Genomic DNA, 144,179 nt, shown 5'->3' on the forward strand with positions numbered 1-144,179 from the left:
ACCAATGCAGTAACTGCAGTGATGACATGCTACAGCTGATACATGTCTGGAAGCATGCAAAAAACTACAGAGCACAGACTACAAGCAGGAACAGAAATTGTTCATATCAATTAATTATTTGCAAGACTACAACTCTCTGTGAAATATGTTTCAAATTTAATATCAGATTCAAAAACTGCTTTGGAAAAAGGAAGAGGATGGGGGCCAAAATATAGAGAAAATATTCTAACTCAGAAAATGTGAGTAAAATCTGTGGAAGAAAAGTAGCTGTTGAAAATAAGGTAAAGGACCAACGTTTGTACAAGAAAAAATACACACAAACTAGTCATACAAACTGAGGTTATAAATTAAACATGGTGGTTTCTAGCCTTCAGAGGAGTTAGAGCAGTCTTCCTAGGAGTACTGCTATGCTACAAACTGTACATTTGCCAGCCACAAAGAAAAAAGTGGAAAACCTCTGACTCTTGAGCATCCAGAGGCATTGCTACTAATACAAGATCCCAGCAGCATTCCTCCCTGCTGGCTTGCAGGATATATTCTGCTTTTTCATTTTTCGACTTACCTGTTCTCACAGAAAGTTCCACTGGTAACTAAGCCTAAGCTAGTTACCAAAGCTCCTTTTATGGCCCGTGGAGATGCATAGCCTTTGAGGGCACACCATCCCATTTATCTTTGCCATTGAAATAGCTTTTCTTCTTGCTGTTCAGTGGAACAGAGTGATCTCATTTAGGAATTCTATTTCTTACTCCACCGACTTCTTGCTTAAAATACTCAGCTCTGTGTGAAAACTCACTGTCTTCACTCCCCACCACCCATGGCAGGGATACTTTTATTCCCTTTCACATTTTGTTTCTTGCACCTTCTGCCCTCAAAATCAATTTTATAAGAGTCATTACTTCAGTAAAATGAAGAGATTTAATCCCTTCTGGAAATGCATTCATATATAGTATTACACACAGAAAATAAAAATCCATTGTCTTAATCAGGCTTTTAACTAAAAAATGGTCTTTCAGTTTCACCTAATGAAATTAGTAATTTTCTATCTTCTCTAAGTGAAGCAAGTGAAACAAGCAAAGCTAATGCTATTCTTAAACCATTACTGTGCAGACTACATGTACGTATACATAGTTACTGCTTGAAAGTTTCAGTAAGTAAAAATGTAGTATGGACAATCATCTCCGTGAAGAAAAGTGTATTAATTACTTTTATTCTTTGAGATACACCCCACATACATTCCATGGCCTTCCTCATTATGAGAGGCTTCTTACCCAGCTGAGTTCTCGGTAAAATAACCCTTGGCTATGTTGACTCTATGGGTTGGAAGTGGGGTACTTCTGCTGGACTGTTGTTGAAAGGATTATTTTCGTGTGCCTTCAGAAGGACACATACACTGGAATGCTGACCATAGCTTCCTAACATCAGTGTTCAGCAGACAGCCATTACTTCCTAGGTCAAATCTAAGTCCAATTTTTATCATCTGATAGGTGTTTTGATGGACACAAAGAACTGAAGAGGTAATTTACAAGTGGGAAGGGAAGTCAGGGAATATAGTTCTTGTTGGCTCGGTGGTAAGGGAGATGAGACGATGAGTTCAGTAGGAACTTCCTAACAAAAATTTATCCAGAGTGATGGCTCATTCAACAACATATGGATTGATAATAGGAATGGGAGAACTGTATAAATGTCCATTCTTTGTTTGGGGCTGTCTATTTGTGTGTGTACAGTGCCGTGGTGTCCTCAGTTAGTGAAAGGACTTCATTCACTGGCACTGCCCATACCCATTGCCTTTCCTTCTTTCAAGAAACGCTAATTACACTTTACATTTTCTTTAACAATAAAGCATTTCAAGCACGATCTGTCACACTGCCTCAAGAACTAGAAGTGGTCAATCTTAACCTTTATTAATAAAAGCTGTTTCCCTGTAACCGCTGACAGCCAGGGAAAGGTATAAGCTGTACCGGCTAAAATTCAAGCTAAAAACCACTCGGCGGTCTGCCTTTAACCTCTGGTGCACGGTAACTCTAGTTCCTGCATTATTTAACTCCTCGCCAGAAGCGTGCAGCCTGCTCTAAGGGTTCAAATGTCGCTCCCTTTCTCCTCCTCTGAGCACTGTCGCCGGGCCGCGGCGGCTCTGCTGTCCCGGTAACGCCGGCCCGGCCCGTCCCCACGGCAACGCCGCCGGCCATGGCGGGACGCTGCGCGCCGGGCCCGGGGCGAGTGAGAGCAGAACATCGGGCGGGCTCCCTGTGACCCCCGGGCTCCGCTGTGTCCCGGGGCGAGGTGAGGGCCGAACGTGGGGCGGGCTCCCTATGACCCCCGGGCTCCCTGCTCTGGGCTCTCGGCTCCGGCACCGCCGCTGCCCCCCAGCCGCTGCCCCGCGCTCCCCACACGGCCCAGGCCGCCCCGGGCATGGCGCACCTCCGCCGGCGGCCCTCGGCCTCCCCGCGCTGCTCAGCGGGGCTGACGCCTCTGTCTCCGCCGTTCAGGGAAACTGCCGGGGGCCATGGGGGTCGTGTCAGTCCCCAGGGGGGTTTAACAACAGTATCCTTGTGTTACAGCCGCAACAGAGGCCTTGTGCTGTCGGCTGCCAGAATTTCTAATAGCGCCAGGAATTAAGATGAAATAATCAGTGTTTGCACCTGATTTCCCAATTCCTTTAAAATTTGCGAGTGGGCTTCATCAAGTCCTCCTCCCCTTCTTCAGGGATTGAAATGAGTTAAAAGCATGTAATCGTTCCTAGATAGGTTTATTTCATAGCAGCCACAGCGTATGCAACCATTTGAGAGCTTCGTTTGGTCATTCTGTGACAGGGTCTCGTCGCCAAGGTGGGCTCCGGTGACACTGACCAAGACCATGGGAGTGGCATTGACGAGAGCGGCTCAGTGGACTGCTGCTGGCTCTGGAACTGGGACACTTGAAATCACCCCTTTGAACGAATCCCTTTTAAATCAAATTATTAAGTTTGCAGAGGACTTCAGCAATAAGTATCCTCAGGAAGCAGCGTTTGTCTTCAGAGAGCCGCTTGAGTGGAAAACGCAGTTGGACTCTTCAGCGTTTCGAGAGGGTTATGAGATCAAGTAAGTCTGAATTGCACTGTGTTTTCAAATGCAGAAGGTGAATTATGAAGCAAAATTGCCCGCATTTACCATTAAGAAAACCTTAGTGTATTTAAGAGGCTGAAGTTGCTGAGAGTTTTGTTCATATGTATTGAAAATTTTGAAGTAAAATTCGTTGAGTGTAAAAACTTGCTTTCTGAGAGTTTAAGACAATTCTGTCCTGTTTGTGATTCAGCAGACCTGTTTAGCTAGTGATCTATACAACTTGCTCTTGTCTGTTCCTGAGATGTTTTACAACATGTGTCTAACAGTGATTAACTGTATCGTTTTTCTTTGTATTTGGGAGTTGCTCCTGTGTGGTGGGTTGGCCTTGGCTGGTTGCCAGGTGTCCACTGAGCTGCTCCTCCTACACTGGACAGGGGAGAAAAGTACAGTGAAAGGCCCATGGGTTGAGATAAGGACAGGAAGAGATCACTGACCAGTTACTGTCATCAGCAAACCTGACTTGAGTCACAGAAATTAATTCAATTTACTGCCAATCAAAAGTCAGAGTAAGGTAATGAGAAATAAACACAAATCTTAAAAACCTTCCACCTTCCTCCGGCACCTACCTCTTCCCAAGCTCAACTTCACTCCTGATTTTCTCTACTTCCACACCCCTGAGTGGCACAAAGGGACAGGGCATGAGGGTAGAGGTCAGTTTTTTACATGTTTTTCTCTGATGTTTCTTCCTCCTCACATTCTTCTGCTCCAGCATGGAGTCCTTCCCACAGGACAGTCCTTTATGAATTTCTCCAATGTGAGTCCTTCCCAAATGCTTCAGGTCTCCAGTGTGGATCCCTTCCATGGGGTGCAGTCCATCAGGAACAAGCTGCTCCAGTGTGGATGTCTCTCAGGGTCCCAAGTCCTGCCAGCAAACCTGCTCCAGCATGGTCTCCTTTCTCCATAGGTCCATGGGTCCTTCCAGGAGCCTTCTCCAGTGTGGCATCCCCAGTGTGGAGTCACAGTCTTCTTTGGGCCTATCCACCTGCTGATGTGCTGTGAATAAACTAGTTTACCTTGGAAATCTTCTGAAACACAGTTTAAAGAGATTGTATATATTTTATCATGTGATGCTTGAATAACATTCAAGATTTTTCTCAATTAAAGTTCTTATTTTAAAAATGTATAATTTAATTTTTCTAGTGAAGCAGCTGTTCAGTCTGCAGCCAAAGGTAAAGATGGCCAACCATTGCTTACCCTCTCGGCATCGACTCTCAAAGTTCGCAGTTTTGACCAGCTGTCCCGTTTGCTACGAATTGCTAAGGAAAAAAACTTAAAGGAAGCACAGGCATGCCTTGAAGGTTTTCTTTCTTTTTTTTTTTTTCTCTCTTCTTTCTTGAGAAGTATATGTCTTCTTCTTCAATTCATGTTCATGGAATGTTCAGGAGGGTAGATATGCCTTCATTTTAAGTATGTGAGAAGGTGTTAATTCATGAAGGTGGCTAAAAGTGCTGATCCAGAATGTAATGGAGTTTCTATTTCTTCTTTTATTTATACAAAAATCTGGAATAAAGTTAACATAAAACTGTTGAATCTCATATACAAATTCATGTATACCGAGTATATATGTATATATATACAGCTATTGCAATAGATAATAGGCTTAAGATTTGGAAAAAAATAATGTTTTATTTGAGGCTAATAACAGTTATCCCATGTTTGTAGTTAATGACTCCTTTGAAATGTTACATCCTTTAAAGACAGCCAAAGTAAAAAAAATATGCTTAACGCATTCTTACCTGTACATGGTTCACTGTGAGCACTTCCAGATTCCTTCTCACAACTGCTTTAAAATGCAAGTATGAGTACTTCCACTGTGTCATCTTCAAGTCCTGAGTTTTCAAACTGACTAGACTCTTGGTATGCTAAACTGGGTATCCTTCTCCTACCTGGAGGTAGAAGAAATCAACGATACTCTTTGGTAATATTAATAGAAATTGCATCTACATTAATAAAGTATAAATGCTCACAGTGGATCAAGCTTCAGAGCCATTTCATCATGGATCCTGTCACTGATCACCATGAATATTAGGGAAAAATAATATGAACAGTGTATCATTCAGAGCCATTCACAGATTCATGGGACTTCATTTGCAGGAACAGAGCAAAAGGGTTTTGTGAAACACATTGATATGCAGTTATGTCACTGTTTACCAAGAGGAACAGCTGGCATAGCTGAGGAAGTAATGGGGCCATTGGGAATGCTGCTAGAAAAGCTTAAAGATGTTCTTTAACACTAAATCGTATTTCCAAAATGATCAATTTTCAGTGAGTTAAGCCCATTGATTTCCTGTTTTGGAAATCAGCCAGGCATATTTTTGGATTGGGGGACTATTGATAAAGGGAACTATTTAATATTCACCTCTTGTCTGAATGAATCTTAATCTTTGCTTTGAAAAACAATTAATTTGTTAAGAAAAAAATTCTTTTTTTTCTTAATGTTTTCATATTCTTCAAAGTACATTTCAAATTACAGTAGAGGGATATGAAAGAGTACATCATACAGTAATGTTTGATGAATAGCTATGCACATTATAAACTTTCTATTGTAAATTAATAGCCTCAAAATCAGTGAGCAATTGAAATAAAAAAATTGTTTTATCTGATAATTTAAAACATAGTAGCACATTACATGATTCTGTTTCACATTTACAGCTAACAGAGATCCTATAGTGAAAATTCTTGGCCCTGAATATGGGACTGTGGAAGGAGAAGATAAGTCCATCTTGCATTTATTTGACAAAGTGAAAAAAGAATCTGATATTGAAACAGAATTGAAAATGAAAATCGCTCTTCTTCTTCATCAGCTGGATTTGCAACTGCTTAATAGTTCTTTGAAACAAATTTCACAGTAAGTGCATTTCAAATAGAAGCTAAGCATCTCAGCTAGTGCATTTTTTTGTTTTATTGTTAAGTCAGATTGGTTTCAACCCACAACATGTGTTTTTGGTGTAACAAAGAAATTTTTTGAAATAACTTTCACTGTTCACTAAGGTAATGAAACCCTATTTTTTCCTGAAAATTCTTCTGTAGGTGTGGATATGCAAGTGTGTGCCCACAAGTGTGGGGTTTTTATTGCACATGTTTTGCATTTTGTTAGCAAATTGAAGTCATTTGTACAAACAACAAAGTCATAGTTAAATATTTTCAAGGAACTGTTTATTTCTTCATGGAAGTGTATTAAGTATTATATTGAGAATGTTGCATATTTACAAGGACTTACATTAGGTATGGAACTAAAATTTCACTAACGTATAAATAAAATTAAGAAGATGGAATATAACCCATTTTCATGTTTTTATTGCTTCTATTAAGACTCAATATAAAGGAAAAGAATTGTGTAATATTCTCTTCAATACTCTCAGTACATATTTTTCAATTAATACATACTGGATCATTTTCTATTAATTGCAGAGATGTAAGACTAAATCCAGCTGCTGTAAATAATGAAGTGAATCTTCTCAAGAATTTCTCTGGGAAAGGAGAACATACTGTACTGGAATCACTGGAATATACATCAGGTGCAAATCTAATCCTATCTCACATTTACATAGACCTTTGTTAAAGTATTTGATTTCTATGTGAAATTTTTGGAATTTATTTCAATACTATATTTGAAGTGTTTATTTCTATCTTAAAGTTATAAAGTAAAATAAAAAGTATTTTTCAATAAGCAGTGGTGTTCCTCAGCCTTTACATACAGAAATAATCTCCCAGATATATGAATATCTTCAATGGAAGTAGAGGAAGAGAAATGAATCCCTGATCCTGAAAAGTGCTAAGCATAGTTAAAGTTCTTGGTTGGATTGGGCCACGGGTTACAGAGTTTCGTGTGATTAATACTTAACAGTATGAATTCTTAAGAGTAAGGTAATGTTTTTGGAAATTGATTTGCATACGTGCAATATTAATCATCAAGCATAACTATTAAAATATTTTTAAACTGGATAAAAACACTAATGCTAATTGATTACAGATTACATGTTCTCTAATGGATGCCGAGCTCCTCCCTGGAGACAAGTGCATGGAGAAATTTGTTATTTAGTCATCAAACCACATGACACTGATCCTTTCTGTATCACTTGCAGCACAGCAGGAGTATTTTTAAATGGAGTAAGTAATAGTAAAGGATACCATTGAGTAATGAATATTTTTATGTGCTAAAATCAAATCTCAGTCATGTTTAGGGTAGTTTTATTGGGGCTGTAAGACCTGCAGAGCTAGTGTTTTGGTACAGAAGGGGAAGCCATAGTAATAAATGTATGCTAGTTTTCTTATTTTTTCTAGTTTTTTTATGTTTTAAGTGCTTTTTCTGTAAGTTTCATACTAGGAGTGTATTGTGCACTCTTTGCTAGCACTGTTTGATTAGTCTTTAAGTAACAGTTGTTCACACTATTCCTATTTAACGGTACTTTGGGACTCAGTGCCTCTCTAGTGTCTCATTGATCTTGATCTGAGGTGTGCTATTATTATGTGGAGCTAGTAGAGCTTGCTTTGGTCTTTTTATAAATGATAAGCAGTTCCTGCTTCTTTCAGCAGAAGCTTTTTAGAAATTACTTCTCTCTTTTCTCCTTTTCATTTTGATTAACTTTTTCCTCTCAGATGGGTTTTATTTAGACCCTTACATGCGTTAAATGGTGACCAGAGCTTTTACATTCATTTTGAAGGCAGGCTGATGTCTGTCAGGCATAACTCCACAAATTGATTTCCTAAGAGTTCAAAAATCCAGGGAAATTTTGACTTGGCACATTTTTAATATGTGAAGCTCAGGTCAAGTTATTTTCTGTGCCTTTTAGACATCTGCCATACTGCACAGGAAGCTCATATTTACTTGATTGTTTGCCATAAGCCATAAATTCTTTTCAGTGCAGCAGCACAAGCTACAATTAACTGATGGTTATTGCCTGCAAATTTCTGTGTAAGATCTTCATCATCTGTTGGGGTCCATGGAGATGATCCATGTGTCTTTATGAAACATTTTTGAAGTTGGGTCAACTCTGCTGGGCATGAGACTTTATCTAATTTATTACAATATGACCTTGGTGCTCTTTTGCACTATTTTATGATGCAGATTAAATTGCCTGTGTAAGGCACAACTATTAACAATTTAAAATGTTTTTTTTTTTAAAGGGTGAGCAGAAGGGTAAAGATATTGACTATGAAAGGAAAAGTGAGCTATATAAAGACATAGTCACATTTTTAAGGACAAAATCACCTAGATTTGCAGAAAATATGGCTAAACAGGTATGTATTTATTGATATTGGGTGCACTTCTTTGTGCAAATGTACATTGGTAAGAATTACGTTGTTAACCTGGCTGAACATTTCTGTTCTTTATCAAAGATAAATCTATGGTTAAATGAAGACTTTTAAAGACTGGAGTGCTTTTAAAATTATTTGTTTCACTTTCTAATAAATATGTTTCTTTTGTAAATTGCAAATAATACACTATTTCATGTATTGTCCTATCATACTTTTTGGTGGGGTTTGATCCAACATGTGAGGTCAGCTTCTAATTTTGCATGAAATGTTTTGCCTCTCTTCTGTTCTTTATGGAGCAGTGGAAATGTTAGAACAGGAAAATATGTGTATGGAAAAGGTCAGCTTTTTATGACAGTATTTTTCTGTGATCCAAACCACTTAAATTTTTATTTTCATTCCTTATAACCCAAACATAAATAATTGCGCAACTTTTCTTATGAGAACTGCCTGATTTAAATATCAGAGCTGAAAGTTAAGCATCTAGCTTACACACTATGTCTCGTTTCAGACACTGTAAAATGCAAGTGTTTTGGCTTTTATTTAGAGCTCTATAGTAGCTGGAATCACACAGTACCAATACCGTTTTAGTTGTTTCATTGTTCCTGATAAAACTATTTTTAATAGATTTCTAGTATTGCTTTAACAGTTTAACTTGGTGGTAAAATTCATTACAGGCCAAAACCTGTCAAGAGCTTTATTGTGGTTATTTATATACAATTTTAATTATTGCAAGAAGGAAGTTATTAACAGGGAAAATTTCTTATCCTTTACTTCTGGTTTTCTGGGATGTAGGGCTGATATAATTTTTTTTTGAGATACACATATTTGACAGTTTTGAAAGAAAAGAGCATTCCAAGTTGTACACATAAATACAGTAACTTATATTAACAGTAGTGGAGTTGTGAGTTGTTCTGTTTGAAAGGGTGGTAAATTCCAAATTTTTAAATTTATCTCATAGGCAAGTATTTTTTAAATGTTATACTTGCATATTGGTTTACAGTTCATAGATAGGACAACATATGAATGTTTTTAGACTTTGGTTTAATGTATTTGCAGTGATTTGGCTTCATTTGATGCTCATGAAAGGTAAAATATGGTAATATTTTTTTTTCATTTCTACTCTTAAATGTTACCATAGATTAATGTTACTATTGACAATAGAGCAAATGTGCCTTTATTTACTAGTTTTCTGCCCTTAAAAAGATATTGTAACTATTGAAGAAATGTGTACACTTATTCAATAAGAGCAAATAAATAGAATTTATTATGTTTTCCTTTACTTTTAATATAAATCAAACCCTTGGTGTTCCCTGGCTGTGTAAAGAAGTTTATGCAGAAGAGTATACATTATACTTTTTAATGGTTTAGAAATTTTGTATCATCTTGCCTTGCTGAAGAGCTGGTTTAGTACATTCTACTTTCTAAAACTAGAATTTAAGCAAATTAATACTGTAGAGCTGCAGAGCTTTTATACCTGAGGGAAAATCTCTGCTCTAGAACTATAAAATGCAGAGGAAATCTGTATTTCCAAGTTTGCCTAAATTAAGTAAAATATGAGTGGAAACAGTTTTGATTTATTTTCTGAGGAGAGGAGGGCTTCAAAAAGCTCATTACATGCACATATATTGCAAAACCAATTAACTTTTATAATATCTGCCTGGCCTTCCTTAAGCTAATGTTCAGAATTGCTGTGTTGGCATATAGTGCTGTAGCAAACATACTTTTTAAAGTGTGCTTAACTGATCAAGCTACAGCACCAATTCCCCTCTGATTTATCTAGTTTATCATGTGCTAAATTGTCTTGTCTAGAGTACATTTTCAGAATGAGAGAATTAGCATGAGTTAGTTTGGAATTAGACACTTGAGTTGGCAAGGCTTCAACAGCCGATTCTCATCAGGGACCAGTTGAAAACAGACCCTACTGTGACAGTCTCCTTAAAACTGCCTTGAATCAGCCTCATAAAGAAATGTCTTCACCTATCTGCTAGTGACAGCTGCAATAACAATAATAATAATAAGTAACTATCATATGTTGACTTTCCTGTGAAAATTGAATGTGTTCCAATAGAGAATGAGAGCTGACAAGAGTCCTTTCTCTTCTGTATATTATTGATCAGCCATGGTACTAGACACTGACAGCTGAAGAATTGGTCGGTGCCACTCTGCTCCATTCTTGTATGTGACTTGTGCAGCAATGTTTTGTCCTGAGAGACAGAAGATGAAAAAAATTAAATGGAATGTGTTTATATTAATTCTAAACTATATCAAATTAAATTACTTGGAACTGAAGTCTAGGAGTTTATGATAGCCTATTTTCAGTTTTATGTTCATTACTTTTTTGTGGGAATTTTTTTGTAAATCCTTTATGCAGGGAAATAGTTTTTATGTAAATGATCCATTGAAAGCAGAATGGCTGACTTTGCAATTCTGAATCTTAAAACTCTTTTGGACCTAAGTTCTATAAAAGTGCATGTGTCACAGGCTTTTGACAAATTAGAAATCAAACAACACCAAATATTGAAGAATATCCAGGAAGTTCCAAATTTATCAACTTCATTTACTTAAAAAACTTCAATTTACACAATAACTACTACTTTCCAAATTAATGTTTTGTTCTTTAAAAGGCGATATAATTTTGTGCTTAGAATCTAACTCTACATTTAATGCATACAATTTTTAAGCACAGAGTCCTAGAATTATGCTTATAAGTTACTGTTTTAATATTCATTATTCATATAGCAATATGAGTGACAAACCATGTCTCCTTTTATTAGGAATATAGGTTTTTTAAAGAACCAGAACCCGAGAAGAATTATCAGCATGCAGAAGGTGCTACTGCTGAGGTTTCTGGCCAATCCCAGAGCTTTAATGATTTTACAGAAAAAAATGCATGTGAGAAAAACAAAAGTTCTTCACCAGGGAAGGACCAGAGGTTAAAACCATGTATGAAGTGGAAGAGTACTGGATTTTCTGCTTCCAACGGATAAGTAGTTATCTTTAAAATTGAATTTTCCTATAGATCTCTCTAAACTGTGCTAATGATTGGGCTGCATGTTGTAGGTTTCCATTATTGTTTTAAGTTAGGAGGAATAAAACAAAGCTTAGCACATGTTAATTTCCAAGGAGGGAGTTTGGGTGACCAAAGAGAGTTCTCAGGTTTTTTCTGTCATGCGACAACTTTTATGTTATTATGTCATTTCCACAGCAAGGCAGGGAAGGAGACTTGCAATCATCTGTGGTACTGGTTTTCCAGGACTGATATATCATCATATTTTTGGGTTAAAATGCCTTTTAAAGCAAGACAGAGTAGAAAACCTACTCTAAACCACATTTTCTGAGGGAGGTAAAAGAAGTCCAGGATGGAAAATCAGAATGACTCTTGCTTATTCCTACCACTTTTTAATGATTTCTTATTATATGAGCCACTTCTCTAGCTCTGTTTGGCAATGATATTCACTAATGAGATTATCTCAAAGTTTTGAACACCCAAATTAGAGAATACAAATATTGGATATTATTTGATTTATCTTCTGAAATCAGAACTCTGTTTTGGTTTCATGTTTCCTGATTTTGTGTTAGTGGAGGAAGGAGAATATCTGAAGAAAAGCTTTTCAATGTCATCCTACAAAAAATAGTATCTTTCTTAAGTCTGCCAATTTAACAAGTTGCAAGAAACATTTTAAGAGATTTTGGATGTGACTTATGGTTATCAATTAAAAAAAAAAATTGGCTTTCCAGAGCAAGAGCTAACCTTTTTCCACAGTCATTGTTAAAATCTAGATGTAGTGAAATTGACTGTAATAATAATATTCTTCTTTTTTTTCCTCATGACTGTGATAGTGACCAGCCCAGACTCAAAAAGACATTACTTTCACAACAAACATGGTCATTTAGGGACAAATAAGCACCAGAGGTTGTGGCCAGCTAGGACTAAGAGTTTTTCTGGAATACGAGGAAAGCATTATATGTTGTATTCAGTATGATCAAAGCAATGGAATATCTCTGTGTGTGGAAGAACTAGGCAGACCAAAACTGCCTGGAAATAAGGTGCCTAGGGGAGAAGAAATATACAGAAAATCACGTTTGGGGATGGTAAATAGGGAACAGATAGTAACTGTCTGTTCTAGAACAAAAATAAAGGGCATGAAATGAAAATGACCCCATGAAATCAGTTCAGAACAAAGGGAGAGACATCTTCATACACCACATAGCTAAGCACTTGAATTCTTTGCCAGAAGATAGCAAATTCGTTTGTTTATGTAAGTTCAAAAAGCAGCAAGAGTCATTCATTGAACTGTTCATCCATCTGAAATTGTTAATGCATGGACAATCAGGAGTTTTCTGAATCACATTATGCTGAAGAATATTCTGGAAAAAATAATTTCTGTGTTCTATTTTTTTTAAATAAACCCGAATCTGGTGGTGACGAGGCTTCAAAAAAAGACTCTGAAGAAAAAGGGAAATGTGGTACTGTACCTGTGACTACAAAAAGGAAAGCCAGTGGCAAATCTAAAACTGTTAAAATTCAGCAGACTTCAAAATGGTATGGGTTACTAATTTCTTTTTCCTTCAATATTTTTATTTTTGTTTTCCCTATCTACAGTAATTATCGCTATACTTACCATTTGGCAAAGTCAATTGTATTTTTCTATTTCCTTTCTCAGGCAGTGTTGTCATACCTGTTTAAAATGTGCTTGTCCATATTAGTTTATAATCATTTGAAATTGGTGATTCTGTTTATTTATTTTTCGCAAAATATCAAACAGCCTTGAGGATGTTGGTGAAAGTTCCTCAGAGAGTGGGGAAGATGAACAGCCTGTACGTCATCAGGAAGCAAACACCGATTTGTCGCCAGAATATTGGGCAGTTCAGAAACTTGCAAAATACGTGAAAGTAAGTAAGCATTGATAAATTGTATAAAAAATAAAAAAGTTATGTTTGAGGATATCAGACCAGTTCCTCATCCTTTCCACTTTCCTTATACTTTAGTATAGCCCTGCAATGTAGTATTTTCAAATCCTGGAACTATGTACTTTCCTATCACGCACTTTCTTTTTAATCTGCTATTTTTGGCTTATATATCCCTTTAGATTAAACCATCTGTTCAGTGTTATTTAAAACGTAAGATGGCATAATCTCTTTATTAATTATTGGGTTTCTGTTTTGCTTTTTGTATGAAACTTTCCAAGAGATTTCTTTATGTGGATAATAACTTTCAAGAGTTTTTATTAAAACTGAATAGTTGCCTGAAGTCTTTCATCAACTATGATTAATGCATGTCTGAAATAATTTTAACATGGTCTTGTGTCTGGATAGATGCTTTAGTGGACAAGAAAATGTATGATAAACAGGCATCTTCTAAAACAAACCAAAAAATGGTTTTTACACAGACTTGTTGAAAATCTTTTGGAACCTATAAATACAGATAGTTAGAATTCTGAATATGTCTGAAACAGATCAAAAACCCAACAACCCTTCACTATTCTGGAAAACTCTAATTATGTTTTTCCCTCAGGAGAAGTTCCTTTACAAGTTTGTACTGGAATTTATGTTCTGTTAAGTTGCTAATAAAAGCGCTGGCTTATTTATTTTTTTGAGTACAACTACAGAGTATACACATCCGACTGATAAAATGATGGTGTTGGCTTTTGGTACAGCAGAAAGAGTAAGTCATATGAGGAGCAGCTGAGGGAGCTGGGCTTGTTTAGCCCGGGGAAAAGGAGCCTCAGGGGTGATCTTATCACGCTCTCCAACTACTTTAAAGGAGGTTGTAACCAGGTGGGATTCAGCCTGTTCTCCCAGGAAACCAGAGACAGGACAAGAAGACATGGCCTCAAGCTGTGCCAGGGCAGGTTCAGGCTGGACATCAGGAAGAATTTTTCACTAAAAGGGTTGTAAAGCTTTAGAACGGGCAGGGAAGTGGTGGAGTTACTATCCTTGGAAGTGTTCAAGAAATGACTGGATGTGGCAGTTGGTACTGTGGTTTAGTTGACATGGTGGTGCTCAGTCAAAGGTTGGACTCCATGATCTTGAAGATTTTTTCAAACCTTTATGTTTCTGTGATTCTACAATTAAATACTTGTGAGGAATACACAAAGTTTTGGCTCTTCACAGTGCTTTTAACTATTGTAGGAGAATAACTCAGTCTTTTAAAATATATTCAGAGTACTCACACTGCTTGTTCTCGGTTCATGTCTGTGGGGACTTGCTAGTGGACCTGACAAAGAGACACAGATAAATATGGATAATCCAAGCCTGTCTACATTTATCTTTCCCAGGTTGGACCTCTATATTTTTGTTGTTTTGGCTATTGCAAATATAACTTTGAGCATGTAACTTGCTCAGCTAATCCTAATGCTGAACACAGTATGTATACATTTTGCATTATAGCATTTTTATTACTTGCATGTAATTACAGTTCAAGATGTTTTCAAACCTTCCAGTTTCCTAATAGCTTGCTTTTGTCTGTGTTGTGAAGCAACTCGTTGTACTTTTCTGAGAGCTCAGGGAAACAACCATGTTACTTTTTTGTAAAGTCCCAAGGTCCTCTTGGAGAGGATGCTTGAAACTCATTACTGTTGATGAATTTTCACTAATCTTTTAATTGGCCATTTATGTCCTACCCTCTTTGCTTACAAGGCTCTTCTCTTCTGGTTACTTAATTCTGAAATTCCCTTTCCTTTCTAGATCCTTCATATAATCATATTTAGATTTTAGTGTTGAACCTAGATCAGTATTGAAATGAATATCTATGCTTGCATGAAACCATTCTGAAAGAAGAGTGAGAATGGCAAATAGGAAAGTACATTTTTCATGCCCCTCTGCTTTGGAAATGAGTATTTTTTGTTCCAGCTGTCAACAAGCAAAACTACATAATAGTTTAGAACTAGGAAATGACAGGGGAGCATTTTGATCGGATTGTGAGTACCCATTAAGAAGTTTATAATATAAAATCCCATAATATGGAGAAGTATTGTAGTGAAAATTAAAATACATACTTGTTTATGTATTCATGCACACCTGAGTCTTCCAATAATTAGGCTAGATACAAATTAAACAAAGTATTTGAAGATATACTTAAAATAGTTCTGTGTTGATTCTTAGCTACATAAAGCAAGAACTCCCTAGTGTCAGATAAAGCTGAGAAAAGATGCCTCAGTGCCATACCACAGACAGTGGTTGAAATGTTTTATTGATGGAGTGCTACTTCAGCTTGCACATGGAATTCATTTTAATTCAAGTATAAATACTGCACTTCTGGCCAGACTTGGGAGATTTTTTGGCATTCTTGTTGTTCATGTAGGCAAATGTTCATGACACATGCAACATAAGAGAAAATAAATTTATGACTGTTTTATTTAAGTATCTACAAGCACATTTATATAGAAGCACAAATTTTAGAGGGCTTGTATGGTTTGCACATCTGAAAAAATGTATAAAATTCCTTAAATAATAGATGTTTGAGATACCAAGAAAATACAGTAATTTGTAGATGCAATAATTCAAATGTCTGCTAAAGTTAATGTGAGTCACAATTCAGCAAGACTCTATAAAAGATCAATTTGCAAACGAAAAGTTTCATAAAACCTGAAAGTTACCTAGCTTTTATATAATGTTAGATTGTCATTAAATGTTACAAAGACAGTTGCTGTTTGTATACAGCAAACTTGCAAGATTCTGTGACTTGTGCCTGCAGGCTCTGTACTTGTACTTCTCTTCATGGAGGGAAAATTCCAGCGGTGGGGAAATTCCCTTCTGACTTTTTGCCCTTCTCCACTCCCCTTCCTTTCTGGGAAAGAGTATCCATGTTGGAATTGTTCCGCTGGGAAGCAGCTGCTTCTGTGGTCTGGCTCTTTGTCCTACCTTCAAGCTTCCCAGGGCTGTGAAGCAAGCAGGAGATGGAGCATGTGTGTTCCTGCCATGTCTCCCCATAGAATTAACAACGAGCAGCAAAGATAGATCAGTGAGCTTGGTCATGGCCTCGTGTTAGGCATCCTTTGGGGCCAGAAGAGAGAAAATTGGAATGAAGTGTTCTGTTCATGTTTGTAACAATGAGATTCACCCAGCTTACTTCAGATTTGACATTATTTATTAAATTGGTGCTTCTGAAGAACTGGATTTCTGGAGGAAGGACTGCATATTACATCTGAAAAATTTCAGGAGTAGAATGAAGGGATCATCTTCTTCAATTACCCTTTTATGAGAAACAGGGAACATCTGGTAGAAATGCAGAATCTTCTTTGTGGCAGAGCTGGGGCTGTTCCCTGGAGAAAAAAAAAGGAGAAAAAAAAAGGTGAGAGCTGGGCTTTGTGATGCCCACTGTTGAACACTGACTATTGCCAGTTTTAAGATAAAACTGAGATGCTGAGAGATTAATTGAGGCTGGTGACTGCGCCAGGAATAACGCCAATGTCCAGAATAAATCTTTAATGCCTTAAGCCCTTGTGCTGTTTGATTTTGGATCCCTGTGAGGGTGTGATTTATACGTACATCTACACCAGAATGAGGATGAATAGAGTTCTGCAGTACCATGTCAGTTACAGAATTTGTCCTTCAGTTTCTTACATGGAAAGTCATTCTACTTTTGGCTATATTTCAGGAGTACACTAGTGAAAAGAGTAAAATCTTACATATAATGTAAAGTATCAATTAATTTCATATATGTTTGGAATTACTCCAGTGCAAAAGACCTCATTTCCGGAACAGCATTGTGTTTCTGTTCTACTTTGGAATTATAGGTGGACAAATCTGCTGTCTCTGTCTCCCAGCTGTTTGTGTCCTATGCCAGGCCCAGGAACTGGAGAAAAGTTTTGGCACTGCACAGGAGCCAGGGAGGATGTTCCCTGAGTGTGGCCTTGAACAGCAGCTCCCAGGTGCCCATGTGCCCTGGTACTGCACAGCACAGGATGTTTGGGAAGGGAGGATGTCTGTCATATGACTCAATGAAATCTCATTAATTGGGCAAGGAAAAGGTACAAAACCTGCAGGGTGTACTGGGTATATTCAGATCTGCTCCACAGCTGAATTTTGGCAGGACCTTTGGAAGACTGGTGCATTCAAGCAACATTTCTGTATCTGGAGGCCCCTCTGTAGTGGACTTACATTGTGTGAAGATGGCAAACAGACCAGTGAGGCAAGAATGTGCAGGAATATTCATTTTGGCCTTTGCCTCTTTCCTTTTCTTTTTCCATTATTTCTTTCTGTCTTTCTCCTCTTGTTTTTTCTCTCTTTCTTCTCACTGCATTGCAGTGGTTGTTGGCTGGAAAAGACCTACTGCCCATCACTTCTGCTTCCTCTTTGCAGTGCAGGCAGACCTGAGCCAGAAGGATGTAGTGTGTTGCCACACAACAGGCACAGTTTATTTTCCCTTCTCAGGAAGCTCAAATTTATCAATAAGAGAAATGCATGTATATTGTATATTGGCTTGGAGACAGGAGTAGTGGATCCCCACCTGATCTTTTGGCCCATGGAGGTCATTAGCATTCTTGGGGAAGAAAGGCTCAGGTTAGAAATGCAGAAAGTCAAATAGACAGTGAAATGATACAGGGAGATTCTGCCAGGGGCTAAGATGCAGGATCTCAAATGAGAGGTTCATGTAGATGGGAATAGATTTATTGTCTAGGAAAAGACAGAGAGACATATGGAAGTTTAGGTTAAGGGACTTCAGACAAACTGGGGTTTGTCTGAAATCTATGTGTACCTGAAGGGTAGGAATGTGGACAAGCAAGGTCTAGACTATTACAGAAACAGGGAGCCTATTTTGGAACATTTAGAACCAGACCTTAAATTGCAGTTGGATGTGTTTAGGGAGTTCTTTTGCACTCCCTATGCAACATTTGTAATGTGATTTTTCACTGCTTTGAGGGGAGGCAGGAGGCAGTCAAAACTGCTTGCACACTTCTCTATGATGCCTTAATATAAATTCAGTCACAGTTTATCTCTGAGACTTGCCATATCTGAGATGTAAGGTTTTAGATATCTGAGAAATAGATAATCTTCTTCACAAAATTTTGTGATAGAAAACATCCAGCTTTTCAAAATTACTTTTTTTTGTGCAAATGAAAATTGTGTGGTTTAGCAGCTGACATGTACAGCAACTCTTTTATAAGAACCAGTTATAAATTTATGGCACTTGTGAAGACATTGATGTGGCTTGTAGATTTTTCTCAAAATTTACATGCAATAGAGTATAGACTATTTTTAAACTGCATGGAAAAGTATAGCTTTCTCAAGTTACAATGGTAATAGAAACTTTCCATATTAAGAATACATTAGTGCTCATTATAAAAATTTAAATCAGCTTCATGAGCTATGTATTAAGAAAAATACACAAACATCCCATCCTAAGGGATAAAATGGGTCTTCAAATACTAATTGTTTAAAGTAAAACTCCACAAAAAGTAATTTCAAATACAGTAAGACAAGAAAAAAGTAGTATTAGTGTTGCAGTGTACCTGCTGAAGTACCAGACATTTGTTTGCTTATTTTGCACATTGTAATACTCAAAACTTTTCTTGATCATTATGGAAAAAGTCTAAAATCTCTGTTGTTTGTGGAAGTTTCTGAAGTCTTGAAATCTGGCCCTATATGTATGATAGATGAAAATGTAAGTATCTAATAGCAGGAGTAAACGTACCGAATCTGTGTAGGACATACATTGCAAATCAAAGTTTTTTCTACAAACTATGCATAAGAGTTAGCTATTTTTCCTTTATAATATCTTATTGGCAAGGCTTGCATGAGATTGTGTTTTAGCTAGTAAATACATAATAAGCATCTATAAGTGCATGTAAAATATTTTTGTACATATGATAACTTTGTGTAATGCCTTTTTTCAGGTCTGACCAACTTTGATCAACTCACCTCATTAGTAAAATGTCTAATAACAAACCTTTTCCCTTCCCTTATGAAAGTATATGGTGGGGTAATCTGAAGGAGAAAGATCAAGACGAAAAATAAATTTTGCTTTAGTTTGGCTAAGACTGTTATTTTTCAGAAAATACCAAATGTATGTGACATAATCATGTACCACCTGCTAGTGTTTCCTGGCACTTTTGACTCACCCATCAGCTTTGGCAAACCTGTCAGCCTTCATATCACTCTCTTCTCTACTGTTCATGATTTTTTCTTGCTCCCATCTTCCAGTATTGACCAAGATTTTATTTCAAAATTCAGTAAAGAATGTGATTACTGAAAAAAAAAAGAAATAAAAATATGTGAAAACTGCATTTTATACTTAAGATATGTGTTTTCTAACCTAGATAGTGCTGATCATGAAAAAGAAATATTTTTATGATAACTTTACTAGGTAGGAAATATTGGCAAATGGTGAACTCTCAAATTATTGTTATAATTGGCAACTCTGAAGCACTGGAATAGCTCTCTCCTCAAAATACCATACAATCATTCTTCATCCCAAGAGACATGTAAAATTCATAACAACCAGTTGACTTTTGACCATTAACACCAACACCAACTCTGATGAATTTCTGTGTAGTGGAGGTTTAATTAATGTTCACAGGGTCACACATTCCTTAGAGTTTCATAGCTGATGAGATGAAAGACAATCTAGAAATAAAGAAAAAAAAAGGTAAACAGAAAGTAGAATTCAGTAAAAAATGAGAAAGAAGAGATGGTAGATGAAAAATAAAGGACTGAGGAAAAGAATGTAAAATAAGTTTGATTCTCCTCTTTCTGCAAGTTGTATTCTATGGTAAAAGCAGGTAATGAAATTAATGAGCTATGGTTTTGACACTGTAACTGTAGTACTCTTAAACAGTAGTAAATTGCCATAGTTGTCTCAATCTGACTTCAGGTTTTATATTAATGAATAGATTATCAAATTGTTATGTTTCCTAAGTAATTAGAATGTGATTGTGTCTGAAAGAGGGCAAGAGTTTTAACTAGTGAGAACAGCATCCTGCATTGTTTTCAAGTGTTCCATATTGATCTAGGCTCAATTTAATCACAGCTCACTAAACACACTTATTTCAGATGCATGCCTGTGCTTCAGCCATGTCTTCAGCCATATTTGTTTTTCCTATGGTCTCACTAAGCCCCATTTCAAAGTTTGTTTTATTTCTCCAGGGAACACCTGTCTCTTCGTTTTCCATAAACTATTGCTATAATTTTGTTTTTCCTACAAAATTTATTTTGGCTAGTTTCAAATGACACTGTCTCTTCTGTCTGTTCAGTGCTTATAAAGCTTCAACAGTGTGCAAGCTCTCCAGTAGTCTGCAGAGGCAAAGGTCCTTCCTAGTTCAATCTCATTAAATTTTCTCCTCAGATTCACATCCACTGGTTTCCTAAATTAGTAGGATACACAAAATTAAAATGGCTGTAATAACATTAAGGCTGTTATCCTCTTTGTAAGCCAAGTACTAGGCAAAATCAGAATTGCTTAGGCAGGTCTGACACTGTCACACATGGTCAGTAGCACATCTGTGTTATGGACAGCATATGTCTCATCTCCAATTCTGCAGCTGGGGTTTACAATGTTAAATTACTATTAACAGTAGTGCTGTTTGTGCACAGCTTTTCCATCTTTAAATTTAATCCTAGACCCATTTCACTTTTTCATTTGATCTTATTTCCTTCTAATTTCTACATGTTCTTTTTAAAAACATATATGCTTTATTTTCTTCAGATGAAGTGTCCTTACAAAATTGTCCAGATGCATCTGGGTAAGAAATACACTCCTAAACTGAAAAATTTCACAATGGAGTAGAAGATAAACTTCCACTGTTAAGATATTATATATTATCTTGGCCAGATTTTCTGTGGTTTTGGGGTCACCATTTCACTTCTTTCCAAGTTTGAGGTTTGAGAAGTTACTAGGAAAAATACTCTATTATTCCTAGTCCAATGAAGTAAAAGTTCATATGTTTGCACAGGAACTGTTAGACTCTTACCTCCTCTATAGTAGAATCCAATTTCTATGAATCAAAAAAGGAAAACTAACAGAATGGGTTCATGTCTTGGAAGAGTTTTCAAGAGGGAATCAGTGGTTGCCTAACAAAACCTCCTGGTTCACGCAGAAAATAATGGACATTCTTTTGTTTGGAAACTCATTTATTTTCAATTTCATAAAATACGGCAATTTAAACTCCCTGTATCTGGGTCGTGACATATCTGTCACTTCTGCCACTGTGTAGGGTCAGGGTCAAGGTATTAATCTGCAACTAAAACTGTGCAGCTTCTGTGCATTGTTGTAGTCCAGTGTGAATGTTTTGAGACTTTGTGATGCCTGTGATTTTCCACTGGCTTTACTTATATTAATCTGTATGGTTTACATACTGCCAGGCTGGAGCTAAAGAACGCCAGAAGATTCAGGAAGTGGGTCAGGGAATTATTCCATAACTCAGTTATACTTGTCCATAACTCATGTCTTAACAAGTTGCAGCTTGTATGTTTTATAAACTAAGATGAAAAATTGGAACTAGTATTTAAACCATAACAAAACTCAGAGTGTTTAGAGATTCACTAGCGTAGAAAAATTGCCTTGCTGAAGCATATTATGTATTTTGTACTGCAATACGCAGTCTTCCATTAAGCTTTATCAAAATTTATTTAGATGTTGAAGTATTTTCTAGCAGAAAATTACAAAAGGATTTGTGATTTAAGGGAGTCAAGTTCAACAGAAAACAAAAAAGTCACAAAACTTTAAACTAAGAATTCTGTTTCATACTTTACTATTTGTTTTGGATTTCTTGTTTCATAAAAATGACAGTGTTACTTTGGGCTGGGATTCCACTTGAATAATGATTTTTTTCTAGGAGATTTTTTTTTTAGTTCCATTAATGAATTTTAATTTAAAAGGTCTGGTATAACAATGATTTGACCTACTTTATTTGGGCTATCACATGATGCTATTTTGTTTGTTCGGTATTTTTAAAAAAATATTTAGTTGGTACGTTTGGTCTTAATTTTTTCAAGTATATTGTAATTGCCATTCAGATTATATATACTCATGATCAAAACTTGGGTATTATACAGAAGAATGACAAAACTGCCCACAAACAGCAATTTTCTTTCCTGTTATTCAGTCATAGGCTTGTTATCACAGATGTGCACATTTAACTATCTATCCATGATTTACCTAATACAGTAGAGAAAGTACACTTTTACCCTGGCAAAATAAACTTCAACCATAGGTCTAAACAGAAAAAAACCCCCATCTCTGGCATTGCCATGCAGACTAGAACAATATTTCATTTTCTGGTAGCATTCAGTCATGTTCACTCTGAATCCTAAACTGGATTAAATAAATTGATAAAACACCCTTCAAATAGGTACTGTATTTGTAGAGATGTTTTTGAGCCAAACACAATATCATTTTCATTTTACCTAATTTTGTTTTTTCTCGGGAAACTGAAATGCACTGTAACTTTATTATGATGGTTGTGTATTTCCATGCATATATTTTCATTTTGCCTCAAATTGGACAACACATTTGGAGTAATCTTTATAATCCTGTTTGTACTTTTATTACTTGTATTCCTGTAATGCCTTTAGGTTTCACTTGAAAGGGATGACTCTAAAGGAAATTTTGTATCTTTCTTTCTGAGCCTGCTGAACTGACATCATCAGTTCAAAAATTAAAGCTTTGTATTGATCAGGAAGGGTTTCATTGGGATGGGACGTGTGCTGTTGAAACTTAAGCTTGTATATTTTATTATCTTTTATCTGTATCTATGATCATATTATCTAATATGGGTCAATTTTTTTAAAAGAAAATAAGTAAATATAAAAAACATTTATTATCTACAAAATTTCTTGGTAGTAAAAGTTCACAAAAAATAAATAGCAGAACACAGGACTAGAGCAAAATGTAGGAAATCATTGACTCCATCTGCTTGCCTCCAAAACAGCATTAATTCTTTGTCTGTCTTCTGGACAAATATTTCTCTGTCTTTTCTTTCCTGTAATGGAGATTTCATGACTGATGTAAGCAATATATTGAAAGTTCAAATATTCTTACCATTACAGTTGGTTTTGTTGGGTCTTTTTTTTACCTAACATAGATCAACTCTGATGCCATTAAACCCCTGTATTTCTTGTCTGGACGTGGAGAACAGATGATTGGCATTGAAGGTGGTCTTTAAACTACCTTCTTATTCTCTTCTTCAGAGTAAACAGCTCCATTTCCTCCATTTTTCTGTGGAGATCATAATTTTGAGATATTTTAATATCCTCTGGTCTTTATCAACTTTCTTGGTATCTTTTTTGAAGTGTAATACCAAGAATGAATGTAGTACCTAAATTTGAGCTGTGCCAAAACAAAGAAGGAGGATTTCTTGTATCTTGCAGGTTGCAAATCTGGTTATAAATCTCTCTGTAAAGTTTACTTTTTTTCTTTGGCAACACTGTGATATTGATAGATAATATCAGTGTTGTGTTCTGTTGATAACAACAGATTTCTACAGTTCTGCAAACTAATCATGGCATCACCTAATTCTCTCAGTAGCACAGAGCAGAGTCCATTGACTTCATCTAGTATGAAAACATCTAAGTTATCTAAGTACTTCCTGACTAGTTATGTCCTTAGCATAGTCAGAGTGTTCCCTGTGCTGTCACAGGCATGTAGCAGAATACAGGAAAGGTTAAAAAAGACACTTTCGCTTTCTTGGTTCCATTTGTTGAAAACTTGCCATTGACTAACAGGGTTTTTCCTCTTGGTCATTAGAGAAGTATCAAACAAAATGATGCTCTGAACTTGTGTGTTCCTTGGTAACTGTATTTTGCTTTGTGTCCTTACTTGCTTGCATTTTTCTTCTGTTTTCATTCTATTTTGATCTTGTCAGTAGTTCTGTAGTTCACAGTTGCAAACTATTCTCAGTTGTGAGCTTGAGTGTAACAGAGGCATTACACACACCATGCACAGAAGATGTTTTACTGATAGTGTAGCAGTGATACTTGTTTATTTTCATTTAATTCGTGGATTTATATGTCATATCAATATATAGGAAGGGAGGCACATTTTTAACTAAGTCTGTGTTTAATTTCAAGCTTTAAAATTGATTGTTGATCTGCCAGTAGAGTCTATTTTTTTGCTTCCAACGTATCAGATTTCAAATGGTATAACAACATGATGCAGATTTTATGTCAACTTAATGGAGAGGTAACTATTTCCATGCATGTTAAAATCTATGCTGCAACTACTGCAAGACTTACTGTAATGATAACTTCAGGAAACAAAAAATAATTGTTGAAACCATCAGTAATATTTCTTATTTTGTAGAAATGATGCTTCAGCACATACGAAAAATATTGTTGTGTGGTTTCACATTAAAAACACTTTAAGTGGTGTATTCGTTTTTGAAGCTGAAAAAAGTGAAATGCATATATGGATTTTATATACACTTGTATTTTTTATTCAGTAAAAGAAAATTAAAAGTTTGGTTTTTTTTAAAAAAACCTGGTCCGTATTAAATATCATATGCCAACTATTACACATCTAAGATAAGGGAATTGTGGATTACTATGTTATGTGTAAATGCAGTTTCAGTGTAGGGGAAGCAGTCCTCAGAAGAAGAGACATCACTTTTCATGTTAGCAATATACTTCTTACATTTATGTAAAATTATAAAAAGACAAGTTTTCTTTTAAAGCAACTGTTGCAAAGTTTTTATCATACAAAGCAAAGTAACTGTCAAAGTCTAAGCTATGTGAAAAGGACACAAATTTAATAAAAGAACAGCTATTAGTTTTTTTGAATAGCAGAATATTCTATGTGTGGTTTTGTAATAATATCTTATGGATTTTTAAAAAATTAGAGTTTAATATATGTGGATAAACTGATTTCTCTAGGAAAATGTTTGAGAATTTGTTACATTCTTTTATAGTCTAGGACATATTTTCAAAGTAGATGAAAATATGTTATTAAAGCAAGACGTATTTCATTCTCTTGAATTCAAGATGACAAAGATGATTAAAAAAGATAATTTAAAAAAGTTGTGGACATCTTCCTCTAGGACACTATGTTACAGATGTTTAAAAATTACCTTTATATTTGACCATTTTCATGGATAAATTTTGTGGTATCTGTTGTTACAAGAAATTTAAGTAAAAATTATGAAGCACTATCAGTATATACTTTATTGATGAGCAGAAGTGTTTTGTCTGATGTTAATCACTGGTCTGAAACTTTATGAAGTAGTTCTCTCACATTGTTTTGGGATGTATTTTCTCACTTGTGATTCTCTACTACATTTATAGCTTGAAGAGCATGTTAAATTTAAATACTTTTTGTACTGCATTTGTCTTATTGTTTGTGTTTACATTTGAGAAATATGCTTCAAAAGTTCTGTTTTTGTTAGATATACCTGTTTTATATTAGCAAACATTACTGCGTTTTTCAATAATCTGTGTTTCATTATGATGTCCACAATTTAGCAGAACCCTTTCCTCTGGGAAGGGTTGGCTAAAAATCCTTTACAGATTCAAAACTCTCATTTAAAAGAGATGGGCTTGGGCAGCACGGTTCAGATCTGGATGGGAGCCAAAGCTTCCCTGGAATGCAGGAGGTGGATGCTGTAGTTTGATTTACTAGGTACTCTAAGTTGTAACTTCCATGTTATTACCAGCTGGCAATGTTCATGCACTCCAGCTTCTGTTGCAGCTACATGGTAGCTCAGCTCTCCTAATTTCCATGCAGGGTTGGTTCATCCCTGATTTTATTGACAGTAAACCTATATTAGAGGTTCAAAGGAATCTGCTGTCATATGGCTTATGTTGTGTTGTTTGATTATTTTCTTTCTTTTAGTCTAGTTTCAGTGACTGAAATAGAGCTTATCATTTACAAAAATGTCCAGTCTGGTCTATTCACAGCAAGCCATGTTAGTAATTTTCCACCTGAGTTATTCACTCATTTGAATCTTTATGCCATTTACAGACATTATCAATAATTAAATTGCTTGCTATGTCTGCGCTATTGAACACCATAAAATCAAAACAGTCTAACATGTTTCTTCTTTAGCGGTAGTTTTACTAGCATGAGTAGAAGTGATTGAGTTTTATATTAAATGCACTTTATACATTTGTTTATTATTTGCTTTATTTTAGGGAGGTGATCCAACAGCTACTGTAATTGCACTGTGTTCAATGAGAGATTTAAATCTGTCTCATGAAGCGTGTCAGCTGGCCATCAAAGACACTGGATGTCTTGAAGTGTTAATTAATTTACTTGATACAGATGAAATTAAATGTCAGGTAACTAGCTTTGTCAAATAGAGCAATGAATATGCCTTTTCTGTTAGAATATTTTTTCAAGTTTCAAAGTTACAGAGTATAAAGATAATAGATTTCTTTCTTTTCTCATTTCTGTAGTTCTTGTTTTCTTCAGATTTTTTAGAAAGAAATCTGTCTTTGGCTTTCAGTTTCCTTCTTTTTTCTGGTTAAATATAAAGAAAAAAAATTAAATAACCCATTATTTTAAATAGTATTCATGTTTTTCTATACCCAAATAATGTTTAACTTCTATAATTTCCCATTATTTAGGCTGGTTCATTAAAAATCCTGAAGGAAATTAGTCAAAATGTATTGATCAGACATGCAATTGCAGATCTTGGAGGCTTAGAGATCATGGTGAAAATATTGGACTCTCCAGATGGTGATCTAAAATGTTTGGCAGCTGAAACAATTGCCAATGTTGCTAGATTTAAACGAGCACGAAAGACAGTAAGGCAACATGGAGGAATCAAGAAATTGGTAAGCAAGCATTAAAATCTACACCCTTGTCATATGTGTATTTTGTGAACATGACCACTGTAGTGTTTACCATAATTAGAAAGCAGCGTTATATCAAAGTTCCCTGTAGATACTAAGAAATTGGTATTTTTTTAGGTTGAGCTGTTGGGATCTCATTCAGTGGGATCATCACACCAAGCCAAAGACACTGAAACAGCACGCTGTGGGGCTTTGGCGCTCTGGAGCTGCAGCAAAAGCACCAAAACCAAGAAAGCAATCCGTAAAGCTGGTGGCATTCCTTTACTAGGTAGATGGCTCAATTGCTCACACACAAACATCTTAATCCCAATAGTGGGGACACTACAGGAATGTGCCTCAGAGGTGAGTAAACAGATATAGCTAAGTTATTTCTAAGAATTAAAGATTTTGGCCACTAAAAAGAAGTATTACACTGTACTGTCACTTAAATCAGGTCAGTTACCCCATCAGGAACTATGTGCTTTGTGTAATCAAAATGGTTTTGAGGAGATCACAACTTGGATTGAAGTAAAAGCCACATATATTTTAATTTTAAAGGCTAGGAGTAATACATGAGAGAAAAAATGTAGAAATGAAAGCCTTAATCAGTTTCGGTTTTTTCTTATTTTTTAAATCATACTTTACAGATTTGGCAACCTAAGATGCTGTATTCTGGTTAATCAATACATTAAAATTCTGCAAAACTATCCTGCAGGTGTGGCCAAGAAGATCCAATGTAGTGCAGGGCAGAGTGGTTTGCCGTGTCCTTGTGCATTCCATCTGATCCATTGCCAATAGAAGAAAGGAATATATGTGATTTTTGTACATATTTCCTTGGCAAATTTCACAACTTGTAATATATTCAATTTTTCAATTTGAATACAAATATTTTTAACCATGGCCATGTAAGGGATTACAGGAGTAAGGGATTACAGTCTATTTCATATCTTTTTGAATAGTCTGGTGGAGGGGATTGAGGGCACCCGCAGTCAGTTTGCAGAGACACCAAGGGTGGGAGTGTTGATCTGCTGTAGGGTGTGAAGGCTCTGCAGAGGGATATGGACAGGCTGCATTGATGGGGAGAGGCCAGAGGTCTGAGGTTCAATAAGGCCAAGAGATAGGTCCTGCACTTGGGTCACAACAACCCCCGCAGTGCCACAGGCTGGGGGAAGAGTGACTGGAAAACTGCCTGGTAGAAAAAGACCTGGGGGTGCTGAACAGGAGCCAGCAAGTGCCCAGGTGGCCAAGAAAACCAGTGGCATCCTGGCCTGGATCAGCAATAGCATGGCCCAGGACCAAGACAGTGATTGTCCTCCTGTACTAGGCATTGCCCAAATCCTGTATTCAGTTCTGGGCCCCTCAATTCAGGCAGGACATTAAAGTGCTGGAGTGTGTCCAGAGAAGGGCAGCAGTATGTGGGTACTTCTTGATCCCATTCTGAAGCATCTTTTGCTTTCTTGGGTCTGAGCAGGGAGTCTGGACACCTTTCAGAATATTCTGTATTCTGCATAAGCCAAGTGGCTACAAGATAGGCAGTGCAGTACCTTGTTTTACAGGTGATTTGAAGAGCACTGCAGAGAATGTCTGTATTTGCTTACCTTTGAGATCATCAGTAGTATTTTCAAGGCAATGGTGATGTGCTTATGATAAAGTACAAGGCTTCCCAATACCAAACCCTAGAATTGTAGCATTGTATTATTATTGTGACCTATTAACTGTTAATATGCAGGATTTAAAAGATGCAGTTTATCTTTTTAGCCAAGTTACAGACTTGCAATAAGGACAGAAGGCATGATTGAGAACCTAGTGAAAAATCTGAGTAGTGAACACGAGGAGCTCCAGATGCATTGTGCAAGTGCCATATTTAAGGTAATTATATTGTAATCAATAGATCAGAGCCAGGAATAGCCCTTTGTTTTCAAGTCATTGTCAGTTTTAAAATTTCTTAATTTCACTAATTCTCTAATGTGTAAAAAATTATAGAAATGTTGTGAATATTTTAGCTGCATATTTTATATTGTAATTAAGTTCCTACTTGCTCTTCTTGTGTGCCTTAAGTTGTACAGGTGGAGAGAGGTGAGGCATACTGTGCATAGAGCTGCTTTGTGTTTTTGGGGTTTTTTTGTTTGCCCCTAAAGTGGACAATTTGGCAGTATAACTGCTGCTGCATATACAGGAACAGTTTACTGTCAAATTCTTTTAGTGAGTTGTTAGCATGTTCAGATACTTGAATACAATATTTATTTTTTCTTCTCTATTAGCTTTTACTAGTTACAATGTAAAACAGCTAGCTTTTAAAGACATAATTTTACACATTTTTACATAATATATATGTTTAATTGATTTTTATAGTGTGCAGAAGATGCAGAAACACGTGACCTGATCAGAAAACATGAAGGCCTACAACCACTATCTGTTCTGCTTGGTAACACTGAAAACAAAGAACTTTTGGCAGCTGTTACAGGAGCAATCTGGAAATGTGCAATCAGTAGAGAAAATGTGTTAAAGTAACAATTTAATTTTACACGCTTTTATTACATTATCATGTTTTGATTTTACGGGCCTCTATTGTTTTCAAAACTGTTGTGTCATGATTCTTCAAAATCAGTCTTTATAATCAATTGGGCTTTCAACTTAGGTTTTATGTTACTTAAAAAATTGCCACCTGACCTCATCGGGGTACAGTGGAGACAATGTTAGGTTCCTAGAATCTTAACAGCCTATGGGGACAGGTGGTGTCTCTAGTTAAGCTGTAGGACACTGAGTCAGGAGGTTTATTAGCACATAGTAAGCATTTGATAAGTGGCTTATCTGGTATCCCCCCCTCCTGTGTGTAGCTTAGAAGCCAGAATCACTGCTGCATGGTAGAGAGTGTACTTAGTACCCTTAACATTTTACATCAAGAGAGACAGAGACCAAATTATCTCATTCTAGGGCAGATACCTAATACATGTTAGAAATATACTGCAGTCTAGGATAATTAGCCTAGATGCCTCTTGTCTTGACTACAGAAGGGGCTCAGAAAAGTAGCTTAGTCTGGAGATCCAGCTTCTAAATGAGTGGAATTAATTGATGAGAGTTCTACTGTAGGTACCTGCAGTCTCTCAGTACCAGGGTTCTGAGGAATTGTCTGTGAATGAGACAGCAGGAGTTGTCACTCTCCACCTTCCATGGAGCAGCTTAATGATTGAGAACACTTTGCCCTCTCATCTAAAATTAATTTATCAGATTCCTGCACCTTACCTAAAAAAAAGGAAGCTGGTTCCACTTCATATGTGCTAGGTTCCCTGCTGAAATGATGCTGCTCTATACAAAAGAATGAAAGATGCATGGGTAGAGAGAGTATTAGTAAGAGATAACATTTTCCTGCTGCCCTAATTTTAGTGTACCTTGCTGGACAAGCCCATATAGTAGATAAAGACTGGATAAAAATTAGGAAGATTTCCAGATTTTATAATCTGGCTTTTTGCTGTCCTAAATGAGTTCCCAAACTGTTGGTCTTTTCATCCTCTGCTGCTGTCCTATTGCTTTTTTCATTCTTGATTGCACAGTAACCTACCTTCTAATAAAGATATATCTTCCTTTCCTGTGGACTTTGAGTATGTGCAGAAGTATTCTGATTTTGGATCAGTCAGTGATGAGATGGACTGAATGGCTCTCTCTGTACTAGTAAACTAAATGGCCAAACCTTTCAGGGTTCAGGCACTATGTTAGGATTATCCATACTGTTTAACTGCCAGCACAGTCCCTTACACAGTTTGGCCTGTGCCAGCAAGCACTCTCCCAGACAATGCCCAGACACTGCTTGAGAACAGTGCAGGCAACAGATTGTTTCCATTAGGCAGAATGGATGAGGCCACCCTGCATTGTGAGGATAAGAGATTTTAGCCATATGGATGCTATGTTGTGCTTCTTGTCCTCAGAGCTAGAGAATGAGCCCTAGCCTGTTTTATTTATTGGTATAGCTGTAGCCAATAATTCTGTCCAACTGCAAACAGATTTTTGTTGGGCTACTCACATATCTTTGGCAAGTGCTTGATGCTCCACAAAGGTTACTAGCCCGGCGCAGTTCCAGCTGAATTCGTGTGTTATGTAGTGCTGAGTCTGAAGCAGTAAACCCTATCCAAACTCAAAGTGGGAGGGCACTAAAGAAAAGGGAGTGAGGATTATATGATAACACCTAAGTAGATCTGGAGGGATGAGCTTGAGTCTGGCATGAAGCTAGAACTAACAAACCCTGCTGGCTCCTGCAGGAGCACTTAATTATCTCTAAAGAGCTCCACAGTGTTTCCTATACCTGGAGTTCACTGCTGAGATGTTGTGCTGACTCAGCCATGAGCTGGTGCAGGTGCCTGGGCTCGTGTAGCTCCGGCTGCAGTTGGTGTGGGAGCAGCCATACTGCTCCTGGACACAAGATGGCCCGAGCCAACAGCTCTGTCAGAGTGCAGCCTGCCTGGTGCAGAGCCAGCTCACATCGTTCCATCTGTGAAGCAGCTGAAATGCCAGCGAAAATGTTTTGTTTTGTTGGGTTTTTTAAATTATTTTATTACCTTTTTTTCATGCTGTTGATGTTTACTCTTGAAATAAATAATTGTAGCTATACTTCCAAATTATAGAGAACAAAGAAATGTATCTCTCTAGGCAAAGGTTTGGATGATGAAAAAAAGAAAGTTTCTCATTTCTGAGTTACCTTAATTATTATGTTGATAATCCATCTTGGAAAGATTAACTTTTATTGAAACAGATCTAGTTCTGCCGTAAAAATCTCAGAAATACTTATATTTTTTGGTATGAAAGAAAAACCACATGAGCAACTGATTCCTGGGAAATAGTTTTTGTAGCTCAAGTAGACATTCCCAGAAGGTATGGTCTGGAAGGAAAGCACAAATAGGTAATATACAGGTTGGATCTAGCTTGATATACCATATGGAACGGTAAAGGTGTATCAGAAAATGTGTAAAAGGAAGATGCAGTATTTGTTAAGTGTTAGGAATCCTCTAAGTTTTGAACAAAAAAACCCCCAAAACAACTTAGAACGTGATTCCAGCTCCAAGGAAAAACTGAAAGATGAACTTTTGAGGTTTAGCACACCTGTCTTTGTAGGATAGGACCTCCAATATTTTAAAAAGCGTGTTTTTGATTCTCAGTATCAAAAGTTCCCTGAAGAATGAGGAAAGTATTAATATAACAGTCAAGACAAATTTCTGTCAACTTATTTCTTAATTTCTTAATTACAAGTTGGAATCTAACATTGAACTATAGAAGTGTACTAGAACTATGGTTCTGTCCTTAGGAAAATGCAATGTATTAAGCCTGAACTAAGTGCAGAACTAGTCAGGGTAAACTCTCTAAAGGCTGATGTTTAGTGAAAAGTAAGGGTGATCATTTGGTTCAGAGAGGTGGAGGAGAGTCTGGTACAATACTACTCTAGCTATTGTTAGCATAGCAGGAAAAAGTGCTGGAAGTTAGGATAGCACGGTAATTGCAAGTCTTCTGGTTTGTTTTCAGCTATTCGTTGGTGTTGCACCCACATGTCAAGTTTTAAAAAACCCTCAAACTACTCAGGAGATTCTTAGACAGCTAAATTAGAGAAATATAGTTCGAAAGGTAGAGTAAGAAATTAGGCTGTATGTCACACTTTGAGTAAGTGATTGGAATGGTTTACCTGTGTTGGAATTTCTTCAACAAGATGATTTACATACAGAAACTAAATCTTGTACTGCAACTAGAATAATACTTTAATTATAAAATTAATCTTATGGTAGCATACGGAAAACAACTTTGGGTTTATTGCTGTCTTTTAGATTTCAGGAATATAGAACTGTAGAGACGTTGGTAACACTGCTTAATGATCAGCCTGAAGAAGTCCTTATAAATGTCATTGGAGCACTGGGAGAATGTTGCCAAGAGGAAGAAAATCGAGGCACTATCCGCAGATGTGGTGGAATCCCACCTATAGTGAATTTACTGACTACAACTGATCAAGCACTACTTGTGAATGTCAACAAAGCAGTGGGAGCTTGTGCAATGGAACCTGACAGTATGGTGTAAGTTATTAATATTTGTAGCATTTTAAATACTGGAAAATAGTTATTCTGATGCAAATGTAGTCAATTCTAATCTGACTTAAAAGATATTTTACATTTTGCTTTTTACAGAACTGTGTGGGTTGTTTACATCCTACTGTAAATGTGCTGTAAATAAAAAATTATTAAGCAAATATATAGAATGTAAAACTTTTGCATTTTGAGAAAAATCAAATAAACCTTAAATAAATTGATTTCTGTTAAAGTTGAAATTCAAAAGTTACAAAGCACCATTTTGAAGTGCTGCATGATAGGTCCATGTTTTGCCTTCTCTTTTTACATCCGTTGTCAAGTCATTAAAAACAGCCTAAATTAGAGAAATTCTAGAATTAATTCTAAAAGAAAACATGCACATTTACTGTCATGAAAATAAACTTAATTTTCTTGCAGTAGAGTATTACTTGTATATCTCTTTTGTCTCTCTCCATCTTTCCTTTTGTGAGTTCAGACAGTTTTGGCCCCTTTTGTCTCCTCTTATTTCTTTGCAAAACCAAAGAAAAAGACTGTTTTTGATTTTGTGATGTCGGTTTGTAGAAATTATGAAGATACTTGAGTTTTATGATGAAGTGTTTCAGTTAAATGTTGAGATCAGCATTTGCTGTGCTTACTGTTCCCTTACAGGTATATTTACTTCAAGATTGTCAGTGTAATTTCCCTCTGTATACATAAGGGAGGTCAGAAAGAGAGTTTTATCAAGCTCCTCCTGTTCTGATTTGCATAATTCACTTGATATTCATATAGCAGTGCAGGGGATTCTTTTCCTGAATAGACCTTTTGTTTTCATGCTTTGGCTGTCACCCAGTGGCAAAAGGCTGGATGGTACACAACCATAAACGTGGGTTATATGAGCAGTTAGCCGTGTAGCATAAAAGTATAAATAAATGAAATAATTTAAATTATGTATCTCACTAAAAATCTGCCTTTTAGCGTAACGTATTAACTTAAGAGAATGAGCATTGCAAATACTGAGAAACTTAAATGCCAATAAATACAAATTGGTATTTATAAAACCTCAGACATATTCCAGTACTCAGAACTGTCACTTGTAGTATCCAGTATGGATAGCTTCATACTGGAATGTATTCAACATAAGCATAAAAAAAACATACAAGTTACTGCTAAAATTGTGGTAGAACAAAGTCTGTCTTGTCTCTAAAAAGGAGAAAGTACAGGTTGTTTGGGACAAAATGTTATAGTTTGTGAAGAGTGAACAAAGGAATCAAATGTTGAATTCAGTTAATATAAAAATTTTCTGTTGAAGTTCTCAGCTTTTAAAGAGTTTCTAAAAGTATTTCAAAACGTTAGCAAGTAACCAAGATCTTAAATAATTGTAGAATATACTTTTTGTTACTACAAAAATAATTTACACAAAAATTGTTGCTATCAAGACTGTGCCATGTACCTGCTGTATTGTGCTAGCTTGGCTTGTACTAGAAGAGATAATGCTGCTGTGTTTTCCCAAAGAATTATTCATTCAAGTGTGGATAAGCTTGATACTAATTCAGCAAAATTTTTAAAAACAATGCTTAGTTAAAACATTGACAGCAGCATAACTGTCCATATGCTTAAATGATATCCTTGATTGAGTGCTCTGCCTCTCACCTGGCACTTAAAAGCAACCTCCCTACCCACCACTCACCCTCACATCTCTCTGAAAAAAACCCAAGAAAAAGAGCAAGAAAAACAAGTATGTTCATTCTTCTCCCTTCCCCTCTTCTCAGATCAGTAAAGCAGAAGTTGAAATTGCGTCTCCTCATCTTCTCATCCAAAGTGCTGTCCTTTTGGGGAAGAACAAGGACACCAAAGACAGGAAGAATACATGCACACAGAGTCTGTAGTATGGCTCTTTTCTCTTTACAGAATTGGGGCCTAAAACAATAAATAGCCTTGTTAGAAACTACTGTGGAGTTTGGTCTCTTCCTGTAAATATTTTCTGAAGTTCTTAACCAAAAAGACACAGCTTAACAAGGGTATGGAGATGTGCCCTTCTAGAAAGAAGCCAAGCAAAGTCACTCTTAGCCTGTAAGTATATGCAGGTGATGAGAATTTTCTGTTGCAGCAGGTTGATAGGTAGCTATTAATGGTCTTTCAGATTCATGTAGCTAGGTCCCTATTACATTTCCTTGTTACTCAGAATGGCTTGACAGCTTCTAGGTGATCAGTTCTCTCCTGCCTTTGTCCTGACAAATTTGGCTGGCAGGTGTTGAGGCTTGGGGGCTTTTTGTCATGTGATATAGGTAGGCTCTGTTTACAGTGTAAGTTTTTTAGTTTGGCATTACAGAAGCTTTGAATGTTGTGATGGTTTTCCTGGTTTCTGCTATCACTGACTTTCAGGTATAGAAAAATTTAAGCCCTCATAAGTATTGAGATTTTTCAGATATATTCATACATGTCATTAGCTGCATGTGTGTTTAACAAAGTGTGGCTTAGGGACAAAAGATTCAGTTGAGTAGTCATCTACTTTGAATTTATCCTTGCAGCAGTAGGTATGGGAAAGCCATACAGACCAAGAGTGGAGCTCACATGATTTTTGTAAATGATTCAAGGATATATAATGAAGAAGTTGGGATTAAAATAAGAAATAAAACATCACTATAAAATGATGAGAATGTTCTGTGAAGCAGTGCAGTTAAATTTGGAGGAAAATACTGTTCAATTATCTTATATTCCATGGAGGAAGCTTGCAGTGACAGGGAGGCTAATAGACAGGCATCATCTTCTATATGTCTCTTATGTATTTTTTATGCCATATTTCCTAGTTGACACTGTGACTCCTACAACTACTGAAAGTAAGATACACAAGTGTTACTTTTGTGCACCAATCCTTTACTTCAAGGTATTTGAAGCAATTAAGTTATTCTTACTGATTCTATTGAAATGTTTAAAATAAAAAACAGCAGACAGCTTCTCTCACAGCCAAAAATAAGTTGACTTATCTAAAAAACACAACATAATTATGTGATTGAACTTCCTTACTCTTATGTAGACAGCATGAAGCTGTTCTCCATACTTCATCTGCTGTACCACCACTGACAGGGATGCTGCTGTCCATTTTTTATGTATATTTATCTTTTTGAGAAACTTTTTATGAGTTATTCATTTTCTCTTACTAAAAACAAAGGGCTAGTGATTAGTCTTTGACACTAGATTTTCATTTGCCCTTTCCATTTGAAAATCCATAGACTGCATCGCTAGCATTCAGAACTGAGGGCTTAGAATCTTTTAAACTAAAATGTACAATTATTTTGGCCAAGCAGATGGAGTTTGAGTCATTGGTATATAATGCTATTTATCAAAGCAGTCAGCAGCAACTAGTTGATGTTTTAAGAAAAATGCTAAATTGTGGTTTCAAAAAAGATGAGATTACATTCTGACAGAATTAAACCCTGTAATCTTACCAGTGAGCACAATACAGAGTCAGTATAGCTTTGTTTATTTACATTTGTATTTGAGGTCTAAATTGGCATGCAATTAAACTGGAGTTCTCAAAGTTCTGGTAAGTAACATTGTAAGAGAGAAAGGTGATTAGCTATGGTAAACAGATGTCTAGGCTGTGTGTACATATGTGTATTGAAGCAATTCATGTTGACATTTCTACTGGAAATGTTCAATATTAAGCTTTAATTTGAAAGAGAAATACTATTTCAGATTAACAGCTTTGCTAGTTACAGATATATTAAAAAAAGAAAAGTAAATTTCTAGAATTGTTAAGCCACATCTTGCTCATAATGTTCAATGATATGATATTGAGATTCTTAAATAATGTGAAAAGTCTTCATTAAGCAACTTTTGTTTTTGAACAGACAACAAAAGTAACAGAATTATCTTAAATTTACTAATCTGCACTGGTCAAATAGCAAATACCAATTCACTGTAACCTAAAATTTGCAGTGATCTCTGAATCGGTTTAATTGCATTAAAATTATTTGTCCATAAGACCTATTCTCTGTACACCACACATATGTTCTGTGTGGGAAGCAGGAAGATGTTTTGGTCCTACACCTTGCAGTTGCCTTTTGCCAGCTGAATGTATCCCTCCACCTCTACTCTAATCATGTCTGGTCAGCACAGGAGCACATGACAGGAGTGCCTCTTCACTCCAGCCAGTTCTAGCTGCCATTGCAACTACTTTTGGTTATTTTGAGGAGCAGAATAATCTACACCTATTCTAAATTATATCAGTGATCAAAAAAAATCAGCCTGTGATAGAGAGCTGTGAGTTAGAAGAGGTCATCCAGTTCTATTGTGAGGTGCCTTGGCTATTCTACGGAACAGAGGCACACTGTTCAGAACCTGGGCTCTGGCTTTTCAACTCCACATATTTCTATACTGTTATGTATATAAATAACATATACATGTATATAACATTGTTATGTATATAATAAACATATAAATATTGGTATATTTATAATGAAGGACCAAGTGGCAATTACTTATAATAAAGTTTACATTCTACTCTGGGTGAGTTTCATGCCTGTTAAGATTTTGACTATTAGTAATTTCCTGTGCATTAAAAATATTACATACGTACATACATACATACATACAATAGCAGTTCAGCTATTCTATAAAGCAGTTAAATATTTCAATATTAAAGTATTAAATATTAAGATTTTTACATCAACTGAATACTGTATTATTTCACCTTTTATGAGATTCCATTCAGCTTTCAAAGAAAATGTTTTGCATTTTTATTAAAAAACCTGTCTTTTAACAGTCTCATGAGTGGTTGGTTGCTCCAGATTTTACTGTAGCTTAATTTTATCATCAGCATATCAACAAATTATTATAAAATAAATCATTCAAGTGACTGAAACCAAAGAGTGAATAATGTGCTAACTGCGGATGAATAGAGAATTGAATGCCAACCAAAGTTTTTTTTTTTTTTTTAATTCGGTTGTATTTATTGTGGTAAGAAGCTTTATTACCACATCCTGCTAATAATATTATAATATATTTTGGGAAGAAAATTAGATATAAAAACTATATACAAAAGCAAATCATAATATTGTTTAGCATTATGTCGTCAAAGCTAAAGTTTTCAAGATAACAGTCTATTTTGCTCTCTCTTTCTTTGTTTATTTGTATAGTAAACTGAATGAGTATTTTTGTGAGCTTTAAAAAGGAATTTTTACATAGGAAGGAAATTAATGTCTAAGCACTTTTGTAGAGGAAACATTTTTCAGGACCATTTATTTTAATGTTCCCTTTGCTGTTAAGGCAAATACACACATTCAGCGCCCATTTTTTTCATCTGCTGGATTGTGCAGTGAAACCATAGGAAGATTAAAAACCTAAACTCTTTAGCAGTGTTTTCTAGATTGGCAAATGTATCTTCTCAGCAAGATGAAAATAACAGGGTTTATGCTTGCATGGTGATTACACAATGATAATTCTTCCAGAATGAGAATTTAAGAGCATCATTCATGTATCTAGAGTTCTTTTTATTTGTGTTAATCTAGCGTAACTGCAAGTAATCAGTGATGAGCAATGTAATTTGGAGATTTTATTGGTTTGTCTGTACTGTTTCCTAGTTTAATTTCATGCATCTTGAATGGTCAGAGAACTATCCTTTCAAATATTCTGAGCTGGGTTCTGTTGCATCTAAGACAACTGGTCTTTCTGGTCTTCCAGCAAAAGGCAAAACTCTTCTTCAGAAAATTAATGATAGAGTGAGGCTAGTTTACCTTGAAATACTGAAGAGAAGACAAGAAAATTGAAAAGAAAATGAAAGTAAACTTTCAGTTGAAAAGGAAGCTTTAAAAAAATAGAAAGGAAAGATAAATCAGCCTAGAGGTTGTTTTTTTAAGTGTGGTGGAAAAATCTGATCTCAGTGTTTGGCTTCTATCTCTAGATTTTTATATACTTGTTGGAGTTGGGTCATTTATATTTTGCCCCTCTTGGGAGGAAGTACCTCATGTTGGTAAATGATCAGTACTCTGCTTGACTAGAGGAAAGATTCATGGGTTCTTTTTTAATTAATTCCAATATAGGAAAAAATTCCTTGTACTTTCTGAAATGACAGGAGAGTAATGTTAAAATTGCTTAAAAGTGTTTTGGATTTGGGGGGATTTAAAAGTTTGTTTTGAAGCTTTTACTTAAGTCATCCTTACTATGTGAACATTTATGTGTAATGGTGTCATTTGTGCTCATACTGGTTTATTTTGTTGTGTTTAGACTTCTGAATTTGTCCTTTGAATGATGATTTTCTTGCAGTTGCTTTGGAGCTGTGTGTGTAAAATAAGCTGTACTGAAACTTGAAGATTTAAAAAAAAAAAGGGGGGTTTTAGCTTAACCATAGCTTTGTGCAAAAAGTATGATTTTGAAAAACATTGTATAACCAGTTTGCATAAAAATGTTATGAATAAAATCTTTGCTTATTTTAGAGGTACTTCACGTCCTTATTTATTTTTTCTGCTTCAAATGATGATAGAATTACATACAAAGTTCATTTTATAGTTAGTTTTAAAAATTCCTGGCAACGCATGTGTAGTGAACACAAATGAGATACTTTATCTGCTGTTTTTAAGCTCTCTTAAAAATATGTTTTAAATTCTCTTTCATTTACAATAAAGGATGTAAACACGTATGCAACTGAATTTTTTACTTTTGAGGTTAGACGATGAAGGTGTATTTGCTTTTCTTCATCTTCAGCTCATCTGCTTTGTGTTTAACACAGTTTTGAGGGAAGAAAAGCATGTTAGTACAGGCTGTTAAGTTTTGTTTGACCTTCCTTTCCATTTAGGGTATTCACTGGAACCTAATGCGAAGTTCTGATCCCTAAGCCTGATCAATATGTAACCATAACACAGAGAGATTATTCTGATAATAATTCATTTCTCAGCTAGTCATGAAGATACTTTGATTACAGTATGTTGAAGTAGTTATAACATAGTGCTCAGTCTTGGTCTTGTTAGTAAGGAACATACAGGAAACAAGTTACACGTTATTCATGCCCAACAAAGGATGCTCTGTGGTGTGACCATTTTAATTTCTAATGCTTGATTAGAAACATAGTATTTTAAAATATGTCATAGAGCAAGGTAAATACATTAAGCATAGACTTAATAAAAAGTTAAGTACATAGTTTTGGGCATAAATATTTGTTTTGGAAAGTATTTGTTACTATATGAAAGAAGCCAGTATGCTCGAATTCAGATTTCACTTTGCATGCAGATCGTTAAAAAGTCACATGCTTGTTTTCACGTTTATGAGTTCTGGTTATAATGTAGTTTACTTTATCTTCTGTAAGAACTCCAAATGACAGTGCTGGAAAAAAAATGAACAACATTAATGAGATTTAGTTAGAAAGCATTCTGTCTCTGCTTCATTTGTTCACACCCATCTGCTGTATTGAGCACTGTTCACTGAGTATGTTGATGGCGATTAGCTGACAATAAAACACAAGCACTTGCAAAACAGTATGTCAGAATCATGCCAGTGTTTCTTAGCGCAGTGTTCCAATCACAAAGCATGTGATATAATTTGAGATTCAGTGTTGTATACTCCATAATTAATTTTCCCTTTTTGGTCTGTTTCTGCAATAGGATAATTGACAATCTAGATGGAGTTCGCTTGCTATGGTCATCATTGAAAAATCCTAACCCAGAAGTTCAAGCAAGTGCAGCTTGGGCTCTTTGTCCTTGCATTGAAAATGCTAAGGTAAGAAAGTATTTAAAGCAACAGTTTTGTTATATATATACTCACATATAAGTTTTATATTTGGATAATTTCCAGCAATACTTTGCTGTTGGCTACTTACACTCTCTTTATTTTATTCTGTTAACTACTTAAAAAGGTATATATTTACTTTTCAAAAGTGAATAATTCTCCATCTAGCACCCATTATATAATCTGTTTTGCCTTTACAGTGTTTTCTGTATTGGCCAATATATTTTAATAACTTATCAGGACCTAAACATACTGTTCCCAAATAAAGCATGGTGAAAATCTGACAATGCTGAAAACAGAAAGCTTCTGCTCACAGGCTATGAATAGCATGGGTAGTTCTAGTTGTTCTCCCCTGTGAGGTACTTCAACTGTGTTCTCAAGAGACCATTATTTGGTTTCAGGGCATATTTCAGACTTGATGCCAATGTAATCTTCAGGTTTTCTGCTCAGACTGCCAACAAAAAGTGCCAGTTGTGAATAGTGGTGGTTGTGCAGGTCAGTTGTGCACAGAAGACTAAGCTATTCATAGATTTCATGTCAGTTTCCAAATAGAGATAAAATAGTGAGAATAAGCTGCAAGTAATTTTCTGTGAATTCTTAGCACTGACATGTGATAAAATAAATGGGCAAGGTTTTGTTTCCCATGAGCAGTTTCCTAGAGTACTAACTTTATTCCTCAATCCTTGTACAGTATTAGCTTCCATTTCTGATTTACCTCTATATTTAATGCAACATTTACATCTTCTCTCTACTATACCAAAAATATATATCCTTCCACACAGAATTAGAGATTCTGACTATGTAAAGAAAAGTAATTCCTTGGAAGTGCTAGATATCTGTAGCATCCTTTGGAGGCAGTTTCCTGTTTGGAATTGAGCACTGTATGGCTGCTATTACTTTATGTAGATGATTCATTGTAGATAGAGATATATGGATATAGAGATATATGGATATATTGTGAGAATCTTTGGTTTTGATTTTTATGAGTTAAGCATTTTATATTTCTTCACAATGGTTTCTACAATGGTGGCTTGGTTGTCATTTTTCACACATGCTGGTTATTCTGAATTATCTTTTCATCCTTTTTTTCTAAATGTGAACTTGGGTGCAATAAAATTTTTTGGTACCTAATAGTGCAGTCTAAACATGTCTCTGCTGTCAAGATATGAATATACCTTCCTCTCTCTTGAACAATATTGCTATAACTGAATGTTAAAATACTACTTGATCTCAGTACTAAGGTAATATTTCCTATGTGTAAGACTCTGCGACTTGAAGTGCCGGAGCAGAGCTGCACATTGCTAGAGCTTCCACAAAAAGCACTTTTTCAGAAACTAAGGGAATAGAGGACAACTACTGAAATTATGCATTACATTAATTTTCTTCTTCGTTTTTTCCCCTGGGGTGTTTGATGAGTGCAAGCTATGTACACCCTTAGTGTAGCTATCCTCCTTTCATCTCTCTTGGCTGCCTGCCCTAATGCTAATCTGTGATCCCACAAAGGGTTCTTTGTGTGGCACTGAGGCCAAGTGGCTCACTGGAACAAACCTACCAATAATACCCTTTCTGCTGACACTGAATAGAAAGAAATATGTATAAAGCAGCAACTACAGCCACACTGAGGAAGTGCAGCAACTATTTCTATCTAAAGAGAATTTGGGGGTGTTTTTTGTTCAAAGTTAATATTATTCAACAATTTATGCAATCTTCCAAGAAGCAGTTTTGGTTTATGCAGTGCTTGATTCAAAAACTGTAGTAAGTACATGACTTTAAAGGGTTATGTGTGTTCTGGCCTTTCTAAGCCTTTACTTAGGTCTGCAAACTGTGTTTCAAATAGCTGTGAGTGTGGAATCTGTTTTCTTTTTGTGCTCTTTTGTGGAAGCTGTAGTGATTCTCTTCTGTGTTCTGAAGGTTCACAGCTCAAATTGAACTTGTTAATAGTATCACAAATGAATTTTTATAACAATGTAATGCAGCATCCATTTTTCTGCACATCCATTTTTCTGCACAGACATTTTCATTTTACAACCAACTTAAAGGTTATTTTCTGTATTTATAAAATCTTAGAAGCCAATCAATCATTCTGATAGGGTGGTTATTGTCATACCATGTGATGACATATTTCTCTTTCATGCACTTACTCTCACCATAATCTGTTTAAGAGTACTTCCCATAGAATAGAAGTGTATCAGCATGATGTAGCTAAGTGGTATTTTTTGTTCTAGAAATATGATAAAGGTCAGTGACATTTGGTCCCTGGCAGATCTGTGACTTTTTAAACAGAGGATAAAAGTTGTACACTGTAGTACATAGACTCTTAGAGCTCTGACAACTGCAGTATTGGCTTCATGTCAATCATTGCTTCATATGCCAGCATTAGTTCTAAATATTTTTAGCTTAACAAATTTCTTGTAGAGTGAAGATGTTGCTGACAGTGATATAATTTGTGTGGTAAAACTCTCCTAAGAAAATTTGCACAGCACCTGAAAGTTCTACTTTACAGTTTTAGACAAATATCTCATGATTTTGGATAAAGTAGTTCAAGCCTTCCTTTAAACTAAAAGACATAAAGAGTCAATGTCATTTATTCAAAGGAATTATCTTAATAGAAGGAGATTCTTGTTAATTAGCTCCTTACTTCCAAAAGGAAAAATTACTACTGCAGGCGCATTGCTAGCGACAAAGTGTGAGTGCACTGTCCAAGAAACACAAATTTTTATGAAAAATGAATAAAAGAAGTCTACTCAACTCTGTTGATATTGGAACAGCAATATTTGGTTATGATGCTTCTTTGAAAAACAGTATTTGTAATGTTCTCCCAACGTACATCAGCCCAAACATAAACATTTGGAGAAATTATACAAATTTGTAATTTGGGCTATTATAAAATTCACCCAAATGCTTTGTGCCAGTAAGAGGAACACTGCCAGCCTGAGTTTGTATGAAAATTCCTGTGTCCTCACAGATTTACTTTCTACTAGAATCTTTGAATAAATAAACCAATTTAAAAAAAAAAGGAAGAAAACTCTAAAAGTTCTAGAGGTTATTTTCTGTCCTCATATTTAGTAGAATTGTGCAAACAAGGCGTGTAAACATTAGAATACAAATGGTAATGTCAGGCATCATGTTTTTCTGTCCCATGTGCCTGCATATCAGCTTTCAGTTTTAGCCTTTTCATGGCTACAGCTGTGAGGCTTTCTTAAAGAGCTTCATTAACTCTATATATAGAGTTGTCCTGATTTCAGCTATGGTAGAGTTAATTACTTCTCACTAGCTGTTACAGTGCTGTGTTGTGTCTGTCAAAACAATTTAAGTAAACAGTCAGAGACTGAAGGTTTGAAAGATAAGAGAGACAAAGTTATTCTGTTTTCTTAAAATGTACTTGTAAAATGGCATCTCACCCTTTTCTGATAAATCGTGATTTCAGCTCTGCAGGGGAGTATCATGGGTGTGATGAAAGATGATGAGACATCTAAAGTTGTCTGTGTATTTTGTTCATAAAGGGAAAGAGAATGACCATGCTGAAACACAAAAACCCAAAACCAAATCAAAACTAAACCAGGTTTAAGAGGGAAGGGTCATGAGATGGGTATGTGGGATGGTCAGTCTTCAGTCCTGCAACAATATTATGTAATGAGAAAGTGAATTTTGCAGCCACCAGTCTGGAGTTAACCTGTGGGTAGAAAATACGCTGCTGATGACCTTTTCTTACATAGATTTTGCTTGTTATGGAAATTTTAACATAACCATATGTATAAAACCACAGAGAGCATTGCTTTACTAAGAATAGCAAAGACATGTAGTTGAAGTTGTAAATTCTTCTATTATTTAAAAAATAGTAAAACTATTTGCTGTTTTAAATAAATTAAGATGCTTTGATTACACATTTTATTAATTTAAAACTATACTGTTTAAAAATAATCATTCTCCACACTGCACACTGCTGTTCCTTTGTTTCACATAGAAAAAATTTTAGTTAAGTACTACCAATGCATTTTTGTTTACGCACCATTCTTGGATTAAGCCTATAATGTCAAAATTCCCTTCTTGCACATGTACAGCGTTTTCCAGTTTCTTTGTTTGCCTTGCTATGCTTCTCGATATTTTGTCCAGAAACCTTGGTAGTTCAGACTGCTCTGTTTCAATTTTTCTATTTGTTTTCTCTAGACGTTATTATTTTTTTACACCTGTCATACCTCCTTCTCTATATTTGCTCTCATTTTTTGCACTTTTTAATCCCTGATATCTGGATTTAGATCTTGCAAAATTTTAAACGTTTGTTATTAGCTAAGCATCAAAAGTGTAATGTAAGAGAGAGAAAAAGGAATTTTTGGCTTGCCCCTGAAGCCTTCCAGAGAACCAGGGTCCTTGGAGATTTAGGAAGCCCGGGAATCCAGACCAAGCTTGGTGAATCCATAAGTGACTGCCATGCTTGCAGGGTACATACAGAACAAGCTCATCCAATGACTCTTGACACAGGCTGCCCAGTTCAGTGAACCAGCTCTCAGGAGCTATTTGGGCCACCTACAGATGTGTTGGAGATCCTGAATGGACTGACATGAATTGCCCTGAGGTCTTCACTGTCTACAAATAAGAGTCCAGTTTCTGTAAAACACATACTGTGGAAGCTGGGAAGCAAAGGGTGTAGCCTGTATCTCCCTCACACAGGAGCCTTGGGCCCTAAGTTCCATGCAAAAGCAGCTGCCTGAGAGCTTGGAGATCATGAGAAGCCAAAAAGCTTAGGAGCTCCTGGAGACCTGGCTTTCCAGCTGTTTGGCAGCCCATCAGGCAAGAAGTCAGGGATTCTATGAAAACTAGAGGCCAAGCAGCCTGGCAAGCTACTCACCAGCCATCTGGCTGACAAGAGAAAAGATGAAGAGACGCATTGGTTATTTAGCCTGTCTTTCTGCCTGGTTTCTGTCAAAACTTTTCAAGAAGTCGTTGTGTTCTTATGGAAGGTTTTGGTTTCATTCCATTAGCATTTTCTGATGGAATACTGTTCCACTGGAAAATATTTCACCAGCTTTTCTTGTAGCTTGGTTTATTAACAGCTACACATGCTAGTCAACAGTTTGTTGTGTAGCTTCTTTACTTTTAATTCTGACTTACTAATTGGATTTTAAAAATTTAGAAAAGGTTTAAATCCCATCCTCCACTGATTTTTTTTTCCTCTCTTCTTTTTTTGACTTTTGGAAAATGAGTCCATGTCACTCTTTTCCTGTCTTTACCCTCTCACTTGCCATGTGGGACTTCCATAGATCTTGAAGCAAGAAAAGAGCATGGAGATCATTGTGTTTCATTTGCTACATAATATAAACCAGAAGATTTCAAGCAATCGTTTTTTCTAGTGATGAAGCTTTTGATTGAACTAAAATTTTATACTTTATGCTGCTTGTTCATATTCTCAGTGGTCTGTAATGGTGAGTGGTACAACATGATATGATTACCTTATATCCCACTCGATTTCTGGAACAATGCCAGACTTGCAAAGACACAAACAATAACTGTTTCAAAAACTTACTAGTTTGTGTTGTCACTGTATTGATTGTGTAGCTCAACCATCCTCAGAACATTCTAATATTGCTGTCTTGCACCTCTACAATATTAAATTACGTATTTGTGATGACTGTCTTGTAAACATATTGATTATAAGCATTTTGCTTAGACGTGTTTGAATTCAATTCAATCCAAAACCAGTATAAATCATGTTTTGCAGGTTTTCCAGTTATTCAGTGTTATTTTTTTCTCATACTTCCATTATTTAAAGGCTGCTCAAAATAATCTAAAATAATTGAGACAATTGTGGCCTCCAAGGTCTTTGATAATCCTTGTTTTACTGCTTCTGTGAAAAAGAAATAAAATATGATTTTGGCAATTACCAAGGACTGAACTTCAGGTATAGTTTGCCAGATTGGAAAGCAAGGAAACCAATAGACAGAAGAACTACTAAAAGCTGCATTAGTGACTATGTAGACTTTTTTCCCCCCACCATTTTTTAGAGAACATGCATCACATGCCTTCTTGGGCTGTATGCTTGGATAACTGGCTTCACTTTGGTTTCTTGAAATTGTCAATAGCAATACAGTTGCCAAGTGTGCAATGATCAAATCCCTGAAGAGAGAGAGTGAATTCTGAAGAGGAATTCTGCCCTTACAGCTATGGAGTAGCATTGGAACCATGTTAAAGCAACTCTGCTTTGTTGCTTTGACTTTAGTTGTTTCCGTGAGGTAAAGAGGACAGGAAAATCCATGGTGATTGTCTGGTCTTGTTTTCCCAAAACATTGTATTTTCCAACGCAGAAGTTGTGAGATGTAGGGAAGTAGTCTTATCTTAAAAATGTTTCTTCATCTGTTCTGCTACAGTGGAAACCTCCATGGCTGTACTGACAGTGATAAATTTAGCCTTAAAATATAAAGTAATTTGATCAGTATTACCTCTGAGTTATTTAGTAAGAGCAGTGACTAGAGACTTCCTTATATAAATTGTGTTTTCCATTTTCACTAAGCAGCTATAATATAGAAACTTTTCTGCATTTCTTTATTTTGAACTTTAAATTGGTTTGCGCTCTAGAATGAGAAGTTACTCAGTTGGCAATAACAAAAGGAAAGGAAAAGCTTCCTTCACTAAAGAAAAGGTAGTTTAAAGATGACTCTTGATAACTAAAGTTTGTTTGCGCAGCCATAGCATCATTTTTTTGGGCAAAAGAAATTCAATTTGACAAATTAGTTTTGACATCTTAGGCTTTTTAAGATGTCTTAAGAGTGAAATATTAGTTATCTTTAGTGGAGAAACTTTTGTCTTTCAAGTGGAGTATGTTTTAAAGATAAACACAATGTGTTTTTGTAATAAGGTGTTTAGCTTTAAATCTTTCAAGTAAAGAAAGCAGTTTTCACTTTGTAAGAAACAAGAAAGGAATTAGGTTACAAAATAATCCAGTAGTTCTTCTACAAGACCTGTATGTCTCATCTTAAGACTGATGAACTTTATTTACTTAATGAAAGTAAACACAAAAAACATAGAATATGACGAGAAAACTCAAAAATCCCAAATGTTCTCCGTGTATAAATACCACAAAGATCAAGTCCTGCGAATACCATGATAGTTTCTGCTCTTAATTTAAAAAACTTTGCAAAGCTGGTCTGTCTCACACTATTTCTGCTCTTGGCTGAAGCCAATATAGAAGTAAGTGAAAAGGGAAAGTTAACTGAATCTTGGTAACAGTCACGCAGGCCAGCAAGATACAAACATGTAACAAAAGTAGTGGGATGAGGCCTTTATTCACACAGCAGGTAACTTTTCTGGCCTCAGCATCTATGCCAGACAGGTACTTGAATCCAATTTCAAAGTAGCATTTATCATGCTTTCTGAGGATAAAAACTTTGCTCTCAACTGCTTAGAAGATGTGGTCATGTGAAGTAATGAAAAATTCTATTATCTCTTCCTTTCTTCTTTAGCCACTTAAAATGTAGTTTAACAATCCATGTTTTTTCATATGTCACCTCTGGTTAAATATTGGATTAAAAAGTACTATAATGATAAAGATATAAAATGAAGTTATTTCCTGTTAATACAATCAAGCCGTCTTTCCCCTTTCAATTTTTTTTTTTTTTAACATTTGTATTGCTTCTTTAAATGCCTTTGTGTTTCGCCTCTTTGTTCAGCTCGGGAAATGTTATTGTTAAAACAGACACACTCAGCCTATTGTTAACACATACACTCAGATATATACAATGAAATTACACATTTTATTGCTTGTACGTGATTTTATCAATGTTTTTCTCTATAAAGACAGTTTCTTGGGCTTTATTCTTAACGTTCTTTTCCTGTTTAATTCTACCTGAGTAGCCTTGTTAGGACAACTAGTAAGATTTTGTCACAATCAGTAAGGAAGTGGGACACATGGATAAAACATAATACAGATGAATATGAAACCTTAACACACACCAATAGCTGGAATTTACAAACCCTTTGGGTTATCAAATAAACTAAGTTGTTTGTCAATTAATTTAGAAGGTGGAATTTAAAGATCGCTTTTTTTTCTGAATTGAAACAAAGAGTAAAAATGTATTTCCAAAGACATGTTATATATTCTTTTTTCTCTTATGCTAATATAAAAAGGTATAAATTAAAATGCCTGAGAGTATTTGAAAACTAAAATCACAGAAGTTACGTTAGACTTTACACTATGAGCAGTATCTGATCATTAATACAAGTATAGTCAAAGAACATAGATTCAAAAGAATTAAGTCTAGACCTCTGCAGTCACAGGCACAACTTCATATAAATTCATTCTTAAATATATAGGTATGGCAAGTGTATACAATAAATACACATATTTCAGTTAAAAAAAACTCTAGAAATCTCTTTTATGTATGTGTTTAAGTAAGTATGTGGTTTTGCTAAATAGTACAAAAGAGATTGCTTTTGTTGTTTAAATTTCTCTGAAAAAAAAAAATCTTGTATATAACATATTGGATTTTAAAGCTCTCATTTTGGTCCTTCTTTCCGCTCATTGTTCTTCAAATTTCTTGTTGTTTTGCTTTTCTCTTTGTCTTTCACAGACCACCAGACTACACCCACAATCACATTTGGGAAACTTCCCTGAAATGTGGTTTCTGCAGTTTCCCTCTGCTTTTCATCACTGGTTGAATGTTCTGTCCTTATGTTTAGTTGGTTTCACAGATGATTATTGAAACTCTTTTCTTTTTCATACTGCTGGATTGTTTATATGTTATTCCATGACTTTAGTTGGACTGTACTCCATTACAAAATATGGAAAGAATAAGCTTGACAGAAAATAAATTCAACAAATAGGGTTATAATCATCTGGAAAGAAAATATGTACAGGTAGGAAAATATAAAATGTAGATATTCATTCATTAAGATGAGATAAAGGCTATCTTATCTCTTCATGGAACATCTTTCAAAAGCAGGAATAATAATACACAGATATCTGAACCATGCAGAAACACAGAATCATTTCAGAGCCCCTTTCAACTCTTAGACGTTGTACTGTAGCATTTCCCTGTTGAACAGAAGCCTTTCTCATCTCTTGAGCCAATATTTATACACAAAGTAATGCTGTAGTGACTTTCAAAGAATGGAAGTAAATATTAAATATCTCATTTTCTTTTCTCCTCCCATATCTGGTCATTAAGCTTCTAGCCCTGGAATACATATAGGTAAGATATTTGTGGGTGGAAAGCTTTCTCTGTAACCGATTATATGTCACCTTGGATCAAATTTTAAAATTTCAAGACAAACATGAAAACTGATATGGAGAAACAGTGTTTTAATTCAGGTGATTGTCTGTAGATGCATTACATTGTGGTATGCATACACTAGCAAGGATAGAGGAACATTTATACTGATGTATCCATGTAAGCCCACCTGCCTCTCTGTGCAGCTCACACGCTAACAGAAGTGGCAGAGCATTGCCCTTCCTTCTCTGTCTTTCTCAACTGTTTTTCTGAGCCATAAACCTGTATTGTCCTTCTGCATTTAGATTCTATTTTAATTTCTGTAAGGACCTCTGTTATTTATTCATTTTGGGGGGTTTTAGGACTTTAGCATGAAGCTTGCTCTTGCATGCTGCCATTTTTCCACATGCTATGGCTTCTGTTTTTTGCCCTTACACAGTTTGGCTTTAACCTCTCCCTTCCAGTCTCATGATTTGTTCTGCCTGTGGTGAAAAATGTTTCATTCCCAACGGGCCTACCCACTGCTGTTGCTTTCTGTGAGAAGGAAACATCACAGCTAAGAGTTCTGTTTGACATTTAGACCCAGAACTAAAAAAAGATGAAACTGCAGCATCTTATGAAATCTTCATTTGCCAAGTCCATGAGTGATTTGATAGATTTGCTCAGCAAAGCTAACACAATACAGTTGGACCCTACTCTGTTAATAAATCAGCCCCCAAAAAGAAAAAAATACAATCAAAAACATGCTTGGTCTTCAGGGTCACTCCCTAGCCCTAGGAAAGTTCATAGAATCCATGTTTGCACTTGCATGAAATCCAAAAGATTTCAGGAGAGTGTCTGGTAGTTTTTATTCAGAATTCTCCTACTGATCTGTTGAAAGAAGCAAATTAAAGTAGTTCCACTTGCAGACCTTTCTTTCCATTCCTGCACATTCATACTCTGAGGTGCACCGTGTTTCTCCCACAGTTGTCGTCATGACTTGTTTAACTTCCCCTCTTAAATATTCCTGAATACTCATTTCCATCAATACAAGAAAATAATATTGTCACGCCTTTGTCTTAGCTGTCAGACTAAATGTAGGTGACAGGAGACACTCTGAGAGCCTAAACAGGAGTGTCTGTTGCTGTGTTAGATGCCCTAAGGTGTGTGAGGCACCAGTCTGGCCACTCTGATACAAATGATAAGGGAGACTTGCACCCTTCTAAAGTGACAGCTTGAGACTTTTATAGCCTGTGGTGTGAAAAATGATAGATACCTTTATTTAGGCATTGAATTTCTGCCTGGATGGTGGTGCATGAAACAGTCTAAGTCTCATATGTCAATCAAAAGAGCTCCAAGTTCCAAATTAGCCATATTTCTTGGTGAAGATAACACAGCAATAGCTGCAGTTTTGAATAAATATGTCATGCCAATCTCTTTTTTAAAAAATCTGCATATAAATACTGGTTGAACATTTTAAAACTATGTTTCTTTTGATTCTCATTTAGAATTCTGGGGACATGGTTCGATCTTTTGTTGGTGGCTTGGAACTGATAGTCAATTTGCTAAAATCAAAGGATAAAGAAGTTTTAACAAGTGTATGTGCAGCCATTGCAAATATAGCTAAAGATGAAGAAAACTTGGCTGTTATGACAGATCATGGAGTCGTCCCTCTGTTGTCCAAGCTAGCAAACACAGTAAGTAACATCTAAACATATCATACAAAGCATTGGAATTTCTTATGTCAGTCTGTGTTGTGCCCAGCTAAAAGGTTATGACAAGAGCAGTAGATTTTGCAGCAGCTACAAGGAAAAGGTGTGGAATCATTCCTCTATGGGATGTATATTGGACATCAAAACATACTGTGTCTGGTATTAAAATTTGTTTGAAAGATGAGCTTCATTTTAATAGTTACTGTTGCAGAATATTGCTTTTGAGAGGTGCAGCTGCTGGATGAAAAAAGCACAAAGGGTTGAGAAAACAATAAATTGGAGCATGCAGAAAATCTCAGTGATGGGGCTATATTTTACATTTTAATGCTATCTTATCTAATTTCCAGTCAGTCTAAAAGTACCTTTGAAGTAATATAAAAATTCACAGCACTTGCTATAAAAAGAGTATTAAGGGACTTTCATAGCTCTATGCCTTACAGCTTTCTCCAGTTTTAATTGTACTGCAATTAAATTGGGATGCCTTAAACATGTGTGAGAATACAATTCTGCTTTCCTGTGAATTTTTTGTTGTGTGTGTTGACTTTAATTTATTATGTTTTTACCTTCTTCAGAACAATAACAAACTAAAACGGCACTTAGCAGAGGCCATTGCCCACTGTTGCATGTGGGGCAGCAATAGAGTTGCCTTTGGAGAAGCCAAGGCTGTGGCTCCTTTAGTACGTTACCTGAAGGCAAAGGATCCATTAGTTCACAGAGCTACAGCTCTGGCTTTATATCAACTTTCGGAGGATCCCAGCAACTGTGTCACCATGCATGAAAATGGAGTGGTGAAGGTGAGGTGGAAGCTTTTTCTTATTTGGGGTTCAAACTATTGAAGGGGTTTGGCATGGTCAAAAAAAGAGAGATCTTTAATTTGAAATAGTTCTTGAATACTGCTGTGTACCTCAAATTTTCTAAACTTTATCCTAAAAATGTTTGGTTAATTAGGGAATTAGGAAACAGGATATTATGGCTAGGTGGGTTTGGGGAATGGCAGTATGATGTGGACATTCACCTTTAGAGTACTTGACTCTACCTAGGCTGGTAGTGACATGGCATCAGCATTTTGTCATTCTTGAGTGACATTTGCTAAAGAAGCTGGATTATCGTACTGGATGGTTGCCTAATATGGCAGAAAGTCACCTAGAAACTGAGTGTAACTGGATTTGGGGACAAATTAAGATAGAATTGTACAAAGGCTTAGTGTACCTGGAGCTGTTTTGGTGAGTTCTGCATTTACTTACGAAAATTCTTATTTTAGGAGTTAAACATAAGCACATTCTGCAAAGACCTTATCCTTGAACAAAATTTCTCTCAAAAAGGTTTTTCTAGCAAAGTTTTGTCTCATAGTTGAAGGCAGAAGAGTTATTCCTTTGGCACAGGGGAGATGAGATTATGGCTTTAGAGATGGAGATAGTAGGAGTTCTCACTTCTCACAAATTTCCTGAAAGATTCAGGAAAGTATGCAGACTTCTCATTTTACTTGATGTTCAAGTAAATGTATTTACAGTAAGAGTTGACTTATAATGCAGTGTTATTATTGTTGATCTTATGCCACCTACATTTATGGTAGTGTACTTTATTGTGAGCAGTTTCAATTCAGGCACAGTTAATGATCCTGAATTACCATGCATTTGTCTGTAGTTGGTTTTAGAGGATCCACTGGTCAAAAATACTTAAATATTCAATTTAAAGGCCAGTACTTGAACTTTCTCAAATCTAAGCTACCGTTTCAGTACTGGAGAGTAACACCTTCCTATCACAGTTGCATTAAATTGGCTGTACAGCACAGAGGAATATATGCTACAGCACCAGCACTTGTTGACCTTTTAAATCCTGCTTCTCTCTCTGTTCAACTGACACAATCGATTTTCTGATCTCCTGTCACCAGTTGTTTACTTTCATTTTATTGTGCAGATTTCAGGTTTTATAAGTTGTAGCACACTGAACATAAAGCTGATTCTGATGATGCACTTTTAGAATAATTCCATCTTGGTCTAGGTTCATCTTTATTTTTCAGTCCTAGTTAAAGTGCTTAGAGTAATAAAAAACATGAATTTGTACTTACAGATAAATAGGGATATACAGAAAAATGTAACAAGTGTTTATCTTTTTTCTTTTTTTCTTATTCACAATATTCTGGATTGCTTATAATATGTTATGGAACCAAAAATAGGACTAATAAAATAAAGATCAAAACTGCAAAATAAAGAAACATGGATCATGTTTGTTATATCGAAACTTTTTGTCCAGGCTGTACTTCTCATGTACAAGAAACTTACGTTTTTGTAGTAGAGTGGGTAAGTGTTTGAATGTGTTTGTGTGTGGTTCATTACAGAACCAAAGTGGAAGTGCCTCTCGTAACTAATGGATGGCCTGAACACGAGAGAATATATCACTGACTCTCACATGTGCCAGCACACACATGTATTTGTGTCATACAAGCAGATGTGCATTAGTAGTGTGACAGGAAGCAGCTGCATTTTGTCCATGTTGAGACTCTCAGCCAGGGTAGCAGTTCTGCTGAAAAGGACTTGGAGTGGAGGTTAAGCAAGTTGAACATAAACCTGGTGGCATGAGAGAGTTGAAAGCTAACAGGATCCTGGGCTGTGTTAGAGGGAGCATAGCCAGTAGGCCAGGAGTTCAGAGATTCATGTTAATAAACTGTGAAAAACCCGACCTCAGCCTCTTCTCCCTAGGCCAAAATGTGACAGAAGTGCAGTGAGAGTCATCAGAACTAGGTCTCTTGAGCTGTGTTGAGCTTTCTTAGCTGTCAAGTTTCAGTAGCATGGAGATCAGTGTAAGATGATTTGCTTTGTCCTAGTGCTACAACTGCAGCACAGGCATATCCATTTTTAAAAAAAGCATGTAGTTTGGTTTGCCCTTATTTTTCAGGGTATGGAATTCTCCTACCCACAAGAGGACAACACCTATGGTCATCTAGAGTTTCTAACCCTAAATAAAGTCTGATTGTTTTTTTGCAGTTATCCTGCTGTGATGTTTCCAAACTCTTTCCGTTGTTTATTATGATGTTGTGTTATACATAGAATGGCAAAGCAAAGTGAAGAAATATATAGGCCCTTTTGAAAGATACACCAGACCAGTGAGACATAGTGTTTCCTATCCAATGGGGACAAGTAAGTGAAATGTGGTGGGCAGCCTGAGACACTATGTTCTCTTGGACCTGTGATGGTTTTTCCAGATGTGGTAGTCCAATTGCTTTTGTTCAGTGTTGCCAGAGCTGAGCAGATCGTGAAGCAAATCAGTACATGCACCACGACAGCTCAGGGCACAGATGACCAGTCCACCAACACTTATGAGCTTGACTCCCTTGCTTTCACTGTTGGAATTGCCATCAACAATAAATACATTTCAGAAAGGCTAGAGAGGCATTCCCAGATGGCGAGGAGAGTGGGTGGAGGAGATGTAGTTGCTCAAATCCAAGAGTTAGTACAGTGCTGAGTCTTGCCTGGCCTATACAGCTGGTCTGCCCAGCACAGGTGAGACAGTAGTTATACCATTGTGTTTGTGCCATTGGATATCTTTGCTCAGTGCTTCATAGTGATGACAGCATGTCTGGGTGTTTTCATTCTTCTAGCCTCTCCAGTGAATAACTGACTGAAAGCATACTTTGTATTTATACAGTGATTGTTATGTACAGGTTTTTACAGGACCAATCATATTTTTTCTAGAAAACTTGTTTGGATTAGTTTGATTTTTTTTCATCTTTTACCAGATATCTGGTGTTTCAGTAATCATGCCCAGTTGGATTAATGTTACAGCCACTGTAGTTCTGACTAGGTTGCAATACATGCCTAATCCCAGGTGTTCTTCAGCATGTGTTCATGTGCTGTGTTCACATACAAAGAATGTGTGATGCTTCAGGGAAACATTTAGCCTGTGTGAATGACACAGTTGCTGAATGCTTGAACAGTTGGTCAGAGACTTTCTCAAAGCATTAGATTTTCTGACCATTCCCTATTCAGTGTGTACATGCATGTTTTTGTCCGGGAAACCAGTAACTAAATTATAAACAGTAAGTAATTTCAATCAGATTCTTGTATTTCACATTTTGCCACTGCTTCAAACAGTATTTGCTGATCACAAAACAACAGTTGTGAGAGAACCAGTGTTCTGAGTTTTCATCTATTTGTAACTGCACCCAAAATATATTCAATTTTCTCAAGTGAGTCTCTATGATAAAAATCTTGGGAAATCACTGGTGTATGTCAGCTGCCATATGAAGTTCTGAGTAGACAAACGGGGATTTTGGAGAAAGTTTAGAAAGGCAGTTTATGAAGTTTTTCTTTCATGTTCAGTTCTACAGTCAATGTTCCTATGACTAGGAATGGAACAATGGTTATGACCTGTGACAGATGAATCAATGCTTTCTTTCTACCAAACACCAGAACATATTTCCTCTTTCTGAAGTAAAAATTCATGGGCCTTCTGGAAAATAGATTTGCATTTTCAAAGATCAAATAATGACATGTGGGTCACTAGACGGCAGGAGAAATTCATAGACATCAGACTAAGGAACAGGTATCAATTTGAATTCAAGATTGGAGATAGCCATCCACAAACCAAGGGAGGAGAGAAATCCAGTGGGGGTTTGGCAATTTATAGCTGAGATAAGCAGGAATATCAGGCAGCATTCTTTACACATGGAGTCTTCCACTTTATGTAGAAGAGAAATAGGGAAATTCACAGGCAACTGGAAGCAGCACCAAGCCATCACCACATTCTTCATGGAAACAGCAGAACATTTCCCTTAAAGGTATTGCAGAGGAACAAAAATGTCCACCTATATTGGACCGCTGCTAAAACCTTAGAACAATCAAGCTCGTTCATGAAAATATGTCTAACTGTGAGCTAAAGAGTCCAAGTTTGCAATAGGGAGGCCCTTGTGAGATGAATTGTAAAAAGAATGGGGAGGAAATGGAATACTGAGGAAGTGCAGTACTTTAGTAGTGAAAAGATGAGTGTAAACATGTTTTAAAGGAAGAATTAAAGTCATCAGAAGATACTAAAAAATATTTCATACTAAAACCATGTCAAACACTGCTACTCTGTGCTACAATCACTCGTTTTCTTGGCTATGTTGGCTAGCTGTAGATTTGGATTGTTTCTGAAGGGAGTAAGTGAGGATGGTGGAACGATAGGACAGGCACTCATGCTCATAATATCCCTTCTAGAAGACTTCAGATATTAAAAAATATTAAAAGTATATACAAGTGAAAAACATGTAACTGATTATTCCTTGTCATTCTTCCTTTGCAAATGAAGTAAAATGAAAGATAATCTATTGTGGAAGTTATTCTCTGCTATTGCAGAAGTTAATTTCTGACTTTGATGTAAAGGATTTGGTTTTGTGGATGATGATGATGATAATGATGATGATGATGATGATGATGATGATGATTAGTTTAGTGTAAAGAACGCCTAGGAAGTTTGAATAGCCTCATCACCTACAGAGTTGAGGCCAGTATTTTATTATGAGACTAATGAGACTCTGAGGAGTCTCTGAGGAGATTATTAAAGTAGTGAAAAAGTAAGAACAAGAGAAAATAAGCAGCCAAAGTCAGGCTGTGGAAGAACAAAATTCATCAAATTAATAATTCATCTTAGCTTTAAATGTTTACACTGTGCACATGCCAAACTGAAATAGTCATCCTAATTCTTATAGTAGTCAAAGAGGAGGAATAGGTTTTTTACTGTTTCATCTCTCTTAATTTGGACATTTATGCAAAGATAAGACACCTTGATTTCTACTTTCAATATTTTCTGGTCTCCTTTGGCTGTAATGGCAGTGCAGGTTGTAGGTATCTATGTTTACTGGGGTGAATCTCATCCAAGGTAGTGGAGAACTTTTAAAAATGAATGTACAGTCCATTTCATTATTAGATAGGAGTGACAGAATTCTGAATAATAGTGCAATAAGAAGGAGCTATTAAAAATATTAATTTTTCTTTTCCTAGAAGACTACAGATGAGTTGAATTTATATGTTATGATGGTGATGAAACTCAATCGGCCCTTCACTGTAACTGAAGCACAGTTTGAGTATGATCTAATAATGCCAGATGTTTTAAATTAGTGGATCTAACTAACTTGAATCCAAGGGTTTTGAAAGAGATCTTTAGAGTATTAAGGATGGATTCCTTTCATCTAACTTTGGCCACTTTTAGGTATGAGTTTAAAGTAGTCTAAACTAAGACACCTTCTGTAGTCAATGAAAAGAGAGAGACACCTGCAGACTTATCCTAGCTGAAAATAGATGCCCAAGATATCTGCAAGAAATAGACTCATGAAAGTGCCTAATTTTCTCAACTGAATATAGAAAGGACCTAGGTGGCTAGCTCAGACTAAACAGCTAGCTTTCAGACAGCTGAATTTAAATTAATATCCTCCTAGGTGTTGATTTTCAGCAAGCTTGTGGTACAGGGGAAGTGGGGGCTGGAAGAGAGGTAATGTGCCAATATTTAAAAAGACCGAAAAAGATTATAGTCTGGTAAACTGGACACTATTCTCATGTTACGGAGTTGCAGGTCCATACGTTATAATACTGGAAGGATCATTTTAATGACCTAGTCTGACTAGCCTTGCTCATGCAAACCAGAGACATTGCTTCATTTTTTTCTGTTTGGAATAGAGTATATCTTTTAGAAAAACACTGACTCTTTACTTAAAAAATTCCAGCAATGGAAAATCCACCAGAGACATCATAACTTGTTCCAGTAGTTAAATACCTTCCCCATAAAAACATTTGCACCTTATTTGTAGCCTAAGGTTTGTCTAGCTTTATCTTAGGCAATTACATGTGTGATACTGTTGCTTGGTAAACAGAAAAGCCCTACATAACTTCTGTTTTCACACACATTGAAAAAAATTAAACTGCTTGTCTCATTGTCATAGTTTTAATTAGCTATGCAAGTATAATCACTGATGGAATTTCTGTCTTATTAATTCTTTAATTATATTTGTGTGTCAGTTCTCTTTTTTTTATTTTTGAACTTCCTTTTTGGACTGAGTTGCAACATACTTCAGAACAAAATTCAGTATTCCAGTAATACATGTATGAATAATTAAATCAGGTAAAATAACTTTCCTGTTTCTGTGTAAGTTCTGTTTGAACATCAGAGATTTTCGTTATTCTGTTTGGCCACATTATTGCTCTCAAAGTTCATGTTTGGCCAATTTTCTACTTTGATTTTCATGTCTTTTTGGAAACTGATCCCAAGGTTAAATCTTTGCATGTTGGCCTTCATGCACAGTAGTAAAAATCACCAGTGAACTTAGACCTTGTGATATAAGCTGGGGTTTTTTTTCAGATGATTAAATCAGATTTTAATTTTTGTCAAAACACTTTATAAATGTCGGATAACTTAGCTCTCATTTTTGTAAGAATAATTCATTATTCAAAAGCAGCCACAAAATGTGTTCAAGCATTTTATTGTTTTAGAAAGGAAAACTTTCAGAGTCCAACACACTGACTCTTCTTGTAAATGCCTTTAAAACAAAATATTGCCTTTCTACAGAGAGGATTGCAGCTTTGGCAGAGTTATGATTCATTAGAAAACTGAAGGAGTTTACTGCCTGAGAAAGTGGTAAATACTTTTAAATTATGAAGATGCAAGTACATTAAGGTCTGGGAAAAAAACAGCAGTGGCTCTGATTGTAAAGGACGAAGCCAAAAAGTGCCTGTTCTGTCTGCCAATGAAGTTCTACCTCTGCAGGTACCTGATCAGATGGTACATAAATAGTCTAAAACATTGAAGGAGATCTTCCCAGTGAGGTGATTTCCAGTATCTCATACGAGGATCCCTTGATGTTTTGACTTGAAATTCCTGCTTGAATGCTGAACTAATTGACTAAGAAATAGTAAAGTTATTGTTTTTTCTATTTATGCAATTGTGTCTGTGTACTATGATGATTCTAAAAGGCATTGATCACAGATAAGTAGTTCACTTTGCTAGGGAGTGATGTGTGCCTGCATGAGAAGAAGATAACTCCAGAAAACTTTCAATTTAAATGTAACACATGAGGTGGGGGTGAACAAACAGATAGGAATGGAGTGGTAGAGAAATTATGTAAAAATATTTATGTGATCATATTTGATAGTTCAAGCAAACCAGGACACAGCTACTGCTAATTCACAGCTGCAACTCAATCACCTTAGGTAAAATGTAAATAATGAATACTGACTGTAAGCTTTTTGTAAAAGTCTAGAACCACTGGATAATATCCAGTCACCCAGACTTTAAGACACTCTCACCATATGGGAACCATAACTGGTGCTGTTGGCAGGATTTTGCTTGTGTTGCCTGTGCTGAAGGCTACATGAAGTCAAAGTAAATTAGTCTCTGTTAAGCTTCGGATTGTTTTGAGCAGCTTTTATTTTCCAACTTTATTTAAAGATATTATTCTGCACTGCAGTATGAACAAGTCCATTTTCTCCTGCTGTTGTTCCATTATACATACAGAACAAATCATTTTTGGGCTAGAGGAACCATTAACTTGATGATTTAGGTACATACCTGAAATGCAGATGGTCAGACTTTTCATTCATGTTCTGATTTTTTTATTACTGAAGGTGTCTATCTGACCTACCCATGCATAGAACTGATCTTTAGCCTTACTCTGTGGTCTGGTTTATGCTCTTATGTGTCCAACATGGAAGTGCTCTGTTTTCTTAATATTACAAAACACTAATAGATGCCTTCTAGAATATCAGGTGTGGAAGCTTATAAGAACATCACCAGGGATGCTGAAAACCAAGTTTCAACTGCTTGGTATAATACGGTGGGCAAAGAAGACACTCATGCCCTAAGAATGGGACTTCATTTGTATAATCATACCTTTTAATATTTTTTTAATTAGTCAATCAGATTTATTCCTGTCTTTTGATCAGGCTACAGCCTCAAAATATGCATGGGAGGAGAGGTAGACAGAGGGTGGGTGTGTTCAGCTTGGGCTTGTTGGTTGGTTGGTTTTATTTTTTTGGCAAAGAAGGCATAATGTATCTTCTGAATTCTGTGTTGAGTTAATAGGAGGTATTTGTGCTTTTTGAGTTCAGTTCTTAGTGGCAGAAAGGTTAGGCTCTACCACTCCCTTGTACTAATCCAAGATAACCACAATTTCTGAAAGTTATTGTGAAATTTAGGCTTCATATTTGGAAGGTTTTTTATAATGACTGTATTAAAAAATACAATTTCTGTAATTTATTGTTCAGAGCTTCCAGAAAACTGGTCATTGTTTGCTAAAGTCATAAATCCCTACAAGAAGTTTTGGCTAACCATCTTATGTTTCATAAGACCATCTTTGTGAAATAAATAGATGTGACTTACAAAACATGGAAGACAATTACTTGTAATTTCTACTGAAAACATTCTAAAACCAACCTTTTATCACATACTATATTTATCTGAAGTATAGAAGAGGAATGCAAAAGCACTGGCAGCTACCTCTTTAGGAATATTTGGCAACAGGTTTTTTGTTTTCTTCTGGGGGCCTTTGGTGAGAACATTAAATACACAATATGGAGTTTTACATTATAAAGCGAGGTTTAAGGTATCTTCATAAATCAATCCAAAATATTTCATGTAATTGCTATGCAATAGCACTATTGGGGTATAATAGTATGTATTTGCAATTTACATATTTATATTGTAATTTTAAGTTTAAGTTTAAGTTTAAATTGTAATTTTAAGTTTAGAAGAACCCCCTTTGTGACTGTAATGATTTGCTCTATTCAGGCTCCACAGTTCAGGCTGGAGATACAGCGTGTCTGGCACATCCAAGCTGATGCCTGTTGCTTTTTATAACAGTTGTTACAGTTCTTGGACATCAAGAAAGAGGGCACTAGATTCCAAAATTTCTGCGTGTCTGTTGTCTACTGAAAGTATGCCAAATCCTTTCACCCACAAATGTATTGATCACATCACACTTAAATTTTCGATAGAAGAGATTCCATAAACTAAGTCACATACTAGCATATTTTATTCCATTTCAGGAGGATTAATGTAAATTGACAGTGCTACACCAGTTTCTATTGTGTTAGCAACTGCCAGATTGCTTTAAACATTTCGCTTACAGTTTCTGCTCCAGGAAACAGGAACCAGTAGCTGTTCTACCTTCATAACAAGCAAAATGTCACCATTCATAAAGTAGGGGTACTTTTATGTAAAACATTTTGGTTTTGCACCATTGACAAAGGTAATGAAGTTTGGCTTTAGTATAGATTAAGCCTCAGACTTTAGATTACTTTTTGCAAAATTTTACATTACTGAAGTTTATGATATGTAACAAGTGTTCTGTTAAAATCTGGCTGATCATGGATGGGAAAAAACAGCAGCCTAAGGGAGATCAGCTTTTTTTTGCCCAAACTCTGTGCTTCAGGAGATCTCTAATTTTGTAACATTTGGATAACAAACCTAGAGGCTGGCATAAAGCTCCTCTTGGCACATTTTAAACATCTTTTAGTCTTATAAAAAGAAGCTTGTCCCACTAAGCTGTACGTTTGTTGGAGCTGTTTAACAGTAGCTGTGCCCTGCAGCTCTTTTAGTGATAAATGAGCCATTTCAAATAAGGGCAATTGCAGCCAACTGTGCAGAAGGAATCATTAAAAAAAATTTAAATAGACATTTGCGAAGCTTAAAAATGCACAAACAAAGTATGTTAAATCAAAATATATGCTGCTCCTTTTAATGGAAAAGATTGCTACTGGCTAAGTCTGCCAGCTTCAATAGGTGTGCCAAAAAGCCGAGGAATCTGGCAGAATCCACAGATAGCAGTTCCATCTTTCATCTATATTTCTTTTCTGTATTTATCTTGCTTTAGAAAATGCAGAGAATGTCTTTTCCTTCCGACTTGGCACTATTTCCAAACCACAGAAATACACGGAGCAGCTTCTTGCAATTGTTTAGCTCCCTGCACCAGTCTTATCCTTGTGACTGTGTGAATCATTTCTTTCTAATTTGGCAATAATAAGAAAAAAGAGCATTAAAATATTTTTATGTTTATGGAATAATATCTTAGCTGAACTGTCAGATATAAAATTAGTTTTCTTAATTAAGAGACACTGGGCTTAATATGTGAGGACAGAATGCCAGGTAATTATTTTTGACATTCAGCTGATCAAAAATAGTTTCCTTGTATGTAAGGAGCTATTCAAAGAATCTGAACATAAGAAGTACCAAGAGCAAAGTTCTTCCTGTAGAATCAATCACTCAGTTCAGTTTGGCTTCAAGCCCTACTCATTGTAATTGCTCTTACATCGCTGTTTCAAAGAGCGCTCTGTGGTATCTTTTAAGTGATAGGGCACATCTTATTGATGTCACTTTCATGGCAAAGATGCTAAGGAGAACTCCATTTGCAGTGTGTGGCTTATGGGATGGGCTCTAGTGTTCATGTTCCTGGTCAGTGTTCTGTATTTTGGCATCAAATCTGAAAACCTGACAAGGCTGCCAGGCACCACGAGGCTGATGTGAATTCTGTCCTGACCTGAGTGAGAGCAGGGACAGGATATGAATTGCTGATGTGATTATGCTTATTTAACCATCAATTGCATGTAAAAGCTAAAACGTATCTTCTCCTGGACCATAAGTGAAATCCACATGATTTCATTTTGTTGAAATTTTGATTTAAATTAATTTTGCTTTTATCTCCAAGGATAATTATTGTCTGCATTTATCAGCTGCTAGTCAGTGCAGAATTTCTTGCCATGGTTTATGATAATTCTTGATCTCTGGAAGCTTCGAAGAAAAAAATGTCATATTAAAGTAAGAAAGTATTAGCCAGTAACACTATTTAATTACCCAAAGAGTCTGATACACAGCAAATTACATGTTACCTTTAGATTTAGAGAAACTGTCAAGCTAGGTAGAAGGTGCCTTTAGACTGATTGTAGTCTATTCATTGCATTTGTGTTGAAGGTATAGATAAAAATAAAAACCTCTCCATAGCATAGGACTGAGAAAGCTGCGACTCATAAAGGTGCTTCCATACTGCTGTACAGGTATGACAGTTCCAAATACTGCACTCAGGCTAAGATATGTAATTAGAGCTCTGTGGAAATAGAGAAAAATTAAAAATATCAAGAGGGTCTTCAGACACTTAAAATCAAAATTGCTTCTCTGAAGGTCCTGTCTTTCACCAATTCTTGTCTACTGTCTACTGTGACTGCAAATATGTGGAATGAATCCAAGTTTATTTGCTCTTTTTATCCCTTACATTGTATCTGTGCAATCTGCACAAATGCAAGATTCATTAGACTGGATTAGCTCCTTCTCAGAATTCCAGAGAGACATAATTGCTGGACTCCAGAGGCATTCTAGGATCAGGGAGTGTGTATATAATCTAAAAAAGGTCTGTCATACTTTTGCACTGGATTTGCTGAACATTCATGATACAGAGACTGTTTTATTAGTCTTTTGCTTCCCAAAGCATTTTCTCTTTCCATCAGTTGATCACTCTACTTCTGTGCAATAATCCTGCTGCTGTTTGGAAGGGTGGAATTGACCGTTTGGATTTTAAGAAAGCATTTAGCAGCACTCTTCACCAAAAACTTTTAAAGAAGTTAAATGCTATGTGATGAGAAGGCCAAGTCCTAGAGAGGATAAATAGCTGTTTCAAATCGAGGAATCAAAGTGTTGGAATAAGGAGAGAGTTTTGGAGCCAGGGATCTTGCCATTTAGTATTTCATAAGTGATAATGGGAAGGATGGTAAATGGTGAGGTCACACACTTTGCTGACTGTACAGTTCTCTGTGGTAGTGCAGACAGAGACAATTGCAAACTGCAATTCACGGTGCAGAGCCATGCAGGTCAAATCTCCTGTGCAAATACATCACAGCTCAGTGCAAAGTTTTCCCTTTCATGGATTTACCACACTGAACAGTTTTGCTCACTACACGTGCAGCAGATGTAGAGGGACTGCCAGTAACTGTTGGTTAGAACTGAAAACCATATGTTTGGGTGAGGCAATAAAGTCCTTGCAAAAAAATGTGACAGAAAAATTTTCAATGTAAGATACTGTTAGGGACACCGTGAAGCCCTGAATTTACTTCTGATTGATCAGGCTGTTTCTGTTAATCTTTCTACTCTTGGTCTCATAATCCAAGAATCCTCATAAAATTTGCAGTTAAATGTAGGAGTTATTTATCTTTACTTTTTTTTTTGACATACTGGGGAGTGGGAGAAGAAACTGCTAGTCTGTTTAATTCTTCCGCAGCAGAAATGCATATGAGGGGATTGTATTTTGAGAAACCACTCTTTTACAAATTTTACAATATTCTGCATAAAGATGCTCCTGTTCAGAGAAGGATGTTAAGATCCTTAATTGTTATCATGAATCGAGCCCATGATGCACTGTTTAAATGTTTGAGTGGGGAGCTGATGAAGAAGCAAATACATTCCCCATGTGGGAGGAGTACTTTCTCTTACACCATCTTCCACATACCATTTTTATTAGGTGGCAGAGTGCCCCAAACATACTGACCCAAGAATGCCCAACATGTTGTCAGTAATGTTCTTGTGCTTGCACTAGTATTGTGAAATAATGTTTTGGGTAGCTGGTTAACTCCAACAATTTCATTCTACCCAACAGACAAAGTAACCACTACACCAGATTTAAATTGGGATTCTTTTTACCTTTTGCAGTGGTAGCATTCAGATAGAAGGTTCACATGATTTTTTTTTCCTATGTTAAAGCACAGAGTTGCATGGTTTTAGAAAATTAATTTTCACATCTTCCCCCGCATGCTTTAACCAGCTTTAGCAGAGCTTTTATGCAGGTGGTACAACCTCCACTTGCCCAAGCACAACTATAACTTTCTTTTTATAGAAATAAAAAAGCCCAAGCAAATGAATAAGCCAAAAACATTTCCAAAACTTGAAGCTTCCAATTGAAGTTGAGAAGTTAATTAAAAAAAAAAATTGAGGAACACGCTTTTGCTCCAAACAGAGTAAAGTTTTAAATTTAACTTCTATTAATTAATTTTTCATTCCCTACTTCATAGTTACATCTTTAGAGAGGGAAGGAAGCAGATCAAGGCCTCTAGTATTTCCTGGCTGGCATACAGAAGTCAGACAGGTATTACTGCTTGCTTGTTTGCATGCTACACAGTATTTTCAAAAGTCTCTGATATCACAAAACTTCCAAAATCTAAAAGCCATTCAAGCACTTTGTTTGGCACCTTGTGGCCAGAGTCCTTGAGTGGCTGTGGAGACATGTTTTGCTTGTTTTTTAAAAAAACATCTAACTCTTCTCTGTAGAACTGTATGCAAATCATAAATACTATGGTTTAATACTTTGGCCTGATTGGAGAGCTAATTCAAGCAACTCCCTTTGTTTTAATCACCAAAAAATCAAAGCATTTATCTGTCACCATAAGTGTACATGGTAATGTTTTTCCACAACACAGACTTTAACAAAGCACACAGATTTCGAGCACTTGTAAATACATTTTTTGACAACTGAGCAGATTGTTCATAAAGAAATTTGGGTTAATTATAGGAAGTTGTCTCCTTAGTATAAAATAATTCATTATGTTTTTCTCTAATAATAAAAAAAAGCAGTTTGAGAATGTTGAGAAGTAAATGATATCATATATTTAATTTTCTGATCTCATACATTTAGACCTACCAATATGAATGAACATGTGGACTATACATGTACCTTTGCCCATGAACAGCCCCTGATCTTTTCCTGCTTCATCACATTCAGATTCATGCGATGAATGTGATGAAGTTGTATGAACAGAGCTGATCTTTGTTCATACCATCTATTCATTTATTTACCCTTTGTTCTAATTGAACGTTTTCTAGTACATTTACTAGTCTAAAATCAGATCATAGAACAGTACCACTCATCTTCCAGTTTATGTAAATGTATGCACTGTTGCCACCTCCACATCTTAAAACATAAGACTATAGAACACAAAAAACCCCAGCTTTAAAATACCCTGGCTCCTTATTTCAAATAAATGCTATTGTACAAATTCACAGGGAGAACATCCTGCTTTTATCCCCAGACTTTGATATGTAAGGTTTACTAGCAAAAGCACTTCACTGGTTTTGATTATAATGATCGTATATAGGAAGAGAGACAGACCCTTAGACCATTGACCTAAAGCTATATTAACTTTAGAGATCAAAATCAGTACTTGCAATTGAACACAGAAGAGTTTGAAGTCAGTTCACGCATACCAGTAGATCTAACATACTTTAAAATACTGTTACAGTCAGATTGTGTTCTCAGATCCCTGTTCTCAGGATAAGATGCACTTGAGAGAAACATTGCAAAACTTGTCACAAGTCTGGAAACTGTAGTGTCCATTTACTGAAGTTCAGTGTTGTCTTCAAAGACAGAATAGTTAGAGTGCATTTCTGGAATATCAGACAAACCAGAGAGGAAAAAAACCATATCATGTTTTCAGGGCATTGCTAAGAACTCAGGCAGAACCCTTCAGAATGTCAGGGTTAATGGACAGCTCAAACCTCATTTTTTTTGCTGCTGATAGTTAGTTTGCAATTGCCCCTGATTAACTTTCATATAATCTTCATATGATTGCTAGAGATAGACAAAGTTATAGTGTTCATATCCATAGTAATGTTAACAAATTTGAAAAACAAAACTGAATTAGCAATTCTTTCTCAATTTCCTATACTACCTCCTCAGTAATGTTTGAGAAGGAAAGGAAAGGAAAGGTAAAAGTCATGCTCCTGCAAAATGAAAAGGAAAACAAGGTGTGAAAAAGCAGGTAAGTATGGAGAAGGAGCAGGAAATACAAAAAAGAAAGATTGATCAGGCTTGCAGTGATATAAAGGAAGGAGAGTCCCCAGCATGCTACTGAGCCAAAGTAAATTATGAAAGGGACATCCATGACATAAGTTTACTTTTTTGAATGTCCATTCTGTCTAGTGAGTAAGCAGGATTATCATTTCATCTTAATTAAGTTAATTTCCAGTGAAATGGGAAAAAAAATTTGAAATGGCACTCTATTGAAATGAAGAAAAATTTCTTTATTCTCTCTATGCCACCAAAAGCCTTTTATATGTTAATCTTCTTTTGAAAACTACAATGAAATATAAATAAAATACAGAAAATGGTTCAAGTAAAAATATGCTGTGAGACCCCAGGCTTCATCACTTTTGGATTATCAGATCTGCGTATTGTTTTTTGTGGGATGAATTTCATATCCCATAAGACTTTTTGTATATTGGAATGTTCATGATGATTGAATTCTTTCTTAATATTGCCCAAACATCTTACAGCTGAATGTAGATTCAAGCTGTCTGCCTTTGAGGTCTCCAACTGGTTACATATAATCGTACCTTTTAAACAAAGATTAGAAATAATTTTGATGACTAGTTTTATTTAGCTACTTCACCTTCGCATTATATTTTTATATTTAGCTAGATTTACACCTGAAAGAGCTGTCAATATTCCTCTGAAATCCTCTAAGTAGCAAATTGAGATGGGAAAACCTTTACACTTAGTGCATTTTAAAGTGTTCTGCAAATTTGCAGTTTTTAAACTATTCTACATTTCACCATTTGGCATTTTGTTGACTTTCTCCTTGTCACTGATATTCACAGTTCTCTGCCCATCTATTATGTCTTTGCAGAGAAGGAGGGAATCCTTCTCTAAATAATTGTATGAGAAATAGACAATAAAACAGATGAAGTGGAGAGAGAGCTGTACAGTTTATGCACATTTTGTAGCTATATAAGCATTTGCAAGTGGGGGTGTGTATACCATATTATAATTCCCTTTAGGCATTAAGGTTGCATGTATTTCTCCAAAGTAATGCAATGCAACATTTAACCTTATCGGAGAATATGGCAACTATATTCTTATTTTGTATGCTATTATTGTGTGCTCAAGAGATTTCTTTTCAAGAGTGCTGCTCCCATTCAGATGTTGAAGAAATATGGCCCTTGTCCCAAATGCCTTTCAATTGAGTTGTAACATAGGAGAAGACTACACAAAATTGACAAAAATGGACAGACAGCAGGTAGGAAAAATGGAAAAATGAAGCTGTACCCAGAAGGAATTTAAAGTTCAAATCTATCAGGATGTAAAATCAGTTGTAGCTCACTGAAGCTGTTTATTCTAACTAAATAGTAAATATCTCATGGTAAGGTACCAGTAATCATATGTTCAGAATCCTTCACTAAAACTATCAAGCCCTACTCCTCTTTTTCCCTCATTTCCTGGAATTTTATGGGATTCATCGTGACAACAGTCATTTTGTCACAGGCAGTCACATAGAAAAAATGACTTGCCAAAGACAAATCATCTGTCCTAAGTCCTGAAATAGATGAGATGGCTTAAGTGCACAACAAACTGCAGACAAGTTTGTTCTTATCCTAACTTGAAGGCCTGCACCTCTTTGCAGGAGTTACTGCACAGGTTTTCTGGCTCCTGCACTCTTTCACTGGTTTTCTGAGGGAGGAAAGGAAAGATGAGAAAGAAGAGACAGTTCCTGGCCAGCCTACTGGCCACCACTACATTAGGTGTACCTTAGCCCAAGCTGCATCCTTTGGACCTTCTCATTCCCCCCCAACCATTCTTGAGTGATTCCAAGAGGTTGTTGTGCTTCGCCCATGGCTGCCAGAATGGAGATGTGTTTCATGGGAAAGAGAAAAGAGAGAAATAGGACAAGAAAGAAAAAAAAGCCAGGTGTAATCTTCCCAGAATGTCTCCCACCCCAGCCAGAGAGCTTCAGTTTCACCTCTTTACATTCAGAAGTGAATTAGGCTGCACCAGGGGTTGCTCTGACTTTAGTCCCAGGGAGGACAGACCCTCTGCAAGAGGTAATCAGCACAGTGAGTGGCAGCTCTGCCCATCTTTTGCCTTTACTGGATGTTCTTTGTAGTGGATTTTGTACAGCTGCTAGCTCAGAGTGTTCCCTGGTACATGGGACTTTAGTTTGAAATCTATTTTCTTTGTGCCACCTGAGGGAAAAAAAAAAACCAAAACCAAGACACTCCAGAACTAACATGAGCATCTTCTTAAAAGTCTGGATATGGTACATGTTGTCTCACCCTTTCATTTAGCTGAAAAGAGAAATCAGGAAATTGGCCTGAATTTGAGTTTAGAAACAGTGACTTCGCTTAACCTTCATTATGCTTTGATTGTGGAGTGTGTTTTATTATTTATAATTTAATTTTATGAAAAGTATTTTCATAAGAATATGTGTAACGTAACACTCAAACTAGGTGCTTTAATATTTTCCAGTGTGCAATATGGTGTTGAAAGTTAGAAAATGCTGGCTGGATCTAGACTGATACTTTCTTGGATAAGCTTCTACCATATGCTTTTATTTAAAGTATTCTTTTTTCTTTTAGGTTAGATTTATAAAAAACATGTGAAAAATGTCTTTTTTTTAAAAAGAAGTGTTACGCAATTAGAAAATCACAGTGCTAGAAATTTAGCATCCTTCAGGAAATGTTGCATGTAAAAGAAGCCAGATACTAAATCTAAATTTGAAGGGGGGAAAAAAAAAGCAAGTCCTGCCACTAACTGGAAATGCTATGTCAATCTACAAGATGTTATACTGAAGTGTATGTCTTTAGTTCCAGGAATTTTAAGCTCTATGTGAACTCTGACTAGCTTCCCAGTATAGATATGAATCTTGTTGAAGGAGTTTGTCCATATTTCCTTCTGATTAGAAAAATTCAAATAAGATTTGTTTTACAGAGCAGAAAATCTGAAGAAGCCAGAACAAAAAGGGCATTAAGTATTTTTTTATATAGTTATTCTTTATTCATAATTTTCTTCATGTTCACAGGACTCTGGAGTATTAAATAGGCTGATCTTTTATCTGTTTTTTGTGAGCAGGGGGGCCTCCTTCCAACAACCTTGTTCTACACTTTCCATTGGTTTAGAAAACTTCTTGTGGACACATCACATGACTAATCCCTTATTTAAAGATTATTTCATGCAAACCTCTATACTTCCTGAAAACATCAGACCCTATGCTTCCTCTTCCCCCCTCTGAGTCTGGAAGCTGCAGAGACTGTGACTGAAGGAAAGTAAGTTACTGTAACCAGTACATGGAGATCATCTGAGATTTTTTCAGATTTAGGGTTTGTTGGTACAAAACTTACCTTACCTTTTTCTGCCTTTAAATCCCCTTGGGCTACTTCTTTTGTAGAAGTGAAAAATTCTGGAAAGACATCACTGTTTGCTGTGATACAGGCTAGAGACTGACATCCTGAGGAGCAGTTTTACTGAGAAGGGTGTGGAGTTTTTGTAGATAAGCAGAACATTAGCCAGCAATGTGTCCTGACAGCAAAGAAGTCACAACACTGGGCTTGCAGCAGGAGCACAGCCAGGAGGTTGAGGGAAGTAATTGTTGCCATTAGTATTCATTAAGATCCTACCTTGAATACTGCACCCAGCTTTGGCTTCTGCTGTAGGAAAGATATGGTAAATCATAATAGGTTCAGCAGAGGACCACCAGGATGGTCAGGACCTGGAGCACTTACTCTGTGAGGAGAAACTAAGGAAACAGGGCTTTTTCATCCTGGAGAAGGGAGAGCTTTAAGTGGACTAAATAGCAGCCTGCCAGTTCCTACAGGGAGTTCAGTCATCAAAAAGATGGAGGTAGGCTTTTCACAGTGATGCATGGTTAGAGGATGAGAAACAATGAGCATGAACTAAATCCAGAGTAACTGAGCACAGGGAACACTTTTTTCTCTACTGGGTCAGTCAAACATTGCAATAGGTTGCCAAAGGATTTTGTGCCATCTCTAGCCTTGAAGTTTTTCAAGATCAGACTTAAAAACTCTGGACAACCCGGTTAAACCTTGTATCTTACTCTGCTTTGAGCATGACACTGGGCCAGAAACCTCCTGAGATCTCCTCTGTTCTGAATTACTCCGTGATTGTGTTGTCATAATTTAGTGTCACAATTCTGGGTTAGTGATAGCAAACTCTTAATTATCCTGAATATTTAAATGATTTGGCTGTGCACTGCTTTTGGAATCCAGAAATGCTACATATGCCCTGCACGTTGTCCAAACAGCTTGTATTTGTGCTTATTTACTGGTATGACGTGCAAACTGTGCAAAAATATTGGACTCTAGCCTTAGAATATAGATACCTGCCAACAGAAAATGAAGGCTACATGGTGCTGCAAACGCTTTCTCTGTCTATGGAAAGTGCCTTTTATGTGCCAGAAAGAAGCATTTATACCACATGCTTTTTTACTGCTTCTCACATCTGTTAACATTTACATGTGTCAGAAAACAATACCTGAACAGTAAAGGGAAGGGATACATGGAGTTCAAGAGCATTATATCAAGAAAAATGACATGTCATATTGCACTAGCACATTGGAATTAAAAAAAAAAGGAAAAAAATTTCTTGGACTTGTCAAATATACCTAATCTGTGGATGAAGTTTGTGTATTCCATCTATGAATACATTTCCATACCTGAATTGAATGTCCCAAATTGCCAGGAAATGGAACTGAACCCACAAATGGGTTAAGGAGTGATAATCAGGAGGTGAAAGAATTATAAATGTCTTGGTTTATTTAAAAAAATAGATTTTTATTTCATTTAAGGCAGGATTTATATAAAAATCTTCAAAGTTGGATTCCTAAATACAGAATTACTTACTGCTATTGAAATATTTTGCATTTTTGATAATCTTCTCTTCAGCTGTCTTTTTGTTAGCACAAAAGGAGTAGGTTAACTGACAAATGTTGCTGTATATCCTCAGTCCTTAGAGGCAGCTACTGTATTGGGCAGTGTTTCCAAGAAAAGTCCTTTGAAGTCTTACTGTGAAAATCCTGAGACACAGTGTAGTACTGGATTTGGTATGACGTGGCAGTTCTTGCAGATGTTACCACTGGCAAGTGATTTAGAAGAACAGCAAATTAGAGAGAAACTGACCCTTGATCCTGTGAACTCAAGGAAAAGAATCAGTATTTGACACCTTTGTAAAAACTGGTGTTTGTACTGGTTGCATTTGTATCACTAATTCTTTAGGCATCTATTTGGGTCCTTTGAAGCAGTGTCTAATGCATCACCCTGGTTTTCCAAAATGCACCTGCAATAAAGAGCACAGTCCCTCCCCTACAGCTATTGTCATTGCTTAATATTGAGTTCTCCATGGAAAATGGCAGAAAAATATCTATTCTATGTTTTCTGAACCTAGAAGGAAGTGATGGCTAAAATAAGAGATCATTAACCTTGAATTGAGTCCTACCTAACATGTAGTCATAATAAAGGCAAAGGTCGATTTTTGTTTTTTCCTATGTTCCTACTAGATAATGTATCTGAAACACTATTTTTTTGATGAACATCTGCTCTTACACGTGGATACAAGTCTTATGTGAAATTATTGTGGATGTTAGAGTTCCACAGTCACTACGCCAAAAAAAACCCCTTGTATTAGATCTGTGAAGATGCAATGAATAATCACATAAGGTATATCATTTCCTTGCCCCAAATTTAAAACCTAGAGCTTTTCCAAAACCACCACATGAATGGTATGTGCATATATATTTTTGGGTTGAGTCAGGAATATGAAGGATCAATAGCAGTTTTCTTCTGTATGTTGCACAAGTTGCAAGACACCCAAAGAATCACTTAGTAATTTAAGCTGATGAGAAATCAGCTTGTTGCAAATGGCAAAGAAGAAATATCTTCATCCAGCAGTATTTCTGAAAAAATAGAAGTTAAGTATTTGATAAGACTTGCATTCTGGTCTTTCTGCTTTTTAGAGCAGCTTTATCATTACAGGTAGACATGTGGTTCTCTTGGTCCTACATCCACTTGAAGTCATTGGTGAACCTTCTACTGATTTCTCTGGTTGCTGACCCTGGCCCAGGTCTTACACACAAATGGCAACATAAACCTTTCTCATATAATTTCTTCTTTTTTAACTCTGGCATATCCTTTCAGAAGTGTTCTTTTTTTAATAATTCTACCTAGGTACTTGGACCTAGACATCTGATTACAGTAGTGGAAATTTTAAGAAGACGGATTAGCTAGAAAAAAATTATCATTGATGTTTAATTGACATAATACTCTTTCTGATTTAATTCAAACCTATCACAGGCAGACTTACATGTTGCATGTAGGGGTCAAAGGGTGAAAGGTTACTGGAAAGATGCTTGTTTTGTACATTTGGCTAACACAAATACTTCCTCAAGTACAAAAAGCTTTGATCTCTCTAAGCAAATGCCATATGTGTGCAGCTGTGGCCCATGCCTCACGACTGCTGGAAGGTTAGGAAAAGGTAGCATATGAATTTGATGTCTGCATTCAATTTATGCTTTTATATTTAGCAGTTCATAATTTTGTGTAATATTTTAGCTGTATGAAAAATATGCACCAGAGTTGAGTGATAACAGATTTCTCTGTGGTTTAACTCAACATTGTTTGGGTGAATACAGATTCCTAAGTATTGCAGACTGAAAATACAGGTTTTAATTAGAGCTGTCTGAGCTTCAAAATACCTGAACGCACATTAAGCCTGGCAAATTTTCAGAAATCTGGGGGTTGCATGGAGCTGATTTAAGCTAAGCAAGAGTCTTCTCTTCTCCAGCTATATTGCATTTGCTGTTGCATCACTGACTTGCATCACACTGAAGTGAGATCCAAATCCATTACGAATGGTTTTCTGATATGTAAAAATGTTTTATCACCAAGGCCTGTCTTGTGTCATACTCATGTTGAACAGTACCTTACTCTCAGGGAATTTCTACTGAAAAATTTGAGTGACTTACAGAGTAAAGGATCTACTACTCATGACTGAGAAACTGAATCAACTCCAAAAGTTTGGTGCCTTTCTTTAGCTTTTGTTTTTCACTTTTACGTGCAAATTTTTATGACTGATATGCCCAGATCTCTATCCTTCCAGATGTTTAACCTGAGTGGTTTGCTGTGACGGTAAAGAAACCTACTGCAGTTGATGGGACACAAAGGTCCATCACATGAATCCAGTTTCATGATCAAGAAACCCTCCCCCCCACACAAAAAAAAAAAAAACCAAAAAAGAAAAAACAAAAAAAAACATGGCATGGCTCTGTGTATTAAAAATCTTGAGCATGTACAATGATATTGGTGTACCTTGGGGGGAAAATTGTGACTCAAGAAAGCATGTGCAGTTTCACTTACAATAAAAAAATACAAATCACAAACGGTAGACAGACATGGGACCATAACCAGAAAATAAGACATGAAAATATAAATTCACAGGTTATGTGATTTGCACTTTTATGTGGATGTTAATATATATATGTTTACAAAAGTAGACATGTAGTAGATACATGCATATGTATAATGTAGTGTTGTTAATATGATTGTTAGCATTTTATTTATCAGGTCTGTGGGTAAATTCATGCAGTTGTTCCAGATATGATTTGAATGTTGTTGAAACAGAAGCACACTGATTTGTTTTCTTCTCCTCTGTGTTTTTGCTAGCTCCTACTGGCCATGGTAGGCTCCGCAGATGAAGCTCTGCAGGAGGCAGCAGCTGGTTGCATAGCAAACATTCGCAGATTGGCTCTGGCAACAGAAAAAGCAAAGTATGGCTGATGCTTCAGCAGCTTTTACCAACACACTTGTTTAGCAATTCAGCTACATTTAAATATACAATTACTCCTTCTCGCATCTGTATTTCATAGCAGAGCTCATCCATCTGATGATAATTTAATAAAAACAAATCTGTGGAAACTTACGTTTGTTTTTATGTTACTGGTTTGTCTCCCCTAGATTTGATAAAACACTCATACCTAATTTTGTGTGTCTTTTAACATTGCATCCTTCAAAAGACTATCAATTAAGACATATGTTAAAGACATTTTCTACAGTTGATATGCTTTTATTTTTATTCATTGTAGATATGTTTTTGCTCATCTGTGACATTATAATAAATTTTCCTTCTCTGTGTGTGTGGTTATGCAGCAATTTATGAATGTCTTGAACAATTCCCTGCATTATAAACTTGTCCAGTCATCCTCTCATTATGCTTTTGCATGTTTAATCACTTGTGAGTCACAGGAGAGCAGAAAATGCAGATACATGAGTCTCACATCTGGTGTTATACAATGACTGCAAACAGCTGTAGCAATAGACATCACTCTGAATTTCCCATTTCTACAAACATCAAACAAAATAGTGCTTAATTTTGTAAGTAGCTGGTGAAATGTGTTTTAATTAACACATTTAACTCAGCTCTATATAAAGGATCGGATATTAGATTTACATTTGCACATAATCTTTTCATGTTTTTTCATTTTTAAACTGAAGACAACATTGTATTGATGTACTTTATTTTTCTGTATAAAATTATGCTCAGAAGCACAGTTGGTTTCAAAAAAGCACAGTAATTATTATTGATATTATAAATTACAGACCCACTGTACATACCATGCTCAACAAATAATGCTAAGGCATTCCTTTGAGATCAGTAATGTCTTAATTGCAAGCACAGACTGCTGACAGAAATGAAAAAAAGCAAATATGTAAATGACTTGCATTTGTCAAGGACTCGCTTCTCAATTATTTTTTTACTTCCCTTAATAATTAACAATTTTCTTGGTTTAGGAGCACTTTGTAATTTCATTATCTTCCTCCAACTGGCATGACTTCTCAAGGCAGCTAACTTCCTTGCTGACAGAAGCTAAGGAAGACATAATGCCAATCCACCTTTGTATTTGTGCTTTCTCTGAAGCAGACACGAAGGCTCATTTAAAATTTCATTTTGGAAGACTTGCACAGTTCTGAAGAAGGAGAATTGCACTGGGCCCTTAGGGAAGGTGTAGAGACTATTTTAAAGGAAGCCAGCTATGGACAGATGCTGACAGTGTGGAGATCAAAATGTCAATCCAAGTAGTATTTTTTGATCAGTGCAAACACCAACATAGTCACAGGGTCCATCACAAGCTCCATCAGCATCCAGTGACCACGTAAATGCTATTTTAGGTATTCTCCAGCTCTGCCCCACAGGCCTGGTATGTTATTTTGAATAAACGTGTCTATAATATTATACTGATGTCACAGCTGTAGTAGTATCATATGCTTCATTGCTATACCCAAAAATACTTCTAAAATAAATGCTAATTGCCAAATCCATTTGAAAGAGAAGAGGCTTGATTTTATTTTTGTCTTTTCTGTGAGAGAAGCTGTGGATACAAATAGTTTGTCACAGTCTCACTTATGAATAACACGTAAAATGGTAGCTTATTTTTCTAACTGTTGAGGGGAAAAAAACTCCCTGAAAATAACTCTTGTCCTTAACATGACCTCTCAAGGCACACTTGACTGTTTAGCATGGATTTCAAATGGAATAAGTTCTAAAGCAAGCTTAATTTTATGATACAGGTGCCAGGGCAATAAATGTCATGGTTTTGACAATGAAATGGCCTCAGTTTGCCATTCTCACTCACACTGGTAGCCCTTATGCCTCCAAGTAGTTAATCTGAAACCTTTATTTTAAGACCTCAGACAGTTAATCCCAGACTTAAATTAACTTACTTGTGCTGTTTTCTTTACCATGCCTGCAGTTCTTAAGTTCTGTAAAAGGAGAAGAATTGTTGAAATTGATACAGATCACCACAAAGGCAAAGAAACAGTGTTAAAAAAATACATCTTTTTTTGGCCAAAACTGGTGGATTCCATGTAATTAATATAGAGATATTTAGTTGTTGGAAAATGGATGAATGAATGTGATCCCTGGCCCCTCTGTGCAGTGCAGTACAGCGTGTACATTTGAAAAGCTTCCACTTTGTCCACAGATCTGCGCTGAGTTTCATGGCTCTGCAGCCCTCTGAAAAGGGATCCTCACAAAGCTGGGTCCCCCATGCTGCTCACACAGCCCTCCAACCCTGCTGGCAGTGCCCGCCAGCCTATTCAAGCCCTGGCACCAACCCAAGGCATTGCCGCCGCCCAGGCCCAGCATTCCCACTGCGGATAACCAGGCACCAGCCAGCTCCCCTCCCTGGCTCCCATGCTTGGAAGGGAAATGCCTTCACTCCTTGCTCTTTCCACCAGCTGCTGCTTGTCCGTGTAAACCTGTAGCCTCTTAGGAAATAGGGTTATACTGAGTATGGGGGCTCAGTATTATTTTCAGCGCAGAGCAATTCGATGTACAAATTATTTTAGCTGCAAAAACGTAGTGACTTGGAAGGGAGAGTCAAGCTTTGCCCTGTTCATTTGCTGTCGTCTGCTCGTTCTCCCTCCTTGTTTTCTCCATGTGATTCCTGTAATTTCACAGGCTTGCAATATGTCCTTTTCCCCAGTTTATTTACATTACCGTTACCATCAGCAGGGAGTATCCATCACTGTTCACAGTTTCAGGAGCCAGCTCCCAGCTCTGCTCAGAGCACCATGCTCCAACTGGCAGCCACAACGCCAGGCGTGCTCTTCACCGACTGCTCATTGTCAGCTTTGCTCCTCAATTACATTAAACTGTCAGAAAACACGGGGTCCAAGTAAGAAAAGTTGTCATGACAAAGTGTTGTTTTGAGTATGGAAGTACTACAGTTGAAGAAAAAAAAGCAAGAGAAGAAATCTTTCACCTTTATGCAATTTTTTCTAGAACCTTATAGGCCCACCACATCTTTCAGTCTACACATCTGTCAGCAGCAAGATAGCTTTTCTCCTACTACTCCATGACTTTATGATTTATTGCTTGGTGACAGATAACCATTATCAATAATTTAATTGTCCCAGGATGTTCAAACTACACATTTGAATCTGGGATTTATGTTCATTTCCTTTTAGTGTTCATGCTAATGACAAGTGCATGTGCTCTGACACATGATATTGTCTCCAAGTTGTTAAAGAAATATAAACTTCACGGCCTGGGTGCAAGGAATCTGTGATATATTAGGGGCTTTATTATTCTGCTCCATCACCAAAACTTTCCTTTGGAAAGTAAATGAGCTTGAGACTCACAGGGCTGTCTTGAGATTTGACTCAGTAATTTGCTTTAGGCTAACTGATCACTTTGTATGAAAGCGTGGTACCTCTTTCATTCCACATCTCCTAAAGTGAGTTGAGTGAGCTGCTGATGCTGAGGGTCAGATGTGAATCATCCCAGGAGGCTGAACTAGATAATATGTTAGTTTAAGAATTTCACCTCATAATAAATTAAATGGTTGTTTCTTGCACATTTCCACCAAAATAATCTTTGTTTTACACATGACAGCAGGATGACTGCAATGGAGACATGTAATGTGTTTCTTCAGCAGTGGAATTCAAATTTCCATACAGGCTGTTTGTGGAGCTTATTTCCAGAGTCAGAAGCTGACTGCTCCCTAATTGCAAATTGTGGTTTGTCCCTTCTTTAGCCACTTAAGCTTTGCCACACACTGCTCAGGATCCAGAACAGCAGAAGGAGGCTGTGCTGCATCTTGGCCTCTCTTTAGTTCCGACAGCCTAATTGTGAACTGTTCAGTGACCTGGCACAGGCCAGGACCAGCATGTTTCAGCCTTAGCCCTTGCAGTGGCATGCTACATTGCACCATTTCTAAAGGAATTTGTTTTGGCAATTATTGTTCTCTCCCTTCTTTAAACAGTGGTGTTCCTCAGTGTTTAATATCTTGCTGCTTTGGCTATTGAAAGCAGCCAAAAGTCACCCGTTTTCATTAACCTTTTCCTTGAGTGCAATTTTCAGTGTAACTTGTGCTTTGCCTAGTTATCGGTTCAGTAAGACGACTTTCTGGGAAGTATTTCCATGGACAACATCACCATGGCTTGTGTTTATCCTCTTGACTTCTTCTTGTGTTATCTGCCAGACACCTTTCAGTTGGCAAGCTCCTTTCTCTTTTCCAGTTGGCAAGTTCCTTTCTCTTTTCCAGTTGTTGTCATTGGCAGGTTATGTGTTTTTATCCTGGTCTGCATGGAGCACAGGACCCTTCAGTTGCTTGGTTTTTTACAACTGAGATCAATTCTACTTTAAACAGAAGTTTTTTCCTTCTGAAAGGCTCATCAATGCACGTAAGGAAACATTAACTTTTGCTGCCATACAATATGGTGTGGCCTAATCCTGCCACTTCTGTAGTTCTGCAGAGACACAAAGCCATCTTCACTAATCTCACATTTTCTTCCATCATTTGGGAATCCTGATACTGTGACAGGATAGTACTTGGCCAGTCAAAATGTTTGGTTGTTGTTACTTTGACTGTGTGGTGGAAAAGGACCATAAGAATGACACTGTACTAATGCTGAACCATGAAACAAGAGGTCATAAACCAGCAGCTTTTGGTCAACTCCCCATTGCACCAGCATCCTGAATGCCTTTAAAGCTTCTCCATTCTTCATTAGGTGAGAAATGGCCAAGAAGCTCTTGGGGGTCCAAATTGTTCTTTGCAATTGGTAATGGTGGTAAGTTTTTGCCCAGCCGTGCTGTGTCACAGCCCACTTCTGCAAAGGTTTGGTGAAGGCAAGAAAGCAAAGCGGAGCACCTGTGCTCCAGTGGCTGTGTCTGGCAGCAGAGTTTTCTTTCAATGGCTGAGCCTTGAACCATACCTTCTAATATCCAGTTAAAAAACTAGAGATCTGTGTCCTGCTTCTGGGAAAAAAAAAAAGAGGCTTTAATAAAAATGGTAATTAAAAAAATACAGATGCTGATAAAATTAAAAACATATGATATGGAGTTGAAATGATTTAGTGCTGAAAAATGTTGGTTGATTCAGTAGTAGTTAAACTTCCAAATAACTTGTCTTGAACAAGCAAATAGTTATAAGTATTTGGCTATGTGTCTTTTAAAAAAAAAGTTAACACAGATCATGTTGCTGGTTCCCTCTACCACTAACTGGTAAAGGCTGCACAATAAAATTAGTGCAGTAAACCACTCATCTTTCCAGTTGCTGCATTCTCTTCCCCAGTTGACAGCCTTTTGGGGCCTCCTTGGCTCCTCAGCAGAAAGCACCAAGTGCAGTTCTGTTGCTCTAATGAAAACATAACAACAACGTCTGGGAAGCCATAGAATGATGCAATACCCGTACAGCTCTGCTTCCTTTAATGTGATGAAGCTTGCATATTTGCCTGGCTCCAGAGTTTTACTCCTGCCAGTATTGTACTGTAAAGAGACTTGGCAGAACACGTTCAAAGGCTGTTCGTGGTTTTTCACTCAGCATTAAACCTTCCAATGACGGAAGGGTGGGGGAACACATATTGGGACAAACAGACACTCAAAAAGTCAAAAAGAAAGAGGAGAAGGAGGCTGGTGGTAGATGGTCAGCAGTTATGCAAACCTTGGTTATGGGACTGGGGTTGATTAGGGCCGAGCTGAGACCCACTGGAGGACAGCATCCTGTATTAAAGCAGCGAGTCTTCTCTGCCCACTTTCCAGGGGGCGATCAGTTCAAAAGAAAAACTGCTCCTAATATTTGGAGAGAAGAGATCAGTATTGCTTCATTCTCATATCCAAAGTCATGCTGTCCATGCTCAGTCACAGTGGTGCAGTAGTCAGAGGCTCTAGGATTTATATTTTTTGCACTGTGTTTGCCCAATATAGGGAAATTCTCCATCCCCATGGCTGCCAGTCGTGCTCTGCAGACCTTCATTAAACTCATTTATGGCTGACTTTTTTTTAACTGCACCATTTAGAAAGCAGACTACCTAGTCCTTACCCCTGCGTGAGGTTAGGCAGGAAAATATTCAAAGTGGAGCTGGAGCAACTCTTGGAGAGAACTGTTCCATATGCACTTGCAGATGAGGGGCAAAATATGTTCAGAAACAGAAGTTATGGTCAGATGGATGCCTCCTTCCAACCCGTTCCACAACTGTCTGTGGTGGGGTGTCATGTAAAAGGAAAAATATTTGGAAAAGCGGACATCTGTGGGCCAGCCTTGGTATGCTTCCCAGAATGTAATGACTAGGTGAATGTTTTTCAGCACAGCAAGTAAGGAATATAGGTGACTGCCAAGCACTGGATCTGATGTGGCGTGAAGAGGTACAAAACAAAGAGGAGTGATTTGTCTGAAGAAAGTGAGGCTTAATTATTTCCAAACTCGGCATTAAAAAAAAGCACTACAAAACAAAGAGAAATGATTTGTCTGAAGAAACTGAGGCCTAATTACTTCCAAATTCAGCATTTAAAAAACCCAACAAACCAAACCAGAACTCTTTCCAGTCCCTTCAAGTTGCTTTTCAGATTTTTACGTATCTCTAAGACACTTCCATTGTGTGGACATGTTCATTTCACCAGTCTTGAGGCTCTACAAATATGGCTGTAGACTCATTACTGTGGACATTTCTAAATCAACAGTTACTGAGATCTGTGTTATGATTTTAGTTCCACTGGCAATTACTGATATCTAATTACCACTTAATCTGTTCTGAACTTTGTAGGAATGTGTAATAGAAACCACTTCAACTTTTGCTAGAACTGCATTTGAATCGTGTGTCTCCTCTCCTCTAGGACTGCCACATCCACACCCACCATCCCAAAGAGCTGAAATATATTTCAGCTTTAAGAGGAAAACACTGTGTACTCTACCATGTACATTCTTGCCCTGGGAGGGGGAAAATGCAGGCTCAAGTGCACCACAGCCCCTTCAGAAGTTGCAAGACTCAGAGAGACATCAGAGAAAGCAAATGTGAGAGAGGAACCTTGTGGCCTTGGAACAGCTATTCCATTGTCATGGCCAGCTATTGCAACTAGGACAAAACACAACAGTGGTGCTGGGGCCTCACAAAGTGCTGGCAAAAATGCTGAAATCCACAAGCAGCTTCAGGGATGTGAAGCACCTTTTTGCAACTTCAAATAAGTGTTTAAGTCCTGAGAGCTGAGATCAAGCACGGAGCTTCTCCGTGGGGTTTCCTAATACCAGCAGCCCCAACAGAGGTGTTAGCACCCTACAGCACTGGGCAGGGGGCTGATAGGCAGCCTGGGCTCAGCGCTTCCACCGTGCATCTGGCGGGGTGTGCACTGCATGCAGAGGCATATATTTTCATAGCAATTCTAAGTGGCAGTTTAGAAAAGCTGACCCAGCCAAAGAAAACCTTGGAAAACCGTGCAGAATGAATCAATAAAACTGTCTAAGAATTTAATCCAATGAGAAAGTTAGTAATTGTCAGAAGTCCACGAGATTTACATTTCTAAATTAAACAGGCCAACAAAGTAACAAGATTGTGCTTCTGTGATCAACTAGTAGCAGTTTTACAAAGTAGCAAGAATGTGGAGGGAATTCAGTTACAAAATGTGGCTGCCACCTGCAGGTACCCCTTCAAGGTTTCAGTCTATAAAGTTTGAGCAAAAATAGGTGAAATCTCACTTTGCTGAGACAGGTAACATTTTGCCTTGGCCAGTGGCAAGTGTGATTTGGGTAAATAAGCCTTGAATCTCTGCAAACGAAATGATGGCAAAACAGCAAAGTGAGAGCCAAAGGGAGGCTGCAGGCTGTCCCTGGAGAGCTCCTGTTGACTGAGGATGTGCTGCAAACCTAGCCTGCTATGGCAGGAACACTGTCCTGGGCAGCCCTGGGCGATAAATAACAGCAGAAAAACTCCTGCCATGGATTGTAGGATATCACTTCTGCCCAAGGAAAGCCTAAGGGAGGGATGGAGGAGTTGCTTTCAGTGGTTCCCACTTTTTGAGCTGCCATGCAGGTACCAGCGTGCTCCAGCTCTGGGAGCAATGGGACTGCGTGACTCTGCTCCTGCTCTCTACCTCTCACCTGGCTCCCTGCTGCAGGTTCCAGGGGAGAGCAGATTCAGCTTCAGCTGCAGGGGAGATGCTAGTCAGTCACATCACTGTGTGGAAGAAAGTGAGGTGGCAAGAAAGGTTTTATTAAGGAAGGACTTTAGTAAGAAGCAAGGAAAGATGATTTAATTTCTTAGCTTGATAAACACAGATTTTGGGGTCATGCACAGTGGAATGGCAACCTAGGCTGCCAGGATCCAAAGCTAGCCCCACTTTGGGTAATCATTCTTGCCAACAAGGGACATAAATCAACACTGCATCTACTCAGAAGAGGGATATGTGGCCTATACCACTCTCATGCTGCTCCCTTTTCCATAAATATACAAAAGTTCATGGTACTCTGCTATGAGAAGAGGGCTTAAAAAAACCTTAAAGAAATTTTTCTTGTAGTGGGGATCCCATCATGATCTGTGAGCCAAAAGCCCTCTGTCTGTTACAGCATTTACTGAATTTTATGGGGATGCATCTCAGGAGGGCATTCCCCCAGCCTGTCCAGACCCTGCTGCAGCAAAACCTTGAGTTTGACAGCCCTGACAAGCTGCTGAGACATGGGAGAAGCCAAAGGGCTTGAAGAATGAATATGTGCAGAGGCTGTCCTGCCTCCAGCTCAGACTGTTTCCTTCTGTCTCAGTCTGATAACCATGCAGTCTCCCAAACCTTCTCAGATGGCTGCTGTCCGGCAGATCCCAACAGAAGCAGGGTGAAAGAAAGCTCACAAAAGGCTTGGTATCTCTCCGAGCAGTCTCAGTCTCTGGTAGATTAGCAATGCAAACAAACGAAAGCGTCTTGGAGCTAGCCAGGCACTTCTGGCAAACCCATGTGTTTGTGACTGCTACCTTCATTGGAGACGATTGACATGACTGTGTCCTTTCCAGGCATTTCGAGCATTTCTGTGTTATCAGCTGCCTGCTCCAGGGCTGCAGAGTCCATCCAAGGGAGGACTGAGGCATGAGGACTGCTTGAAGCAGGTCCATGAGTAAAAGCCTTAAAAAGCTGGATCTTTTGTGTAAGAAATCATATTCCTTGGACGGTTTCTAAATGTTCATTGCAAGCTATCTAGTGCTGATGCCAGAGAGAATTACCTTAACTGGGGCTTTGTGGCTCAATCCATGGAGAGTCTCCCACAAAAACACAGGCACAAATCAAAGTGCCTTTTTTTTGGGAGAGAGCACTCCAAGCGGGCCCAGACATCCCAGCTGCAGCCTTTTACAGGACAGTGACTGTTACAACATTGAAAAAAAAGATCTCAGAATTGAGTTCTCTGAACTACAGGAGGCCCAGTGGGTGTCCTCCTCAAAGGCTTCTTCAATAAAACCAGCAGTGTGTCACTTGTGCACTGCAGAAGGCCATCTGTTCCTTCCCAGATATCTGCATCCCAACCAGTGGAGGCAGATATTCTAGGACACTGAAGGAGAATCAACAAATGTTGAGAAGCAAATCAATATTCAGTTCAAATACTATGTAGCCAGGTGGTTTTAGTCCTGTTATTGTCCCTAGAAGGGTGAACAGCAAAATCCTCTTCTAGGATTTGGCTGCTCCTGAAGTGCCCTCTAGATTTGAGATCCTAGGATTCATAATCCCAGGGCTGGACCTGCAAACCCTGTACTATATCCTGTAAATGGCCTGACAGCTCTTGGCTTGCCAGGCAGGTATTTTCACGCTCTGATTCACCCATCTGCAGTAAGACACTAATATCTCAGCTGTCCTTGGGGAGAGTATCAGCAAAAAAATAGAGCTCTCCTCTCTATTACAGCAGTGACTAGACCCTCTCCAGCCAGGACCTGACAGGGTGACAACTCTCCTAAGGACACCAAGTGTTTGAGCCAACCACTGGTGCTGTGTGGTGATGCCAAGTTTGCAGTTAGTGAACAGATCCTTTCAGGAGATCTGGACTTTCACTGCTGCCCTGGGTAATCCAAAATTCTGTTCACTTTCCCTCTGGTTAGAGACTAGTTTGTGGGCAAGGTGCTCAGCTCCTCACCAGTGGCAGCCAGGTGTCCCTGCAGGTGCTGCATTGACAAGCTGCTCACCACATCCCTGTGTGCCTTTCCCAACTGAGTTGGTGAAGAGCAAACTTAGGCAATAAGGGATGCACTGTTCTATTAAAACTGGCTGGGATATGCCTGGTGGAGAAGGTAAAGGCCAAAAGGGCTTAGCTGAGCTCCTCTGTGCCCTAGGAAGCACCCATGCTCAGACATCTGGAAAACCTTGCATTGCAGAGAGATTTGTAACCTCACCTGATGCCACCACAACTCCAGAGCAGGTGGAGAGCCCCTGTCTGGGAGAAGCCAATCTGCCAGGATGGAGCAGGCACAGCACCAGGATCTGCCCCATCCCTGCCACAGCTGCCAGCCCAGTGCACATCCCAGCTGGGAGGAGCCCCCAGGAACAGCCCACGACCCTGCTTTGTGCTTGCACTTGCTCCCAGTGTTCATCCAGGCAGCTGAAGCAGTGCACTTTATACCATTTTGCTACTTTGTGGAAAGATTGTGAGGTGACCAGCACCTGAGTCTGTTGACAGCTTTAAAGGAAAACATTTAATTATGCAAACTTGAAACTGAATCTGTCCTTATCCCTGGGGCACATCCCCACTGATGGCAGCTGCAGTCTTTCCCTGGGCATCCTAGGGCACCTTCTGTCCCAATCCCACAAACACTTATTGGAGGCTTAATATTAAACCAGTGAGGAATTCTTGCAAAGCCAATGGGATAGCCAGTGGGATAGCCAACATTTATGTGTACAGTCATATGTGCAGTTTGGGTCTGAGGACTTTGTCATATCCTTGGCCTGTGTTTAAAAAGAAAAAGAAAAAAGATGGAAACCCACAAATCACATTTAAGCTAACAAAATGATTTATTAAGAAAAAACACTGACGGATTTTTGAAGTACAGAAAGGGTTGAAATAGACTGAATAGAATGAAAATTGACACGAATTTTTACCACAATGCAAAAGGAACTTGAACTATTCTAATAACAGTTTGCTTTAATGTTCGTGCATGTCTTCACATCCTGCTTTTGGCAATGGCCAGAAAAGAACTACTGAAATACTGTGAGAAAAGCTGTTCTCATGTTATTTCTGGCCCTGCTGTAATGCATGAAATCAGGACATCTCATGAGAGAGACTGATATTCAAGATTTTCAGTCTATTTTTCAGATAAAAAAGTCTGAATATATATCTAAATATCTGGGTTTAGTCATGACTAGATCTCAAAGCAACAAGTAAAGTATCTGTGAGATCACAAGTCAAATAGTTACAATTCAGAAGAAAGTATAATAGTTATATTCAAGTAACTTGGAGGGAAAAAACCTGTGAAGCCAATATTCACTTGCCAAGCTAAGGTGGATGTCTCCTCATTCTCAAAATAACCCTTAATGCCATCGGGGAATTTCTGCAGTTTATTCGTAGGGGTTATGATTAAACCTGAAGTGCTTGGAGACAGCGACTGTCATTGGCATGGTGCTGTTCATGTGTGTGGCTCTAATCTATCTAAAAATCATTTTTGATAAACACCTTCAGGATCCAAAAAAACGAGGGCTCTATGAACTATATGTTTTCTGGTGCCCCTGCCAACTCTGAATAAATACGCTGTGTGTGTAGCCAAGGTCTTGGAGAATTATTTCCTGAAAACTACTTACTTTAGAACCAGAAGGAATTAATGAAGATGTGCCAGCTATTTCCTTTACTGGCTTGCATGCCTCAGCCTCACCAATAATAAATAGTAACAGTGTGTACATGAGTTATGCTGCTACACCTCATGTTTTGCACCCTGCAGAATCCATCTATTCTGTACACAAGCAGGAAAGCACAGACAGAGTGCGAGTTTGTTGCCTCTCCTTGGGTATCCACATTTGAGGCTGGCAGTAGCTATCAAAGCCAAATTGCATTTTGAGTCTGGCTTTAGCCTCTGCTAAAATAGCATTTGTGTATTTTACAGCTATTTACAGAGGTTTAACCTCAGCTCTGCTAAAAAGGAGATAATGCAGCTATCAGCACTGGTTAAACAGATTAATAAGATCAGCCTGACTTTTTGATCTGCTTGAATAAACATATTTATTATTATTGGACAACTTTAAGAAAACTTCTAAATCATTAGAGATTTATAAATTATCAATTATGTAAGAGCTAGAGCAGCTAGGGAGATGTTTTTGTATGACTGCAAGCAATGAGAAAGGAGATTTTCAAACTCGGGCCAAAAACATTAATCGCAAGCCATCTTTAGAAGAATCTTCCCTCAACTTTATCTTCAGATTTTCTCAGGCTTCCTTTGCAAGAAACTAACTCCCCACTGTGTCCCTCCCAAGCAGAGCCAGAGAGAGTGGGATCCCATGTCCCAGAGGGAGCTCTCCCTAGGCAGCTCCGGGTGCCTGACCCCACACAGTCTTTACAGAAACTGGCACCAACTTTAGGGTTTTCCTTCAAGACACAAAATCATCTCAATCACATCCGTGTTGCCAAGGCAACACATTCCAACTCTGCCTGTCCTCTCCAGGACCTGATATCTACCGGGGGAGCTTCTAGACAGAAAATCATTGAAACCCTGACTCAACCGCACGAGGTTTAATGCTGTGAAAGCAGCCAAGAGGCTGAGGATAATTCAGAGGTTTTTTATGCAATAACTGGAGGGCCATCAAACTGAAGCATGTTATGACTACTTCTCCCTGTTTAAAATCCTAAAAGTCAGCCTGAATCTTGCATCCTCTCTGTCTTGTCTCCGGAAAATGCCTCAGATTTGGGGTTGAAAGTGAATACACTCTGGGCTGACGTGTTGGGAGCTGCTACCCCGTGCAGAGCTCTGTCAGTACAAAGGAAAGAGGAAACGTTTCTACTGGTATTATTAACATGTCAGTAGCAGTGATAGATTCCAACTGAGATCAAGCCCTCTTGTATTAGCAGTGTGCCAAAAGCAGAGTAGGAAGCAGAGAAAGGGGAGGAAGTGTTATTATTCCCGTGTTACAGCTGCAGAAGAGAGGCATGGGGATTGTGAAATCCTCGAGGTCAGACAAAACCACGTGCAGCTCAAGCGGGGAAGGGAGTCAGACCCTCACAGCTGCCCTTTTCATCCCCTCAGCCCATGCATGTTTCCCTGCCTGGCCAGACTGCTTGACATTTTTGGGTGTTTGGGGATGCCCAAGAGCTGGGGCTGGTGGAATAAATCCCCAGGGACAGGTCCCAGGCAGAGGCCACGTGAATCATAGTGTCCTTGCACAGTACTGCACTGCGTTTGCTCTCAAATATGTGCACATCCTCTTCTCTTCCTGCCCAGAAAAGACAAACTTGAGCAAAAATTCGTCATGGTCTGAACCATTCTGCAGATGTCAATTTCAAGTCATGGATTGATCTCTCTATCTGTAATGCTGAAGAATATTTGTGGCAAAATTATCTGACTTTATGCTTTCCAGTGAAGCTGGATGGAAGAACAGGCATGAAAGTAGGGAATTAAATAACACAGTGTGGTGTGTTTATTTTTGCACAGGTGGCTGAAGAAAAATTAGATTTATAATTATTATTGTTATCAGCTGTTCAGCATTTATGCTTAACTTTTCAGAGCAGTGATTTCTGCAATGTGACCTGCACCATTAATGTGAACTACAAACAATTCCACATTTGTTTTCCAAATGTAGAGCAGACATCACCCATCCGAGAGACTACATCAAATGGAACTGAGTCACTCCTGTGCCAGTACAGACACCAAAGATGTGATTTTCCTCTGAGAATATTAAGTGCAGAATTAAAGCTCAGTTAAATTAATAAAATCTATAAACCACAGCAAAATTACTAATTTTGATTATATTGATACATTACACATAATTAAGAACATCATCCTCTCTGGGTATGTTTGAGCTGCTGTTGATTTGGGTTTTTTTCAGAAAAAAGAGCTCATGTATGTATTTAAGGCTTGAGTCTCTGGCTTTGTATTCCTTGGGGTTAAAGCAAAAAGCTCTAACCAAGGGGTGATGGTACAGACTGGAGCAACACACACATCTTGACTGCCCAGAGGGCACAGCGCTGAAGAAAACAGACAGGTCATGAGTGCTGTGAGTGGAGTCTCCAGTGGGGCACACACAGACCCCACCTGGATCCTAAGCACAAAGTGGAGAGCAGCTCACACACATGAATGAAGCTTAATAACCAAGAGGTCTGATCTCGAGACAATGACTGTCCCAGGCCAAACTGCAGAACTTCTACTGCTGACCAGGCTTCCCCCTAATTAACACTGTGTTACACACCATTTCCATTCCCAGGGAAACCATCTGGCCCCTCTCTGGAGCCCTTTTGCCCTTGTGGCTTGTCACAGAGCCCCAGCTGAGCCTAAGCTAAAGGACACTGCAAACACCATGGCCCTCCTCCTCCTCCCTGTGCCCACTGCACACAGCAGCTGATGCACAGCAGAGGCCTTGTGGAAGGCGTTTTGTTTTACATGGCCCACGGGGATGGAAACCTAAAAAATGCAATAAAAAGTGGAGGTGGAACAGAGAAGTGAGAAAAAATAAAGACCTTGAGCACACGTTGGGAGATTGTTTTTCTGAGCCTTTGGGGACGGATTCACATGGAAGTAGAAATAACTGAGATCCTTGGTTGAGACCTTTTGGTTTTGTTTATTAATTCTTAAGACAAAGCACATATGCAGAACAGAATTGGGTCTTCCACCCTTCTAGATAAAGCAATAACTACAAACTGGAAGCTTCTTGGTCTGCAGTTTGTCTGGGGCTTTTGCTGCCACTAAGCCCAGTTTGGGGTTGTTATCAGGGAGGCCACACATAGGACCCTGTGCTGCTTAAAAGGAACAGGGGCCAGCTGCAGCTTCCAAAGAGGCACCTGCCCCCTCCTCATGTTTGCAAGCTCAGCCCCCTGATTTCACAGTGGTCTCAGCCCCACCACACCTGACAGCCATGGCTAAAGACAAGTTCACAGCTTCACGGTTAACCTCTTCCTGCAGCTGATGCTCCCTGACTACTTCCCCTTGCAATATGTTGTAGCACATGAGTCCACTCTACAACCCAGCCCATGCCCTCAGCTTACTCTTTTCCCAATACAAATAGCATGTATTGATTTGTGGAAAGAACTGGAAGCTTCACACAAGGTCATCACCTGCATTTGTACAGGGCTTAGTTTTGGCTTTCTCATTAGGTGATGTCTGGCCACCTTCCTACAGCACTAAGCATCCTGCTGACAGCAGACCAGCTCCCATGGTGGACACCATTCCTGGGTGTGCAAGGCAAGGAAATATCTGAGTTGTGCTGAGTGCTACACTGGAGCTGCAATCTATCCTTTTGTCTGAGTCCAGTCTTGCTTTACTTGGAATTGAAACCAGGACTTCAGTGGTCACATCAGACAGGTCTCAGAACATCCTCTTGACAACCTCCTCATTTCACCTTTGGGCTGTTCTTGCTCTCCTTGCTCACAGAGCTCCCCACAGTCTTTGGCCCTGCAGTTTGACAATCTCACCTGCCGCAGCATCAAAGCTGCTTTAGAGATAGTTGCAGATGACATTGGTGTGTTTGCTTCCTGAATACATCATTCCAACCCACCTTCTTACCAGTTCCTTCAAACCAAATATCCATAAAGAAAAGAAATAAGCACACATTTTGTTTTTCAAGTGTTCCTTCACTGTTGTTGAGAAGTCTTTCAAAACTCATTTCTCCACAGGTCTTTGCATGCAAAAAGACCTGCAATCAGGTGGCAACTTCAGAGCCTATCTTTGCTCTCTGGTGGCCCAACATAATTGTCTCCCCTCTCAGATGTTTTATGCCCAGTGTGATGACCTTGCTGATCCCAAGGATGGAGTGCTGAGACCCCCTTGCTCTAAGGCTGTGGTTATTCTGGGCATTGGTCCAGCAAAATCTTCAAAGGAGACTTAGGACTCTACTTAAAAAAACTCCATATTATGAGATTTAACTTCACCCCTACTTTATCTCATCCCAGTGATCTGGGGGCTACCAGACTAAGCATGAAGAGCCCATTCCAAAGCTACTCTGCCATCTCTGGCTCCTCACAGAAGCAGAGTAAACCCCTCTCAGCCAGCTTGGTTAAACGGGTTCATCCTTGCCTATATGTGCCTCAGGACTTTGCTCAACTCTGATCCAGATGATGCGAGGCAAGGCAATGGGTCTCTGCAGCTGTTTTTCCTGTGAATGTGGCTATTTTGTAGTTTGGATTACACCCCATTCTGCATAATCCTAAACAATTTCTCACCTACACAGCTTCAGGCTCTTCAACATACATGGCTGTAGTTTTTTAGCCACCCAGTCTGCCATGGCACAGAGTGTACCAGGGACATGAAGAAATTCTTTGAATTTCAGACATATATGTTTGCTGTGAAGGAATCTGCAGCTGGAGGGAGGAGCTGTGAGAATGCAACACTGAGGAAATATTTACTGATAGCATTTAAAAAACTACCAGAACAAGGGGAAAAAACAACATTTGCTGGAAGTGGACCCCAGAAACAAGGACTGTATTTAGGAGCATAGATGGGACCCTACTGAACTGGTTTTGGATTTTCCCCTGCTCATAGCTGGAGAAGGGGGAGCAGGCAGAGCAGTACTCACAGCCAGCCCCAGTGGTGTCATCTGAGCTCTGTGGCATGGCTACCCACCCCAGGCAGCAGGGCTGGGCCTGCAGCCTCTCCAAGGGCTGGAGTAGGGCTGGCACTGAGGAGCTCCATCACTTGCAGCCTCAGGAGCAAATTCTCCTCTCTGCTTGACAGAACAGTTGATTTTTTCCTGGCTCCTCCAATGAGATACATTAGGACCCAAAGCACCACTTTTAGGCTCTTTCTGCACGATATCCCTTGGAAATGTGCCTTGCTGCCACTTTCTGGCATGCCAACCTGGCCTACCAGCTGTCGGGAGCTGGCACACAGGCATGGGCCAAGAGAGGGGTGCTGCAAAGAGTGGCAAGGAGTTTCTTGCAGCTCCAGCCTGGCAGGTGCCTGAAGTCCCGCTGTGCCCTGGGCTGCTGTTCCACAGTGGGATGCAGGGGAGCCACAGTGCTCCCACCAGCCGGTGCTGCATCCTCAGGGGAGCTGGCTGCAGCCTGCGGTGTGCGGCCAGCAACTATTGACTTCTTTTTCCCTGTATGGCTGGGTAAGTAACCTTAATTAAAAACATGAAGCCCACAGTTTGTATCACATTCACGATGTTAAACAAGCTCTGGAAATAGAAACCCTGTTTTCATTTAAGCTTTTCAACTGTGATCTATGTAATAAAATATGGAGGGGGCGGGCGTGTGTGAGATTTACATGTGATGATTTGGGAGATCTCACTGCTTTAGAGGCTTGTGAGGCGCCGCAGTGCCAACTGCTCCTGCCACTGCTTCACCACGTTTGGCAATGCCTGCCCCACACAGACTTTTGTTTTTTTCCAGAACTGCTTTCCAAATGGTGATTTCTGTCCCCAGCTCCTGCTGCAGTGATTTATTCTGGGTGTGGGTGTGGGATCTGCCGGACACTCAGCAACCTGCTGCCCTGGCTGGCTGTGCCCTGCCCAGCTCTGGACAGGTGGGCAGGTGAGCAGTGCACATTTCTGCTGCTCCTGGGGACCACACACATCCTTGAGGAGAGCCATATACCCTGCAAGCACAATAATCCTCCAAGCCCATGCCCAAACAGCACCATCATCACTAGACACAGGGAAGGATTATTTTTGCCTTCTCAGATCCTCTTGAGCCACAACACAGGGAATGAGCATCCATTCCACCACGGTGGACAGGCAAGAGGGGAGGCTCTTCCAAGGGCATTTGCTCAGTACCCTGCTAGAGCATGGACTGCCCCTGCTCCAGAGGCTGCTTCAGCCTGCAGGGCTCACAGCAACCTGCCGTGCCCAATCCACATCTCCCCTCAGGCTCTGGAGACCAGAACCTGTGCCTGACCTAAGAGAGGGGATCACTCCTGCCATGCCAGAGGGCTTGGGAGAAGGGAGTGGGCTGACAACAGAACAAACAATTGTCAAAGATTGCAAATGACTGAAATTGCCTTACTGCAGGAGCTTGGTTTTGGTCAAACTGGTCACTTTCTCGGACTCCTTTTCCTGTAATATAATTATAGCAACACTTCCTAGATCACAAACAGTTCATCTGGATATGGCAATGATCAGAGCTATGTGTTTTGCAGGGAGCTCCTGATCAGCACAGCCTAAAGGGAGGCATTTGTCCCACAGTACTCCCCTATGCCCCTTTCTCCCCCAGCTGGTTCTTCAATGCTCTGGCCATGGCACATCCTGAGGGGCAGCCTTACCAGGCCTTTGCCCAAAAGTCCACGGAAGTGCAGGATGCACAGCCTGCACAGCAACACTCCTGTGGTTTTTAACGTTTTTCTACCCTCTGTTTTCTTGGCAGGGGACTGGCAGCAAGCTATTCATGTCTTTTCCTCCCATTCTGGGGACAGTAATTTTCTTCCCTGGACAAGGGGGCATCTTCAGTGCATTGCCCTTCCCCAACCCTTCCCCAGCTTCCCGTCAGCAAATGGAGAAACTACCATGGGATGGGTGAACCCCAATGCCAAGGTGCCCCTCTTCCAGGAACCCTCTCCCCAGTACTTGTGGCAGTGTGACATCGCAGAGAGCAGCCGTGACGTCACGCACCGTGGCGGGGGGTGCGGGGATGGGATGAGCCGCAGGAAGCACCCCGGCGGGGCAGAACCGGGGCGGCTGAGTCCTGGGGGGCGGCGTGGGGCGGGCGGGGTCCTCGTACCTCAGCAGGTACTTGCCCCCTCTGTCCGCACAGCTCCAGCGCCAAGCCAGCGGAGAACAGCATAGCCCTCCGCGGTGGCCTCTGCGGCCCGGGAAGACGGGAGGGGATGTGGCCACGGTGATAGTAGAGGGCGGGGGGATATAACTGGCGGCGGTACGCAGACTCAGGTCCTTTGGGGCCACGGTTGAGGGGACAAGGACGGGGACAGAGAGGTGCCGTGGACAGCGGGGAGTCGCGGGTGGTGCGCGCACGGGGGATCCGCGCCGCGCACGTCCCACCGGCCCGGCAGGCGCAGACGGCTGCTCCCGTTCACCCGCGGCGGTCAAATAACGTCTGAATTACATCCTTGTAAATATTGACTGTGGCCATCTTCTTCGTTTCTGGGCACGGAAAACCGAAATGTTAAGCCCGGCGGGGCCGGGCTGCTGTGCCGCAGGGCTGCTCGGGGTGCGGGGCGCGGGGAGCGGCGGGGCCGAGGGCACCGGGCCACATCCGTGGGAGCGGCGGGGGATGTCCGCAGACATCGCCGAAAGCTGAGCATCGTATCTCCGCGGGAGCGCGCCGGCCGCGCCGAGGATGCTAAAGGCAGCGGGCTGTCTGCCGGCTTGGACTGGGGGCGAATTTCTAACTTTTGGGCGGGGGCGAGGGGGGGACACACGACACACAAGAGAAGACGGAGAAGCGCGGTGGGAGATGTTTCCTGGTATGGCATCACTAAACGCCGGTGTTAATGAGTGGCACAGGGTTGCGGCTGAGCCCCGCGCCCCCGACGGGGGTCTCTCACGCGGTCAGCGTGACACTAGCCGGTGTCCTCAGCCGCCTCCCCCGGGGGACTCCCACATACAGACGGTGAAGTGCCCGGCCGTGCACTGCCGTACCCTCAGATGCCCCTGGCCGGACTCCTACCGCCCCTCCACGCACCGCCCCTCGACGCCGCTCTGCCCGGGCGGGGCCCGTGCCCTGGCTGGGGCTGCTGGGGTCCCCTCGCCGGAGGTGACTCCCCCCGGGATGGGGAGCGGCGGTCCCGGCAGCGTGAGTGGCTGCGCGGCGGCTGTGCCTCCGGGCGCCGGCTCTGCGCATTTGGTGGTCGTTAAAAACAATTTGTTTCCCTCCCCGTTTGGGGAGGGGGAAGGGGAAAATCATTCCGGGGGAGGGGAGGGGAGGGAAAGGGAAGGGAAAAGGGGGGAAAAAAGGAGTGAGAGAGAGAGCGAGCGAGACAGAAACACCAAACCCGACAGAAAACCCGCGCTCTGAACTATTGCGACACGGAGCGAGGAGGGCGGCGAAGGCTGGCGGCGAGGTGCGAGCGGGAGCGGGCCGGGCCGTGGGAGCGGGCCGGGCCGAGGAAGCGGACCGGGGTTGGGTGGGGGGGCCGTGAGAGCGGGCCGGACCGTGGGAGGGGCGGGCTGCCTCCCCCCCCGTGGGTGGGCAGGCGGCGCCCGGTGCCTCCGCGCTGCCCCCCCGCCGGTCGCGCCGGGCGGGTCTCGGCGGTTCGGCGCGGCTGCCCGGTGACCGCTGCCGCCTCCCCGCAGCGCACAGCGAGCCCCCGCACCTCGGAGCCGGCGGCCAGCACGACGGCGGCCCCCAGCCCCCCACCATGAACACCATCGTCTTCAGCAAGCTCAGCGGCCAGGTGCTTTTCGAGGAGGACGCCAAGGAGCGGGAGCGGAGCGGCCGGTCCTACGTGGGGGTGGTGGAGGGCCCGCACCACGCCGAGGTGCTGCTCCCCGACAGCCCGTCCATCAAGGAGAGCCTCAGCCTGCGCAACCGGCGGACGGGGTATGCCGTGCGCTCTTCTCCGCGCCGCGCACCGGCTTCGGGGGCGGCCCTGCCTGCGCTGCCGGCGCTCCCGGCCGCCGCGTCGCCGATTTGGGGTAGCGAGATGGGTTTCTAGCTGGGTCCTTCCCCAGGCCCCCGGGTCCGTATTCTTTGGGATTCTCATTCGGCTACGGTGGGAAATTCCGGCAATAGGTGATGCAGGGGCGTCCGATCGGGCTGGAATGTGCCAGACAAAACGCTCCTGTCCTGCTGCGCTTGACCTCCCTCCCTGCCTCCAAACAAAAACAAACCGGGAACACCGGCGCTCCCCCGGCTTGTTCGGGCGCTTCATGCAATTAAAGTCTCCAAAACGGAGGCGCCAGGCGGGACGTGTGGGACCCGGGCACGGGGCGGCGGCGGGGCCGCTCCGCGGGCAGTGCCGTGCCGCGGGGCCGAGGCGGGCGGGCACTGCGCGGCCCCGGCACTTGTTCCGCCGTCCCCGCGGGCTCGCAGCGCGCCGGGCGAACGCGCGGGAAGGAGCTGCATTGTCGGTGCGTTCCCAGGGATGGGATTTAAAACGGACTAGCGCGATGCTAGGCAGGGGCTGGATAATGTGATGTTAGAATCGGTTTGCTGAAACGGCAGCTGAGGCTAAGCCGCACGAAGCTGTTTTTGGGGTTTTTTAGGGGGAGGAGGGGGGCTCTTTTTGGTTTGTTGGTTTTTGGGGTTAGGTTGTTTTTTTATGCTGGAACAGGTGAAATAGAAGGTGATGAGAGGACGTGCGAACTCTGGCGTGTTGTCAGCCGTAGCTCGGAGGGTTGAACAGCCGAGCGCTGACCAGACATTTCGGGTTAGTGTTACAAAGTAAAGATCGAGGAGCACAGTTAGGCGGCTGCGAAACCGAGCTGCTCGTAGTGACGAATTTCCACCTTAGCGATTGCATCAGCTCGCAGTTTTCCCGGCGGTGCTGGCCGAGAGCACGCAGGTGTGTCACCGGGCTGTCACAGGCGGTGGCGGCGGCGCGGGGCTGCCGCGGGAGCCTCGGGCGAGGCAGCGGCGCGGCGCTCGGCACGGCCCGGCCCGGCACGGCCCCGTGGCGCCCCCTGCCGCCGCCACCGGCACCCAGCGCCGTCCGGAGCCCCTCCGCCCCGCGCAGCGCTGCCGCCGGGCCCGCCAGCCTCTGGGCTTTCCTTAGGATTCCTCCGATTTTGTTCACTCACTTTTTATTATAGGCCTTTATTTACAAAGGGACACCTTCACCTTTTTTGTTGTGGAGGTTTTTCTGGGTTTTTTTTTGTTTGTTTGTTCGTTTTTTTTAACGGAACCCGGCTTTCGTTCCCCCGACATCCTCTGTCCCCCTCGGCAGGCGCGGGGCTTTGCGCGCTGCCTTCTTGTCGCTGCCGGCGGCGTTGGGAGCGACACGGCGGCTCCTCCGGGAGCAGCGCTCGCCGCCGGCTCCGAGGAGCGAAATGATCCAGGAGCTGCTCGGTGCCGCGCGTATCTCTGCGTGTCAGCGGGAAATCAATCCGGGCGGGAGAGTCAGGCTAGGCTGAGCACAGGGCAGCGAGCCCCGCAGCCGGGATGCGCGGCTGGCCGTGCGAGGTGCGGCCTGACGGCGCTGGAAAGCTCCTCAGTAAACGGCCCGGCCGCACGCCTGTCAGGTGCCGAGCGCCGCAAACATCGGGACACTCGCACCGGCGGAGCCCTGGCCCCGCTGAAATCCCCGCGGGGCAGCAGCCCGGGCCCGCAGCGTTATCGCTGCCTTTCACCAGCTCGGAGTCCGCTCGCCCAGACCCTCCACGGGGAGTTCGGGGGGCTGGTGGCATCACCTTCTCTTGAGCAGTCGTCCGGGCCGAGGGTCGCGGCTGTGGAAAGTCCCCGAACACCCCCTAGGACGGTGCTCGGCTCGTCCGGGCAGGGCGCACCCCGGGGCTGGGGCACCCCCGAGCTGTGTCCCCCTCGGACAGGGCTGGGGAGCGGGCAGGTGTCCCGCCGCTCCGGTGCTCAGCGCCCCTTCTCCGCGGCAGGGTGCGGCAGAGCGGCGGGAAGGTGCGGCACAAGCGGCAGGCGCTGCAGGACATGGCGCGGCCGCTCAAGCAGTGGCTCTACAAGCACCGCGACAACCCGTACCCCACCAAGACGGAGAAGATTCTGCTGGCCCTCGGCTCCCAGATGACCCTGGTGCAGGTAAGGAAGGGAACTCCTTACCCCTACCTCCAAACGCCGCTCTGAGGCGTTTCATGGACGGGAGGGATGGGGACAGCATCCACCAAAGCTCCTCTGTGATCTGAGCAAGGGACAGTGTTGGGTGCTGGGGAGCATCAGTGCAGCCAGCAAGACCAGGGGTCCTGTGCACTTCCTTCTTCCACTCTCCTCTGGGCTCTCCCCCTCCAGCAGGACTGTCTCTCTCAAACAAGAATTATCACATCTGAGCTATTGTGGCTGGAAGAGTGCTAAAGACAATCAGCAAAAAGCGTATGCTTGCCCTCCTAGGAATAGATGCCCTCGTCCTTTCATCTCATTCATAAATACAATGAAAATATTTTTGCTTAGTCTTTAAAAATTCTCAAGTAAAAGAAATCAGTCATGGGAGATTTCAGCACAGAATAGGAATTGCTGAGAAAATTGCAGGGAGCTACTCTTTCTTTTTGAAAAGGGGCTAGGATGGAAACTGTTCTTTTGTTCTGGTAATAGCTGTCATCACCTGTTGCATGGACATTAGCCTTACCGTACACACTGTGTGCCGTGGCTCAGCACACAGTGTCTGCACTTCACAGTCCTGCAGGAATTATCATTGTCATGTAATTATACATGGGGAGTAATTGTTTTCTCTCAGGTAATACTCCCCTGAAGAGACTGGCAGTTGTCTTGCTATAAGAGGCATAAAGTTTGCTGCAAACGTTTATAAATCTCGTTTCTTTGTTCTCTTTGCCATCTGGCACTCTACTGAAATATGCGGTTAAATGCTATCAGTTGCCAAGTGATGCTATCTCAGGTCTGGATGCTGCAAAGATTTATGCATTGTGAATAATCTAATTTCCTTACTGCAAGCTACTGCTAGGTGCATAAAATGAAACCCATGTGTTTGCCCGATTGGGTCCTCATCACTCTGCCTAACACATTATGTGTCACTTTGCAAAGGACACAAAGAGATCAAAGTAATCTTAAGTATTAGAAAAAAGCAGGTGGTAATTCAGCTTTATTATTTTGAGTGCTCCTTCAAGAAAACCTGTGCTATGAACTTCAATTCTAGTAATGGCAAAATGGGAAATTTTTACACTTCAGTACCTAACTATGAAACTACTGCACTAGGAAAAACACTGTAGCTTTGACAAAAATAATATTAATGTCTCAGAAAATGCCTGTTATAACTGGAAGATATAGTTAAACCAACTTGTCTAGCTTTTAAAAAATATACATGAAAGGTTTAAACTATGATTACATAAACACTATCCCTTCAATGGCACAATTCAATAGGAGTACTTTGTTGGACTATGGCTCCTAGAATATCCTGGTATTTTTACACGAGATTTAAAACATATATCCAGAATATGTGTTGGGACACTTTCATATTAATGTTGTCTTGAGGAGTTCTGCTGCTCTTTCAAAAATGCCTTGGAATGAACAGAGAATGGGAAAAATGGTAGGTTTTTGTAGAATTTCTCTTGTGGCAGCTTTGATAAATCCTGATGGGGATAAACTGTGTTAACCTTTACAAAAGCATCAAGTGAGCCATAGCCACTACTGTACAGAGTTTTATGATCTACATAAGGTGTAGAATAAAATTAAAAATAATCGGGGAGGGCTGCAGTTAGCTCTCTTAGACCCCTGTGACTCTAGTGGATTTACACTGAAACTGAATTTGACCAGTTTTGTTTTTATGAACTATAATATTTGCAAGGGCTGTGCAAACAGGCACATCTATCTTCAATTACAGAAGCACACCATCAAAGGGAAATCCCAGGTGTTTTTTCCATCATTTGTGTGCAATGCTTTTTTAATTCAGGAATATGATAGCATCTGTATGAGATGTAAATACTTATGTCTGGCACCAGCAGTAATTCTGAGCCTCAAAGAGCTAAACAACACACACCCCACACCTACTTTTTGGATGCCCCAGAAGAACAACCTTGTAATCCAGTTCAAAATTTTTGTTCTCTAGGAGTGAGAGAGAGCATGCCAGGCTGTGATCTCAGTCACACTGGGTGCATCTGATATTGCTTTCCTGAAGGCTGTGCTCTTTCAGACAAGTGGTATAACCAAGAGCAGGTTTGGAACTGGGCTTTGATGTCTGTTGGAAAGCTTTGCTTCTGTCCCAGGAGGGGCACTTTGCAAAAGCATCAACCAGGGTTGCCTATAAGTTGTTTTTCTAATCTAGTAATATTGTTGGACATCGTTAGAGAACCAGGAATCAGTGTATGATGTTTCCTCTGGGTGAAACGCCTTCACATTTGCTGACCTGATATTTCCTTCTCTTTTTACATTTCTCAGTGCTGTCCCGTGGTGTTTGCTCCCACAGCTTTCCACTCCTTTGGAGGCTGTTGTCTGCTGACAGCTGCTACCTTTTCCCAGCATCCCTCATGTGCTGACACCTTGTCGTCACAAGCCCTAGGAAAGGCAAAAGATACCGCTGTATATCCCTTTGAGTTTCTGCCAGAATGCCACTTAGGAAATGAATGATTGGGGTTTTTTTTTGTTTTTCACCTGACTGATGACCTTGGAAAAGGTCTTCAGCAGCTGCCTGGAAGATGATGTTGGTCAGAGTAATATTGATAATACAGATGTTACTTTTCTCTCTGTGCTTTTCTTTCATCTAATGAGCCTTCTTCAAACATGTACCATCTAGCCAAAGGAGCTTTTTCAGGACCATGGCATAGATGAAACCAATCCTATTGTGAGATAAAGAGGTGAATATCCAGCCCTGTTTTTCACTTTTTTTATTAGGACAAACTAATGACAGGCAGATACTAATAACTTTTGTTGTTAGTATCTACATATCAAATCATCCACAACTTTATTTTCATTAGTTTTGCTATCATGCAGTTGGCTGATTTTAAATTAATTTATTTTACTTCACTAATACTTTGGCCTACCCCCCTGTTTTTGGGTGCAGTGGCACAGCAAGGGGACTCTTCCAGATGCATGTCTGACTGCACTGCTGAAGAAAAGTCAGACTCTTTCAAGGAGTTAGGATTTTGCAGGAATCATAAATCATCTTGTTTCTTAAGTAGTAGTAGCAAAATCTGGGGCAAATTCTGGGCTTACTTTCTCCTGTGCAGGCCAACAAGGTCTTTGGGAGTCCTCAAGGCAAATGTTATTGCAGATTTCAGTCCAAAAGTCCAAAGTTTTCTACTTCCACAACTGCCAAAGCAGGAAACCAAAAAAGCAATATAGTTTGAAAAGGCATTTTATATTTTACTCCAATTAGATTCCAATTCAGAATCCAATAATTTGTCCTATTAATATGCTACATTTTCATTTGTGTTATTACCACAGTGCTTGATTTATTTTATTTTAAATTTTGGTTTAGATGTTCTTATGAAATAAAAAAGAAAAATGGCTGTATATTCCTTCCAGAAAGAAATATGAATGGGTGTATTGTTGAAAAGAAGTTTTTTCAGTACAAAGATTAGTACATCAGTCATGTGCTGCTATGGATTTAATAGTATTCAGATTTATAAAGGCATATCTGGATTACTGGAGGAGGAGAATTGCTTGATGTCTGTTCCCTTTCTGAAAGTTTGGCCACTCTTAAACACTGAAGCAGAACAAATTACAATAAAATTGAAGATGTGTCTTCAGAAGTAAAGCCAGAGGGTCAATATTTCATGATGCTGATATAAGTACCTGATGCTCTTAGGGAAAAACTAAAGTGCTGTAAAAAAATGAATGCTGGAAAGCACATCTGTTATCGTTCCCCTTTGGTTTTGTCTTTTTACTTCTCAAAGAACTTCAGGATTGTTACTTTACAAGAACAGTGAGTTTCATAGTATGTTTTTTCAAGATGCTTATTTCTTGGGAGGTTTATGTGACAAAGATTTTCCCACTGGCTTTTATCTAAATAATTTTTTTGGGGGTTTTTTAAAATTCTTTTTGGAGGTCACTGTAGTGCAGCTTGAGACCATGGGAAAGGTTGGATGTTTTTTGGCAGCTTTGAATGTTTCTTATTGTAATGCCTTAGGTAAGTGTGGTGCAAACTGGCACTCTTTGTGAGTGGGACCTACAGCAGTAGGCAGGCAGATTTTTAAAGGCCACGTGGATGAACAATGTAACATTTGGGGCTAGTTAAAATGAGTGGTAAAGCTGGTGTTACCTTTGAAGGAGACACGCGGTGGCTGGAGGTCAGGGTGAGTGTGCTGACTTGTACAGCCTGTGGCCATGCAGCCTCTTCAGTGCACACAGCCACAGGTTGTCCGAGACTGAAGAGTGAGAGAGGGGTTGAATCTCATGTTGAATCTCTTAGAAATCAGGATTTTCCAGCAAAGAGCAAAAAGGTCTTCCCTGAGCTTCCTTCTCTCCAGGCTAAACACCCCCATCTCCCTCAGCTTCTCCTTACCACATTTGTGCTCCAGACCCTTCCCCAGCTCTACTGTCCTTCTCTGGACTCTCTCCAGCACCTCAGTGTCCTTCGTGAATTGCTGGGCACAGCATTTGAGTTGTGACCTCACCAGTGCTGAGTGCAGGGCGACAATCGCTGCCCTGGTCCTGCTGGCCACATGTTACGGTCTGGTTCTTAAAATTATTAGAAATGCCTCTGTATGAATTAAGGTGCAAAAGAGACCACATGCCAAATGATTCCAGTCTCTGACACCACACTATTGCTGATCCAGGCCAGGATGCCATTGGCCTTCTTGGCCACCTGGGCACTCGCTGGCTCATGTTCAGCTGCTGTCAACCAGCACTCCCAGGTCCTTTTCTGCCAGGCATCTTTCCAGCCACTCTGTCCCCAGCCTGTAGCACTGCAGGGGTTGTTGTGACCCAAGGCTAGGGTCTGGCACTTGGCCTTGTAGAACCTTGTACCACTGGCCTCAGCCCATGGATTCAGCCTGTCTAGATCCCTCTGCAGAGCCTTCTTGCTCTCCAGCAGATCAACACTCCCACCCAGCTTGGTGTCTCTGCAAACTGACTGAGGGTGCCCTCAATCCCCTCATCCAGATCATTGATAAAGAACAGGACTGGCCCTGATATTAAGCCCTGGGGAGCCCCACTGGTGACCAGTGACAGCTGGATGTCACTCCCTTCACCAACATTCTCTGGGCCCAGCCACCCAAACTGTATTTTACCCCACAAAGAACACACCCATCCAAGTTTCTCCAGGAGATGCTGTGGGAAATAGTGTCAGGTTTTACTGATGTCCAGGTAGACACATCCACAGCCTTTCCCTCATCTTCTAAGTGGGTCGTAGAAGAAGATCAGGCTGGTCAAGCAGGACCTGCCTTTCACAAATCCTTGCTGGCTGGACTGGATCCCCTGATTGTCCTGTATGTGCTGTGTGATGGCACTGAAAATCATCTGCTCCACAAAGAACAGGAGAACAAGGTGCAATATATTTATCTCATTATGAAATAATGATCAAATACTACTATTCCCTTCTCTCATAGCAGAAGACTTAAAATATGACTCATCTTTTCATATTGATATGCAGAAAGCAAAGCAATGGCATGGGAAGAATGAGCTCAAAATAAACCAAGAGTACCATGCAGAAATCACTCCTGCTAAATTTAATTGCTTTTATGTATGAATCACACTAATACTACCCTATCTTTCTTTTCTGTAAAAGGCACTTCACTGATGAAAAATTTCAGTATGTAATAAAATGAAGCATAATGAAATCTTTCTTGTGAGAGGCTGGAAAGCTGTCAGTTTGGTAAAATGCTGCAGTTACTGCAATCCTGTTCATTAGGACCCTGGATTGATCCCTTTCTACTGTTAAATACTTGATTTCAGAATTACACTGTCATGCAGCAGTTGACTGCTGCTTCAGCTGAATGGTCTGGAGTGAGTTTGTTAACAGCATTAGAAAGTGCATGGATTCCAGCCCACCCTATCTCATTGACTATAAAAACTGCCGTGTCAATATGATGATTACAAGCAAGTAGCCTCAGATGAGAATGAAAATTACTTACTCTGCCAGCTACAGTTTTGGTTTTCTAACCTGCCATAGTAAACTACATGTTGTAAAGTTACACATTTGGCATCTGAGCACTGATCCAGGGCTCACTGTATTTTCAGTGGAACCCTGTTTTGTGTAAATGTGATCTTAAGTAAAATCAAAGTGACAGGCATAAGGCACCGTTGCTAAGTTCTAGCTGGACTCTGAACTGAAGCTGTGCTTTTTCTTTGGGCAGATAATGTTTATTTTTCTCATAATCACTTTAGAAGGGATTATTGATCCAGAATAATTAGATACTTCAATGTGACTTATACAGTAACCTTAGCTACAATAGACAGATGACAAAACTAGGGCCAAAATCCAGCACTAAGGTCTACAGTCTGTCTCTCTATTAAGTGGGGTAGCATGTGTTGATAAAACATGTATGATCTTGCTTTGCAGGTTGATGTAAATTAAATGGTATGACCATTTCCAAGCAAGAATATGATGACAGTAGTCTCTGGCTTCCTCTGTGTGCATGTTCACAACACAAAGATGTGAGGGGGGCTGTAGGCTCCTAACATTCTTTACATTCTCCTTGGCAAGCGATGCTACTCTGTCTCCTTGCAGAGGTGATGTCAAAATGCACTTATTCCTTCAAGGGGTAAATAGCACTTTTAAGATCTTATTTATCATTAAACAAATGCTGTTAGAACGTAGGTTGCTTGCCTCTGCTCTTGCTCATAGTAAAGTTACAGTTGTCAGTATTTTCTATATTATATCTTTTTAAGTTGCAGGAGAATCAAGGCCAGCATTTTCTCAGGTGTGCTTTCATGCAAAGTCACTGCAGGTACACGCAGTAAACCACATTTGGTGGTTTAATCAGCACTGCTGGCACAGAAGGGTATACTGTGCCCTTTTGCTCATGCAGTGCCTAAAACACTGAGTAACACCTGCATTTGAGCCTGACTTTGTGATGAGTTTGTATGCTAGAGGAATACTGACATGTACCCATTCTGCTATGTCACACTCTAAAAAATGCTCTGCAGCTGGGAAGGAAGACGAACCAGACTATTGTTTAATAGTCACCTTGTGAGGAGTCTGCATCTTTGCTGGTTTTTAGGGTGTCCACAGCCAAAAGAGTTTGTAAAAAGTGTTGCCCTGTAGAGCAAATGGTTGATTTCTGCAGTGACTCGAAGTACATTGTACTCTGTGTGAGACTTTCCTGATGCCCACAGCTTGTCCGACTAAGAGTACTGTTAAAGTACAAGGGCAAGTTTGGGCTTTTGTATTTACAAATTCAGAATGCTTTTTACTCTTCAACAGCCTTATTGCAACGTATGTAAATATCAAAGGAAATCCCTGAATATTAGATATTAGTTTTAATTTAGGAAGTTGGTTCCTAAATTGAAACTAATTCAGGAAGATTCATTTTGAAAGTTCAGGACTTTAAAATAAAAATAATTCAAAAAAAGAAAGATAAATGTAAAACTAGTATTTGGGGCACCTTAATTGAAACCTTGTGATAATGTGGTTTTGCTAACACTTGGGAAGTGTGGGAAGCCTGAACCTGCCTCCTTGTATGAGGTTCCTGCTCTGCTCAGTGGTAAATTCATGGACTTCTGTTCCTATTTCTCTTGTTTGCTGTATCCTTGAAGCATACGTAAAACTCTGGGTTTGTTTATTTGTGTAATTTCCAAGGGAAATAATACACTCATTTGTATGCAGGTATCAAACTGGTTTGCCAATGCAAGACGTCGCCTGAAGAACACTGTCAGGCAACCAGACCTTAGCTGGGCTTTACGAATCAAACTGTACAACAAGTATGTTCAGGGAAATGCTGAGCGACTCAGCGTGAGCAGCGATGACTCATGCTCTGAAGGTTTGTTGATGCTCTTTTATCGATTTTAAACTGATTGAAATATATTTAGAAAGTATTAGATACCCTAAATTAGATCTAATTTTTAGTCACAAAATACCCTCAGTGGATCTGCCTGTATTTTTTTTTTTTTTGTGAATTAGGTGCCTTTTTTGGTTCCCAACTGCTGTGCAACCTTGCAAAGCAGGATTGTGTAAGTTGTTTGAGGGGACAGTCTGACTGCATGTTATTATATTTCACTGTTGCTGGAAAGATAATTGTTAGTTTATTACATTCTATAAGCTTATTCCTTTAATCTGCATTAAAGGAAAAAAATTGATTACATTTGTTGGTACAAAGAAATGAGGAATCACTTGACTGCTACTTTACTTGATGGAAGGGCTCTAGCAATATACATCATTAACAAGAGAATCTGATTTACTTCAGTGGGGCTTATTAGATGGTAAACTGAATATTACTGTTACTGATTTAATGTATTTTACTAGCAACTGTTTTCTGTAAAGGATGCAGTGGAATTCTCTTTCTTACTCAAATTAACAAACGCAGGATTTTTTTTTTAGAGGTACCCTGTATTTTTAATAGAACACTTGCATTAATTCTGTCTGTGGGCACTTTTTTTAGACAGTTGTGACATGGAGATGCAATGACAGGAACAAATGCTACAGAACATTGTCAGAAATCTGTATGTGAATTTTTAGAAGAGTATGTCTCAATTTGTACTCAATTTCAAATATCTTTGTTCCAATTTCAGTCTGTACTCACATTTCTTGAAAAGTGTGAGAATGTACTCATATTTCTACTCACTTTCCTTGAAAAGATTGCTTGCAGAACAATTAAAAGAGTACAGTTTAAGCAAGTGCACCTAAATATACTGTGCTATTCAGGCAAACCAAATTTCAAGTTATGATAGTAAGAATTCAGCTTATTCACACGGCTTTTTAAATGCTTATTGTTGAGTTAGGGCACTTCTCATTTTTTTTTCTACTTGCCTTGTGTTACTCATGAACAAATTAGATTCAAAGACCGTTTTCTACAGCTAATTAATTTAGAATATCTGGAACATCTGAGAACCATGGGAACTACTATGAGCAATGTGTGAACAGTAGGAAATTAAAATCACTGTCTAATGCTGAAGTTACTGACTAGTTTTAGTTATATTTACCGCAATTCAAAACATGTAGAGAAAGCCTCGTGTTTAGTGTTAGGTACTCAGTGTATTACTGTGTGTTTGTTCTTTTCAGATGGAGAAAATCCTCCAAGAAACCATATGAATGAAGGGGGATATAACAAACCAGTTCATCACACTGTGATTAAAACTGAAAGTTCAGTAATAAAAACAGGAGTGAGACCAGAAACAAGTGCCAATGAGGATTATGTATCACCCCCCAAATACAAAAGCAGCTTACTGAATCGTTACCTAAATGACTCATTGAGACATGTCATGGCTACTAATGCAGCTATGATGGAAAAAACAAGGCAAAGGAATCATTCCGGTTCATTTAGTTCCAATGAATTTGAGGAAGAACTGGTGTCTCCATCATCATCAGAGACAGAAGGCAATTTTGTCTATCGGACAGGTAAGGGATATTTTTCTTCATGATTTCTATTACAGACAACTTCAGTAGACAGTGTGTCCTGGAATAAGTGTCACCTGATTGTGCCTTTTGTGAGACTGGGTAACTTCTGTCAGTCCTCTCATATGACAGTGACATTCCTGTCCATCTTCTTGCATGAGAGTAGATTACTCCTGTCCATCCTCTGGTATCAGAGTGGATAAATCCTGTCCACCCTTTCATTCTCGGGACAAGTTCTACCTGCAGTGTTACAGTTATGTGCTGTTACTGACCACTGATGAAGCTGGTTTGCTTTTGGGATGGAGCAATGGGGATAATTTTTGAAATGACACAGGCCGCTCTTTGTCAGCATTAAGACAAGCCTAAGGAATGAGAAAACTCTTGAGCATTCTATTACAATGAAGGAGGACTAGAGGAGGACTGAAGTACCTGAAGTACTCCATGGCCCCAGCTGGGAGGAGGAGGGCTTTGAAATTTCAAGGTGGCTGTTTGTGACATTTAGACGAGTCATATGCCCTTCAGGGGAGTGCACATGAACACCTTGCCCTGTTGTACAGCATCTTTTCTGTTCTCAGAGTGCCTTGTCCAGTATGTGACCCTTTGGTGCTCATGCATCTCTTAGGAATACAGGCATTAGTGTAAACTAATTTCTGCATCACTCTCCAGATACAGTGCGCTGACCTAAGGGGCCACAGACTTGGCCATTAAATACCTTGTCTTACTGTTTTTTTGAAGGGTTACACATACTTTATTATTTTAGTCTTATAAATAAAAACATAAAAACCTGATGTAATATCATTCACTGGGTTACCAGTCAGAGGAAGGCACGTGGGACTGCCTGGTTCATGCCCTTAAATTGCTGTAAATCAGGGCAAGATCAGGACTTGCTTAGGTCCCAGTGAGGCAGGGAATGCTGGAAGGCTCCTCTTGTGCAACTTCTTCTATATTTCTTTGGGACATAAGGCAAAAAACCCCCAAAACCTAATTTTGAAAGAAATGAAGTTTTGCACCCCAATCTCTGAAGGTCTCCACCAGTGTCTCTGGGTTTCCACTCATTGCAGCAGCCCCATGTGTCATCCTGGGCCTTTCTTGGCAGGTTATTCTGGTACCCTCAGGGACTACCCTGAGGGCAGCGTTACTTTAGGGGTGGATATTGCTGAAAAGTACTGGAGGATTTTGCAGTAAAGTTAATACAGATTTAGATTTTGTACTTGGTTCCCCTTGGCTTCCCTGGCAGGCAGGTTTGGGTGCCTTTGCAACCTCTCAAGTTTGCAGCGTTTGCTCTCTCTTTTCTGGCACATTTCTTGTGATTTTTTTGGTCCATGTGGAGAGGCCACAAAGCTGAGTTCTGTGGTGGGGATTAGGAGGATTTTTGTGTGTACAGGTTGTTGGGAATGACCAAGGAACGAGTGGGGGCCCTGTAGAGAAGTGAGATATCCTGGAGAGGAAGAATAGTGCACGCACAATTAATAAGTTTCAAAATTAACGCTCTTCGTTCATTTAATTTTTTTTCTCAACATGCAAAATGCATTTGGTCTGCATTAGAAGTGTATTGTCTGCCAAGTTTTATTTTTAAGTGAAAAGTTACTCAAGAACAGATGCAGCAGCTCAGAAATGTAAACTTTTTTTTTCTGTGCTTTATGCCACAACCTAAAAATGGACACAATGACTTTTTAAAATTTGTAATAAATTTGCTACCGGATTAAGTTCTTGACAAGTTTCAAGCTGCACTGAAAAATATGGTCATTAATGTGAAGACTGAGAGAGGCACACTGTAACTGTGTAAATTCACCAGCTGTGCTGGAATGACTAAAAACTAGTGTATTTGTCCTTAAAGTTCATAAGTGACATTCCTGGAACTCCTCTTGAGATCGTATTTAAGTCAGTTCCTAAATATCTTGCTTAACATTTTCACCTTTGATGAAAACAGACCAGCAGCTCTCAGAATATAGTTTTATTCTTTTTGCACTTTGAAAGCAGACAAGGAGTATATAGAAAGAAAAAGATCATGTATATACATGATATTTTTTTCTATATTATTGCTATATATGTGTGAATATTCAGGAAATACAGGTACAAATAGGCTTCCTTTCAGCTACAAAATTACAATCCCATTAATGACTTTCTGATGATGTTGTAACAGGCAAGAATTAAGCTTTTCATGAAAAAAGCGGATATTTTCAAGTTATTGTCCATTTATGAAACTTAACTTCAAACAGATGAAATTATCCACAACTGTTAGGTTAAGAGAGATAAATAAGCTTGATTTACTTGTTTAGTGTTTTTTTCTTTGTGATTTGTATAGCTGGGTCGGCAGTACTCGGTGCAGTTGTGTACCAGGCCTGTATCTATGTTCTCAAAAATAGCTGTAATATGTTTTGGTTAAGCAAATAACAGGGTATGGGTGACTGCACCTCTCTTGCCCTTCTGAAAGCGGCAAGTGTGTTTTTTTAGTGAAATGTCACCACTTACAAGGAGCTCCCCACTGAAAAGTTTCGTATAACAAAACCGGTAATTTCTAACAGAAAGGAGCTGTTGCAGGATTGTGAAGTCCCTACTGTATGTTTTCATTTATGAAGATATTTTAAGCAGTATTTCAAAACACACAGAGTGAAAACTGATTGATGTTTTATTTTTAAGAATCATTTGACAAAGTCATTGTGCCCCTAAGGACAGGCAGTCACTGGAGTTTAAACAAATTCTTTATTGTGCTTCCCTGGAAAGGTAACTTTTTGTAGCAGATCATGAGTAAGAACTCTTACTCACCCTGTCTGGTTCTGGTTCTGGGCTGGACCCTGATTTCAGGTCCATCAGTGTGTCTGGAGTACTTTGTTCACCCAGCGCCCGGGGTCAGCGTGGCCACGTGTGTCCAACAGCCCACGCCAAATTAACAGCCTGCAAGTGCAGTGTCCAATAACAAAAACAAGAAATTGCAGTTTAAAGTTTATAAGGAAAATGGGTTGTAGAGTTTCCCATTTCAGTCATTAACATGCTTATAAACACGGGACCATATGCTACTCCGGCTTCATGCGACTGGGAAATCCCACATAAAGATCAAGGACAGGCTATATAACTGACTGTCGGCAGAGCAGCCTCGTTTTATACCTCCACACAATTACCGTGAGCTCGTGGGAAGCAGGCTCAGTGCTGGAGCAGGAGCAGCAAAGCCCAGGTCGGAGCCCTAGCAGATGCAGTGACCTCACTGCTGTTTCCCCAGACCTGGGGAGGCAGGGAGATTCGGGGAGGACGGAGCAGCCGGGGAAGAGGGCAGCCATCCTCGGGTATGTCAGGTTTCTGTAAGTCTTTCTGCTGTAAGCTGATATTCTTAGGTAAAAAACGTGATATACACAAGTGTGTTCACTTAAAGCAGAAAATTTCAGTTCTGATTAATCCTGGTGCAGGTATAACACAAAAATATATGTTATTGGTCAAACATGCATCTTAAACTGATGACTGAAAGGCTTGGTTCAGTGTTTTTGTTTAGTTAAAAACCCGTGTTGGAGAACTGGTTTTTACTAACTCCTTGGCATGCTGTCACTCACAGCGGGTTCTCTGTGTGACAGGAATAACTGAAACCAGACTTGTCTACCTGTATTTGTTGTGCAAATGCATGCAGAATCAACTGCAACAAGCACTCCAGAAATCTACAAGGAAAGACCTAATAATGTTTGGAGTGAGGCTGAACATAAATCTAAAGTGGCAACGTCAGTCTTTGGTTTACGGATCACTAAAATGCTGACTTTTCTGAAATCACGCTGCAGTGCTCCCTGAGCACCCTATCGTCAGTCACCTGCAGGAACAAAACGTTCTGCATCGCTATAGTACAAGGAAATGAAAAATTCACAGCCTTCTGGGATATCGTTGTCTAGTGAAGGAAAGCAAAAATTAAGAGAAAAAAAGATGAAATGGCAGGACGGGGAGTCCTTTTTCTGTAGGCAGATTTTTCATTGATTTCACTTTATACGTTACTTAGTGCAGTAGAAAAGCCAGAACAAATAAAAACAGTGAGGAAAATAAAGACTTGCAGGCCTGGAAAAGAGGGTGGTTTTAAACAAACGCTTGAATGACTAGCTGATTTTTAAAGATGTTTGATCTCTATTTTTAGACGTTTATACTCAGGAGTGTGCTCTGTTTCTGATGTTTTCATTACTACTGCCTTTTTCTTTCCTCTTGCCTTCCTTCCTTTCTTTCCTTTGGATGCTGCAAAGTTGGTGATTTATAAAGCATGCTCCTGGGTCGTTTATTGCAGCACACTGAGCACCTCTGATGAGACCCTCGGCACACTGCAGGATCAGTCCCACATTCCTACAGAGTGCTTAAATGTAAGGGTGTAGCCATGCACATAAGTGCTACAGAGAGACACACAAGCTGCAGAACAGTGCTGTGATTTTGTGTGGTCCTTGCCAACTTTTCCTCGCCATTTAACATTTTTAGAAATTAACATGTAATTTAAAAATGAGCCATAAAATTTGAAAGCATAATATGAACACAATGGAACCTGTTTTCAGGAACAGCTCAAGGGACCCGCAAAAACTGCTCATAGCAGTGACTTTTGCAAGTTTGATCTAAACCGTGCTGGAGACCTTGGGGATACTTTGAAATAAATGGTAACCTGGGAGAGCTGAAGGAGGTCTTTTCTGCAGATCCTAATGTCATCCAGAAGTGAAATGTAAAAGGTGAATGTCAAGTACAGTATTAAATGCACACAGCAGCATAACTGCAATTTGAAGGTTACACGGTTAAGATCGTATTTCTGCAGGAATTTTATTATTACATGACCTGATTCGTCAACACTAAAATAGCATGGAATTGAGAATTGAAGAGAAGATTGTGTTTAATTTACTGTTCTGTTGTTTTTTCTAAAGAAAGAATAAAAGGAAATGGCTCTACTACACGGGAAGCGTCAGGTTTAATATACCAGATGTGATTGCCCAAACCTGAGTACTTTAAAGATCCCACCCGTTCCCTGCTAGTTTGGTTCATTTTTTGGATTTCTTTCAGTTCAAACACCAAAAGTCAAATAAGCTGGTTTCTTAATTCTCTTTAGTTTCTTGGTTTCTCAGTACCTGAACTGCAAGGGGAATAGGTCAGGATTATTTCCACATGACTCTGAAAAACGGTGCTTCATCAAAACTGAATCTTTTTAGTGGGAAGGTAGCAGTTCCAATCTCTCTCAGGTAGGGGAATGAAGGAAGGGAGCGCTGGGTGGGCTGGAAGCAGCAACAGCTGGGGGCACAGAACTGTCCCAAAATCCTGGGCACCCAGGGACTGCCAGCCAGCAAGGAAGAGGTCTGCCTGGAGCCAGCCCTGCTGGGAGGGGAAGCAGCACTCCCAGCAGTGTCAGCTTTCCTGCGCCACTTCTCTCCGCTCCCTTCTTTTAGTGGTTAGTTTTATGGGAAAAGAGCCTACTTGTTTTCTCACAGGTGCTGGATGCAAAAACTGTGCATCCTTGTTTTCTCTGTTTGTTTTCAGATGCAAAAGGTTATGAATGTTTAAGGCTTTTTTTTTCCCTTTAAACCCAAAATATTAAAGGTTCCAGAGACCAGGCTCTATGCAGGTAAGATGTGCTGCAAATAGCAGCATATTTGCACTGTCTTGAGCCAATTGTTTAGCTGCAGAGGATTTTCCTCAAATCAGCTTGCTTCAGAGCAGCACATGTCAGGACTCCTGATAGCTTTATCATTGTAGAGAATGAGATGTTCTTGCATGAATGATTTGAAATGGAAAAGATTACAACATCTACTGAAAAATCAGACACCAAAAAAATCCGGGCACGAGCCATGTTTCCATGGCCACAGGTTGTCGCCGCCCGTGCCGGTGCAGCAAGCCTGCCTTTGTTTCTCCAAGACCATTAAAATTTTCCCAATGCAAATGTTCACAGCAATGGCCAAAAAAGCACCAGACCCCTGTGCTTGCCCAAGACCTCTCTCAGACACAGCAGGAAAAATGTGTGGTGCTGTCACCAACCTCTAACGACTATATATTTTAATACTCCTCTTTAGAGGTAGTCAATGCTCCAGACCTTAGCAAGGGTTGTTACCTGGCAAGCCTTAGGCCTCACTCATTTAGTGAAGGTGTTTTCAAAGAGAAAAAAAATATTTATCCCCATTTTCCCATTGTTCCAAATGTCTTTAGAATTATGCTTGGTCTTAAAATCTGGGGCCAGCCAAAATGTGAATGTTTCAGGAAATTATGTGCATGGAAAAGCACGTAGTAATAAATCAGACTGTTTTCCAGTTTTAGCTCTAGTCTGCATGGTTAGTAATGAGTATAATAGGGAAATTAGTTAGAAAATTAGCAGTTAATTTAAGGATATTTAAAGAGTGTTTGAAACTACTGCTTGGGAAAACTCATTCAGGGAAATGGATGTGATTCCTTCTCTGCTTTCACTGCCTGAGCAGGATTTTCCCCAGTAGCAAAATTTGTGTTCAGATGTCTTGCTGCAGAAACTCCAGGCTCCTGTGCTGCCTTGCCATGGCTTCTGCCCTGATCCTGGGGTCCCTGAGCCTTGCAAACATCAGCCAGCTGCAGCCACTGCTGCAAAAAGAAACACTGCATGTGTTGCAAAAGGAAGCACTGCTCAGAGAGGAGGGCAGAGTGGGGCTCGGGGGAGATAACGAGGCGAGGTGACTGAGCAATGTGCCAGCTTGAGCAGAGCAGCAGAAAGCCCTGGGTGCTGCAGCCCTGGTGCAAGAGCCAGGACAGAGCAGGGCAGCACCAGGCAGGAGCAATGGTTTGCATCCCGTGGGATGTCTCCATAGCCCGGCTGCCTCATGCTGTCCCCCAGCATGCTTCTGAAGGCAAAAAGGAGGGTGTATCTGCTCTGTTCCTTACCCAGGAAACCCAGCAGCAAAATGTGAGTATCAGCTGTTTGTGCCAAAGAGGAGATGTAGGCCAATGAACTTGAAAAATCAGCATGATTTTATATGTGGAAGAGCGAAAAGAGGAACAAAACACAAGAGTGTTTGCAAAGACAGAGATGTGTGCTGTCACCTCATCAGAAGTGGCTTAGAAATCACACACTTGACGTTATGTATCACTGATGGAGAAGCACTTTTGAGCAGACAAAGCCATGGCTAGAGGCAGATCACTGGGTTGTGAGCAAGACTTGTGCTGGCTCCAGCACTGAAATGTGCCTGTTCTGCTCCTCAGGGCTCTTGGGGGACTGCAGCTGCTCCTGCACCAAGACATCTGCCCATGGCACCTGCACGAAGAAAGAGAAATTACAGGGACAAACCTCTTCTTTATTGCCCAGTGGATCACTTTTACATGTGAAATCTATAATCTTCATAATGAGTAACCACTGCCTTTTGTGATTCTTACTAACATACTGGTCTGCATGCAGTGCAAGGAAGTGTGACCAGGAGAGGACAGGGTGCAGACAAGTCAGGCACAGGCGAGACGGGCTAGTAGCAGGAGGGAAAAAAGGGCTGGACTTTTCACATTCTGGGGCAGTAAACTTAAAAGAATGGTAAGACCATAAAAGTTTCACTTCTTTCTGGAAAAACATCTGAATTGAAACTTCATACCTGGCATGGGTTTTCTCATGTCCCAGCCTTCTTCCGCCACTGCTGGGGAGAAATAACGCGACTTTGGGTAACTCCTGGTCTGCTTGTACTGCAGACTGTCCCTCGTGCAGTGTTACATTGCTGCTGTTCATGTTGCTGTAGTTAAGGCTGTACCTGTGTTTCCATTAGAACCCTTTTAATCTGCAAATTTATGACCCAGCTGTAAAAATTCAATCCAGACTGAAACTTGGCACGAACAGTGTTCACTCTCCCATCTGTGGAAGGGATTTAAGCAGGTACATCCCAGTAATAACCATCTGAGTTAGGCTTGTAAATTTGGAGCATGATGACTGGTGAAAAAAACTGTGAGCTTCTCAGTAGTCCTGGAGTCTGAAATATTTTATGCCTGTGGTGAAACTAGTGAAAAGCAGCTTATCTGTATTTGGTCATATAGCTGTAAATAAAGAAAATAGTTTGGGTCTTTCTGTGTTTGCTTACATGCACAAGCACTTGCATTTTCCGTACCATGGCAAAATTTTGATGTGAGTGGCAAACACCTGACACTTATCGGGATGTTGTGCCAAAGCAGTGTTTGATGATTCTCAGCTAGGTTAAGAAATTGTATTTGTGCTGGTGCAAATGGTAGAATTTATCTATTGATTGTAATAGAAAAAAACAGGGAAATAAGAAGACCAGATTGTTTTCTTCTGGGTGAGATTTTTTAAAAAATTTTCTTAAAATACTGTAAAAGCGGATACAGTATTGAACTGTAAAATTAGTTTTATTCACCATTGCTTCCTGCCTTTTTCATTTTCTTTTCTAAAAAGCTATGCACTGAACGTGCCTGACCAGATAGACTAGTAATCTTATCTGATCCAGCAAATCCTATTTCCCCTTGCAGGTTTGTGGTTTTTGAAAGTAATTCTATAATTTGAAAAAAAAAAAAAAACCAACAAACTCCTTTATGTGTTTAACTGAAAATTTTTAGGTCATTTGTCCGTAATGTGAATACCAGAAACATAATGATGAAAGCAGTTTGGTGAGACCAGACTTCTGATCTTCCATGTGTATTGACAGAGAAGCTTTTGGGAGGGTTTTGACACAATTTGAGAAGCAGACTGAAGAGATATCTGCATGAACTAATGCTGGGCTGTGGATGAGTTTGTATCTACAATTCAGAAAATGTCAGGAACCTGTATGTATTGTTTGCGTATTGGAGTTTTGTCATCTTGATGGAGAAAGGGAAATGCTTTTAAAAACACCTGCTCTGGAAAACCTTCTCTAATGTTCATCTGCACAGTTCAATTTCTAATTATCCAGGAAAGCAGAGTTGGTGTCAGTAATATTAAATCGGTTTTACTACAAACTTAAAAATTTGGGTAAGAGATAAAGAGGCAGATGTGGAAATCACCAGTGATTACTAAAGACCTGTTGAAGTCTTTTATGCTTTATGGCATTAAATTGGCATCAAGTCATCACTTTAGATCTGCTAAAGGAGAAATGTGTCCTAACAGTCAAAGCATGCAAAAGGCTTGTATAAGTGAGTTTTATGAGAGCTACTAAAAAAAAAAAAAAAAAAAGAGCAGGAGTTTAAAGCAGGGAAGAAAGTTGGAGAGGGAAACTGCATTGTAGAAAATCTAGAAAAGCGTAAAAACAACTCAAACAGAAAGAGATCAGATAAACAGCTGAGCTGGCACAGCTGAGGAGAAACATACAAAAATAGGTAAAGCAAAATTCCAATGAGCCATGAAATCTGTTTTCCTTAATTTTTCACAGTGGCCTTGAAACCTGATGTCAGAGACTCTATCTCTGTTCTTTCACTGATGGCCAGAAGTTGAGGTTATGATGACCAGATCGTTTGGTATGGCACTGACATTTGAAGTTAAAAGGGGTTGCCAAGACTCTCAGATATGACACTAAAATATACCACTATTTCTAGAGCCAATTTTCAGTCCCTCCCTCATGCCTCCACATTGATTTAGGCAACAGATGCATGAAAAGCAAAGCAACATTCAAAATAATCCCTTAGCTGAGGCTGGGGGAAGGCTGGCTAGTGGGCTGTAGCCAAAATTCCTTAAATGTTACAATGTTTTACATTTCTAAATGTAAAAACTTTCTTTCCAGTGTGAGGTACCAGCCAAATGTCTTAGTTACGGTATCTCAGAGTGAAAACTGGCATGTGGCCTTGTGGTCATTTGTGGGTATTGACAGATTTACACCCTCGAAGATCAAGTTAAACCTTGTCGGTTTCTCCATCTCCCCTTACTTTGTCAGGGCTTTTTTTTTTTCTCTCTCAGTTCCTATTTGTCAACTTAAATCCAGTTTGCTGGAAAAATGAAGGCTCTTCACGACCTGGCTCTTCAGGAGCAAATTGCCTCAAATTCTTTCTGCTAGCCAAGGTATTTTGTAATGCGTTGCAAAACAGCGGCAGGATTGCTCTCCTCGCACTAGATGTACTTTGTGGGCTAGACACTGCGGGCAGTTTTAACGAGGTCTTGGTGTGCTGGAGAATTTGTCTCAGCCGTTGACTTCAGGGAGACTTTCATCCCAGGTCCGTGTTTGTCTAATTGCTCTCCCTACCCCAAGGAGCAGGGTCTGGCTTTGTCTCATTGTGGGCTGCACCACGCGGAGTCTGCACTGGCGGCTGCTGAGGGAGCAGGTTCCAGAGCTGGTGTGCAAATTAAATGGTCTGCTCCTGACTATTTATGACACCTTTGCACTGTGGTGGAGGATTGTCTGTTACACAGACACATTAAAATATATCGTCCTGCTTTTCTCCCTCTCGTGATGTTTAGCTGGTGTAGCTGTTGATTTCTGCATCACTAATTAATTTCCCCAGGATCATCTTCAAATAGGAGTTTCCTCCAGAAGGCAAGAACCTTTGTTCCTTTATCAGGGTAAGCTCTGGGTGTCCACAGCACTGTTTGTGCCAGCAGTGTCAGTGAGAGCCCAGTGCAGCCTGTGAAACTTATGTCAGCTGGGGCAGCAGGGGTGCTGGGTGAAGCCTGGAGCCCTTCTCTATCTGCAATACCATAATTACAATCGTTCTGGGCTTCCTACTTGTTGAATATCGGTGGTGCTGGATGTTTAGTGACACATTTTGAAATGAAGAGAAACCAAAAAAGCTGTCCTGCTCTGGCCAGCACTTGGGATTGTGGTGGTGTTTTTCAGACATCTTTCATATACATACATACACCCAGACGCACATGTATTTCCTTAGTGCTCTATTACAATGGTGATGTCTGTGGAATTCAAGCATGTTCTTTTGCTGTTTTGCTGTGCTTACTCCTTCAACTCAGAGCTGTGCAGTAGTTCACCATGGCAGTGAACTTTGCAAAGACAGAGGAAAAGAGGGTCCCAGCTGTATTGTCTACAAACAATGACATATCTCATTTTCAAATCCCATAGCTCACTGAGTTGCTTACTTCAGATTGCCCTGGCAAAGCTGAAAATCCTTTTCATAGCAGTAAGCAGGGAAGACAAGGCTGACCTGCAGGTATTGATCCCAGTAATCCCTTTTTTAATGCAAAGGCTTATTTTTGCTGTCTAAATGAAAGTAAAGAAATGCTTCTTTTAACATTTTAAATTAATAAAAATGGCAGATGTCTTTATAAGCTTGTTTTCCTTTTGGTATTGTTCCAAGCCTTTCTGCTGCTGTTTTCACTCCTTATCTAATGAGACTGTGAGTGATACTTTCTCCTTGCTACGAGTGCACATAAGCATTCATTTGTATTTATTACATTAGCTGTGAATCTATATAGGGAAGAGGTCATTAATATTTCTCATTCCTCTATACCTCATTCAACTCACACATTCACACCCCTGATTCTCTTCCCTCTTATTTCAGAAGTGGCCAATAATTATGTCTGATATCAAACTTAAAGTGTGTTTATTTTACCTGGTAATTGATGGACAGACACTCAGATATGTTTTAAAACCAACACTCTGGAAGTGCGTGGAAGTGAAAAAATCCAATTTGCTAAGATCTGGTCTTGGTTTTGAGTGTTTTGGCCCCAAAGCATGCTACATGATTTGACACACAATGTTCATGTGTTTGCAAAGCTTTCCAAACTTCATTCTGTGAACTCCTGCTGCTTTCAGTGGGTTCTTTTCTCACAGATCAAAGACTGTGACCCTTGGAGAATGTAACTGCTCATATTTGGGTACTCCTCATCCTTCATTCCTTGCACAAAATAGGAAGAGTAAAGGCTGTATTCAGTGCTGCAGCACTGCTGCATTTGCTGAGGTTTGAGGAGCTCTGTCATCTCTCCATGGGCTTTATGGCTGCTCAGAAGCACCCCATCCCTGTCCAGAGGAGTGGCAGCACCCAGCCTCATGTGAGCCCACCAAAACCCTGTCCTGCCTCACAGCCATGTCATCTTTCCATCCTGTCTGGACAGCCTCCAGACAGCAGCTCCATACTTCCCAAAAATCCTTTCACAGGAGCTGCAGGAGATGGCTCCTCTGAAGCCAACTCCCCGTGAGCTGCTGGTTCCTGCCCACCCTCACCCGTGGGGAGCCTGTGTCCCACCATGCAACACCTCTAGCTCACAGCCCCAGCTGGGAACAAGAGGTCTCAGCAAAAAAACAGGTCTAGGAGAGCTGGGCAAAGGGCAGGAGAGGAGTGTTGGAGGAAGGTGTCTGAAGGGGATGGTAGGGAGAGAGGGGTTTGTGCTGCCCCTCAGGGTGTGAGGGACATGTGTTGGGTTATCTGATAACAGGGCTCACCTTCGTCCTTGGTGAGCTCTGCTTCATCCAAGGATTTCGCTCCCTGGGCCCCTCTGTATCTTTACAGCTGGATTATGGGTTTTGGTGAATCAGACGCCCTGAGATCACAAATGCAGGGTGACTGTTTGTAGAGAAGAGGAGGGAGAAAATCAACAAAGGCTTTTGATATATTGTATGTCTTCTGTACGTGACACTCCAAGACATTCAAATGCTTAAACTAAAAACCTAAATATAATTTAGTTAGTAAAAATATACCTTAGTTATAATAAAATGATAATAGTGGAACTTGGCAGCAGAGGAGGTAATAAATACTACACTTTTGAAATGTGCCTGGGATCCAAGTACATACTCTTTTACTATGTAGTTAAAGCATGTGGCAGGACATGCTAGACCAAGATTTTCTTTTTGTCTTTCCAGTGGAAAACTAAAGTTCTTTGTTTAAGTGAAGCCCATTGGGAATTTTTCTTAAGTAAAACAAGGAGCTAAAGAATTCCATTCCCTTTTGCCAACTTTTTTTTCCTCCTTCAAGCCAAATTATCGATTAATGGGGCATTAAATAACAAATACTGCCTAGTTATAATCATACACTTTTTTAGTTAGGCTCTGTCCATACTTTCTTATTGCTGCTTCAAACACAGCTGAATTAAAAGATGAGATCTTTTACTGGGAAAATACTACCCTTTCTAAACCTTTTTGACCTTATAAATCCAAAGGTCAGTAGTCTGAAAGTCATTGCATTTGCATGCTTACCCTTATTCTGATTTTTCAAATGAAAAAAAAACAAACCTGTACTCCTTTAAGGTCTTCTTCCTGAGATACATTCTTTGCCTTCCTCATTAGCTGTCTCCATTTCGGTACCCTATCGTTTTGCCAGCAAAGCAGCCAAGTGAATGCTTGACCATATTTTTGTCTGGCTCTAGTGAAACCGTGATCTGACAATAGAATACTTTACTCTGGGTTTTCCTTCTTCCCCCGGGGAACCATACTTCAAGGGCAACCTGCTTGTCCAGCATATGAACATGTGGAAAATCCACTGCTATGCACTAATGATTTTCAGATGGGCAATTGTTGCTGAAAATCATCCCAAGAGCAGCAGCTTCTCCATTGTAGCACCTAACCACTCTGGGATCACATTGCTTGTAGCTGCTCTGGAATAAACCCTTTGCATTTATGTATAGGGTGGTGACATTTGCTGCATCACACATGTATGGTGACAAAATTTGGGGGAAAAGGAGGTAAAAGTTACAGCTGTGGTTATTTTTTGGCCATTGCAACATACATCAAAATCTGACACTTATTTTAGCTTGAAAGTATAAATGTAGGAAAAAGTTGAGCTATGCCAAAGATTCACAACAGCAAGGCAGAAGCACCCTAAATATTGTCCACAAATTAATAGCTTGGAAACTTGTATTTTAAATATTTACAAGAAGACTTGTAGCTGGGAGAGAGAATAACGAGTTTTAAATTTTAAATAATTTCTATTACTGTTATTAGAATATGCATTCTTTTTACACAACTTTCACTTTTAATCTGTAATTAAAGCCAAAGTTTTCTTTTAATTTTAAAAGCTTGTCCTTGGACTAAAACAACATGGAACATTTTTAAACATTGATCCAAGCTGCTGTAGATATATTTTATTTAAACCACAGAGCCTGCAGTTGGATTCCTCACTTTGCCAGATCGGCTATGAACTGTAAGTGTGGCAGTAATGATTGTGGAGTCCTGGATGCTTCACTAACAGTGAGGAGGGTTGTTTTTCTGGAGTTGTTCCTCCCTTTGGGCCCTATTCATGAATGACTTAATCTCTGTCTGTGATCAAATGTCGTGCAAGTTACTGTGCACAGAAAAATCAAGGAATGCTTCTCTTTCCTGCATTCCTTACAAGGAATTGCTGTGCCTGCCCAACAAGCAGTTGGAGAGTGGTAAGGGTGGGAAGCAAGCAGCAACAGAAACACACAGGAAAAGCCACCAGAAGCAATATAAAAAGAGTGAGACAAAGAAAAGGGAGGAAATTTTGTAAGATCTGGTGTGCAGGTTGGATTGAGCTGTGCACAGACAGCTCCAGCTTGCCCAGGCAGCACCAGCTGGAGGGGAAACTGGGCTTTCGACTGGGGAGAGTTACAGGGGCAATTCATTCACCATGAAAAACAAAAGTGTTCCCCAGTATTTTCTCTGTCGTGTGGGCCATAAAGATGATTTCTAGTGCATGTTTCTGTTAACTTGTTTTGTCTTGAAAAGCAAACATTTACTGTTTTAATGGGCAGATCTCAAGAAATTCAGGGAATGAATGCTTCTTAGTCTTTTTATCCTCTTGACCTGATTGCTTGTGTGGTAATTCTGTCCTTTCACAGGATGTTACACCACTTCATTTGAAGCCAAGAGAAAGACTTTCATTAACAGAGATATTGATTACACAATGTATGCCATGCAAGGAACTTTTCTTGTGATTTTGATTTTGTTAGAGATCCAGCAGAATACGGGGGTGAAATGGTGCATAACTGTCTCTGTATTTATGAAGACCTCTTCCTTACTTTTTAAGTTTCAACCAGGTTTTCACTTCAGTTAGGCACTGCTCTCAGTTAAGAGTGCAGAAAGGATTTCCATTATCAGAGTTGTTTTTCTCATCACCAACACCCTGCAGCCACTGCATGAAATTCTGTCTGTCTCTCTGTGCCCCAGTGTGAGGACAGATTGCTATAGCAGGACTCCCACGCCAAACAGTCACTGGTGGCAAATGGGAAATAACTTGACTCAGGTGCTGAACTCCTCCAGCTGTTGATGGGAGTTACACTTGTTTGTCCAGGACAGTGACTGGAATAGTCGTTTAGCTCTTTTTGAGATATTTTCCATCCCTTTAGTACTGACAATGGACTTCAAAGATGTAACTCTCTTTTCAGGTAGGTCATGGCTGGAGTATCATTTTAGTTCTAGAAAGGAAAAGATAGAAGAAAGGATGGGGAGTGGAGGGAAAAAGAAAAACTCACAGCCAGGAAATAAATATAGGTGGGAAAATAAGAGCAGAAACTTTTGGAAAATTGCTAAGAGAAGATAGTGCTGGGAGAGGATGGGGAAAGGGGAGTGAAGAATTAAGGACAAGAACAAAAAGGAAATGGAAAGAAAAGGGATCAAAGGGATGCAGGTAAGAAGACAAAAATTTCTTTTTATCTTCCTACCTGAGAAAGCAGGTATGAAAATAATGGTAGGAATCTGCAGAATAACAGGGAAGGGTTCTAGAATAAATTAGAGAAGTATAGGAGATACTAACATTTTCTCAGTCCAAAATTAGAAGTTTGATATTTTCCTTTTCAAAATGCTTGAGAAAAGAGGATGGATAAGCATACTGCCACCCTTCTTGGAAGGAACCTTTGAGTCTAATTACTATGTCTTGGCATTTTTTTCCATGTTACACAGGCTAAGAGCAAATACCCTTCCAGAAAAGGTCATGACCTTCCTTAGAGTGCGAAGCAAATTAATCCAAACTGTTGCTCCACAACCTAGGGCAAAACCACAACTTAGTCTGGAGCTGGGAAATACTCAAGTGCTGGTGGCAGTGAGAGTAGTGATGGAGGCGTCTGTTTGTGTGGGGTATGTGGTTATTAATTTCCCAGTCTCTTGGTGCATCCACAATCCCTGACTAAGCTGGACACAAAAGTATAGAATACTTCTCATACTTTGGCTTAATCATACCAAATCCAGACTTTGGCGGATTCCACCAAGACCTGTTTTGAAAACTGTAAGTAGTTTTCAGGCTACTGTGAGACAGTTTGGCCAAGTGTGGAGGCTTCCTTGGCCCAGGGTTCCTGAAGCTTTTAACTTCTCTTAGCTCTGCTCCTTTCTGTAAATTTTTCAAATCAGATATTCTCTTTGAAAATTTTTCAAGTCATCATCTGTAAGTTACAGAGAGAAAATCTTCTTAACCAGATGCATAGTTGGCTGGGGACACTGTCTTTGTGCTCCTCTGGGACAAGCAGTAGTGTAGAAAGGGCATCACCTGGGGTGGACTGATAGTTTGATACTGCATGTCAAAACATGCATTCCTACATAGCTCATGGTATATATGAACCTAAAATATGTCATGCCAAATCTGATTATACATATAATTTTCAAGTTCAACAAAAGGTTTTGTTTCTTTTTCCACCATCATTTTTTAAAGAAACAGAATTTATCTGAATTAAAAACATGGCTGGTGATGGTGAGTGGGTGGTTCTGTTTACCCTGCCACATTATATAGTACCACTTTTACTCCTTGTTTGGATAACAGTCACAAGACCCAGATATCAAGCTGTGAAAGTATTTTTCTTGCAGCAGCCTTTCTTTTTTTGGCAGGCAGTGGCTTTGGAGATGCCTCGCATTTTGTCATGTGATTGGACTGCTGATGAGGTTTCTGTGCTGCCTCATTTTCCTGGATTCCATCTGAATTAACTCTTCTTTAGGTCACAGTCATTAGCACACTTCTGAACGAGTGGGGCTTTGCATCATGGTGTAATGAGCTCTAATACTTAATCTCTGTAAGGAAACACCCTGTAAAGAAAGAATTTGCTGCATTTGTTCCATGTGACAGAAATCTGTTTTCTGTACCTCCAGCTGTCCACATTGAAAACACATTCCTTCTTCACAGTAATATTCCTTCATGAAACGAGGGAAAATGAGGGGGAATGACTTGTATGTAATCGTTCCATCTAAAAATATTCAGCTTAGTCTTGTAAACACATAAACTAGTTCTTTGTAAACAAGTCTCCTAATTTTCTTTAAACTGAGTATTTACATGTTATGTTAGAGAAGCTGGGTGTATCAAACACATATGGTTCCTATTGCATCAGGGGCTTTTTTAATTTTGGTGTTCTAATTGAAGAGACATTTTTGAAAGCATGCTAACTTTACAGAAACTAATCTATCTGACTCTGTCGGGTCTAGGCTTTATTCTTCCATCTGTCACCACACTCTGGAAACATTTTCCACTTTAAATGTGCGGCAGTAACAATATCCCTCATGGACTTCAAATTGCCCTCAATACTTCCAGTGTGTGATGTGGAAACATGGTTTGGGGTAGTTGATGTTGGGGGACTGACAGGGGCTTAAAGGGGAGAGAATTAGGAAGAGGCATCAGGGAAGGAATGGGTGTAGGGACTATAATTTATTCATAAGTTTTTGCCTTATTCGTGGATAATTTATAACACAAAAAGCCCTAGGCTAAGCTGTATCTTTAACTGGACAAAATTTCTATCCACATCAGAGAAATACTGCAGGTCTGCTTTAAAATACACGCTATTCCATAAATGTCACGAAGCAACTATTTCCCTCCGATAAAGCAAAATTTCAGCTTGGCGTACAATATGTATTAATTTTCCCTCCTACAAATAATAGGCAGCGGACTATTAATTTTACATTTGAGGTAGGTACATTTGAAATAGAAAACACATTCCTGTCTCAAGCAGTGCTAGTGTGGGCTTCCCCTGCAGGTGCATGTTCTGCAGAGAGCTGAGCCATGCCCCTGTGCTTGCAGCTGGTGATGGGGTGGGATGTCTTGCAGAGCTGAGTTAGAATCTCCTCTCCAGCAGCACCCCGAGCCCTCTGCACTGCACATGCTGCCTCTGAGCTGCTGCAGTAAGTGCACCATGTTTGCCACTGACTTGGGGCTCAGTTCTGTGTAAATCCACCTTTCCCAAGCATACAGGATACTCAACAGTAAATTGCATTTTTAAAAAAAAATTAACTAACACGTACAATATAAAGTCCACAAAGGTCATGGAGGTAATAAATTTATTTATTAAATAGAAATACTTGGGTCCAGAAACTATTATGAATCATTTTGGTGTTTTAAGTTCAGGATGCAGAGTAAATTATTCCAAAAATAATGGTAGCCAAATGTCATTCCCTCCAAACGTTTGTGTAATATCTATTTATCTGTGGGCAGATGACTGCTATGTATAATCAGAGGCAGACTTTTGTCAAATTGAGACTAAGTAAACACAGCTGAACACAAGCAAGTTGGACTACAATTTTTAGAGCCTTGCCAGCGCTGTTATGACCTTGAAAATGAATGTTTCTTCAGAGAAATCTGCTTTCAATATGAGAGAATTTTTAGTGTTTCAAATTAACAAGTGTTGACTGAAAATTTGTTCTGTTTAATTTTAATATTTTTGTCCAAATAAATGAAAAGTGTATATTTGTCCAAAGGAGGGCATCCTTTCTGCTGCCTAGAAAGTAGGGATGTTTTGTACAGAAGTGTTTCTTGCATGTATCTATGAAAAAAAGAACAACAGTTAGAGACAGAGCTGTAAGCTTATCTGAAACTTTATTATATTATCAGAGAAAATTTTGTGTTGTTTCCTTGAATGAAATTATTTTTTTTCCTTGAAAAAATGTTTGGGTTTTTTTTAAAATGTTCTCTGCGAGTAAATGTAGCTTTTAGGCTGTTGATTTAATGCCATTATATATCTAGATGCTGTTTGCATCATCCTTGAAAAAGCAGGACCCTATTTGTAACTTTTGCCCATTTTTCTAAAGCTTAGTCTCCTAAACATTTTATACAGACCTTGTTTTTCTCTGATACACAAAAAGAAACAAGTCTGATTTAATGCCGAAGAGTATGATATAAATCTTAGTTTTAGCATGTGGCTTTTCTGCTTTTACAGTACCAGTCATTTGAACAGAGAACATTTTGCTCCCTCGGTTTTAAAGGTCACAGCATTTGGAGCTCAGAGAGGCTTTGGAGAGCATTCAAATAGGAGTCCTGATCAAAAATTTGTCTTTCAGTAATTACAGCAAGTGAGTCTCATCCGTTGCCAATATCTGTGTTTCAAGGCGCTTCTTTCAAAGGGATTTTTTTTCCATTTTAAGTGCTGTATAGAAACCAGCTTACATACCAAACTCAGGGATAGGACATGTGCACAGCATTGTGGCCAGGGGAAACTTTCCCAAAGTTTTTGTGTTTCATATTCACCAGTCATACTTCCCAGTCTGCCTCTTTGGGGGGCAGCAATTACCAATTTCTAACAAATTCTTACAGAACAAGAGTTTAATGCCAGGAGGTGAACATACACAGCACCTCCTACTCGATGGATTGTTACAGTGTGGCTTTGGCTTTCCCAACAGGTAGTCTTGGATGTTTTATGAAAGAACTGCAGCAAAGTCTCCTCTTGCTTCAGTTTTCTTTTCCCCTATCATAGTAGCCAAAGAAAAGTGAGGATCCAGCTGGAAATGGGGAGGAAGTGGAAAAAGACAGATAAGATAGAAGACAATGTGATTGAGAAGTGATTTTGATTGAGAATTGCAATCACTGAGTACGGCTGAACATTCATATATGTTCCTATATTTTTTTCTCTCTAATGAAATGCAGATTTCACAAATAAATCAGAGGGTGTTGCTCCCAGGCCTATCTGAGCAATGTGGCTTCTTAATATTAACCAAAATCATCTGGAAAAGTCCTTTATGCCTGGGTTTTTAGCCACTTTGTTGTTTCTTCTGGGTCACTTCTCCTTGGGGTGTAAGGGTACAGATACTCCCAGTGTCAGTGTCCTGGCTTGTATTCTGGGATTTCTGCTTCACCACGAAGCCTAATGAGGCTTATAAAAACAAAAATAAAAGAATGGGACAGGTGTCATCTAAGCCCCCAAAGTGGGCCTCTGGGTGTTTGAAGAGTGCAAGGCAAGTATTAATTGCAAAGCTTAGGACCATTCAGGCAGAACTCACCTTGAGTTATAACAGCTTGAGGCAGCCAGCTGTGTTTGAGGTGTGAGAGGAAAGGCAGAGTGTTGCTGCAGATGGGGCTGGGGGTGGTCAGCAGCCTTCAGGGTGATTTGAGCAGCTCTCAGGATGCTCCTCCCTGAGACAGCACTTGCCTAGGAAGTGCTATTCGGAGAGCATTTTAAAAAGATTTGCTGAACCTGGAGTTGCAGTTGGGGTTGATGGTGTCTGCCAGCCCTAGCCAAGCCCTGCCTAAGAGCTGGGTGAGCCACTCTCAGTGGTGCTCTGCAGGGCTGGTTTTGCCAACACCTTACTGGTTTGTTCTCTGAAGTCACTTGTTGGTGGCACCCAACTAGGCTGGCTGTGTCAGTGCTTGTGCATCCTGATGAATCTGATGAATCCTGATTAATCAAATACAGCATTTGCTGGTGGTGCAATGTCTGTTTGTCCATTGTTGAAGGATGGTGGGCAGGAATGCAGTCGCTCTCCATACATGGGATTTGCTGTGTCTGCTTTGCAGACCCTTTGCAGATCCCCATAAACTTCACAAACTGTGATGTATAGGTAATTGCTCTGTGGTAAAGCTTTAGCTCATGGGCAAAAATAAAAAGCTCTTGGAAAATGAAAGAAAAAGCCTTTAATGTAATAAAAGTGGAAACAGAAGTACTACTAATAACAGCAGCAAGTTAATTAGAAAACATGAAAGTTCACAGAGCTTAAAGAGTTTGTGCTGTAGCTGCCTGGCTTACATGAGTGCAGAAAGTCTTCCTCTTATCCTCCATCTCATCCAAAAGCTCAAAGCCTAGAGTTGAACTGTGTTGGAGGGATCAAAGGATCTCACTTTCTTTCACCATAGTTATTTCCTAAAAAATATAAATGTTCTTCATGTCTGGAACCATGGCTTTGTGTCTTGTTGATTTTCTCTACAGAACTGGAAATCCAGGATCTTAGCTCTTAAAAGGCAGGTGAGAATGCAAGGCTATCTGTACAAATATATGATTCTTGCAGATGCTGCTTACCCTTAGAAAAACATCTAAGCAGGTCAGGAAGGACATAAAAATATTCCATAAGTGTGAATTACTCTGAGATAAAGTTAATTTAACTGCTCCTTGAACAAGAAATTCACAGTGATTTCCAACTGCATCTGTATAAGGAATTGCATTCTATGAATGCAGGTATTTTCCATATTTTTATTGACATATCTGTAGCTCAGTTTCCCATTGCAAAACCTTGTTGCGTGAAGAGGTTTTTTTTTAATTTATGGTAACATGACGGAAGACTAGTTATTTGTACATGCTGATAAAGCTTCTGAGCTGTTTCTGATCTATAGATCTTCCAAATTAATCAAAATTCATATTTTTGAAGTATGTCAGTTGATTTAACCATAAATACCATATGGCTTTACCATAAATATGTATATGTGTTTAAGTCTGATATAGCAAACTGTTGCAGGAGAGAATTCCCTGGCAGAAATCTGTCTTCCAGGCAAACATGTATGAGCTAATGTGAAACTAATATGTAGTAAATATGACATTATCACCTTCTGCACCTGTCTTACATGTTTTTGAAGCACGTTATCTCTGCGCCAACCTGATATTTTTAAACAGTATTCACCCTATCTGGGGACAAAATGTTACAAGGGGCTACTGTGGATGACACTGTCTTTCATCATGGAAGCTGAGAGCCAGCAATTAATTTAGGTTTTAGAGGAGGCTGTTGGCTTTGACTGCTTTTAAATCACATCCACTGGTCAATGTGTTGGTCCCTTTTTGGGAGAAATATGTTTAATACCTATGGGTAGTCAATTTTTCTTGTGGTAATAATACACTGTGCATCAATAATTCATAACTGTTAGTACAAAGGGAATGGATTACTTTTTATCATTCACTATTTAAAAGATATGTATTATTACTGTCACAATTATTATTACTACTATTTTAGTCCAGTCTCTATTTAGGTGGAGAAAAATCTCTAGTGTAGATTCTTCAGGTGAGAACCGTTTGCAATGATCTCAGAGAATCGGCATCTTCACCCAGAGAAACAGCTTGAGCATATTGCCTGTAGTTCAAAAACTCTCGGTTTGAAAGCAAATCTGTTTTGCTTTGAAGCACTGTGGCTTAGGGTCCTCCAGAGCTCAGCAATTGCGTCTTTGGGAGCTCTTCAGCTCTTCCCGAGATGAATGGAGGAGGGTTTGAATGAGCCTCGTTGTTATGCAGCGTGTCCTGCAGTCAGAGGAGCCGAGCGGAGCACAACTAACCTCTGCAGCATCGCAGAGCTTTACAGAGGCTCTGAAATCCGTGCAATTGTGCTATACCAAGCAGAGCAGGCAGTAAATCAAGGTCAGGACGAGCTGGCAAGCCCTGTGTCTCAGCAGCAATCTTTGCTGCTCCACAGGTCCATTATGGTGGCGCAGTGCTGCAGTCACGGCTCAGCAGTTCTCTCTGCCACGTGGATACTCATGCCCTGCTACGTGGTGCTCATTTACTCAGCCTGCCCTAGCAGCTGAGGCCCGGTGTGCAGAGAAAGCTGAATCCACTCCCTGTCTTGTTATCAGTCGACGATGCTTCCCCGCTGGTTTCTTGAAAATCACTGTCTCCAAAAGCAGCAGTGTGTGTTGAATAACAAACCCCTTCACATTCAGGCTCTTCAGGTTTGGGAACAGAGCCAACATTCTTGAAGAATGATTTAGTGGCCAATAAACATCTGCAGAGTCTGTAAGACTGTCAGAAACAGTAACATTGAAAGTAAAGATCATATCAGTAGCAATTCCCCTGTCCTGACAAGGCATTCAGTGCAAATATTTGTTCAGTCATCCTTGCTCTCATTCCTGTTATCACAGACAGTTTCATACATTTTGCCAGAGAAGAAGTTCCATCTTCTTCCACGAAGCTGTTTGCATCCAAGGCCTTTGCAATGTTAACTACTACTGTTTCAGGACCTCCCACACGTGCTCCTTCAGAGAGCAGGAGCCTCATCTGTCTTAGGCAGAGGGTCTGCTGTGAAGGGCGCTTACAATTTTCAATTTGGGAGCATCTGCAGTGTTAAGGTTTAGCTGCTCCTTGAGAATTCAAGCTCAGTCTGGCTAATTAATTACACTGCACCAATCTCCAAGACAGCCCGAATAGGCTTTAAGCTCTTATAAGTATGATTCTTCTGCTGAATTCCTGGAATTGCACTGCACTAGCACTCAAACCATTTTAAACACAAGATGATGTCTGGAGTAGATGGAGGTGTTCCTACTTCTTCAAAAGCTCTTGGCAAATAGGCATATCTTCCTAAATAACTGGGCATGCTGTTCTGCTCCAAGAACCTTCCCCCTCTTGCTGCACTGCCTCTCCCTTGGTGAATAGGAAAACTGAAAACACAGCCCTTCTTGAGATACCTCCCAGTTTACTAGAATCTCTGAGGGCCTGTTTAAAAGGTGCCTGGGAATATTTAGGTTTGGGAAGAAATCATGTAATGGAAATAATAACAGTGCAAGTTGTGGTGAGCAGGAGCATGAAGGCTGCAATAGCTTCACAAAGGAAAGGAAACAAAACTCAAGAGTTGACTCCAAAATAATGCTATCAAACACTAAAATCACTTTTGTGCAACTGGAGATAAGAATAATCCACAGGCAGCTCTTTCCCCTGCAGCTCACTCAGCAGTTTCTTTCTGCTGGTTATTCTGTATATGGTCAGGGAAGTGTGTGACAACAGTCTTCTGTCTCTGTCGGGGTAATTCCTCAGGATGCTGAATAAAGGGGCCATCACATTTCGAGCTAGATGAGGAAAGAGATACTTTTCTGACATATGTGACCTGGCCTGGTTTGAAAGATGCCTCAAAACCCATCTTCTGCCCTTTTTGGGTGCTCACTGCTGGCTCTGTCCAGCCAAAGCTGTAGCATGAACACAGCTGAGCCCCTCTGAGGAGAGGATGACTGATTTCGTGATGTGCTGTTCACTGCCACTTGATACATTCTACCTGGCATGTTTCAAACTTTAATAAAGGTGTTTTCATAAGACATCTGTAGGATTTCACAAATGGATAAGTAAGGCACCAATTACAATTCAAAGTAATTTTAGATACGTAAGACCTTGTGGATGCTCATGATTTCATAGCTTTTTATGCATGCAAAGCAACACTCTTGTTGCAGTGATTTGCACCTGTGAGTGCTCAGCACTGCTGAGGTTGAAAGCCCAGGCTCTCAAGTCAGAGTCTAGAGACCAGGGAATGTGCTGTGGCACCTGTGGAAAGGTCACTTAGAATGACTTGTTGAGGCCCACACAAACCTGTAGCACAAGCAGAGAGACTGTCAGTCACTAACATGAATTAATGTGTTAAGTCCATCTGATTATCTTTTCTCACCTTGTGTCTTCTTCCTGCAGCAGCCTTGGAGCTGCTGCATGATGGCACTGAAGTTGTGCAGGGAAAGGTGTCACCAGCTGCTCCAGGTTTGAAGCTGGCACAGTTCCATCATGTGCCTTTGGGAAGTGGTGATGACAGAAAATACCATGTGTGATTGTACTGCTGTATCTCACAGTATACTTAGGGTGAAGGCAGATTGCTTAGCCATTCCTATTTTTATGCAAACATAATGTAGAAGCAGATACAGGTAGGTATATATTTGAAAATATCTGTATCTCCTTGGAGATATAAAGAATCTTTTAAATTTCACATGTAATCCTAGATTTGCAGGATCTGTTGTGCAACAGTTGTCCAGGTTACCATGAGGCTCTTTTGCAGCTTACAGTCATTTTTATGGCTATTTGATTGCTGGAGCCCTGCTGGTGCACTTTTCTTACAGGCTGCTTGAATTTGTATGCTTATGATCTCACAGAGCGCAGTAAGTTTGGGAAATCACTGGGATTTACTGTTTGCACATGTATCAGGGGGAGGTTTAGGCTGCATATTAGGAAAAGGTTCTTCACCCAGAGGATAGTTTGGCACCAGAATAGGCTCCCCAGGGAGGTGTTCACAGCACCAAGCCTTCTGAAGTTCCAGAAGCATTTGGACAATGCTCTCAGACTCATGGTGTAATTCTTGGGGCTGTCCTGTGCAGGGCCACGAGTTGGACTTCTATCATCCTTGTGGGTCCAGCTCAGGATATTCTATGATTCTGTGGTATTGTGCACATCTCAGTACCCCATGCAGTGGATGGAAGAAGCTATATTTAAAGAAACCATATTTGTCAGTTCTTTATCTTACAGATGAGTGAAAGAAACTGAATTTCGTCTCTCAGACAGACTTACCCTTTCTTTACTCCATGCTTCTGGCTAAATACCCCATGGAAATCAGTTCTGGCATTCACTAAGAAGTTCCTCCACTTGCCTGAAAATACAGCACCTTGTAATTTAAATTGTCTTTGTGCAGCATATGCCATGTCTGAGCCTGCTTGGCTCCCAGGAGCAGGAGAGGAGCTGGCTCCTGCAAGTGGGGCCACAGGAATGGGTGGCACGTTTCTCTAAATTCTGCAAGAGGCTTCTGAAAATATCCTGTGTGCATGCATTCATATCATAACATTACACCACATATATAGGGTCTGCTCCCAAACCCACAGCCAACTAGCATAACAAAATCAGATTTTACTGCTGTCGTGTCAGCCTAGGGTTGAAATATGGCTTTGAAACCCTCCCTTTCACCCTGCTTTTTTAATGAAAAACAATCGTGCTGGAGTGTAATAGTGCTTACCCTGGCTGCATTTGACTTTAGCTTTTTATTTTTAAAGCCTTATTTTAGTCTTTAAGAGCTCCCAATTAAACTCTTTAGATCCAGAGTGAAAGACTGAACGTGCCTGCCTGCACAACAGCAACTTTCCTGGGTGGGAAAAGGATATTTTTGTATTAAAAATAAAGAAAATTTACATACTGGTATGTTTTTTCCCTTCATATTCCTTTCTCTTCTTTTTCCTGATGAATCTTCATTTGCCATTTTGTCATTTTCTTTTTTGTAACATCTCCCATACTCTTTCCTTTATTTCTTTTTTTTCTCTTCCTCTTCTTCCTCCTCCTCTTTTCTTTATTTCACCCTCCCCCTTACCTGCTGTCCAACATGGTTTTCAATGTTAACCCCTAATGGTTTACAACAGAAGGACAAACCACTTCATCTGATGAGTCAGCACAGCACGTGCTGTAAATCCCTTCCCGAATAACACACACACACACAAAAGAAGCCTAGGTCAGATGTTTCTTTATGCATTGTGAAAAGCACGTGGGAGATTATCACCAAGGCATCTGACAACATTGCACGACTCAATGAGAAACATGCCAGCTCAAGGAGAAAAGATTTGATTTCAGCCAGCTTTGCAGCAAACTTGAAAAGAAAATTAAGCCATATAGCTATCAGTTTGTTAACAGCTCACCTCAACACTCCACAGCCCCAGCTCCCATTATAGGCTCTGCTAAGGTCTGGCTAAGAAAACAAAACTCACACAGTGCCCTGAATCTCACCAAGAGAACACACTGTCACTGAACAGGGGAAATTTAGAGTCAGCTGTGACAGCTCAAACAATGAAGTGATTTACACCAGGTTTTTATCTAGTTTGCTAACTCATAAATTCTTACATTCATACACATAGTTCAAGCCTGTAAGACCATTTACACCATCCCTACCATTATGTGGGGCTTTCAGTGCACTTATTAATGCAAATACTAATGTAGACTTGCAAACTCAGTTCTCTTTTATGATTTATAAAATACACCTATCGCAGTCTCTGTGGGCATGTACACTCATTTTATAAAAATCACATGTATTAAAATGTAACTAGATGCCTACTCCCACTGCAGCAGGCTCCAGGCTGCACAGGGTAAGAGAGACTTTGGGTTCTCAGGTATTCAGGAAAATCTTGAGTGGTAGCAGTCCTTCACAGTTAAAGCTTCTACGTGAAGTTTGGTGCAAGAAACAAATTGCAATGAAGTATTTTCACAGAAAAGGTTTGGTCTAGGGCATGATGGCAAAGGGATGTTCTTAACATTGGCAAGACTCACCCTATGGATCTTAATAGAAGATGTCAGACCAGGGCTATAATTTTTCCTGGAAAAAAAACCACTGGGTGAACAGGGAAAAATATTCAGTCTAGCGGTCACTGTGAACATAAATTGTCATTATGCAGTTTGTTCATCTGAAAGGACATAACAGCTGATGACAGGTCAGTTGTTATACTTGGTGTCCCTGTGAAGCCAAAGGAGTGAGGTAACAGAGTTGTGGGGGTGACATCATTACAAGCTGCTCTGTAACCTCCTCCTGGAGGAAAGAGAGCAGTGGTAAAATAAAGCTTTGCTGAAAAGGAGCTTTCTCTAGAGCCTGGGCCCAAAGCTCATTCCTGCAAGTTTCTGACAGCTTTCCTCCTCCCACCCAACTAAAGGACATGGTAATAAATCTTTGTCAGTAGAAATCCAGTACACCCCTGAGATCAGACCAGCTGCTATTGGTATCATGCACTCTCCCAGGTCACACTGCCATGCTGTGTCTGCAGCCACAGGTCACCTGAAACTCCAACAGGGGCTTTCATTCCTCCACAAAAGGTTCTGCTGCATGAGCACAGCCAGCCCCAGCCAGGTGATTTCACACAGACCTTCTCAGTCCAGGACCTGCTTTGGGCAGGAGTGGCCTCACTGAAGGGATCCCATGTGGAGGTGGCCTGGGGTCTGCAGGAGGTCAGCCACCAGGAATGGGGGAATATTCCCCATGTTTGAGGATTATTTCTGTAGGAGACTCTGCGGTTTGGAGTCTCTTCCAGCATGAGCTTTTCTGTCTGCACGTCTCCATAATTCATCCTTAATAGGTCTGTTGTCCCTGAGGAAAGTGGGAGGATGGTGCAAAAGGAAAAGGGTTTCAGGAGTTTTAGTGCTGGGTGGGATGAGTCCTGTCTGTGTGTGGAAAGCCTGTGGTAGTGTGGGTCACTGGCTGAATAGTGTCCATGTTTGCAAACTCATTTGTCTGTTTACACCAGGCTCAAAAAGGGAGCCTGCAAGTGTAAATATGGGACAGCCAGCTCCTGCTTCCTCCAATTCAAACTAGAGAAGCTGAGGTTTTCTTGTTTTTCAAAAGATGCTACAGTCTTTGCACCAAGATTAAATGACATTTTTAATAAGAGCAAAAGGCCTGGCCTGCTGCTCTGGGCCACAATTTCCCCTCCCTTGCATTTCTGAGCAGCCTAGGTTAAGCCACTTTCCCGCCCCAGATGTGGGTGAATATTAGTGGTGTTGTGTGATTTATGGTTTACTTTGGGATCCTTCAGAGGTAAAGGAGCTGTGTCAATGCAGAAGAGAAGGGGAATATTAACTCCAATTAACCTAATTTGGTTCTTGGAGAAACAGAGACCTGAAAGTCTTAGGTGCCCTGAAATTGTGGTTTGGAAAATACTGGAGTCAAGGTGTGTGTGTATGAGAATATGACCTACAGAAATATCTCATCTCACCACTAGTTTATTCACACATGTAATCTTCATTTTTCTTTCAGCTGCCCTAGTTTATTTCCTGTTTCTGCCTCTTTTTTCCTCCCCTTGCTTGTTTTGAAAATGCTGGTCAACACATGTTAAGCCAGAGTCTCCAAAACCAACAAAAGAAAGTTCAGGAGAGGCAGTGAGAGAAACAACTGAATAATGTTGCCAATTTTAAAATGAAGATAAGTTATACAGGACCTTTTACTGAACCAACAAATGTTTTATAGTGTTCACCATTTGAGGCCAGCAGTACTTTTTTTTTTTCCCCCCCTCTGTTTTAAGCTAGAATAGAAGATGTGTAATTCATCAGGAATCTGTACATGTTTAAGTAGCTTCAAAAAAATATGACACTCATGTGAGACTGACCTACTGTGTCTTGACTTCCATGTCCATTTTTTCCCCACTACATAATGTTCTGTACCCTTCCCTCTCTGTCTCCTTCCCTCATTCACACATTCTTTCCCCTGTTGGTTTCAAGCCATCTTTGCTTTGTCAGTGTTACCTGATAACACAAAGCAGGGTTTAAGCCAGTTTTTGTGGCTCAGCTTGAGCTGAATCCCACAGAGAGTGGGGAGCAATGTGGAGGCTGCTGGTCTGACCTCAGTGGTCAGTCTTGCCTTTGCTTTTCCCAGCAGGGCCTAAGGTGAAGTTAGTTCATCACCATGTGATAGTCTTAGGTCAGAATTCTTATATCCAAAGGATAAAATGTAACTGTAATTAACATTATTTAGCACACCCCTGAAGTCATCCAAGTATATGAAAGTTATTAGTCTGGATGGAGTGAACAGTAAGCGTCTGAATTGTTCTGAAATATTTGAATGTGCTGCAAGCTGCGTGTAGCCAGAGAGTCTTTGTGCAGGGTAAATTGGAGGTACGTGAAGCTGTTGTGCAGTTTAAGGATGCAAGGACCCTGGGGTTCATTTTCTTTGGCTGGTCCTTTCTGATAGCAGAAGAACAAAGGAAAACATTTTAAATATAAGAGAAATCCTGGAAAATCCTGTTCTTAAATGGTCAAAATATTGCCTAGGCAGTATTTTGTCTTTGGGCTTCTAAGACTCATTTCCATCTCTGCTAAAATGGGAGTGCAGGCTACCTTGCAAGAGAGTTGTCAGGATCAGCCAGTTAATATTTATGAAGAAATTTCATGGGGAAAAAAAAGATGCCATGTATATTATTAATAATTATGTGAGTCCTGAAAAATACCATGCTGTATCACAAAGCTGGTATTGTCTGGTGTCTGCACTCTTGGCACTATGGCCTACAGTAAACTGTATACTGAAAACTCAAACTAATGGAAAGGTATACAGGATTCCATTGGTAGGTGATTTATGGTGACTTCCTACTATAAACAAGAGGGAACAAATATCCCGCCTTGCTGGTTTCTTTGGGCGGATGTTGAGAGCAGAATGAGACATTCTTGGCCAGGCAAAAGCCGATTCTCTGGATGCTTGCAAGTGGGAGCAAAATGAAGCACCAGAAAGTGAGGTATAAATGACAACCCCTAATTTTAAATGATTGAGTTTCCATTTTCACAGTGTTTAAAACTTTCTGGTTACAGAGAAAGTGACCACTCTTTTAAGTGATTTCCAAACCTGTACCAAAAAGGTATTTCTGATGTTTAATATTAAATAGATTTATTACAGGATCCCAATATATGCTGAAAGCCTACCACCATCCTTTGACAAGAAGCATAATCCTTTGTGAGACAGAACAAAACACCTTCAGCAGCAGCTTCTTTTGGTTTCAATTACTAAATATGCTATTGAACACTACTGTTGTTTGTTTAGGAAAATTATTTGTGCTGGCCACTTGAATGCTGTTGAAATGTATTTATGTCTGTATGTGGTAGGGTAAACATCATTGTTTACCCTATCAAATGAGTCTTGGGAATGGTGTGGAATGCAATAATTCATCAGAGGTTTATGTATATAAATAATAACTCATGTAAGTGTTTAAATTTGGGTGGCAGCTTGCTTTGATCCAGCTACTGAGAGAGCCACACTTTCAGAAGAGAGCAGAGGTGCTGCCACCGAAGGTGTATGAGATTAACCCACAGTGCTTGGAGAGAGCAGCTCTGGTGCAGCCCTGGTACCTCATCAAGAGCTGCTTCTCCTGTAGCAGAGAGAGGGTCAGGAGTTGAGCACTTGCTCAGGGGTGAGTCTTCAGCTGAGGCTACTTGGTGAGATTCAGGATGCTCCATCATCTTTCCATTCCTTCCATCACCATTTCCAGAGAGGTTACCCAGCCCCAGTGTCATGTCATTATGGCCTCAGAGATTAAATCTAGGAACATGTTGTGTGATGGTCAAGAAACTTAGCACTTTGTGTTTTGAGAATGCAGTTCTTTAATTATTTTCATGAAGCAATCTCACCAAAATGATGCTTTTACAGTTGAAATATACTTTGCAATTCTTGTACAGATGCGTCAAATATCAAAAGCTTTAATTAGCCAAATCTTTAGTAGTAGTTGGGGGTAGAGCAGATAGATTACAAAATACGAAGAAAATGCAAAATATTGGGTAAGACTCACCATTTTGGGGGCTTTTTTAATATATTTGATAGCATTTTGTCATCTGTGTTATTTCTCTGGTCAGTGCAGATCCAGACATGACCAGCCTGTATTTCTTTCAGGCTGAGCTAAGCCATTAAGGCTGTAGCTATATTGCCAGTGTACCAAATCTCTCTACATAAATATAGATATGAATCATAGATATACTGAATATCCAAAGGAGGCATATGGTCCTCCCCCCATCCAGCTCTCAGCATATCCACATGGATAATAATGCTGTCCAAAGGACAAAAATGTGAGGAAGGGGACATAGAACAGGACTTAGAGATTTGGCTTTTTGGCAGCACTCAGGGACATTGGACTGCAGTGTTAAATAGAATGGCTGAAACCACTTCCTGGGGGACATCTCTCTTGTTTATGAATGGAGTTTGGATGAGTAAAGATACCAAGGTACATGACTTAGATGGCAGTTTCATGGCATGTGAAGTGAACCCCACTTTTGCTTTGAATCACATCATGTTGGTTTGACTGGCAAGATGTCAAGGAGAGCATAAGGAAAGGTCTTTGTCTCTCTCAATGTTGTTATCCCCAACTAAAAAAATATGGTAATACTTATTTCCTTTGCTAAGGGCTGTTCAGACGCATGGCAGCTGCTTGGATGCTGTGGTAGTGCAAACTAGGATATGCTGTCAGAGGTTTGGTATATCAGAAAAGGATTTTTGGCAAGAAAAAGAGGACCTGTGCTTTGAAAGGATGGATTTTCAGACTTCATTGCACTAACAGGCTTTTAGAGCAACTACTAGCAAGAGCTTTGCAAATTATCAGTGATGGTTTTATTGTAATCCAGTTTTGAGTTTCTTTGACATAAATCGTTTGAAAAAAACATAAAATCTGAACAGAATAAGAAAATAAGTGTGATTCAGGAAAAATCTTCAGCAAAGTTAAAGAATGGGCAGCTCTTTCCTCCTGGATTTAATTTTTTAGCTTTGCTAGTGCTTTTATATACCATGGGCAAGATGCTTTCTTTTAAAGCTGGCTAAACACCAGTAAAAAATATTTGCAAATACTCCTTCAAATAAACGCTGGAATTGGAATGTGTGTCACCATTCACACCTACTTCCCTCAGAAGTTTGTACAAGCAATTTTTTTGTTCATAGGAAATATTTTCCAACAGCAAAAGAAACTGACAGATGCTTGAGAGAGGTATATTTATATCTAGGTTTGCTCTGGCAATGATGTTCTCTATTACTTGCCATTTCCATTTCTATACCTACTGACCTATTCAGTCCTAAACTTCTTCTTGAAAATTGCCACTAATGAAAACAACAATGAAGCAGGGCTGAAGAATTCTTCACAGTAAAGTACAGTGTGAAGAAGGAGACTTTTGTGTCATTCAGTACCTCTTTCTGGATCAAATACTTCTTTTTTCTTCGGTTCCTTGTCCTCTGCATGGGCTGTGCCTCCCCTTCTTGAATCCCATTCAAGCATTGATCTGGGAGAGCTTAAGAGATACTGATTTAACACGTGGACTTTTGGAACAAAACTTAAACCTTGGTCACCTGTGAACATTTATTTATAAAGCTGTTTTGCAGAAGGATGGAGGCCTGCTAGATCAAACAGTGGCAAACAGCTAATCTCTGAAATTCCAGCTGATCCCCCTTCATTTCTATAGTGGGACTATGGTCTCCAGCAGTGATTTCCAAGTACTGGGCAGTGCAGCTGAGCTGAATTATTGGCTGTAGGAGACAACGGGCTGCTGGCTGTGGTGGGCAAAGTTGCTCCTAAGTGGATGGCTGCCAAGGGTTATTTCACTGGAAGCTCTGTTTAAAGACAATATCAATTTTTAATTAATAATCGGATGGAAATGTAGCAATAAGGTTGATTTGTAGCTGGGAATCTCACAAAGATGTGCATTACTTTATGAGATTTATGTTGTGTTTAGAGGCATTTGGGATCTTGTGGCCATTAGTGCTCATGCTGTTGGTGTTTCTTTGGTTTGACTTGTTTTCCGTAGGTATTGCAGTTGGGCATTGCCTTCTTGCTCCTCTATAAGTATTTCTGTGTCAGGATAGCAAACCCACTGAATAAAGCTCATACATTCCTGTGTGGTAAATACTTCTGGCTTCTCTGGGACGTGAGGACTTAGTGAATGAACAAATGTGACTCTTGATGAGGAAGTGTAGCTTGTGCCTGTGATGCAATTTCATCTTTGAGGGCTGCTAACCAGGTGTGCTTGTTCCTTGTGTCCCTCTCAGCTGCCCCTGTGACTGAGGCGCTGCCTGGGCGAGGGGTGCATTAAAATCCACACACATCATGTGTGCATGGGTGAGAGTCCTAATTTTAGTGCATACTGGAAGGCATTCACTGAAGGGCAGTGAAGCTGATTTTTATTTTTAGGTTTCGCAATTCCTTATGTCCTTGGTGTTTGTGTTTTGAAAAACTGCTCTATTACCCTGCAAAATGTAGGTGAACCTTCAAGAACAGCTACACCTTCAGTGGAGCTTTCTCCAGTCAGATGCCTGCATGAAGCTGGTCCTTTATATGTGTCAAAGCAAAGATTTTATTTTAAATCTGGTATCAATTTTGGAATAAATATTGGGTTATTTTTCAATATGCCTATTCCCTGAACATGTTTGTTTTTAAAACTATTAAAATAAAATAGACTCTTTTTTTTTTTCCTGTTTTCAGAAAATCTGGAGAATGGACCAAATAAGTGTGAAAGGTGAGTAAGGGACTTCACAGTTTTCCCAAACTGTTGCTGTCATTACAGTTTTCCTGATTCCGTGTAGCTATGTAAGGCTTGTGTGTAAATATTTGTTATTGCTTGAATCTAGTGCAGCTAACAGAAAGGGATCCAGCAAAGATGAAACATACTGGAAGGAGATCAACGCAGCTATGGCCCTAACGAACCTTGCCCAGGGGAAGGATAAACTGCAGGGAACCACCAGCTGCATCATTCAGAAATCATCACATATATCAGAAGTAAAGACTGTTAAAGTGCCATTAGTTCAGCAGTTTTAAGAGATGGGTCCTCTTTCTTTTTTACATCAAATGGACGTTTTCCTCACAGGATTGGTTTTCAGCAAAATCAGATTCACAGATGTGAGGAAAATGTGGAAAATAGGTCCCCTTTTACAGAATGGTCAGTTAAAAAATTAAGGTCCCTTCTGACTCAGATGTTTGCATTGTATTACATGAAATGTTCAATTGCTTCTATAAAAGGCATGTAAATTATAAAAACCCTGTTTTTATCAAGACATTAACTTATTTTATGTTAATCAAAGTGCGCATAAGATGTTTGCATTGCTATTACAGTAAGTGCCTTGCTTTGAAAAAATAAGCTATAACGTGGGCATAGTACAACAGTGTTATGCCTCAAAATGACAATGCCATAATGCTTAAACTTTGTATATTATTCCAAGTGGGCTTAAGCAGCCGAGGGCTAAACACATTACTGCTGAGGGCCCTGGAGAGTTGTGCTTATTTGACTTGTACAAATTGATGAGTCTTAATGAAATTGTTACATCATTCTCACTATCTTTTTTTAATCAACAGTGTTATAAAAATTGTACAGTATGTTTTGTCAAAGTGACGATAAGGTTGTTATGCATGTTTCTTACCTGTATATGCAGTATATTAAAATACCAAAATCATTCCTTTGAAAAGTGCAATACTCTAGAACACACAAATTTAGGAAATAAGTTAATTGTTCAGATTATTTTGAACTTACATATACGCACTCAGCTCTGTTGCTCATTAAAGATTTCTAGTTGAGAAGGTTTTAGCCAGAGTAGCTGTAAATTCAAGTTGAATATCTATAATTTTAAAGCTTTACTAGTGACTTACTGAAGTTTTGATAGAAGTAAAATTGGTTTCTTCTTGTACAAAACAAAAACTATAGTGCCGTTCAGAAATGTTTCCATGGTGGAACTTATTACTTTAATGTGGTTTAAACATTTTTATTTTGTATGTACTGCATAAATGAGGACAGTTGATTGACATTTCACATTTTAGTAAGAAAAACCTGTAACATAAACTATCAAGGCCCAAACAAGGATCACAAAGGGAACTGAAACATTGAAAAATCTCAGCATTTAAGGCAGGAGGGTTTTAAAAAGATACTAAACCATGTATTAAATGTCATGTCTCTAAAATTGACTGCTATTGAGTGTAATAACTATCATAAAACCAGGTTTATTTTTAAATTTTATCTGGAGGTGTACAAGTTATTCTTAAGTCATATAACAATAGTCTAATGAGGTTTACAGTGCTTGAATAAACAGTGGCAAAGCCAAAACCAATTTATACTGAATCAGTTACAGAAAACTGGAAAAGTGCTGATTGTTGCTAGGATTTGGATTTTTTCTTGTGGGTATCCTGTCAGGTTTTTTCCTACTTATCCCTTTCCTTGCTTCTCTTTATGGTGAGCCATCAATGAACAAGACAAGACTTTAGTTCTGCTCCTGCTGAGTTTAATGGCAGAACTCCCACATCAATGGAAGCAGGACTATGCTAATGACGAAACTAACTTGCAAGTAGAGGCTGTTTCAGTTGCACTAAAATAGTCAAGACACATTGCAAATATCAGCCTTGGTGTGACTTCTTAGGAAACTTCTTGATGTAACATAACGTTGTTGGTTTTATTTAGTGTACAATGAAAATTATTTGATATGAAAATATTTTGTACATATATATTTTTACTTTGTTTTCTAAATTGCTGATTTGCATTGACTTAAAGTGCCAAGCAAGAAATGTATGTTGTGACTGTATGAACAGTTGAAGTATGTTTTACTGACTTGCATCATTATGTGTCTAAGATTCCATGACATTAATTTTTAATACTTTACTGGATTTTGGCATAATAATGTGAGTTTATAACTAATAGCAGAGAGTTAATACTTCACTTTTGTTCATACTATTATAAGTTATTCTGGTATTAAATATTTTGTGACAATAAATTCCTGGTTTTGACAAACTCTTCTGTTAGAAATATTCAGTGCTTTTGTCTGTATAAATGACAACAAAATTTGTCATGTAAAAAAGGTACTTTTGGGGACTTCTCTGACCTAAAACTGGAGAAGGCAAGCCATTGTATAAACAACTTGTTAATGGTTCTCTTTTCCAATGATCAAAGCACAAGAATAATCTGTAAAACACGTCAAGTGGGTTTTAAATTTAAGAAATACTTGGCCTAATTTCTTGTTACTGTTTTCTTTAATTTATTTTTTTTCTACTGCTGCTTTAGAGTTTTCTGAAAACACAAATTCTGATGAATTATGTGTTGTCTTTTTTAAATAATGAAAGTCATGATCAGTGCTGAGCCAACAGCTAATGAAAACTCAATAATTATTTATGATATTGGAAAAACAAACATTATTACTATTGCTCTTCTTTGTTTCAACATATGTAATCGTTTTAGTAAAATAAATAACTGCAAACAACATCTTGCTGGTTTGAATTAAATATTCATTTATCCATCCTGAGACATTTGAATTTCTGGTTTCCTGTAATAGTCAGGGTTTCCCTGTGCTGAGACACAAGCATGGGATAGGCAAAGACCAAAGAGAAAAGTTAGTCTTATCAATACAGTCGTGGTACGTGGTTGTGTGAGGTAGTGCAGTTCATCCCAGATTCAAATGACTGCAGCAAGGTTTGGGTAGTGACTGCTAATGACAACATGGCATGATGCTTATAAATCACCTACATTGGAGGAGTGCAGGGGGAAGCCATAGCTAATCACTGAGCTGAGTCACTGCAGAGAGTCCATCAGCTGGGAAAGACTTTGGTCATTTAGGTTTTTCGGGAGTACAGGCTACATTTGCCTACATTACCCCTGTGTGCTCAGCTGTTGGAACCTTGGTGGAGAAGGAGGTGCAATCAGCCCATCCAGAATCTCAGTGCTCACAGCAGAGAGCCCAGTGCAAGGGATCTCTTAACTTTTGTGCC

The 144,179-nt window shown here is 39.6% G+C and overlaps 2 protein-coding genes across 4 annotated transcripts; both read left to right on the forward strand.

Moving 5' to 3' along the window:
- The first annotated feature begins 2,138 nt into the window (after positions 1–2,138).
- ODAD2 (outer dynein arm docking complex subunit 2) lies at positions 2,139–75,626 on the forward strand. The gene is given in 20 exon segments (XM_085050451.1): positions 2,139–2,280; positions 2,811–3,077; positions 4,242–4,399; positions 5,754–5,949; positions 6,513–6,619; positions 7,075–7,211; positions 8,229–8,342; positions 11,135–11,350; positions 12,791–12,903; positions 13,127–13,253; positions 26,424–26,570; positions 26,859–27,068; positions 27,204–27,428; positions 28,824–28,934; positions 29,418–29,572; positions 32,870–33,112; positions 40,699–40,813; positions 51,510–51,698; positions 52,286–52,507; positions 75,159–75,626. Coding segments are annotated over 19 exon segments (3,123 nt in total). The 5' UTR covers positions 2,139–2,280; positions 2,811–2,853; the 3' UTR covers positions 75,273–75,626.
- Positions 75,627–95,007: 19,381 nt separating this feature from the next.
- MKX (mohawk homeobox) lies at positions 95,008–143,676 on the forward strand. 3 transcript variants are annotated; one of them, XM_085050453.1, is made up of 7 exons: positions 95,008–95,110; positions 95,611–95,857; positions 97,864–98,023; positions 105,657–105,810; positions 107,049–107,384; positions 140,922–140,955; positions 141,068–143,676. In XM_085050453.1, exons 2-7 carry the CDS (start codon positions 95,676–95,678, stop codon positions 141,252–141,254), a joined length of 1,053 nt encoding a protein of 350 aa, XP_084906579.1. In that variant the 5' UTR covers positions 95,008–95,110; positions 95,611–95,675; the 3' UTR covers positions 141,255–143,676. The 3 variants fall into 3 exon arrangements, with proteins under 3 accessions (XP_084906579.1, XP_084906578.1, XP_084906580.1); XM_085050452.1 differs by lacking the exon at positions 95,008–95,110 and adding an exon at positions 95,253–95,378; XM_085050454.1 differs by lacking the exons at positions 95,008–95,110; positions 140,922–140,955; positions 141,068–143,676 and adding exons at positions 95,253–95,378; positions 114,534–115,520.
- The last annotated feature ends 503 nt before the right edge of the window (positions 143,677–144,179 follow it).

This window comes from Lichenostomus cassidix, chromosome 2 (genome assembly GCF_008360975.1).
Source record: "Lichenostomus cassidix isolate B80296 chromosome 2, HeHo_3.0, whole genome shotgun sequence".
Classification (NCBI taxonomy): Eukaryota; Metazoa; Chordata; class Aves; order Passeriformes; family Meliphagidae; genus Lichenostomus; species Lichenostomus cassidix.

Bases quoted from the DNA above. Each gene is read 5' to 3' on its own strand.
- MKX (XM_085050453.1), top strand. From the start codon at position 95,676: ATGAACACCATCGTCTTCAGCAAGCTCAGCGGCCAGGTGCTTTTCGAG. The intron at 98,024-105,656 runs GTAAGGAAGGGA...ATTTGTATGCAG, and splicing joins CCCAGATGACCCTGGTGCAG to GTATCAAACTGGTTTGCCAA. The intron at 105,811-107,048 runs GTTTGTTGATGC...TGTTCTTTTCAG, and splicing joins CGATGACTCATGCTCTGAAG to ATGGAGAAAATCCTCCAAGA.